The sequence below is a fragment of the Cupressus sempervirens genome, chromosome 1 (genome assembly GCF_028749045.1).
Source record: "Cupressus sempervirens isolate cs-2001-9-10 chromosome 1, ASM2874904v1, whole genome shotgun sequence".
Taxonomy (NCBI): Eukaryota; Viridiplantae; Streptophyta; class Pinopsida; order Cupressales; family Cupressaceae; genus Cupressus; species Cupressus sempervirens.
The window spans coordinates 141,599,027-141,743,205 of NC_143118.1; positions in this window are offsets into that span (position 1 = coordinate 141,599,027).

The window sequence follows — 144,179 nt, forward strand, 5'->3', positions numbered from 1 at the left end:
ATACACCCAACCTTGACACCAAGTGTTTTGGACAACTCCAACATAAATGGAAACCAAAAAAAACATCAACACAACCCAAAACAAATCAGGTCTAAGGAAAACTTGTTGTTACTAGTGACAGGGTAGATTGCAGCACTTGACCTTTATTCTACACACCCAACCAATAGTGAAATTGGATCCTCTAGGACTCCCAAAGACCAAAGATAGTTTAGAACAACTCCAACATGACCAAAATAAGGTGTAACAAGGGTTAGAAACCCTACTAACTATTTACCATTTCCTTTTGATATTTTAACTACCCTCCATTGGTTGATGAAACAATGCAAGTAAAATTCACCATACCACGCAAAAATGCAGGGCTCAGAGTTCAAGAGATGCTTCACAGAAGAGGATAAGAGAATTGGCTTCCAACAAGGCTATAGAGCTATGGCTAAATAGCTACGAGCTGAAATTAGTGTAGAAGGTTCTAATAATGATGCATCTGAGCCACAGGTAAATAAGCTAAATGAAATTTATTTCAAATTGAATACTTTACCAATTAGTCTATTTGATGTTATGTTCCAATATAAAGTGAGTATATCTATTCTAAGCAAGCAATGATAACAATGTGTAGGATGTTGGAATGCAGCCTGACAATCCTTCTACACAATCTGTGGATGTTGAAGGTTTGCATGATGTGCATCCCAGTGGTGGAGGTATACATTAGCTATTAATTTTTTTATATGTAATTGCAATTGGTGTTTGGATTAACATAACATTTTGTATAGCAGTTGTAGAGGATCGAGGGGTCGATGTTCATGAACATGTTGATGTTGAGTCCGGACAAAATGATGTGGTCAAATCAAGTAAAGAGCACCACAGTTATGTTATTTAAAATAATTAAATACTTGTAAAAATTATAATAAATTATTTTTAATTTAACTCTTTTATTTGTTATTGCAGAGGACCCCCTTTTGCAACAGCATAGGAATTTGAGATCATCAAGAACAGAGAATAGAATAACTGATGAGGGGGGAATTGATGATGACACTGATGCTCCTCTTAGAGCTTACATAGAAAAAAGAAATAGAAAGAAAAAAAAGAAATGATTGTCATCTACATACCTTAATTGATAATGAATGAATTTTATGTCTTAATGAATTTAATTATGTGCTAATGAATGTTCATGAATTATGTGTTAATGCAGAATATTGATGAATGTTGGATGCTAACGAATCTAATGTGTTAATGAATGTTATCATGTGATATTGATTGAATGTTACATTTTATTAATGGTTGAAAGAATGAATGAATGTTATATGTTAATGAGGAATGTAGAGTGATGTTAGGGGGAGGGGGTGGGGCCAAATGAGCTTCCACCTTCACGTGGTTGGCCCTGTTTAGTAGAGAGTATTAAACTATTCTCGAAACAAAGTGAAGCTCAATAAGATACTAAATATTTCTCTATTATGTCCTATGTTTAGACTGTTGTCCTATGCATCTAAGGCTTCATGCTTTGACAAGCTAGACAAAGCTTACAGCTAATTGAGTATAAAGATGCCTTGAACAAATAATATTCCAATTTTCAATGGAACCAAAGAAATATTAGCCAGGTCGTGGGTTCATAAATTAGAATCTTTCTTGGCACTCAAGCCTATAGAAGAGAAGGAAATACAATTTTCTACCATGCTCTTGATTTTGAAGTCACACCTCCTTCTGAGCAATACAATAAGAACTTCAGGAATCAAAAATCAGATGATGAATCAAATGTGAAGGCTCCTAATTAGCCTAAAGTCACATATCCTAAGTTAGGAAAAGAATTAAGTAATGAGTTAAGAAGAACAAATCTTTTTTTTCATTGCAAAGAAAATTGGAAACCAGACATAGGTCTCTTGGTAAGGGTAAGACATACTTTATTGAGGTGAATTTTGATGTGGGCAGCAATGAGGATAAATGGGTGGTTTTATTGGCTTCATTGTCATGGAAAACCTTTGGTCATTAAGTTTCTCCTAGATTCCAAGTGAATTTAGACATTCCTATTATTTGATGGTAAATATATGTAGACATAGCAGATAATAAGTCAAGTTAGTTCAATTCATATGTATCTACAAATGACCTTTTTGATGAAATGATTTCTCCTCTAAATGTCTCTTCACTTGTTGAGAAGTGGTGGCGAGCCCATGATTTGTGAGAGGACTAGACAAAAGGAATTTTTGTGCCAATTTGGAGAACTTCTTGGAAGCTTTCAAGGATGAATGATAGCTTAAATATGTCTATGATGATTGCTACATTCAATGGTGCAAGTTCAATAAGAACATTACTAGTTGACTTGTGTGTGAAGTTGGGTGCATTTGAGTTAGAGCAGTTGGTAGTTCTCAAATGTTCCAGCTACTTGTTCCCATTCATTCAATTAAAATTAAAGCTATGTGAAATGTCTCATAACTGATTTTATATGATATTTCAAGCCTCTAATTAGATCTTTAAGATCAAACAACCAATATTTCAAAGATCCACCAATTTCTCAATAAACCCCAAATCGGGTATACCAGAAATAGTGCCAAAAACTTCACAGCTTCACATATTATTAATAAATCTGAAAGTGGAAATTTTTTATAGAAATTTCAGCAGAATAATAGCATACAAAATGAAATTTCTAGATCTACATAACATTTACACAAAAGCTCCCAAACGGAGGATAAAAACAATGCTCATCGGGCTCTCGAAAACAACACAGAATAGCTCGGAAACACCACAAAAACACTAATAATCTATCACAGAAGTATAATCAAAAAAAAATAAATATATTCAGCTCTATTTTAACACCTTAATGTCTAATATGCAGCAGCAACCAAAACTGATATGAAATACTCAACTAAAAAAACCAAACTCTTACAAAAAAACACACCCGAAAACCCACAAATCTGCACTGTTCAGCACAATGGAATACTCTGCATGAGAATGCACATTGAATGGCTTCAAACTCCCATCCTTAGCCTTCCTAAAAACCTGCAAACTCCCTTTCTTGGATCTCCTTCTCCAAAGGTTTGGCAGCCTCTAAAGAACAACAAAGAAATGAGCAAAAATCAAGTTCTAGAATCAGCCCAAAATGCCTCCAAACCCCTTAAAAGAGGGCATAACCCTAACTCATGTCCAAGAGGGGTTAATAAAACATATTTTAATAATAATCTTCATTTATTATTCTATTATCTTCTAAAGATTATCCCCTTTTTCCAAAACTTCACCTTTTTGGCCTGCCTGCCTTAGCAAAGATTATTATTTTTAATTATTTGAAAAGGGGACATGACAAGTCCTCCCCTTCCAAATATTGCTTGTCCTCAAGAAATGGCTAAAAAATAAACCAATCAATCCACCTGGATCTCAAATGTAGTCATGAACTATACTATTGTCAATTAACACAGGCTCCTGCAATATCCTCTACAATATAACCAAGAGGAATCTATAATCAAACTGACAATTACAGCTCAACCAAACTCCAAAGTCACAACTTCCACAGTCAGAAACCCATGAGACACAAACTCTTAGAACACCAAAACCCAAGTAAAGTGGAAAAATCAAACTACCAACACAGTAAATACCATCAACGCATCCCACTAGCCTATACAGAATGTACAATCCAACTCTGCAACAATGGTGAATGCTCCCGAATGAAACTGTACCAAGTATGGAGAATCCACACACTGTACAACTCCTGCACTCAACACAACTCTGTAAATCACTGGCCACTGTCTCATAACCATAACTCCCATGCATTTCTAATGGTGAAAAGACATTACAAGATAAATAGCAAGAAATAGAACCCAAACCAAATTTTCCATGAACAAGTGATACAGCCCCCTTGTGACTGACCACCAGCTAAGTCAGGAGATGTCATATCCAAAGGAGTAGAATCAATAACAACAACTTCTGAAGCATCACTCCCAAAATCCTACTCTAAGTCATGTATTATCAAGCTATCAACTGCAAAACCTATCACCATGTTGTGCCCATCACAACTCTCATCCCGAGGCATCGAACTATCCCATAACTGATGATAAGCAATAGGAACCAAAGTACATCTCTATATCATCATCTCACCAACATGGTCATCAAAAGTAAATTGATGAGCATACCTCACAATGTAATGTCGATAGAATGCACCAATCTCATTCAGTGGCTCAAATTGCAATCCAGATGTAACTAACTGCAATCGATCACTAATCAAGTTGGAACTGACTACTACCTCTGAAGACATTGCCAAGGGAGTAGTATTACTAGCTGGAACCATGCCAACTGTCAGCTCACCAACATCACACATGGTCTTTGATACAACATCGCTAGTCTTCATGCCATTAGTACTAGAGGTCACTACCATGTCAGGCATACCACAACAATCTACTGCAGCACCCAACTCAACTGATCTTGACTCTAGTGGGGACGAACCCAATATGCTAATGTTAGTATCAAGGATGGATGCATCCCCATCTCCACTATCTTTGAAAATCTCAACCATGGACATCCTCAGATCACCAGACACCATAGCTTGTGACTGTACAGAATCTAGTAAAGACTGGAGTTGCTCTAGCTCCATGGTCACCTTAGCCAAATGAAACTATGACTCCTTGAAAGCCAACTGTATACTCTAAAGAATCTCAGAAGTCACCTCAAGCTGCTGAGTAAGCTCACTCACCTCATCTTCCTTGGCCAATAATGCATCCTATGCTATACTACCCCACTCCATAAGATAATCTTTGTTGGCTACCAACTGCATATAATCTTGTCTCAGAATCCGGATAGCCTCCCATAAAGAGTGGAACTCTGTCAAGGAAAGATAACTACCTCCCTGCTCATCACTAGTAGGAGAACCCCATCCATAAATTGCTAACAATTGATGAGCGGCATCGAAATGCTGGCAAGCGATAGCAATGTCTCGTTCACTAACTCTCAACTGATTAGACACATGATGGCACTGGCTAGATTGTCTCCTACAAACCTTCTCTAATGCACTATCTAAAGGAGTATCCTCAAGGTTACTGGTCTCTAAAGTATTACCATACATATCATGCAAATCAACTCCAAATCTCATATCAACATATGGAGTGTTAAAAAAAAAAACTCTGTTATCCAACTCCTCTGTACCAAAAGAAACTACCAAGGAAACTAAGTCTTCAAAACTGCCCACTACATCCTCTTGGATGTCATTAATGCCAATATGATCCTAACACTCATCTGTACACACTACCAAATATGAAAGATCATCAACACATTCCAGCAAAAATGGTCGACTAGATATATGAACAAAGCCCAATATCGGTGTATAAAAACTAATACCAACATCGGACAAGCTACTAGCACAAGAAAAGACAACACCGTGCAATCTGCTAATCAAATCCATGATAGCACCCAAACAAACATTGCTACCAAAAAGTGTTAAAGATCTCCAGTCAACTAAATCCCAAATGCCAATATAACAATCTCGAGTCCATATCTGTAAACTAGAATCAGTTGGTAACTCAAGAAAACTCCTCACCTGAGTAATTTGACCAATAACAACTAACTCCACATACCTGTCATGATGAGATAATGAATTTACAATACTATCTTTGTTCACTTTCAGCTAGCTGGAAAAATCATCTGAAGTACTACCAGCCTCAACCTTATGTGACGAAGCATCTAACTATGCCTGATACTCTTTCTCAGCAAATTCATGAATGCTCAATGTCTGCTCATCTCTACCAAGTATCTCACCATCATGCGCAACAACATCCTCATAATCATCATCTGAACCCACTATGTTGTAGTCACTACCTATTGTAACTATACCATCCTGAATACCTGTGACATCACCCTTTGATAACCTGTATACAATTGTCTGAATTTCAGTATCAAGTTGACCATTACTATCAATCTTCGTAATATCCTTTCTCACTACCTCCTGTGGTGGAGTAGAATCTGAGACCTCTACCTTGCTATAAGCTATTTTCTCAATCTCCTCATGCAAGTTCTTGGTAATTGTGTCATCTGCCCTATGAGAAAATTTTCCAAATAGAAATCCAGTCAACTTATCCACCTTAGCTGGGTCGGACAACATGTCATTCATCATACGGTGGTGCTCAACCAATTGTTCAAACATGTCATTGCTTATTTTCCTGATTTTATCTTGAATGTCTAACTAACCATCCTTTCTACTATTTTGACTCTGGATATTAATTGTCCAAGATCGTGTCCTCTGAGACTCTATACTATACCTGTCCATTCTGGATAAATTAGAGTGTAACCCCAATAGGTTATAGCTTCTTCAAACACCAAGAACTAACATGCAAATTATTAGAAGTAGCATGCAACCATAGAATTTGACATGCAACTGATTAGAAGAAACATGCAACCACCAAATTCACCAAGAACTAACATGAAAATGATTAGAAGTAGCATGCAACCATAAATTTTGACATGCAGCTGATTAGAAGCAACATGCAACCATAAATTATGACATGCAAGATTTGGGTAGTTGTCAAAACTGACATGCAAACTCTACAAACCCTCAGGCTGGAAAGATCATAGCTATGATACCACTAAAATGTCAAATAACTGATTTTATATGATATTTCAAGCCTCTAATCATATCTTTAAGATCAAACAACCAATATTTCAAAGATCCACCAATTTCTCAATAAACCCCAAATCTGGTATGCCGGAAATAGTGCCAAAAACTTCATAGCTTCACATATTATTAATAAATCTGAAAGTGGACATTTTTTATAGAAATTTCAGCAGCATAACAGCCTACAAAATGACATTTCTAGATCTTCATAACATTTACACAACAGCTCCCAAACGGAGGATAAAAACAATGCTCATCGGGCTCCCGAAAACAACACAGAATAGCTCGAAAACACCACAAAAACACTAATAATCTATCATAGAATTATAATCACAAAAAAAAAAAAAATATTCAGCTCTATTTTAACATCTTAATGTCTGATATGTAGCAGCAACCCAAACTTATATGAAATACTCAACTGAAAACACCAAACTCTTACAAAAAACACACCCGAAAACCCACAAATCTGCACTGTTCAGCATAATGGCAAACTCTGCATGAGCATGCACATGGAATGGCTTCAAAATCCTATCCTTAACCTTCCTATAAACCTGAAAACTCCCATTCTTGGGTCTCCTTCTCCATAGGTTTTGCAGCCTCTGAAGAACAACAAAGAAATGAGCAAAAATCAAGTTCTAGAATCAGCCCAAAATGCCTCCAAACCCCTTAAAAGAGGGCATGACCCTAACTCACATCCAAGAGGGGTTAATAAAACATATTTTAATAATAATCTTCATTTATTAGTCTGTTAGCTTCCAAAGATTATCCCCTTTTTCCAAAACTTCACATTTTTGGTCTGCCTGCCTTAGCAAAGATTATTATTTTTAATTATTTGAAAAGGGGACATGACACTATGCTATATATTATCATTGAGGAGTCAATACTTTTGGGAAAACAAGAAAAATTTACTCATGCCAAATATTGGTAAGTGGTGTAAAAAGTACAAATCTAACTGCCACTCCAATGCATAGTGCTATGTACAAAAGACCGATTCATGCATATGTAGAAGCAAAGGGTTTCCATGAGCTAGAGGTGGAGAATTTAAATCCTAAAGCTACTTGTCTCCATACAACAACCACAACATTTAAACCGAGAAAGAGGAAAAATTGAAGCCTCACTTTAAAAAGGAAGAACGAGAAAAAATGAAGTTAGGAAGTGAATGGGAGGAAGATTTTCAGAATCTAACCTTAATAGACCACCAAAAATAGTGGTAACAAGATACAAGGAGAGAAAATAGTTTTTGACACTTGGAAGGAATAGAAGCAGTTAATTTTTTGAGTCCTCCTTCTATCACTAATGAAATGAGTACATGGATTGATGATGATTATGAGATTGTTCTTATTGCATCTCAACATCATACATTGAGGATGACATAGTAGGGATTGAATCTAGGGGTCATCATTTAGATTATGTGAAGCTGCTTGGAGATAAGGATGTTGATCAAACTTATCCTTCACCTTTTTAAAAGTACATGACATTGACTAGCATGTCAGTGTTTGTGCATGAGAAGAGTAATATTTCTAATGTCAGTCAATCAAAAAATACATTGTGTGTCAAATATAATCACCTCGAGGAAGATAGACAAAGAGATGTGATAGTGAAGGATAGGAACAAGTAGGTGAGAAAATGTTTTGATGAAACTATGGCAAGTGAAGAAATAGGGAAATTAAGGGATCGTATTGAAGATGTTGAAAGAGCTCTATGATATCTAGGCATGCCAAGACGATAGCTTCACAAGAAAGAGAGAAGTTGCAAAAAATTAAATAGGAGAGATTGTTCAGACTAAGTATTGTAATTCAAATATTGCTTCAAGAACTTCACTCACATTTACCTTGTCAAAAATCTCAACATATAGCAGTGAAGTCCTTTAAGGATGAGGTAACAAGACAGTAAGCAAGAATAGATCAACAACTATATATTGTAGGACCTTGGATTGATATAAGCGAAAAAATGATAAGTTGATAGATGTTCATGAAAACATAAAAAATAGAAAATCAAGGTGTAGGAACAAAACACTTCAAGGAACCAAAAGACAAAGGAAGAAATGATAAAGTGGACAACCTAGCTAAGACCTATGACCTAAAATGTTGTCCAAAGAAATCAGACAAGGAAAGTTTGGAAGAAGAGAGATTTGACTTCAGAAACAAGGATAACTTTCAGCTTGTTAATAATCCCTTATTTGAGGTTAGAGCTAATGTTTGATGTTCCCTTATATGACTCCTAAGGGTCTGTGACTAAATCCTTATATTTTAAATCACAATAAACTTCTTTCTATTATTACTTATACTCAATTCTTTATTTTGCCACAAATAAATGTTAGGTATTAATAACAATATTTTTTCAGGGTAGATATATCAATGTAATTGTGCATGTATCTTGATGTTATGTACAAGTAATATCACCCATGCTTCTGATATATTCTTTAATTCACTGCTAGAGAGATGCAACTGATCTTTGGTAAACAATATAGACGAACAATATGCAAATGTCTTTTTAAGTAGTTCTAATATCTTCAATCAAACTTTGATAACCAAAAACACTTCCAATAATGATGGAAATAACTTTGTGAAAATTCCCAATCCAATCAATATCAAAGACTAAACAAGGATTATATATATTGAAGCTGGAAGTATAGTAATAGTCAACTAAATGACCTAATGTCATATATCCTAATGATCTAATGTTGATTACTGATCTGCAATAAGTATCATTAGAATTTCTATAGAGCAATTTGCAAGACCAAGTAATCACTGTTACAGATTTATCATAATGTAAAAGTGATATGTACCATACTGGTCTGAAGTTATACACTGTATCTAACATCTGCCTTATTGAAATGTGATATGATTGATTCTGCTTGGTTTGTAAAGACATTGTATATTTATTTGATCTCTGTCTGATATAATATCTTTGTAATGGTGATGACCCAATGATGGGTGATCCGTACTGTTGAAATTTCTGATGTAACTCTTGTTACTTATGTGATATATGTGTCACTATTCCTGATCTTAATCATTGTACTCATGGGATTTGGCTTTCTGATGTCTAGTGGATTACTGCCACTTATGTCTGTATAGAATATAAAGTAATCTTCTGTCTAAATAATGTCCTTGGACTGGTTATTAATGCCTTTTTAATATCATTTGAAGAATTGTAACTCTTCATTGCATCTTTTAGTATTTGGCTCCTCTATCATTATTGCACCCTTTTGGATAACTAATTTGTGATTAGTATTTGTGATCAGCATGATATAATTTAAAGAGAAAACACTTACATTTTAGTATCAAGCTTGTTTTCTAAATGAATGGAGAAAACTAGCGACATATCCATTTTAGCTTTGTGTTTTTTACTGTTAGTATTTGATTATTAGAACATAACTATACATCCTTGTGAATTGGAGTTTCAGCAAAGATTTAATATCATTTGGATTTCTTTCTTATTGTAGCAAAGGTTATGGAGGCCCTAAACATTCCAAGAGGTGTCTGTCGTGTGCTTTTTTGAACACTTAATATTGATAGGTATTTTAAGTTTTAATAATATGGATCTATATAATTCTAGTTTTAATAAAATCTTATTGTAGGTTGATAGATTTTCTTAACAAGTTTTCAAAGTGTTTTCTGTAAAGTCATTGTTCACTCCAGTTCGATCATCTTGACTTTTAGCTACAGGTGCCTTGCCTTTGGTCAAGCATAAAACTTTCCTTAGGCCCATGTAATATGGTGGGTAATTTGTTGGGTTTCTCCTTACCAATGAAAACTTTGATGTGACCCTTATTGTATGCTTTTGCAATGCATAACATGAATAAAAAACTAGCAATACTACATTGATGTGCAATGGGTACACTGAAGAGGTAGAAAATCAAATTAAAAAAATACATTGTTCTATGTTTTGCATGTATTTATGTAATACTTGATTACTAGGCACCATTACGAATATCTTCTTTATTTGTCCAATGAGAAAGGACTTTAATTGGAAAATTTAGGAGCATATCTCATGATTTCTGTCTTCCTCTTGCTGCCTCTCCCTATCTCCATCTCTGCTTTAGCTCTCTCTACTTATTTTATAACCTATTTATCCCTCTATCCCTATCACCCTCTTTCTATATCTCCTTATATATTTCTCTCTCATTCACCCTATTCTCTCTCATTCACCCTATATATATCTCTTTATCGCCCCTTCTCCTTATTCCTCCATATCTCTTTATCTGTTCCTCTCTATCTTTCCCACTTTATCTCCCTCAACATCTCATCTTTTAGAGAAGCAAAAAGCTTCTACTAGTTAGGATCAAGTGAAGCAAAAGACACTGCAGATTGAGAGCATGTGGGCATGAGTAGAAGAAACGGAGAAGGTTGGCAGGGGTACCAGTGGTGTCCTAAAGGAAATGCAGCAGAAGCTTGAAGATATGGAACAAGAAACATCAAGACAAAGACAACATGCAACAGAAAATGAGTAGGAGCTCTGCAAAGTTAGGCATGATTTTGAGGTTCTAAGGTCTAATATTGATAATTTAGTTGGTGCATGAGAGTCTCTCTTGTCCTCTGAGAAGCGAATCCAAGAAATGGAGAAAATTTTAGAAGGGTAAGCCTGCTCATCATCTGTTATATATGTTTTATTTGGGCCAGTTATCATGCTTTTTGAAGCTAACTTTTAATTGATCTAAATTTACTAGGTATAGGTTTTCATTGAATGTTCTCATTTTTAAAGAAATCTTAATGTTTTCTTAGTGTATTTCATTCGCCGTCATCATTTTATCAAATGTCAAATAAGCTATATCTTCATAGGGTAGACATCATGTAATACAGATGAGAATGTGTAGTAGGAATTTAGAATTTAATGATATGTATAGGCCATCAACCAATTCTAAATACCATGTTATTGCTTTCTATTTTAATATAAAATGGGATGTTCAAAAGAAATAGAATTATAGTGAGGAGCACTACTCTTGATTGATTTAAAGCAGTGTTTACAATGAATATGGTCCATATAGTTTTTTAGTCACGAAAGTTAGCCATGTTTTTAAGATATCAAAATATGTAAATATAGGTCATGGAAGATATTAATTTATTAAAAGAACACTAAGCATTCATTTTTACATGTGAAACAACATTTATTTTCTCTAGATTTTCATTACCCGGATTTATCAAAAGTTCCAGGGGAAATAGACTTTGATGATTATTTATTTATGAAATTCAGGCATGATTGAGTGAATGATGTAAGTCTATTCATAAACACTAGAATATGAGATATTGATCTTCTACAGAATGAGATGCATGATGTAGAATTACATTTTTATACATTTTCTAAACAATTATTTACTCAGATGCCAGGTTAATTTCATTTCTCAGGTTGAACTAACATATTTTTGTTTTTATAATTTCAGTTTTATGCGTGTACTTATTAAAATTAGTAAAAGGCTATTGAAATATCCCAAAAATCGCACTTTTTTTTGAGAATTACAGGCTTATATTATTTGTCCATTCTTTTTTCATTATGCCAGGCCGGCTCAATTCTGTATTACAACATTACATTTGTTATATACCCAGCTAAATTTTTGAAGCAGTTGAATTTCATCTCTTTAGCCATTGTGTTTCTTAAATGATTAATCTGGATTGCTCTATATCCTAACATATTACATATGATAAGAGGAAGCTTTGTGAAAGCTTTATATACTAATAGAAGTCAAGTCATAGAGTTTTCTATATATTCTAGTTCAACACTAGAAACAATTTTTATGACTGGTAACAATGTTCACTTTGTTTTCACCAATCATAATCATCCACAAAAAGAATGACGCACTACATGATAAACAAAATAAAAAGATGTTAGAAAATGATTGATTATGGTGTTCTTGTTCATGATGGCTGGAGCACACATTCTGGTCATTATTTCTGCTTTTTTGAGTCACTTAAACCTTTCAAAATTATTTTTATGCTGGGAACTCTAGGTTATAGTCTTAGAAAAGTATTTTATTCATTAACAATTTCTTCAACCTGGCTTGTAGGTGAAGTGCACACAATGTTCTTATTTCTCAAATAAATTTGATCCTTTCTTAGATTTGAGCCTAGAGATCATTCGACCAGATTCCTTGTTGAAAGCATTATCCCATTACACAGCAATGGAGCAGTTAGATGGGGGTGTGAAAAGATATCAATGTGAACGATGCAAAGTAAAAGTGAAGGCTCTAAAACAACTCAAAATTGATAAAGCACCACATGTTCTTGCAATTCATCTCAAGCACTTTAGTGTAGTTGGATCTGGAGGAAAATTTGACAAAAAAAGTAGACTTTGGTTGTACATCCTTGTTGAAAGAATTATCCCATTACACGGCAGTGGAGCAGTTAGATGGGGGTGTGAAAAGATATCAATGTGAATGATGCAAAGTAAAAGTGAAGGCTCTAGAACAACTCAAAATTGATAAAGCACCACATGTTCTTGCAATTCATCTCAAGTGCTTCAGTGTAGTTGGATCTAGAGGAAAAATTGACAAAAAAGTAGACTTTGGTTGTACGTTGGATCTCAAACCATTTGTTAGCAGTTCACATGTAAGTAGCCCTTACAATATTATTTGCCAGTGGATCACATTTTCAGTGGAATCTACTAATATAGTTTTTGTAATATCTACTATTTTTTAATAAATTTTGCACATTTGAATGATATTCTAGTTTCTCTGTCTATTGATCAATCACAGGAGGGCAATTTTAAGAACACTCTTTATGGTGTTCTTGTTCATGATGCCTGGAGAACACATTCTAGTCATTATTTCTTCTTTATTCATTCATCCACAGGCATCTGGCATTATTTAGATGATAATCAAGTATACATTTGCTACATTTGTGAAGACATGTTTAATTTTGTGGAGCAAGCTTGTGAAGACATGTTTAATTTTGTGGAGCAAGCTCATTATAATTTGTGTATAACAGAATACACAAAAGAACTACAATTTTATGTAGAACCTTTTCTTTATATGGTAACACTAATTATACTGAAGTTGCTTAGACTAATTGAAGTTATTCTTATGACATTTTGTACTCTAGGTCTATTCAGTTAGTGAGAAAAGTATGCTTTCCCAGAAATCTTACATGCTATTCTATATACGAGATAAGAAAACTAGCATTCAAATAGTAGGTGGGTCTGAATCTCGATATAATGGCTCTAAACTAAAGAAGAGGGTGTCATTAAACATTGGACATCCAAAGGAAAACCACTTACAAGATTCATATGCCCCCCAGGTGATAGAAAACATGCATTCTTTCCAAACAACAGCAATCTCTTTTAGTGTTGTAGGTGCAAACAAGATATCCCAACAGGTAGAAAATTTGTCAAATGTCAATTTCATTTTAGAAAGTCTAGAAAAGAACACAAGTTCTGGGCAATCATGCAGCAAATCTAGATCATCAACAGATCATGATGCTACATTATAGATGGTGCCTCCAAGAACCAATGGTATTCAAACAAATAATGTCTTCTAGTCAAGTCATACCATAAGTAATGGATGCACATCGAATGGGTCTAGTAATAATGTTAAGAAGCAGGAATCTGAAATAAAGGGAATTGATTATGTGGGTAATTTTAATAGTATGGTTGTTAGACATAGGTTGCACAAATATAGTCAATAAACTAAATGTATTTCTAGCCAAAAGTACCAAAAACACCATGGCTAAAGGCACAGCAGGCTGAATATGCTTGCGACGGGGTCGCTGTGGTAGCGACGGTAGTTGGCATTTCCGCCATAGCGGCCCCACCCCAATGCTAGCCGCAGATGTCACAATTGCGATGTCCACACAACCATTGCTATGGAATGTGCATCGTAGACATAGCATCGCCATCACAATTCTTAGACATACGTCGCAATGGCGATGCAATTTGAAGAATTGCGACGGCCAGCGTCGGTGACACCACAACTACCGCACTGCCGGGTGTCGTGGTGTCCCCGTCATAATTTGAAATGGACGATGTAATTGTGACATCCAGGTCAATAATGGGAAGGCTATCGCCACAGCCACCCCATGGTTAGATGCCAACGCGACCCTATCGCAATGCACAGGGAGGACGTCAAAATTATGACGGAAGCCACATGCATTGTGACGAGATTCGTGCCAAAATAGAATGGTTAAATTGTGACAGACTGGTATTGAAATTGTGACGTCAAAGCATAGACGTCATAATTTGTGACTAAAAAACAATGACGTCTACTACCATCGCAGTGGCGACACATGTCCATCATAATTGTGACACTTGGTTGTTGCAAATCAATGCCAAATGTATTAGTGTAAGGAAAATTGGCCAAGTGAAAAAACCTTAAAAAAACTTACAATACTTATCATCTAATACATTACATATACTTCATAATACAAATTCACAATTTCTCAATCACTCCCCCTTTGGATATTATTGCTAAATCCATAACTTACTACACAATTTTGTTCTACAACTTTTCCCCTTTTGACATCAAAGAGAAAGGTGAGAATGTCCAAAAGTCGTCAAAAAGTTTTGTCTACTGTCAAACACTATTTTTTTGCCTCAAGCTACTAATATCTTCATGCAATCATCAAAATTTTCCTTCAAAATATTCATACCTTTCTCCCAAATGTCATTTGCTACTTCAATAGTGGTGAGTGTTGCACATAAGGCATATGATGCAATGTCTACTGCATTAAGGTCAGAGTAGGTGAAGTTTGCATAAGTGTCCTTTGCTTTGACACATTCTTCCAACTATCTCTCAACTACTGATATCTTTAGAGCAATCGATTCTTTGAATTCTTATAGTCTTCTCAAAATTAGGTCTTTTTCAAGTTCTAATTTTCTGATGTATGTGTGAACACCAGAAACTTGTCCTTCTAAATCATCAACTCTACAAGATAGTTGTTATAACTGATTGGTTAGAGCTTCCATCTCACTCAGCTTCCCTTGAATCTTTTTGTCCAAATCTTTGGTCAACATATGAAATAAAATACATTTGATGTACAATACCTTGCCAATTTGTTGAAATCTTTGGAGTTCCTTGATACAAGTATCAAGACTCAACAAATCATTCTAAATATTCTAACAAATGGTGCTAAAGAGATTAGCATCATGTGAAATTTGATCCTTAGACTCAACAACATTCAACAAATTTGTAAATTCATCATCAAATGAATTTAGAACTACTTCAGCTCTTTGTTCAGGGTCTACTTCAGTGTGTTGTGTTGTGAGGGTGTTGTGTAATTTTTCAGTCACCTCCATTAATGCTCTTTGTATATTTTTCACCTTTTTGTTCTTCTCAAACAATTTTTTCAAGGATGAGATCAAGTTAGATTGATTGTCATCATCACCTCTAAGGTTAGCAAGAGATATAGGAGAGGATGAGCTAGATGCTTTCACCTCATCTTCCTTTTGTTTCTTTTGTGCTACCTTCTTAGATTTTATCTCTTCTTCTTCCTTCTCTTCTCTTTCTTTCTTTTCTCTTACTTCCTTTTCTTTTTCTTTCTTTTCTTTTTCCAATTTTTCCTCCTTTTCTTCTTCTCTCCTCTTTTCATCTTCTTTCTACTTCTTTTCTTCTTTAAGAAATTTCATCTTGGCTTCTTCAATCTTCTTCTTTTCTTCTTCTAGTTGTCTTTTCTCTTCTTCACCCAGTCTCAACTGATCCTAAATATCTTTGGAATGGGGCTTGGACTGATTGAATGGATCTTCATCAATGTTGATAGTAACATTTGTGTGATCAACCTCAATAGTATCACCACTTACTAATACTTCCAAAGTTTTCTCTATAGTATTAGGTTTTACCTTTAACTCACTTATCATTTGATTGATGGTTGTTGTGCTTTCACTTCTTATAATATTCTTTTCCCCTCCCATGAACAAAAATGGCCTCATCTTACTTCGTAAGTAAGGTGCCAATTTCTTCATCATTTTCTTTATTTTATCTTCATTATCTATCTTGCACATAGTTCTTAGCATTGACTTCTAAAGTTCCATGTCATCTTCATGAACTAGTGCCTTCTTAGGTATAAGTCTATCATAAACCTTTTGATTCATCATGCCTTTAAAACTCTCAAGTTTCAAGTTGTTAAGAATCATATATCTCATAGTAGAGATATATACTTGTTCCTTCTCAATGTCATTGTATAAATCATAGAACTTTTTCATCTACACAAAGTTTCCTTCATTGAAAATGGTTGTGTTGATTTTCTCTATCTTAGGTTTCCCTGGTTGTCATGTTTAACTTGTTGGCTTCTTGGAAATAATGACTTTCTCTGGTTGTTTTTCTTCTAGTTCCTCTTCTTCTTCTTCTTCACTAGAGTCCTCAATTGTCAACAATGTCTTCTTTCTTTTCTCTAGTCTGGTATCTTGTTTCTTAACTCTCTTACACTATCTTTTTGATTCACTTGGTTGCTAGGCTAATACAATAGCATATGGGATGATCTATTCTGTAGGAGTTTCTACAATGGATACACCAAATACTTGGCCAACTAATAGAGGTGTCACATACATTACACCTTGTTCACTAGTTTGTTTCAGTCTGAAGATTATTTTTCTAACTGTTTGTGACTCTTCTTCTAACATACTAGCCTTAAACAGTGCTTTCTTCATTACAGATGTAATCTTCTTATGAGATGCCTTTTCTAATAATGCTTGGTAGGCTGACTGGGTTATCTCCTCATATGTTCCAAATATGTATGATGCTTGATCTATATTAGATTTTAACAATAAATCAATATAAGTAATATCTATATCATTGCTCAATTCATAACCTAGGGACTCAAGAAATATTTTTTGAGATTCTACTGCTTCAATATAGGCTAGGTTACTATCCACCATAAAACATATATCATTCTTAAATCTATCAACAACTGTAGGGGAAATTTTTTATCTCTATATCATCTCATTCCAAAATGTCCTCATAATCAAATTTTCAATGTCCAAGATTTTCTCTCCAGTATGTCTTCTACACACATTTGTTATCTTTTCCATAGTGCATCTTTCATTGCCCATAATATTAGTAACTGATAAAAATAGAAATCTCTCGAGTACATGAAAGAAAATGTAATTAATTAGAGACTAGAATCTAAATACACAATTGTTAGTTCTCTTGATTTTCTCCAAATTCTCAAGAAGTTATACTCTTAGAATCTCACTTAAGTTCACTTGTTCTTTCTCAACACATATATTATAAGATGTATAAATGAAGCTTGGTGGCAACTCATCACTTTAGAACTTGCATAAATATAATATGCAATGATTATGCTCAAGAATCTTACATCATGTTTTCTAGTGGTGTTGATCACCATTGCTTTACCATTGTAGACTACCTTAGTATAACTTTCAACATTTTTCTTAACTAGTTTCTGTTAGAAATATTAATCTTTACTTGGATGTATTTAATTTGGATATTCCAAGGATCCCTAAATGTAGTTTTCCCTATTGTACACATGTGGAGGACATGTCATTTACTTTTCCTTTAGTCCACATGTGGGGAAAACTCATTTTTATAATTCCTTTATTAAGGAATTTAGTTTATCCTCCTTAAGAGGATCTTGACACTTTGCACATACTTATTATGAATGTGGCATTCATAGAAATGGGAGTTACGCATGCAACTCCTTTCTCATCTCTTTAAAAGAGATGCTCCTTTCTCTTTCTTCTTTACACAAATCACCTTGATGTTATTGTATTGAGCTATTTTGCTCCACCACTTTCTCTCTCTCTTCTCCAGGCATTTTCCTTCATTCATAATACTCACATGGGGTTTTCTTTGCTTTCCTCTTTCAAATCCTTGTCTCCATTTTTTATCTATCTTGGTGTATGCTCTTGGATCTTGCTTATCTCATTCTAATATTACTTCACAATTAACTTACTTGGATTGTTTCCTTTCCTTGCTATATCTTATCATTTCTTATAATTTCTCACCAATACATGTACATTTCCTTATTTTCTAAGACCACTGACCTCATAAATAAGGTTGGCAGAGATGTCAATGACATTTTCTCCTATCCAAATATTTCCATTCTGAATTATGCTTAATATGATATGTGTCCATTCTTTAGTATCAAGTTTATGGTAGAAATGATATATGACTAAGTCTAAGTCTTTCAGATGCTCATATCCAAGCTTGATAGTCATATCATGATTGAAAACAATTTCCATATCGCTATTCATAAACTCGCTTCCAATGGTTTTAGACTTACTACATAGGTAATTTCCTACATCTTCCAACAAAACTACATTGTCTAGAGTAATTGATAAGATTTTCCTCTAGGGGTTTCACAAGAACAACCTTTAATTTGGGTCTCTCAACATTCTAAACAACTAACATATCCATGATTACATTGAAAATAAATTTATCAAAGAATTTTTCTATAGAAAATGATAAAATACCTTTTTCAAGGTAGGGATTTGCTCAAAATCAATTTTCCAAACTACTTTTAGGTGCTCTAACTTCCTGTGATGATCACAATCTATAAATAATCAAGTTTGTACTCTATTTATTCAGATAGAATTTACATTAATTGCATACTTCACCAAATCAAAAAAGTTGTTTATTTCACTTTGAAATTGAATATCTACTTTAGACATCTTCTAATGCTAACCCAGGTTTATCATAGCTTTCTTTTATTAGCAATGCTCCACAAGACTTCACTCCATAAATTTTGTTGTGGAAACATAGATTTCATCATTTGTCACCGAGTAAACTTTCTTTGTTATAATAGTATCTCATATTTCCTTCCTAACTTGTTTCAATAAGCTCCAAATTGTAGGTGAGCTTAACTATAGTGTAAACATATTACAATACATATTCTCTCAACCTCACTACTCATAGCTTGATCTCTGAATGAAGTTTATAATTCTAGTGCTATGAACAAGCTTAATTCAACTTGGTTGAATCAAACTCGATTGCTGACTTCAATTTTCCTATCTCAACATCATCTAACTTTAACTTTTCCTCAAAAATATCTAATCCCTTTACAAATACCTCATTGAGTTCTTATTGAAGTTCACTAACTACATTTTTTTGTTCTTCATTATCTTTCTTTGTTCTAGAGTTACTTTCATGATTCCTTCTATCATTTCTGAAGTTCCTCCCATTATTGCTTTTGTTTCTAAAGTTTCTTCCATGATTCCTTCTATCATTTCTGAAGTTCCTTCCATTATTTCTTATGTTCATTCTGCAATACTTTGTTGTATGTCCAAAGTTGTTGCATAACTAACATAATGGGGTTTTGCTTCTAGGATTCTTCTGATTAATAGGTGCTTGACAATTCTGGGCTATGTATCCAAAGTTGTTATGCTTATAACACATGATCTAATTTCTTTCTTTATAAGGTATTCTTTCTCTTGATTTCCTTTCATTAGATCTTCTTCTATCTGCAAGGTTAGTGTTTTCAGACATTCTACTATCTCTTCTATCATTATCATATTTAGGTTTCCTACAAGCAATTGCATTATGACCAATACCATGACAATTATGATAGTAAAATTTTATAACATGATTAAATGATTTATTTGTTGGCTAAAGAAGATATGTAAAATGTTGTCATTTATGGAAAAACATGATGTACATGCTTACAAGAAAACTTGGAAATAAAAATACTTAGCTTTTGGTAAGCAAAAAATTGTCTAAGTATGAATTTGGTATACAACAGTGTATTGTTTTGTTTATAACTTGTTATTGATGTCATATTATTACTAGAAAAGTTAGATGGAGATTGTATACATGTTGATGATAATGTGTATAACCTCAAAAGTTAGTAAGGACTATACAAAACAAAGATATTCATGTTTTAATGAAATAGGGTAGTGGATTTGAAGGGAAGAATTATTTTGTTTACAAAATAATTACTTGTCCAATTAGGGCTGACATCATATATGTTTACTCTAAGTTGTTAAAGTGTATTATGGTCTTAGATAACCTAGCATAAATTTATGTAAATATACGGTATTTATGCAAAGGACATCTTGAGAATTCAAGGTGCTATCTTGAAGAAGTTATGTTGGGCAATTGTATGAAAACTTTTGTGAAAGTGATATATGCAAAGTTTTTGTATAAGCTATTTTGTGATCTAAGATTGAGCTAAAGATCAGAGATCAATCGAGGAAGAAGGTAGAGTACTTATATTTTAGAAGTTTGATTACTTGTTTGGGCAATGGGCTCTTCTTGTAATTGCAAGTGCATGTTTGGGTAGTGGGCTCATCTTGTATCTACTATACTACAACTCCTAACTAGGTTGGAATCTCCTAACAAGGATTCAAAGTCCCCTAACAGGGACTCCTTATACTAAATTTTCTCATTGACTCCTAATAGGATCCATCCTCTAACAAGGAACTTATATATTAGTATATTATCTAGTGGGTATCATCCCCACTGGGGTTTTCTCTTCGCGGCCAGGTTTTCTTAGTTAACAAAATATGGTGTTATGAGTTATCTGTCATGTCCCCTTTTCAAATAATTAAAAATAATAATCTTTTCTAAGGCAGGCAGGCCCAAAAAGGTGATGTTTCAAAAAAAGGGGATAATCATTGGAAGCTAATGGACTAATAAATGAAGATTATTATTAAAATATGTTTTATTAACCCCTCTTGGACGTGAGTTAGGGTTATGCCCTGTTTTAGGGGGTTTGGAGGCATTTTGGGCGGATTTCAGAACTTGATTTTTGCTCATTTCTTTGTTGTTCTTCAGAGGCTGCCAAACCTGTGGAGAAGGAGACCCAAGAACAGGATTTTTTAGGTTTTTAGGAAGGCTAAGGATGGTATTTTGAAGCCATTCCATGTGCATGCTCATGCAGAGTTTGCCTTTGTGCTGAACAGTGCAAATTTGTGAATTTTCGGGTGTGTTTTTTGTACGAGTTTGGTGTTTTCAGTTGAGTATTTCATATCAGTTTGGGTTGCTGCTGTATTTTAGACTTTTAGATGTTAAAATAGAGCTGAATATATGTATTTGGTCATGATTATACTTCTATGATAGATTATTAGTGTTTTTGTGGTGTTTTCGGGCTATTCTGTGTTGTTTTCGGGAGCCCGATGAGCATTGTTTTTATCCTCTGTTTGGGAGCTGTTGTGTAAATGTTATACAGATCTGGAAATGTCATTTTGTAGGCTTTTGTGCTACTGAAATTTCTATAAAAAATGTCCACTTTCAGATTTATTAATAATATGTGAAGCTGTAAAATTTTTGCACTATTTTCGGCATACCCGATTTGGGGTTTATTGAGAAATTGGTGGATCTTTGAAATATTGGTTGTTTGATCTTAAATATCTGATTAGAGGCTTGAAATATCATATAAAATTAGAGAAAGGGACATTTCAGTGGTATCAGAGCTATGATCTTGCCAGCCTGAGGGTTTGTAGAAGTTTGCATGTTAGTTTTGATAACTACCCAAATCTTGCATGTCAAAATTTATGGTTGCATGCTACTTCTAATCATTTTCATGTTAGTTCTTGGTGAATTTGGTGGTTTCATGTTGCTTCTAATCAGATGCATATCAAAATCTATGGTTGCATGCTACTTCTAATCATTTGCATGTTAGTTCTTGGTGAATTTGGTGGTTGCATGTTGCTTCTAATCAGCTGCATGTCAAAATCTATGGTTGCATGCTACTTCTAATCAATTGCATGTTAGTTCTTGGTGTTTGAAGAAGTTATAACCTATTGGGGTTACACTCTACTTTATCCAAATGGACAGGTATAGTACAAAGTCTTAGAGGACACAATCTTGGACAATTGATATCCAGAGTCAGAATAGTAGAAAGGATGGTTATTTAGACATTCAAGATAAACTTAAGAAAATAAGACATGACATGTCTAAACAGTTGGTTGAGCACCACTGTATGATGAATGACATGTTGTCCGACCCAACTAAGGTGGATAAGTTGACTGGATTTCTATTTGGCAAATTTTCGCACAGGGAAGATGACACAATTACTAAGAACTTGCATGAGGAGTTTGAGAAACTAGCTTATAGCCAGGCAGAGGTCTCAGATTCTACTCTTCCACAAAAGGTAGTGGGTTTAGATGATGATTATGAGGATGTTGTTGTGCATGATGCTGAGATACCCGGTAGAGATGAGAAGACATTGAACATTCCTGACTTTCCTGAGAAAAAGTACCAGGCACAGTTAGATGCTTCATCACATGAGGTTGATGCAAGTAGTACTTCACATGATTTGTCCAACTAGCTGAAGGTGAACAAAGATAGTATTGTGACTTCATTATCTCATCATGACAGGTATGTAGAGTTAGTTGGTATTGATCATATTACTCAAGTGAGGATTTTGCTTGAGTTACTAGCTGATTCTAGTTTACAGAGATGTACTCGAGATTGTTATATTGGCATTTGGGATTCAGATTACTAGAGATCTTTAACACTTTTTGGTAGCAGTGTTTGTTTGGGTGCTATCATGGATTTGATTAGCAAATTGAACGGTGTTGTCTTTTCTTGTGCTTGCAGCTTGTTCGATGTTGGTATTAGTTTTTATACACTAGTGTTGGGCTTTGTTCATATATCCAGTCAACCATACTTACTGGAATGTGTTGATGATCTTTCATATTTGGCAGTGTGTATAGATGAGTCCTAGGATCATATGGGCATTGATGACATCCAAGAGGATGTAGTGGGCAGTTTTGAAGACTTAGTTTCCTTGGGTACAAAGGAGTTGGACAACAGTGCTACAATTTTTTGATACTTCGTATGTTGATATGAGCTTTAGAGTTGATTCATAGGATATGGATGGTAATACTCTAGAGACTAGTAATTTTGAGGATACTCCTTTAGACAATGCATCAGAGGAGGTTTGTAGGAGACAGTCAAGCTAGTGTCATCATGTGTCTAATCAGTTGAGAGTTAGTGAGCGAGACATTGCTATCGCTTGCCAATATTTCGATGCTACTCGTCAATTGTTAGCAGTTTATGGATGGGGTTCTCCTACTAGTGATGAGCAGGGAGGCAGTTATCTTTCCTTGAAAAAGTTCCACTCTTTATGGGAGGCTATCCAAATTTTGAGATAGGATTATATGCAGTTGGTAGCCGACAGAGATTATCTTATGGAGTAGGGCAGTACAACATATGATGCATTGTTGGCCAAGGAAGATGAGGTGAGTGAGCTTAGTGAGCAGCTTGAGGTGACTTTTGAGATTGTTTAGAGTACATTGTTGGCTTTCAAGGAGTCACAATTTTATTTGGCTAAGGTGACCATGGAGTTAGAGCAACTACAGTCTTTACTAGATTCTGTACAATCACAAGCTCTGGTGTTTGATGATCTGAGGATGTCCATGGTTGAGATTGTCAAAGGTAGTGGAGATGAGGATGCATCCATCCTTGATACTAACATTGGCATATCGGGTTCATCCCCACTAGAGTCAGGTTTAGTTGAGTTGGGTGCTATAGAAAATTGTTGCGGTATGCCTAACATAGTGGTGACCTCTAGCACTAATAGCACGAAGACTAGAGATGTTGTATCAAAGACCATGTGTGATGTTGGTGAGCTGATAGTTGGCATGGTTCCTGCTAGTAATACTACTCCCTTGGTGATGTCTTTAGAGGTAGTAGTCAGTTCCAACTTGGTTAGTGATTGATTGCAGTTAGTTACATTTGGATTGCAGTCTGAGCCACTGACTGAGATTGGCGCGTTCTATCAGCATTACATTGTGATGTATGCTCATCAATTTACCTTTAATGACCATGTTGATGAGATGATGATACAGAGATGTACGTTGGTTCCTAGTGCTTATCATCAGTTATGGGATAGTTTGATGCCTTGGGATGAGAGTTGTGATGGGCACGACATGGCGATAAGTTTTGCAGTTGATAGCTTGATAATACGTGAGTTAGAGCAGGAGTTTTGGAGTGATGCTTCAGCAGGTGTTGTTATTGATTCTACTCCTTTGGCTATGACATCTCTTGACTTAGCTGGTGATCAGTCATAGTGGGTTGTATCACTTGTTCATGGTGAGCTGTTGATTGAGGCTAGTTTTTTTTATCAACATTATATTGCAAGGTATGTACATCAGTTAGCATTTGATCCTTGTGTTGAGGAGTTGATGGCAGGCAAATTTGGTTTGGGTTCCAATTCTTGTTGTTTATCTTGTGATGGCTTTTCACCATCAGGGATGCATGGGAATTATGGTTATGAGATAGTGGTCAGTGATCTACAAACTTGTGTTGATTATAGGAGTTGTACATCGTGTGGATTCTCCATACTTGGTACAGTTTCATTCAGGAGCATTCACCATTGTTACAGAGTTGGATTGTACATTCTGTATAGGCCAGTGAAATGTGTTGATGGTATTTACTATGTTGGTAGTTTGATTTGTCCACTTTACTTGGGTTTTTATTTTCTAAGAGTTTGTGTCTCATGGGTTTCTGACTGTGGAAGTTGTGACTTTGGAGTTTGGTTGAGTAGTAATTGTCAGTTTGATTATGGATTCCTCTTGGTTATATTGCAGAGGATATTGCAGGAGCCTGTGTTAATTAACAATAGTATAGTTCATGACTACATTTGGGATCCAAGTGGATTGATTGGTTTATTTTTCAGCCATTGCTTGAGGACAAGCAATATTTGGAAGGGGAGGACTTGTCATGTCCCCTTTTCAAATAATTAAAAATAATAATATTTTCTAAGGCAGGTAGGCCCAAAAAGGTGAAGTTTCAAAAAAAGGGGATAATATTTGGAAGATAATGGAATAATAAATGAACATTATTATTAAAATATGTTTTATTAACCCCTCTTGGATGTGAGTTAGGGTTATGCCCTCTTTTAAGGGGTTTGGAGGCATTTTGGGCAGATTCCAGAACTTGATTTTTGCTCATTTCTTTGTTGTTCTTCAGAGGCTGCCAAACCTATGGAGAAGGAGACCCAAGAATGGGAGTTTTCAGGTTTCCAAGAAGGCTAAGGATGGGAGTTTGAAGCCATTCCATGTGCATGCTCATGCAGAGTTTGCCTTTGTGCTGAACAGTGCAGATTTGTGGATTTTCGGGTGTGTTTTTTGTAAGAGTTTGGTGTTTTCAGTTGAGTATTTCATATCAGTTTGTTTTGCTACTATATTTCAGACTTTTAGATGTTAAAATAGAGCTTAATATATATATTTGGTCATGATTATACTTCTTTGATAGATTATTAGTGTTTTTGTGGTGTTTCTGAGCTATTTTGTGTTGTTTTTGGGAGCCCGATGAGCATTGTTTTTATCCTTTGTTTGAGAGATGTTGTGTAAATGTTATATAGATCTAGAAATTTCATTTTTTAGGCTTTTATTCTGCTGAAATTTCTATAAAAAAATGTCCACTTTCATATTTATTAATAATATGTGGAGCTATGAAGTTTTTGGCACTATTTTTGGCATACCCGATTTGGGGTTTATTGAGAAATTGGTGGATCTTTGAAATATTGGTTGTTTGATCTTAAAGAATTGATTAGAGGCTTGAAATATCATATAAAATTAGAGAAAGGGATATTTCATTATCTTTTTGCATGGTTATTGTTACTATTCAGCATTACTGTATGACTTTGTTATGTATGGTTTAAACTAAGAAATAATATTTAGTTGGCAACTAAAGTTTGTAGATTACTGATTCACTCCCCCCCCCCCCCTCCCACCTCCCCCCTATTAATCCCTATTTCTAACATCTTCTATCTACAAGGTTAGTGTTTCTAGACATTCTACTATTTCTTCTATCATTATCATATTTAGGTTTCCTACAATTGATTGCATTATCACCAATACCATGACAATTATGATAGTAAAATTTTGTAACATGATTAAATGATTTATTTGTACAATATCTTTTCATATGACCTATTTCATTACATAAAAAAACTTTTACCTCTAAATTCATATTTGGTTACCTTAGGAGATTCCACTTGCTTAGATTCATCCAATTTCTCATTTTCCTTCTCTTGTCCAACTTCTTTGGATTTTTTAGATGATTGACTAGATTCAATCTTATCATCAAATTTATCTTTCTCTTTCAAATTTGATTTACTTTCAGATTTCTTTGAAGACATGTTAAATAAATAACCAAGACCAGTCTTATCACAAGTAGGTCTTTGTATTGACATTGATTCATCAAGCTTTTACCTACTAGTATAAAGTTTTTTGAGTTGTTTCTTGCTCTAAGTTAGTTCACCTTTCACAATAGTGTTGTGCTTATGAAGTTCTTCATGATCTTCTTTCAATGTTTCAAATTTAGATGTCGTCTTTGCTAGACTCACTCTAAGATCTAAATTTTTAGTCTTCAAATCAAAATCAACTTTGCTAGGATCATTCTTTGAACTTAACTTTAGATCAGTAATCTTCAATTCATGCTTCAATATCTTGTACTCTATTTTCAATTTTGAAGATTCATCACCACTAGTTTTAGATTCAATAGATTCAAGTTTGGATTTGAGATATTCAATCTTGTCCTTCAATTGTCCAATGTGTACTTTGGAGTCTTCATATCTATCTTTCAGCTTATCTCTTTCTTAAGTAAGGAGATCAATTTGTTCAAGCACCTCTTCAAGGTTCTTCATCAATTGTTCCATATCCATAGGGATCTTACTCAAGTTGTTAAGCCTCTTCTAAGTAACTATGCTTTGATACCAATTGTTAGAAATAGGGAATACTGAGAGTGGGGGGTGAATCAATATTCTATAAACTTTTGTTGCCAACTAGATATTATTAATTACTTTGAACCATGCATAAGAAATTAAACAAGTAATGATGAATAGAAATAATAACTATGCATAAAGAGAACTCATAACACCATAATTTGTTAACTAGGGAAACCTTCGCCAAGGGAAAATCTCAGTGGGGATGATACCCACTAGATGATATACTGATATATATGTTCCTTGTTAGAGGATGGACCTTGTTAGGAGTCAATGAGAAAATTTAGTATAAAGAGATCCTATAAGGAGACTCTGAATCCATGTTAGAAGTTTTGCTACAATGGATGCAAGACAACCTCACTGCCCAAACATGCACTCCCAATTATAAAAAGAGCTCACTGCCCAAACAAGTAACTAAATTTTAGTTTCTCAAATATAGATGCTATAACTTCTTCTAGACTGATCTCTAACCTCAGCTCAATCTTGGATCACAAAATTAGGTTCTCAAAATATTTGCATATATTGCTTCACAAAAAGTTTTCGTATCACCTTTTATATCCCAAAAACATACCATACACTTCATTTTAATCTTGCAAGATGTCCTTCGCATAAATACCATTCCTTTTCACAAATTTTTGCTAGCTCAGCTAAGACCATAATATAATTTTCCAACAGAGAGTAAACATATAGGATGTTAGCCTTAATTAGTAAAGTAATTATTTTGTAAACAAAATAATTTCTTTACCTTTAATTATGTTGTTTTGGTTCACTAGTAAATCATGAATATCTATTTTCTATATTGTCTATACTGATCTTCGAGGTTATATACATCATCATTGTATATTATCTCCATCTAACTTTGATAGTCTTAATATGATGTTAGAAAATATTTTACATATAAAACAATGTACTGTTGTAAACCAATTTCATACTTAGACAATTTTCTGAGTACCAAAAGCTAAGTATCTTTATTTCTAAGGTTTACTACAAGTATGTACATCATGTATTCCCATTAATGAAAACAATTACATCACTACATATAACCAGTTGTTAACAATACTATCTTGGATCATGAAGTACAAACACTTTGTCTTGTCAAGTGTAATAGATTTTGTACAAGCCTTACACACTTCACCAAAATTAAGATCATCTGGATACAAAGTACCGAGTTCCTTGAACCCAACCACCTCTATCTACATTTATGTCAACAAAATTTGTCTTCTACTAAAAGTATATTCAACTTTGTTAAACTTTCCACTCATGTGTTTCAAAACAAATGTATAACTCTGCAAAAACTCAACCCACTTCAAATGCCTTTGGTTTAATTTTCTTTAACTATTCAAATATTGCAAAGCTTGATGATGAGCATACAAAACAAACTCCTTAGGAAGAAGATAGTGTCTCCACTTCGTCAATGCTTGAACTATAGCATAAAATTCATGATCATAAACAAAATATTTTCTTTCTATATCAATCAACTTCTCACTAAAATAAGTAATAGGTCTACCTTCTTGGCTCGAAATAGCTCCTCTTTCATTACCACTAGCATCACAATCTACTTGAAACACATTATTAAAATTAGGAAGTGCTAAAATGGGTTTCTTGATAACTTTCTATTTCAACTGATTAAAAATCTTATCTTCTCCTATAGTCCACTTAAATTCTTTCCTATCCCCTCTCATTGTTTCAGTCAAGGGTCTACAAATACTGCTAAAACCTCTTATGAACTTTTTGTAAAAACTTGTTAGTCCATAAAAAGATCTTACCTCTATTACACTCTTTGGAGTAGGCCATTCAAGGATAGCCTTCACTTTCTCTAGGTCCATTTTTATACCTTCTTCTGAGACTATAACTCCGAGGTACACCAACTCCTTCTTTACAAAATTGCACTTCTTCAAGTTTATCAGAAACTTTTATTCCCTCAACTTATCAAACACCTTGTGAATATAAACCAAATGCTGCTCCAATTTCTTACTAATGATCAAAATATCATCTAGTTGCACAGTGACAAACTTACCCAGAAACTCCTTTAATACCTCATTCATGAGATGCATGAAAGTGCTCAGTGTATTGGTTAGCCCAAAAGACATGACTAACCATTCATACAGTCCTTCTTTTATCTTGAAAGTAGTCTTGCACTCATCACCTTCTCTAATACAAAATTTGATGGTACCCACTCTTCATATCTATCTTTGTGAAATACTCAGCTCCACTCAAATAGCCCATAATATCATCCATCCTTGGTAATGGAAATCTATACTTGATTGTGATCTTGTTGATAGTGTGAGAATCTATGCACATCCTCCATTCTTATTTGGTGCTTATATGGCTGGTACAACACATGGACATGAACTCTCTCAAATCAATCCCTTCTATAACAACTCATGAACTTGTCTATTCAACTCTTCACTTTTTTTTGGTGTCATTCTATGCATTGCCTTGTTTGGAAAACTAGCTCCTAGAACCAAATCCATATGGTGACTAATCTTCCTCATAGGAGGAAATCCATCAAGTACATTATCTAATACAATATCAAAAAACTCCCCCAACATATCTACAACTTCTACAGGTACCTCTACTTCTTCTTTACTATCTTTTGGAATTATAGAAAAACACATATGCTCACACTTCATACCTTTGAGAAACTCTTTTCCTTCAAAAAAACATATTCTGGCAACACTACATACCTTTTCTTCTTTCTCCTTCAATGGCTTAAAATTATGCTTTACTCCATCCTTGGTCAAATTGTAGATATTTTCTCACCCATCGTGTACAACATGTCTATCAGACTTCCCTGACCTACCTATCAATATATGACATATGTCCATAGGTATGATATCACATAGTACCTCATCCTCATAGCTTCCAATCTTGAACTTCACTGAGCACTGCTCATTGACCATGACCTTGTGGTCATCTTACACCCAATAAATATGGTAGGGATGGGGGTGTTTTTTCCTCCTCAACTTTAACTTTATGACCATCATTTTTGACACCAGATTGTCAATACTTCTACCATCAATGATCACATCACAACACTTATCTTCACATCTGCACCTTGTGTGAAAGAAGCTCCTTCTTTGATGAGGTTCATTCTCACCACTCAAGAGGACTCTTCTATTAATGAGGACCTCTCCTCTTTCAACGTCTTCAGAATTTGAGGATTTGGCATCTTTGTCAACATGTGCGACTCTGGCCTAGCCTTCTTTTCTTTGATATATTCTTCGTTAAAATTGGGAATATTCAAATGCTCTATGCCCTTCTTCTCTATAGTGAAAACATTTCCCATGGAAGCCTCCTCTTTTAGATCCTTTTCCTTTTCTTTTTCCTCTCTAATCTCTATTATTCTAATCATAGAAATTACTAGAATTGTTTCCTCTCTAGTTTTACTGCTACTTCCAACCTCATCCTTGTTCTTTTGATCATCATTATGGCCTCCATAAGATCGCCTACCAAATCTTCCACCATGACCTCTTCCACTATTCTTGTTGCCAAACTTATTGCTCAATTTATCATCAAATCTTAGGGAAAACTAGTATGCATCCTTAATATTGTTCATTCAAACTAGACTCAATTCATCCTAAATACTTGACCTTAACCCATTAAGATAATAGGCTACTTTCTCCTTATCATTTTCTATATGGTTGGTTCTAGTGAGAACTCGGTATAACTCTTCAGTATACTCTTGAATAGATTTTCCTACTTGCTTCAACCCTTACATTTTCTTCAATAGATCAAGCTCATAATCCATGAGAATGAATTGTCACTTCAATTTAGCTATCATTCAGTCCCCTCTAGTGATTTTTTCCTTTCCCTTTCTATTTTTCTCCAACTAAACCTCATGCCACCAGATCTTTGCATGTCCCTTCAGTTTCACCTTCACAAACTTGACCCTATGAGGATCCTCAATATCTTCATACTCAAAGTACTCCACTAATTCATTTATCAATTGATCAGCTCCTTTGGGTTAATATTTCCAAAAAATGTGGGAATTTCAAACTTAGTTCTTTTTCCAATCTTGGAGATGGTCTTAAAAAGCCTGTTCTCTCGATTTAGAACTACCTTTGCTTCAACATTTTCTTCTACTTCATCCTCATCCTCACTTTCATCCCTTACTAGAGAATTTATTCCTCTATGCATTTTTTCTTCCAATGCTTGTATTTGTCTTTGGAGGGCTCTAAAAGCCTCAGGTGTAACACCTAGAACTCTTTTGACATGCTCTCTTTGTGGAGGCATTTTTTGTGCTTTCACTAAAACCATAATGTAAACTACCTCACTCATCCAAACCATGATCTTGGTGTGAACTACCTCACAGTCAATGATATGTCCACACAGTCAAGAAGTTGGCTCTAATACCTATTGATGAAAGATGCTCCCTTTAATACCATAAACTCATAACTAAAACAAAGAAACAACATCAAATGCGAGAACAAAATATGGACTTCTTATTATCGTTGCAAATGTGGAATTACATAATTCATAAGTATAATATGCTAACCCACATGGGCACCTTCATTACAGTAATCTACAAGACAATGTTGCAAACAATCACCAAGAGTTTTCTTAGACAATGTTTGGGTCTTTCTTAAATAGGCAATTTTATGATGCTCAAGAAGGTTCTTGTAATTGTAAGAATTTTTCCTTAGGGAAAAATTACCCAAGATCAAGAAGCTCAAGCACTAGCACAATATGGACCAATAAAGTATTATCAAAATAACAATGTGATATTCAATTGATGTACATACACACTAGGAGTGTCTGAATATAAAGACCTATAGAATGACTAGGAGTTAGTGAAATGATAAGCCTCACAACTAAGAACATGTCCACCAAGAGTGGATTATCCTCCATTGAGCACAGGAGTTACTACAATGATGAGAAGATAAGCCTACATAGGTGTGTCACATTAAATTTTGTTGTAGACACCATGTGCTTAATTAGAGTGTGAACACCTATGTTTTCTACATGACAACTCAGTTAATTATGCAAACTCCAGTGTTGTAGACACCATGTGCTAAAATAGAGTTTTTAACTCATGTGTTGCCCACAAGACAACTCATATGAGTATGCATACTCCTAGGTGTCTAACTAATAAATAATAAAATAATACATTTATCCTAAGTAAACTTGAATAAAGTGTAAATAATAATTATTTACACTAACACCCCCCCTTAAGTGGAACTTAGGGGAATGCACTTAAGCTCACAAAAGCTATGATGAAAATGCATAATGGGTCCTAGCTACAAGGCCATGTTAGCTACCCAAGTACAAATGCAATATTGTACATACAATGCAATGCATGAAAATGCAATGAAATGCAATCTCTCAAAAAATAGAGAAAGGGGAAAAACCTCATGGGAAAAACCCTCCCGCAACAAGAGAGATAGGTATAATAAAGAAGATGTATGTATGGATGGAGTAAAAAAGAGCCTCCCATTATGGCATGCATCATGCATATACAATAGAGAATCCCTTTATGAAATTCCCTCCTTAGTGAAGGACCTCTTGATGATGAGTGCTTGAAGACAAAAGAAAATCCAATGCCGATAAACAACATTTCTCCCTTTACGAAGAAGATACACCAAGTATAGGTGCAAATATGCTTCCCACTATGGATAGGAATATGGAAGAGGGATCCATATGTAGTAAGATGTGGATGTTGCCTTTGAAGTTTGCTCATATGTTGACAAGTCCTTGATGAATGAAGATGCCATAAACCAATCTGGTGGATGCCCAAAAGAAGATGGCAAACAAGGTAACATGCCCATGAATGAAAGTGAATCAAACTCCAAAGACAATGAATCATTCCTAGAGGAAGATGTAGGAAGAGAAGCAATGTAGTCTCCCTTCAATGATGAATGGACACCCATGAAAGAAGCTCCTTGATGACTAAAGAAGCTACACCATGAAAGCTAAATAAAGTTCCTCCTCATAGGAAGAAGTGGTACCATAGGTGTAGTAGAGAATTCTCCCCAACTAGTAGGAAGAATCCTTAGAAAATATGATGTCTAAGGAAACTGGACTACAATCTCCAAAGACTGATATGTCTCCTCTAAAGTGAAAGAGTTCTCATCCAATTGTTGTAAAAAAGTATCCACAATCATGTCAAAATTATCAAGTGGTTGAGTGTCAGAGTGTTCCCTCACAAAAAGTGAAGAAGAAGTCTCCTCAACCAAGAGAAGATGGATTTCATTGATGATGTCTCCCACATCTTCAATGTAAGACTCCACAAACAACCGTACAATGTTTGGAAGGAATTCATCCCATGAAGCTAAAATAGGAAGACATGGTATTTCTTGATGCACTGGATCAGGAGCATATGTGGCTGGAAATGTATTAATAGAAGCAATAGGAGCATTAGGAGGTAGGATCTCATCTAGAGTTGAAGGTACCATAACTAGAGTGATTGGAGGTAGAATATCCTCTAGAAATGAAGGAACTATTGGATCTCCATATGCTTTCCAAAGATCCATCCAAATGTCATAAGGTTTAGTGAGCTTTCCAATGATAGAAAAGCATTCAAAATTGATACTACAAAAAATGACTAACAAAATTATGTTAACAGGTGTATGATCAGTGTAAGAGGGTAGTTCTTTGGAACATAGAAAAATAAATACTTCATTATGCTCTCTTAGATGATCAATCACTAAATCACTCCATTTGTGATAGTTCCTCTTTGTCAACCTTGGTCTTATACCAAACTAACATGTGAAACAAGACTCCATGAGATCAATAAGTGTATGCACCCCCCAAAATGAAAAAAATAATCAATCAACCCCCCCAATAAATGATTTTGGCACTTTATACTTAGTGCAATTACAATAGCCACTTGCCAATTTTGGCCTTAGTGGTCTTCTAATTTTTCTATTGACAACCTCCTTTTGGATTTCAAATTTACTACTAAGCATTGTAGCTCAAATATACAACAATTTTGAAGTTTGATCAAAGCATGACAATGCAAAAAAGGACCTATTTATGAAAGTGATATTTATGTCCACACAAGCCTATAATCTAATTAAAGATATGGAAAGTAGACAAAAATATATGCACTTTCAAAAAAAAATAGACCCTAAAAATGTGTCCAAATGAGCCCGTACAGAGCATTTGAAGTTGCAAAATGTAGGATTGGATAGCCATAGTCACCAAAAGCTGAAGTTTCTAACAAATTCATTCACCAAAACCAAAAAATAATACCACCACTTAAAAGTTCAAGAAATTCTAGCAAATTTTTTTTTTAAATTGCACCTAATTTGGAGTCTAGATGACTAAGATATGGCCTCCTGAAGTTGGATTGTCAAATCAAAACTAAATATGGTGAGGGGTTGATTAGCAAAACACTAGGTTAAATTTGATCTCCAAATAGCTGTCATGGCAGCATAATCTGGCCTATGGATGATGGTCATATGATCTTCAATTTTAAGGCTGTAAAAAGGTGAGGTCAGCAAAAAATGCCCTCCCCTAATGATGTGCTAGTACAATATGTTGACATCAATAGATGACTTGGCATATGAAAGTGCTATGTGGTAGACACATGTCTATTAATGTGTCAAGTGATTTGGTTGTTGCTGAGTTGGATTTGCATGGCAATGCCACATATCTGCTTCATTGGCAAATGTGACGTATCCATGGAGCTGAGTGTGCAGCTGAGTGGGCTTGCGTCAGATGTTGTTGTGGTGATGTTGATCTCAGATTGGTTTTGATAGTTGAGTGTCAACACACTTAAGACATTTACTTTGTTTATGCCAAACTAGTAATGCATGCTGAGTATAATATGTAAATACAAGATTGTGCTAAGTTGCAATGAGTGTCGAATCACTCAAGTGCTAAGTAGATAGACCATGCTGAGTGGTTCAAAGTCTCAAGTAAACAATAGATGCCAAGCAGTTTAGGTATCGAGTTAGAATCAAAATTATAGTATGTGTCGAGTATCAGTAACTTCAAGTGTCGAGAAACATAGATTGGACATATTTGTTTGTGATTGCACAAATGACTATTTAAACTATTTTCAGGCCAACCAAAGGATAGAATATGATCTTTTAAAGATAAGGATGAATCTGTATGCAGATTCCCTATGCAATTACATGTAGCCAATTAGAAAATAGGAAGGATTAAGCAACAAAAAGGATGAATCTCAGCCATATATTCATACCTAATCCTAAGTCTTCTAGTCTTCTTAAGGAGGATGAAACCCTAAACTTCATAATGAGTGTATAAGGAATTGAAGGAGGAGAATATATAAGTTTGCATGTGCAAATAGAGCATTCATGGAGACTTAGAAGTTATAGAGAGTGAATTGCAGAATCAATTTGAGAAGAACAAAGGATAGAGGATACAACATTGACACATCAAATTAGAGTGGATCAAGAAGGACACTATACGGATTTGATCTTTAATTAGGCAGCCAGATCCAATTATAAGATCTATGTTGAAACATCCTAATAGGTGATTTTAGTTAAATCTCCTAGGAAAAGTAGTCCTAATAGACTATTGTAAATCCTTTAATAGGTGGCATTCCAAGTTAATGTCCAGAAGTCCTTTAGCCAAGCATACTTCTAATAGGGTCTTGAAATCCTCTAACAAGGTGGGACTTAATAGTCCTTGTAAGCCTTTAACAAGGAAGGCCTTTCACAAAATAAAATCAAGTTTCATGGTCAAACCATTGTAACCCTAATTGGCTACACTTTATTACTATAGTAGTGAAGAATTGTGGGTGTCATCCCCACTCCAATTTTACCTTCTCTTTGGAGGGTTTCTGGGTAATCATATCCAATGTTAAGTATGTATGTTCAATTGCTTACATGTATTAGATGCATTTACTTTTCATGTTATTTTTAGTTCATATATTACATGTACTAATGAATAGTGAAAGTTGTAATAGTTGAAGCTTGAAAATCTGATTCACCCCTCCCCCAAAAGTATATGTTTACCATTTGTAATTCCAATAGGTGGACGGTACACACTATGGTGGTTGCCAGAGTGCCAAGAGTTCTTGTTGCCAGTGGATGGTCAACAGCCAATGGTTAGAAGAATGGTGGTCAGTTGGGCCATAGTTTTGATTGACTGCATGAATTTGATGAGGGCCAATGGGAGATGGAGGTCACCGGAAGCCAAGGTAAGAGAAAGTCTACTGGGTGGGGGATTTTAATCCCATATCCACTGTGTGAGAATTTTTTAATGTGTTTAAAATTACAAAGCCACAGTGGGTAAAACAAATGCAGTTGTCAAATTTTATGTGCCACCGATGTGATATGTGACCACCATTTGTTGAGCTTGTTGGATTTGTTGTGAGGAATATTCTATCAGACTGTAAATAAATTATACTAATATTGCAAAGAATATTCCACCATGGGGGCCAAGATTTGACCACCTAGTTCCTACAAAAAAAAATTATTTATAGGCTTGATAGGCTGAAAAAATTTTCAAAAAATATAATAATTGCTGAAAATTGCACATCTAAAAAAATAAATTTGTAGATCTAATAGATCATACCAAATTCTACAAATCAGACCTTCGGGTGCTAGTTTGCAAAAAAATTTACCTCAATTTTGACTATGGCCTATGGTAGGTGAATTTATAGTCAAAATTCATCGAATCGATGCTCTGAACACAATGGTGAGGTCCACTTTGGCTCTAGATGCTCCCAATGACTACAGATTCACCGGATCTAAATTGGTGGCCCTCTGAGAGGTGAAGCAAAAATGGTCTCCAACAGCTATGAAATGATGCTCCTATGGCTTTGATACAATGTAAGAATTTGCCTTAGGGAAAAATCACCCAAGATCAAGAAGCTCAAGCGCTAGCACAATATGGACCAATAAAGTATAATCAGAATAATAATATGATATTTAATTGATGTACATACACACTAAGAGTGCCTAAATATAAAGGCCTCTAGAATGACTAGAATTTAGTGAAAAGATAAGCCTCACAACTAAGCACATGTCCACCAAGAGTGGATTATACTCTATTGAGCACAGGAGTTAGTGTGATGATAAGAGGATAAGCCTACATAGGTGTGTCATGTAAAATTATGTTGTAGATGCCATGTGCTTAATTAGAGTGCAACAATTGTGTTGTCAATATGACAACTCATTTAATTATGCAAACTCTAGTGTTGTAGACACTATGTGCTAAAATAGAGTTGCTAACTCTTGTGTTGTCAACAAGACAACTCATATGAGTACACATACTTGTAGGTGTCTAACTAATAAATAATAAAATAATAGATTTATCCTAAGTAAACTTTAGTAAAGTGTAAATAATAATTATTTACACTAACAGTAATGCCCGCTAGCTTTATGTTTATGCTTGATGATCAATGACATTTATTTTCTAGATTATTGGATACAATTTCATATTCAGTTAATATATGTGTTGAATTACTTTAGTACTAATTATTTCATGTATGCATGATTATACTTTGATGATGATTGTATATAGTGATTCCAATTATTTCATGATGTTAGTTAGATGAATGCTTTTATGCATTTTCTACGGATACTTACCCCATACTTGCATGTGTATGTGTGCATGTATGTTTTCTTTATTTTTGATATTTTTGATTTGGTTGAGAAAGGGAGTCGTAGCCACCTAATAGTTGGGATCTAAACGATGCACCACTTCTTGTCATTGCCTATTTAGTTTAGAATATATGTGTTTGTACATGCATGGATTTTATGTAGATTGCAAGTATCGGGTATCGACTTCCTTGAATTGCTAGGATGAGTGTACCCTATCGTAGTATTTCAATGGTATAAGTGGGGAGATAACTCTTGAGTCCAAATCCTAAACCCTAAGCCAATTGTCCTAGAAAGTAAGACAAGTATTTAAGTTAGTTTACTCGTCTGAATTCGTCAAGTGATGTGAATTCATGACTTTGACTCTAGAGTTTGATTTTGTTCTTTGTCTTTAGTTGAATTGTCGTATTTGGTTTTATGGGTCTATTGTGATTTTTTGTTATAATTAAATCAAATTAAAAGATATTTAATGATTTAATTTAATGGAAATTTTATAAAGAAAATTTGATATTTAATTATATTTAATTAATTGAGAAATTAATTAAATAAAATAATTAAATTTAAAGATTTTATTAAAGTTCTATTTTTGACGTATTTAAATTTATTTAAGAGTTTTATTTTAATAATAAACTCTAAATAATATTATTAAAGTGTCTCATGATTTAATAAGAGAGAGAAAACATAATTTAATAAAGTTTATTTTAATTAAATTTCATAAAGCTTATGCATGAAATTAAAATATAATAAATTAATTAAAGAGATAAATAAAATTAATTTAATAAAGATATTTTAAAATGCAAAAAAATGCATGAAAATGTAAAAAGATAATAAAAATAATAAAAGATAATGATCATTGAGTCCCCTCACGTGATTGCTCAATCAAAGCCTCAAATTTGGGGGAAAACTCTTTATCAAAGATTTGGAGCTCATTGTTGCGGGAGCCAGGTTTTGGACGAACAATTTCAGAGAAGAAGGTTTTTTAGGGAAAGTGGATTGTTTGTGTGCTTTGTGCGATTGTCATTTTAGCATCAGATCCAGGTAGGATCTCATGGTTTATTTGTATAGTAGTTTTCATTCTTTGATCTTCTGTCATCTCCATGTCTCTTGTGTTTTTTGTTTTCAAAATTCTTCTGGGATTGAAACCCTTGTTTGAGAAAATTGATTTTTCCTTATCGAATTGTCTGTGATTTAATTTGAAACCTCATAGTAGATTTATTGTTCTTAGAATGATTATGGCTTTGAATCTATGTTTGATTTATTAGAAAATGGAATGAGGGTTTGAAAAGTAATCAGAATTTAATTACAATATTTGATTGGTTAATCATATTGGTCAATAAAAATTACCACAGTAAAAATTTCACTGTGATAATTTTTATTGCATACCTTTTTATGGGAAAACATGAAAATACTATTTTTATAGAAGGGGGTTGTTTTGGTTTTAAAGTAAATAAAAGAAATATAAATTTGTAGGGGGGACAGGGACCCCATCCCCCACCCCCAGCTGCCACAAAGCAATGACTGTCCAAGGATAGTGCACTACCATGGCAATATGTGGTTGTCCAAAGATAGTCTGTTGCTGCCAAGGTAGCATATGTTGCCTTGGGCAGCATGTTGCCTTTGGCAGCCTTCCCTTTTGGGAAACGTGTGATTGAATCGCATGAGGTTTTTGCATTTTTTTATTATTATTATTTAAGTTTAAATTTTATTTTAAATATTATTAATATTAATTATTAATTATTAATATTAATTATTAATTATTAATATTATTATTAATAAATTTTTATTATCATTATTTTATTAATATTATTATATTAGTTAACTTAATTAAATAATATATATTATATATACTATTTTATTTTTAATTAAATAATTATTAGTGTTAATAGTTTAATAATGGATAATAAAGTTTTAATAGTAATATTTAATTATAAATTATTGTTAATATAATTCGTTGAAGTTTTAATTAATTTTTTATTATAATGTAATTGTGAAGTAAATTAATAATTGAAATTGGGAAAATTTAACTCTGTTCTTTGGGTTGATAGTTAGTTGTCATACTTAATTGACTGGTAATAAGATTTATAAATCTATTATTCTTGTGTACTCAAAAAAACATTAGCAAATCAACATTAAGGGAATTTTATTATTCAAGAATCTTAGTAGTTATTATACTTTGAACTTTGATTGCAATCGAGAACTTTAGTGAATCTATGACTTAAAATGAAAACATAAACCCTTTTACTGTTATCGAAAACCTTAGTCATTACAATACTTTGAAATGGCAAATGAAAACTGAAACCATAGTTTTGATAGTGAATCTTGTGTTTGTTTGGTAACGAATTGAACTATGAAACTATGCTCAAGCAACTTTATATGATTTGTTGAATCATCTAGAATTCTAGTAAACTCGGGAAACCTTAGTGAATCTGGTAACTAGAGAAATGGAAACATGAACCCTATTTAGAATTGAAAGCTCTATAAACAATTATATTTGGAAAAGAAAACTGAAACCTAGTTGTTATTTAATCTCAATGTTTTGAAAATGAAAATGAGAACATAGAAACCTATAGTGCAAATGGAACTAGTGTGTTTTCAAAACCTAATATATTGTGAAAGTAACTTTTGTATGCACTCTTTTTGTGATGTGTGATTTTAATGTTAGGTGTTTAGACACCATTGGTTTTTAGATGCTTGGGCATGCCATACAAGGCACAAGCAAAAAAAATTGAAGAGGTTGCATGCAGGCCGCCACATGAAAGCCTGTGATTGGCCATGTAGAGACATCACCACTAACAACCCCACTAGTAGTGCCTCTAACCACCCACCAAGCCTCGGTCATCACCGGTAGCCCCACCACCACTGTCCAGTCATGGTGCTGCCTGACCCCACTATCACTAACTATTGCCTGACAGCATCGCCACTAGCACTCTATAGCCCCACCACCATTGGCAATGCTACCACCTACAACCACCCAAACTCCACTACCTAAGTTGCTCTACCACCTGTGACCACCCAAACACCATCTTCTATAGCAGCCAATATGTTGCCTCCTCTATGTATGCTAAGTGGCACCTGTATAGAGTCCCATCCATGTGGCCCTTATCTAGTCAAATAGACACATGGCAAGTGCCACCTCATCAGCACATTTAGCCTTCCATGTCATCTATACACGTGACACTACCACATCACTATGACACATGGCACTGCCACATCAGTAAGTGCCATGTTTGTTGTAAATTGGTGCCACATCATCACCCTAATCAGCTCACATGTTGGCACCTACATCAACACCACATCAGTAGGTACTTTTCCTCTAATGGCTAGATGACTATCAAATTTAATATCATTAAGTGCCTACATAATCACTTTGGATGCCCTTCTAGGCCATAAGGAGCATCATTTTGGTTTTTTCTCATAAATTGAGCATACGAACTCCATTTTTAGAAAACAAAATATCACTGAAAATAAGGTTCTGACCCATCGTGATGGTGTAGGTTTTATCAGACTTGAATGTTGTTTAGGTAGGTGGTTTTTACTATCAAAGGCCAAACTTCCTTTTTTTCACTCTGAGGGCCATATCTTTTGCATCTGAGCTCCATTTTTTGCCAACAAAAAGGTGTTGGAAACTTCTTGCAATGCTCTATCCAAATCTATTGTCCTTTTCATTAGAATCTTTCAAAGTTACATAATTAACTCATCTAGATATTTTTTATTTTTTTCCTCTTCATCAGAATCTTTCAAAGGTACATAATTCATTCATCTGGATCTTTTTTTTCTTATTGTATATGCATTACTTTTAGTTGTTGGGTTCAATTTTTTGTATTGTGGGGGGTGTTTTTCAATACATTGTTTATGTCATTTACTTTAGTACAATATATATCTTTCAAAAAAAAAACCTTCTCTAAAATAATGGTTGAGACATATTCTTGTTTGGCTCCTCTAAACCCACATAACTATCACACATGGGCAGTTGTCAATATGGTTACTTCATTCCAAGGGTTTGTGGTTTTGTTTGGATGAGGATCAGCCTCTATTTCATTGTCCATTTTAGACTTACCAACACATAAATAAGATGGATGAGGCTATGGGTCTTATCTCTCTTAGTATTACAAACAGCTTGTAGTTTCATCTTGATGAGTGTACTACTCCTCAGGAAATGTGGCTCAAGTTCAAGACCTTGTTTGGTATAGTTAGTGAGCTCAAGGAACTTTAGCTTGAGGCAGAGGTTACATCACTTATACCTGATTCCTTCTCCACCATTGAGGAATTTCTGATGAAATTCAAGTAATAGAGATCATTGTTACAAGGTTGTGGCAAGATGAAGCAGATAAAGAATGCATTTTCTTGGTTTGGTCTAAGCTTTAGTGAAACATTTAGATTTTCTCCTCTAATTTTCACTCCACTATGGATGCATTGGGTACTAATTTCATCATGCCAACATTTGAGGAATCATGTGATCAATTAACTAGAGAATAAGCCAAACTTTCCTAGTTGGATTCTCTATCAAGATCAAAGACCATAGCATTGGTTGCATAATCATCCACCATAAAGAAGAAGTAGACATTGAAGCCCAAGAGAGATTTAGTCAGTTATGAGTGTCCCTTTAAGCCATCTACATAGTCTCCTTCCAAACCATAATCCAACCCTAAGAAGGGTGATTCTTCTAAGTCTAGTGAGTCTTCCTCCAAGACTAAGAAGTCCATAAGTGATCCTTGCAATTTTTGTGGCAAGGAAAGACATATTATTTCTAGGTGTTGGAAATGGTTAGAGGCTTTAGAGGACTCTACATAGCTCCCAGTTTTAGTTTAGGTTCAATTTCACTAGATAGTGGTTCTCTTCAAGATGTTCCTCTAGTTCCTGACATTTATACAAACCTTCTTTCAATTTATCAATTTATTTTTTCTAGATCTAGTAAGGTATTTGAGTTCTCACCACATGATGTGGTTATTTGAGATCTCCTTGATCCTAATTCAGTTATTGATACTAGTAGCATGGATCCCTAATCTCAATTATACTAATTTGATGTATTTGATGTACTTTCTTAAGTACAAATCTAATGTCTTTGATTCCCTCCAAATCTTTAAGATTTTTGTGGAGAAGCAATATGTTTTTTCTCTTAGACAAGTATGCATAGATAATGGGGGGAGTATGTGAATCAACCATTTAAAGATTTTTTCCCTAAGCATGGTTTACTACATCAACTTTTAGTTCCACACACCACTCAATAGAATGGTGTTCCTAAGAGAAAGAAAATACCTTATGGGAGATGGTCAATTGCATGAATTGGTCATAGGATATGCAATCTTCATCTTGGGCTAAAGTAGTCAATTGTACCAACTACATTCAGAATTAGATCCTCCATAAGGCATTATGATAGATGACTCCTATGGAGGCTTGGTCTCATGCCAAACCTAACATTTCCACATTTCAAGTTTTTTGCAGTAAGGCATGGGCTTTTATTCTCGATGCTCAGAGAAAATCTATGGAGAAGAAGAGTTGATCATTCATCTTTGTTGGCTACTGTGAGAATGTGAAGGTATATAGGTGGTTTGATCCTGAGTCTAGAGAGGTCTTGTTTTGATGAAATGTCCAGTTTGATGCGCACTTTTCTCTTCCAGATTCTCCCTCCTTGGATTCCTCCTCATTGCCTACTCCTTCCTCTTCATCTCTTGAGGATGTTCCATCTTCTAATGATGATGTAGATGATGGTCCACCACATCCACCTCATCCACCACCACCAGTTGCTCCACCTTTCCCCAGGTGGGCCTATGTTATAGTTGAGTCAGCCAGTCCTTTGGTAGGTGATCCTACTGATACCCACGGTACTCAAGCTCAAACATCTAGTTCTTGCCTTCTAAGTTATGCTATTTCCACATATCCACAGAGATTTTTAGAGGAAACCAAACATCTAGAGTGGGATTTTCTTATGGATGAGGAATATTATTCTTTGATGAAGAATCATACTTGGGATCTTTATACTCTTCCAAAAGGAAGAAAGTTAGTTTGGTGCAAGTAGTTGTATCGTACCAATGTTGTAGATGGCTCTATTGATAAGTACAAAGCCCATCTTGTTGTGAAGGGATTCTCATAGATTGAGGGTATCGATTACTCTGAGATTTTTTCCCCTATCACCAAGATGAATTCTATTCACTTTGTCCTTTCACTAGCAACTTCATAGGGATGGCCAATCTTTCAGATGGATGTAAAGAGTGTGTTCTTGCATGGTGATCTTCATGAGGAGATCTATATGGAGTAGCCTCAAGGATTTTTCTAGAACTCTTCATTAGTTTGTAGGATTCAACATTCATTGTATGGTCTCAAACAAGCCCCTCAAGCTTGGTATGAGAAGATGGACTTATTTTGATCATACCATGTACATTCAACATCAAGGGGTTGATATTGTGATACATGTTCTCTATGTTGCTGATCTCATCATTACCAATAGCTCATACTCTATGATTTAGAGTATTCAGAGAGCATTGATGGAGTAGTTTGAGATGATAGATCTTGGTCTTCTGCACTATTTTTTGGGCCTACAAGTTACTCAGACCTCCAATGGTATTTTCATCTGTTAAAAAAATTATGCTCTTGATATGCTTTGACACTTTAGCATGCTTGATTGCAAGCCTTCCCCTACACCATTTCATTTAGATATTGTATTGTTTACTTGTCCTATAGCTTCAGTGGATCCCACTTTCTACTAATAGTTGGTTGGTAGTTTGTTGTACCTAACACATAATCATCCTGATCTCTCCTTTGCAGTTGGTCTAGTTTGGTTTTCCCATGACACTCATGAGAGCCATTGGAAAGCTGCCAAATGTATCTTAAGGTACATTTAGGGCACTGCACATTTTTGCATTCACTACACTATAGTATCCCCACACATTATTGGCTTTACTAATCAAATTGGGCTGGTGACACTGATGATAGGATGTCTACTTCAAGAAAAAAAATTCTTGACTTTGGTCCTATCAAGAAGTTTGCTATTGCATTATCATCTATAGAGGCCAAGTATCGAGTAGTAGTGTTAGCTAGTTGGGAGATTTTATGGATTTGATAGTTGATGATTGAATTTGGGCTTCCTCCTGATACTCCCACTATGCTTTGATGTGATAATCAAAGTGTCATACATATTTCTCACAACCTAGTGGAGCATCAACATACTAAAAATATCAATATCCACATGCACTTCATCTAATAGTTGATTCATGATGTTGTTCTCCTCTTGGAGTACATCCCTATACAAGTGTGGGTTGTTGACATCTTCAGTAAATATTTTGCATCACTGCTCTCTGGTCAGTTGCGCACCATGCTTGGGGTGAAGGAAGTTGCCCTTGGGGGTCTTAGTGAGGCCTTCCTTCCTTTCATGTTTTCTCATCTCCTTTTGGAGTAGAGTTGTTACCATGTGGTTTTCTCTATTTCTCCAATTGATATAGATTTGGTTGTGGTTGGGTACCTAGTCAGGTCTTGTTGTCAAGACCCAAGTTTCTTTTTGCATTGTAGCTTGTTTGCTTTTGTTTGTATTGTTTATAGCTGCATTGTTGCTCATCTTAAGGGGGGTATTAGAGTAAAAGGTTTATTATCTTTTACTTAATCTTAAGATTTCACTATTGGAGTATTGAATTTTGTCTCTTCATGAATGTGACATTTAATATTTGTTTTCTTTTATTAAATGTCACATTAGCTCTTTAGGGTTTCTTTAGGGTTTCCTTTTTGAGAATGGTTGATCTCTTTTATAAGGATTGATCCCCTTATATTTTTTAATTATTTTGATTCATTATTTTCTCTCTTGAATATATTTTCATCTTTGAAAGCATCTCTTCTCTAGTTGCTTCTTTCTTCCTTGTAATAGGTTATTTGCTTGCAGGTGATCATTATGGCTTCTATGAAGTTGGGTTTTCTATCCATTTTTCACACCCCAACTTCTACAAGTTCATTGACTATCCTTCATTATCATCTCCATCATTGATCTTCTTGGCAGCTCCTTAAGCAATCACACTTCACAAACTCTTCACACTTCACCTCTATTGTTCTCCTCTTCACAACTTCTCATTAAGATCGCCAATCAACAACAAACCAACTTTACAACTCATTCCTTATGCCTCCTTAAATAGGTAATTTTGATATTTTACCGATTAAACATCACTATTAATCTTAGGGTTAGGTCATATTTATGGAATCCTTCTATCTTTTTGTTCTCCTTCCTCTTCTAGAAACTTTCAATCAAATCCTTGCCTTTGATCATGTAACAAACTCTCCTTGTGCATTAAGTATGCCAAGTCATCAATCCTCATCTTCCACATGATTTTACTAATTCAAAATTCCAACTGTAATGGCCTCAAAATAAAATCTTTCTCAAACTGTAACTTTTGATGTCACTCTACAATTACTATTTTATTCTATTTGGTCATTAACATGTAGCTTGACAATCACTATACTTTCTCACTCGGCCATTACTACTCTTAGTTGCAACTACACTTCTTCATACATTTGATCAACAATAAGTATCACTTGGATAGAACTATTTTTTCTAGCTTCTACTTAAGCTCTTTAATCTTCTACTTCAATTCCTTTATTGACCATACAACACTGATACTTGGGCAAGCTTATCCTTTTAACTTGTTCCAACTTTTATCTTCATCCAATTATCTTCTAAACTTCATGTATTGATTGAACAACACATCATCTAGTCAAGGACTAACTTATCAAATTCTCATTGTATTTCCATGATACTTAACACATCTTAAGTTGACCTTTCACTAGGTCATCTCATGATCTCTTATTTTTGAATCCTCTTCATTAATCAAATAATATGGCAAACTACACTATTAGTAAATGTTTTTCCATTTGGTTTGACATCAATGAAAACACAATAATTACTAAAATTTTAGTTTCCAACAATCTCCTTCTTTGACATTAATGGAAACACCTCATACACATCACTTGCTATGCTGGTTACCATGCAAACCAAAAAAGATTCAACATTGTATATTGTCTTCTCCCTTTGTGTTTGTGTTTTCTCTTACTTAGTTTCATTCTAATTCTCATCCAATCGATCTCGAGATACTCCCTCCATCAACTTTGTACATACTCTTTTCTATAGAAACCTCAACATATGTCAACCTCTTTAACAAAAATCATTCTCTTTGATTTGATATACCTTATCACTAATACTCTCCCTCATAGATTCTTGTATAGAAACTCACTTGTATACTTCTCCTTTTTTATTTATATAACTTCTATGGTAACTTTATAATACTCATCTCCCTCTTTCAAAATAATGCCAAAGACATACCATATCACATCAACTTTGGGATAGTGCTCTGACTAATACAACAATGTCATCTCTTCATAAACTACTTGTAGCTTCCTCTACTAATAGTCAATGTCTTCCATTTCACACCTTTTGGTAGCTCCTAAAGTGTGACCTCCTGCATCAATTTTGAAGATATTTTGTTCATAACACCTGATACAATGCAACATCTCTACTTAGTTTTCTTCAAGTAGGAGGATGGCCCCTTACTTGCCTCTTAGATACTCAAAAGTATGCTTAGATAGTGCCTTAGTGAATATGTTAGCTAACTACTCCTTTTTTTTCACATATTCCAATCTCACTTATTTCTCTTGTACTAGCCTTTGTCATAGATTGTCAAAAATAGGCATGTTTCTTTCTTGTCCATGAAATCAATCTTCTTTCCAAGAAGAAAGATCCTTCACTTGTGCTCTTTCTATCATCAACATTTCATGTCCAATCAACATCTATGTAAAAATTTAGTTCACAATTTTCACTCCTCTTGTACCATAGGCCATGGTCTTTTGTACCTTTCAAATATTTTAGTATCCTTATTACTGTAATCATATAATTCTCTTTGGCATTACCTAAGAATCTAGCAACAATTCCAACAACTAATGCAATGCCAGGTCTAGTATGTATAACATATTGTAGTTTCCCAATCATAGACTTGTACATGTTGATCCTAGATTGGTATTGACAATTGGATGTCAACACACTTAAGACATTCACTAAGTTCATACTAAACCAGTAATGCATGTTGAGTATAATATGTAAATACAAACTATGACGAGTTGAAATGAGTGCCAAGTCACTCATGTGTCAAGTCACTCAAGTATTGAGTAGATAATACATGCTGAGTGATTCAAGTGCCAAGAAAACAATAGATGCCAAGTAGTTCAGGTACCAAGTTAGAAATAGAATTATAGTATGTGTCGAGTATCAGTAACTTCAAGTGTCAAGCATCACAGATTTGACATATTTGTTTGAGATTGCACAAACAACTATGTAAACCATTTTTCAGCTGACCTAAGGATAGAATATGATCTTTAGAAGATAAGGATTAATATTTATGCAAATTCCCTATTCAATTATATGTAGCCAATCAAAAAAAGGGAAGGATTAAGCGACAAAAAGGATGAATCTCAATCATAGATTCATACCTAACCCTAAGTCTTCTAGTCTTCTTAAGGAGGAAAATGCCCTAAACTTCATAATAAGCATGTAAGGAATTAAAGGAGGAGAATAGTGAAGTTTTCATGTGAAAAACAAAGCATTCATGGAGACTTAGAAGTTGTAGAGAGAAAATTGTAGAATCAATTTGAGAAGAACAAGGATAGAGGATACAACATTGACATACTAGAATAGAGAGGATCAACAAGTACACTATATAGATTTCATCTTTAATCGGGCTACCAGAGCTAATCACAAGATCTATGCTCAAACATCCTAATAGGCAATTTTAGTTAAATCTCCTAGGCAGAGTAGTTCCTAACAAACTATTGTAAATCCTTTAATAGGATAATATTCCAAGTGGATGTTCTAAAGTCCTTTAGCTAGGAACACTTCCAATAGGGTGTTGAAATATTCTAACCAGGTGGGACTTAATAGTCCTTGTATGTCTTTAACAGGGCAGGCCTTTCACAAGGCCGATCATGTATCATGGTCAATACTTTGTAACCTTAATTGGCTACACTTCATTTCTGTAGTAGTGAAGAATTGTGGGTGTCATCCACACCTCAGTTTTACCTTCTCATTTAGAGGGTTTCTGGCTAATCATATCAGCTATCAAGTGTGTGTGTGTGTGTGTGTGTGTGTGTGTGTGTGTGTGTGTGTGTGTGTGTGTGTGTGTGTGTGTGTGTGTGTGTGTGTGTGTGTGTGTGTGTGTGTGTGTGTGTGTGTGTGTGTGTGTGTGTGTGTGTGTGTGTGTGTGTGTGTGTGTGTTTACATGTTTGGATACATTTAATTTACATGTTATTTATAGTTTAGATAATATATGCATCTAATGAAATTGTGAAAGTTTTAGTTATTAAAGTTTGAACTTCTAATTCACCCCTCCCTCAAAAGTGTATGTTCCCATTTGTAATTCCATCAATTGGTATCAGAGCTAAGTTATCAAAAGAAGAAGCTTTTCACCTTAGAGGAAATATCTTGAAATAGAACTCTACAAGTTGGGAAAGACCACTAAGAACTAGGAGATTGAGATACATCTCATACTACATCAATTGAATGAAGCTAGAGATGCTTTATAGAGTTCCTTGAAGAGAAGGAAAGAGATTGCTATAGCAAAAAATAACAAACAATACAAAGAGATTGACACCACAAAGCTATTTGCAGATGGTAACTCTAGTGAATTCAATGTAGCAATTACAGATCTAATGGAAAAGAATAAAGCACAAGTTGAAGAGATCATAAATCTCAAGTTGGAGCAAGAATCACAAGCTATACTCTTATATGAGGTGATTAAACAAAAGAAGGAAGGTATAGAAGACAAGGCCATGATTAAAGAAGACAAAAGAATTTTGGCAAATAGATTGGAAGAAAAGTCAACAGAGCTATTCAAGATCTCAAACATGTAATTGGATACCTTAAGCCAAATGATGTAAGCTCATAATGAGTTGAATATCAAGGACATTGAAATAACCACTTTTAAGCTATAGAATGAACAACTATAGAATGACTTGAAAAGAGAAAATGAATTTGTTGAAAGTTTCAACAAGCCAAGTGAAGCTATCAAGTACTTTGAGCAACTACTAAAATCTCTTAGATCTAATAGAGATACATCAGGATTGGGTTACACAGACACTAAACAAGGAGAATCATCCAAAGCTACTGAGGAAAGGAACAATAAAGGTAAGAACTTTAAACCTACTTTTATAGTTGTGGTAAGAAAGGACATATAGCTAATGTGTGTAGAAGCAAGAATGCAAATTAGAATGTTAAGCCTAAGAACATGACTCATTGCCACAAGTGCAACAAACAAGGTCATTAGGCACATGAACATAGAACTAGAACCATGCATGCACCAAAATTTGAAGGACAATGGTATAATTGTCAAAAGCATGGACATAGAGCCTTTGAATGTAGGTCCAAATCCACACGGTCATCAAGCAAGCCAACAAAGGTAAGAAGCTATGAAAACTCCTATAACTGGGATTACAATACAAGATATAGCTATCACTATTTTTAGGAATATGGACATGTACCTAAAACTACATTAAGACTCACTTCAATGGTAACTACAAGAGATGGTAGAGTCAAACCACATGTTTCAATTGTCACAAGACTAGTCATGTCAGCAAGCATTGTCCAACTAAGTCCAAGGCACCAAGTTGTGAATTTGATAAAGGTAAAGGCAAGGAAGATGTTGAACACATTAGGAATGAGATGAAAAAGACATGGAAAAAGAAAGATGGTAATAGTACATCAAATGGAGAAGGGATCACTTCACCTAATGGTTCAAGTGGTCACACTTCATCAAACTAAGAAAATAAGAGGTATGCAAGACTGATACTTAAAGTGTGTTGCATTATAAATCAGTTCCAAAATAAATTAGCATTGAAATTATTACATTACCATGAATTAAGATGCAAGAATTTGCGGAAAATTCAAGGATAAATCTTCAAATTTTCATGGTGTTGCCGAGCATGAAAAGTCTAGTGTATATTGAGTGAAAAACTAGTTAATATTGAGTTTCTAGTCAAAGATAGTTAGAGCCAAGTTTGTAGTAGTTGTTGAGTAAAGGAAGTCTCTATAGATGTTGAGTTTTATGGTTCTACACATACCAAGCATTAAATGTGATGTTTTGAAGGGTATAAGGTCAATTTTCACCTATTTTTTGTCACTATGAATTCAAAGAAAGAACGAGCAGAGTGAAGAGGTGATTCACAAACTAGTTTAAAGTATTTAAAAGGATTCTAGTGACAATTAAGCACTAGTTCATCAAATTTTAAAGGTATTCTTCATAAGCCATGTTGTGTAGTTTAAATTTGATAAACCCTAGTTTGACAAAATAGCCTCTAGTTTGAAGAATGGAAAGGAGAAAGAAGCTTTTGAGGTTTAATTAGTTAGCAGTGAGATCAAACAACCCAATTTCAAGTCCATCCCAAACATTACCTATAAACAAGATTTGTTAGGAAAATTATCCATGATTTTGCCTAAATTCATAATGGTATAAGATGTGAGAAAATGTTACAACTGCAAAGTAGGAGGCATAGGTGACATGGAGATAAGACCCATGGTTTTCAAAACTAAATGGATAAAAATAGTTCTGAGAAAAATTCATGATGGATGTTTGTGGTTAGAGGGTGGACCTATCAATATTTCAAAAATAATTGTTCATAGGGTGATTGGTTATCCAACCCTAGATTGGCCAAAGACCCTACATAGTGACTCTAAAGAGGTAATTGAGAAAAATATAGGTGCTAAATGTAACAAGCATGGAATAAGGTTTATTTCCCACAAGTTCTAGTAGTTAAGCAGGTTAAATAGTGTACCCTAAATAACTATCAATGTTAATTACAAAATTGTCAAGAAAGATCATACTTATGATCTTGCAAAACTTCAATTACAGTAGATAAATGAGAACCTAGGTGCCATTAGGAAGACAAAAAGTGCACAATGTAAATTTGGAACAATACTTGTGTGCATATTCTTCTATGTATAAAATGAATTCCTATCTTTTGGAAAAGTTGGATGGAATACAAATAGATCAGTGGCTACCCAAATTAATGAGTATATTGAGCAAATGGGAGAGAACTTTGAGTTAGTTATGACAAGCTATTTTGAAGACTTCAAGAAGTCTATGAAGTAGAGGTTGAGAATACCTATCTCCTTAGTAGAACAACACTAAAATGACATATGTGTTCTTGTGAATATTGATTACACATACATTCAGGTAGCAGTACCAGGGTAAGATGGTTAAGACCCCTAGGCTATGAGATCAATTTTGTTGAAGCCTTAGCTGCCATTACTGCACTCCTAGCAGAGGAAAATGATAAAATAGCAAAAATATTTGGTAACTATGATGTAATGAAATCTAAAGTTGAAATGGAGTTGAAGATAGCCTCTACACTAAAGAAGAAAGACAAATTAATGAGTAAATTGAATGCAAAATTTGGAGAAAGTGTAGGATATGATGAAGAAGAAGATGATGATGAGGATGAAGAGGAAGAAGAGGTACAAGCACAGGAACCTCTAGCTTTAACCCAAGGCATGGGTGAGGAAAGAGCAGAATAAGGTGTTGAGGAAGAGGAAATCAAAGAGGCACTAGCCCAATCAACACCTAAGTAGAGAAAAGCCAAGGCACAACCTATGGCTAAACCAAAAGCAAAGAAGACTATCAAGCCTAGCTCAGCAAAGCTAGCAACACTAACAACTAGGGCAAGTAAAAGGGCTACTACTCAAAAGACCAAAGAGAAATCCAAAGAGAAAACAAAGTCTATTGAACTGAAGGGCCCAATCCAAAAGAAACAGAGGAGAAAATACATTACACAACTAGAAACAAATGATGAAAGAACAGAGTGTGCAAGACACACAAATGCTAAGTATGAGCCCTCCACATGACACAAGTATGCCTATAGAAACTATAAATATTAATGATGTTCCTAATAGTTTAGCTCAAAACATCAAGCCCTTAACTATAGTAGACCTGAAGAAGATCCTTGAACAATCCACACTGCAAGACAGATTATGTGAGAATCCAATATTGGTTAGCATTGATGAACTTCAAAAGGTAGTAGATGACATTACAAGGGATAATGTGAACACACAAGAACCACCTTCTACCATCCCTTCAGCTACTAGTACTGAACCTTTAGTGAAAACATCGAAAGACACATCTATAAAGGATGACACAACTATAAAAATTGATAAAGTTGAACAAAACTAAGCAAAAGAAGAGAAGACTATAGAAGAACAAACAAGATAGCTAGATGCATCTGTACCTAATGCACAAAGACAAAGTGTAACTTAAATAATTATAATTGACCAAGGTAGACCTAAAGAAAGCAAGGACACACCAAAGGAGAAGGAGTAAGAGGCCTCTCAAGAATTGGTAACATTACCAACATCTAGAACTCTTTCAAAAGTCCTTCAGGAGTTTAGCACTGAAGTTGTACTACTGTAGATCTCAACACTAGGCTCAAGTTCATCCAAGGTTGCAAGGTAATTCACTATGGAGATGTAACTCTAGATGAAGAAATAGTGATACCTAAGTATGATTATGCAGCCATGGCATTAAAATTGATAGGCACAATGCAACAAGCCTTGGAAAAGAAGAAAAATTAAGAAATACTCAAAAAGGAGTATAAACAAAGGCAAGCATTGCAAGAAATCAAAGATATCTTTCAAGATGATTCTAGTTTTCCAACACCTAAAGAGTCAAAGCCACTACTAGAATAGTTATCAGATATTGTGGAACAGGTGAACAATGAAGACTAGAATACCAATGCTAAACTTATGGAATGGTCTAAAAGAAAATTTCAAGGGAAAGTAAATGGGAAGATATCTAGTGACATAGCCCTAGCACAAGTTCAATTGGCTACAAAAATTGAGAAAGTGAAGAAGGTACTTGAGAACATATTCTCATTGTACATAAAACTATGTGATCCCACACTCTTCACACAAGAAACAAGCCATAAAATTATGAGTCTAGAGAGAAAATTGAAAATCTTAGGTATGCAACTACCTAAGAACCCAGCTCAAAGTGAGAAGCATTTTCACTCATTGCTTTAATCACAGAGTCAACTAGCTATATTAATAGCAAAAGAGGCTAATATAAGAGCCAAATTGATTAACATCCAAGCCTCCCTTACCCCTCATATGGAGATACTCCATAAAGAACTAGAATATGCAAAAACTTTGTCGAAGAAAGATCCTAATCTTTCAACATCAAATGGATTAGCTCACCTTGCAGCAAATATAGCCATCCAATTAAAGTCATTAGATGTTGCATGTGACAATTGGGATACTACTCTAAAAATCATAATGGAGGTCCACAAAATTTTTTTGGACAAATACACAATCAATGTATTGACCCTTTGACATAAGCATCAAAAAAGGGGGAGATAAATATGCAAAGGGAGAGATAGAAAGAAGAGGGAGATAAATCAGCAAGGGGGAGATAAAGATAAACCACATGGGGAGAAAACTCAAAGAAAGCAAATAAAAGAGTAGAAAGAAAGCATATAAGATAAAGAGTATCATCATATTTTAAGTCAAAGAGTATCAGCAAGAGACAAAATTACTCAGAATGGAGAACAAACTTTTGGATACAATACAGGTACATTAACTCAGGGGGAGTTACAAAATGAGTTATAAATTTTGAGGTATATAATCTATTACAAAATTTTGAAAATTTTAAAGTTTTGTATATATGCCAAATTTTGAATATATTATACTCAATAAGATTAGATTAATTATATGTAGTTAAGTGTTTTTGACACTCATGTCAAAGGGGGAGATTGTTGATCTTGAATTGGTTTTGACAATTGAGTGTCAACACACTTAAGGCATTCACTAAGTTCATACTAAACTAGTAATGCATGCCAAATATAATATGTAAATATAGACTATGCCAAGTTGAAATGAGTGTCGAGTCACTCATGTGCTGAGTCACTCAAGTGTCGAGTAGACAATACATGTTGAGTGATTCAAGTGTCGAGCAAATAGTAGATGTCGAGCAGTTCAGATGCCGAGTTAGATACATAATTACAGTATGTGTTGAGCATTAGTAACTTAAAGTGTTGAGCATCATAGATTCAACATATTTGTTTGAGATTGCACAAACAACCATGTAAACCATTTTTTAGCCGAGCTAATGGTAGAATACAATCTTTTGAACATAAGGAAAAATTTGTATGCAGATTCCCTATGCAATTACATGCAACCAATCAGAAAAATGGAAGGATTGAGTGGAAAAAAGGATGAATCTCAGCCATAGATTCAAACCTAACCCTAAGTCTTCTAGTCTTCTTAAGGGGGATGAAAACCTAAACTTCATAACAAGCCTGTAAGGAATTGAAGGAGGAGAATAATGAAGTTTGCATGCAACAAATAGAGCATTTATAGAGAATTAGAAGTTGTAGAGAGCAAATTGTAAAATTGGTTTGAGAAGAACAAGGATAAAGGATACATCATTGACATACCAGATCAAAGAGGATTAGGAAGAATAGTGTACAAATTTGATCTTTAATTAGGCTGCCAGAGCTAATCACAAGATCTATGCTAAAACATCCTAACCAGTGATTTTAGTTAAATCTCCTAGGCAAAGTAGTCCTAATAGACTATTGTAAATCCTTTAACAAGGTGACATTCCAAGTGGATGTTCTAAAGTCCCTTAGCCAGGCACACTTCTAATAGGGTGTTGAAATCCTCTAACAAGGTGGGACTTAACAGTCGTTGTAAGCCTTTAACAGGGTAGGCCTTTCATAGGGTAGATCATGTATCATGGTCAACAATTTGTAACCTTAATTGGCTACACTTTATTGCTGCAGTAGTGATGAATTGTGGGTTTCATCCCCACCCCAGTTTTAACTTCTCATTTGGAGGGTTTCTAGGTAATCATATCAAGTGTCAAGTGTGTGTGTGTTTACATGTTTGGATGCATTTACTTTACATGTTATTTATAGTTCAGATATTATATGCATCTAATGAAATTGTGAAAGTTTTAGTTATTAAAGTTTGAACTTCTGATTCACCACCCCCCACCCACCCCCCGACAAAAGTGTATGTTCCCATTTTTAATTCTATTAGTACAATGTTTGATTCACCTCATTCATTCTTTGACAATTTGTGTCTAGTCATCAGTGGTGTTCCAACTGGCCTTGAATCTTCCATACCAAAAGTCTTCAAGATTTCCTTGATATACTTTGATAGAGTAATGAAAATACCTTTGCTCATCTATTGGACTTGCAAACCAACAAAGAATTTAATCTCTCTATACATTTACATTTCAAACTCCTTTTTCATTTGATCAACAAATGACTTGCTCAATGAATCCTTTCCTCCAAATATGATACATCATCAACAAAAATTTCAGCTAGCAATGTCTTGATTTTAGCTTCACTTTTCAGATATGAATTGCTATTGTCATTAGTTCTTGCAAAACTAATTTTCACCAAGTAATTATGTAACCTTTCATACCATCCTCTTGGGGCTTTCTTCAAACCATATAAAGATTTGTGTAACTTACATACCATATTCCATTTGTTTGGATCAAAAAATCCTTTAGGTTGTTCAATGTAGTCTTCTTCCTCTAGAATTCCATTCAAAAATGTAAAATTTACATATATTTGGTTCACTTTGAATCCTTTGTAAGCAGAATATGTAAGAAAATTTCTCACTCATTTTAACCTTGCAACTGTGGAAAAAGTTTCTCCATATTCAACCCTTTCCTCTAGTGCATATCCCTTACAAACTAGTATTGCCTTGTTCCTTGTGACTTCACCTTTCTCATTCAGTTTGTTTCTAAATGCCCACTTAGCTCCAATCACATTTTTATCTTTTGGTATGGGTACCAATATCCATGTCATGTTCTTATCAATTTGTTCAATTTATTCATTCATAGCCTTGATCCAATATGCATTCTTTAAATCATCTTTCACATATTTTGGGTCAAATTCACATAATAAACATGTGTCATTCTTCAGTCTTCTTCATATCCTAACTCCCAAATCTTTATCTCCAATAATTTGTTCTTTCGTATGAACTCTCCTTACATACTTTTCTAATACAAGTTCAGATCTTGGTTCCTCTTGCTATTGTCCACTTGATTTTGGATGTTTAGTATCTTCTATTTTCTATAGATGTAACTCAACTTCCTCTAACTATTGGTCAGTAGTCACATTTTGTGACTCACCTCCTATATCTTAATGCTTGGTAGATTATTGATGTTCAACAGAGCTCCTCTGTAGAACCTTGAAAGTGCCCAACTACTGATGCTCTACAACCACCTTTGCTGGTTCAGGTAAGGTGTTAGGTTCACCTTCTTTAACTTAGAAAAAAATTCTATAGTCTTCTATTCTTTCTTGCATTCGTTTTCATTTTTCTCTACAAATTCATCAACTCTAACATTTGTACTTTCCACAATTTTGTTAGTGTTATAATTCAAACACTCATAAGCTTTGCTCTTAGTAGAATGACCGAATATGCCTTCATTACTTTTACCACCAAATCTACCTTTTATTTTATCTTTCAATATATAGCATTTGCTTCCAAAGAATCTAAAATAATTCACATTTGGTACATATCCATACCAGATTTCAAAAGGTGTTTTGTTTGTTCTTTTCTTCACTTGAGCTTGATTGAGAGTATAGAATGCACTAATTACATCCTCTCTCCAGTACTTCTATGAAACATCCTTCTCTGTCATTAGTATTCTTGTACAATCCATAATTGATGTATTCCTTCTCTTAGCTATACCATTCTTTGGTGGTATCCTCGGTGCACTCATTTGCATTTTTATTCCTTTGTCATTCCAAAATAGGTTGAACTCATCTAAAATGAATTCTCCACCTCTGTCTGATCTCAAACATTTTAGGCTCTTTCTTTTTTCTTTCTCAATTCTAGTAAGATTCCACTTAAACATTTGAAATGCATCACATGTTTTCTTAAGAAACATCATAGTCATCATTCTTAAAAAATTATCAACAAATAGAATAAAGTATTTATCACCATAATAGCTTTGTATTACAATGGGACCACATAAGTCAGTATGAACCAACTCCAAAATTTCATCAAATAAATAGGTCTTTCTCTTGAAACTAGACTTTGTCATTTTACCCATTTGACATTGTTTGCACATCACTGTATTAGGTTTTCTTAGTCTTGGTAAACCTCTAACTCTTTTCATTTTACTAATGCTTACCAAGTTTTCAAAGTTCATAAGACATAGATTCTTATTCCATAGCCCAAAATCTTCACATTGTGCAAATAGACAAGTATCTTCAGAAAGGTCTAGAACAAGTTACCTCTTGTTTTTACTCCACTTCCAACTAGTTCACTAGTAGCATCACAAATCACTAGTAAATTTGGACTCAATTTTTGACAAATTTTGGTCAAAATTTTGACCAAGACGTTCATGGTCATTTTGACCAATGCATTCATCAAAAAAAACTAATTTTTGTTAGCTCTAATTTGTTATTTTTAGTTAAAATTTCTACAAATATTTGTCAAATTTTTTAGAATTGGTGGAAATTTTGACCAATTCTTGGTAGAAAACTATCAAGAAATTGTCAAAATTTCTACCAATGTTTGGTCAAAAAAATTATAATTGGTGGAAATTTGGACCAAGTCTTTGTAGAAAACTATCAAGAATTGGTCAAAATTTTCACCAATGTTTGGTCAATTTTTTTTAATAATTGGTGGAAATTTCAACCAATTCTTGGTAGAAAACTATCAAGAATTGGTCAAAATTTCCACCAATGTTTGGTCAATTTTTTTTTTATGTTGTATCAAGCAATTGTTTCTTATCCAAGCCATTTAATTTGCAACCTTTTAAATCTCCACAAAGATAAAGTTGGAGCAAACAAATTTTTCTTCTCAAAGGTGCCCTCTGATTGTAAAGCATCCATTCCATTATCAATAGATAATGGAATGGACACTTTACAATCAGAGGGCACCTTTAAGAAGATAAATTCTCCTGCTCCAACTTTATCTAAATAATGGAATGGATGCTTTACAATCAAATTACACCTTTGAGAAGAAAATTTCTCCTGCTCCAACTTTATCTTTGGAAAGATTTAAAAGGTTGCAAATTAAATGGCTTGGATAAGAAACAATTTCTTGATACAACATGGAATAATTGGACATTTATGCATAGGGCACCATCAATTATGTGAGTGATGTAGATGTAGCCAAATTTTTTGGGGTCAAATCCACCAATTAATATAAGGTTTCTAATCTTGAAAAGGTTGACATTTGTTCATATATCATCAATGATACTCCCTCAACACTGAATTGGTAATTATACAACTAAGAGTTTTGATCCTCATCAAAATAAAGCTTACATAAAAATGTAATGTTTTTGAATACAATTAAGCTTTATAAATATATATAAATGTAGATATATGTACACATGTACATATATAAATATGCATATTTATGCATACACATAACATACATACATAAACAAAAATACATACGTATATCATATATGTGTGTATGTGTGTGTGTGTGTGTCTAAAAGTTGATTGTAGTGTTACTTGATGACTTCACTGGTTAGTTACTTTTTTTGATGTATCCACAAGGATTCAGATTAAAATAATGGCAACATCTCATTTCTAAAGAACATACCTCAATAGTTGCATCTCATTTTTCAGCAGCAGCCACCAATGTTTCAATATTAAGAGCATGTCCAAAGCTTTTTAAACTTTGCCTAATAACTATCATGCACAAGCACAAGGAAAACCATTAACATATAAAAATATAAGCAATGTCTAAATAGGATATATTATTTCACAAAAAATATCCATGTAATTGATAGCTTCAATTAGTTTGTCTTGCTAGCCCTCTATCCAAAAGATTTGGAAAACCAAAAGAGGAAGTATGTGGTAACATTCTTCTTATCTCTCATACTAGCATTGCTTAGATGTATTTATATATTTTGTGGGTTCTCTTTTCTTGTGATTTTACTAAAGCACGTGAAAAAAAGGTCATAGAAGAAATATTTCATGAATATTAATGGAACTTGGTTGCCACAACTAACTTATGTAAGCAAATAGTTTAAAATATATTTATGACAAAATTCTCAACTAAAATACAAAAATTATAAGGTGATTGTTTATCCTACATTGATAAAAAGGGGGAAACAAATAGGTATTGGGGTGAAGTCCCCAGAAAAGTTGATGTGCAAACATCTTCTTGGTTGGTACAAACACACAAAAAAGAATGCAATGATTGTCCTAGATTAGCTACAGCATACACTAAATACGTCACATCTAAATAAAAAAAATTTAAAATGATTTATGTTGACCATTGGAGCTTCAATTATTTAAAATAATAATAGTGTCTACATTTCCAAAAGGCAAAATAATTGATAAAGATACTTGGAACTATTGAAACTCGAGAATTGAAACAAAAACCCTAACTAGATACCATACATGTTCTTGATCTACTACTAGCTTGCAAAGAAGGTGTTGCTTGAGATGACTAATCATGCACAAGATTTAAATGCAAATTTTATTTCTAGCATTTAACACAAGCATGATTTTTATTGCTTACAAAAGATCTCTCTGAAAAAAAAAAGGCTTTAAAAAAATGCCCAACAATCAAGATTAATAAACAGATGATATAGAATAATTTGCTGGAAAAAAATAAACTATTAAGTAAAAAGTAAGATCTTATTTCTTGCTTATAAAAGGCTACAATATAACACCTTCAATCTTGGACTAGATTCAATTTGGCCATTGGCTAACATCATTTGTCTAGTTGCCAGAAGTGAAGGTTGTCTAACATAGCTTGCTGGATTTCCCTACTGTCTCTATACCAATGCAGATTGTGATGATGTTGGACCCACAATTGACTACCATGTAGAATTATAATTCTAATAAACAAACACAAAGGATGACACTCAGCTCTCACTATGTCATCATTGGACTAACTAGCTTTGGGATGTGCTCATTTTGGATAATAATAGGATGATTTTTATAAAATTATTATATTGTTCCACATGGGATAGTAGGAAATGGTAATTGAGTTGAAATAGATCTATACAACTTTGTAACATAGATTCATATGGGAGAAGATGTAACATAAAAAAATTTGCTATCAAATATTTCATTCAAGAATGAGACTATTACAACGTGGCCAAATTAAAGCAAATGTCCAAGTTGACCTATCCATTAACATAGATGATCAAGTGAACTCACAAGATATAGAAGCCAAGGTTACCAGAAATGACTTTAAAACAAAGATCAAGTTTATGATTGGTAGAAAAAAATTCTATGTGGAAAACTTGAAAAAATTAAGTGTTATCAATTCATATTTAACTCAATACATGTCATCTTTCCACTTATCAAAGTAGGTTAGAGAATGTTTGTGATAGCCATGCATTATGGGGGTTGATGTCTAACAATGTTATCATTCCAATAATAAGATAGGAACTTCTATTAGAGTATTTTGAGTGTACAAGGCGATGATTATTTCCCAAATGCCTCAGTCTCCATACTGATGTCATGCCACCTCAGCAGAATGTTTAGTCTATTTAATTTGTAATTCAAAGACATTGATTTTTGATGGAGTGTTAAAGTTTCTTGAATTTTGAAGGATTCTTTAACCTTTTTGAGTGTTTACCTTTTCCTATTACTTCTACTTCAAAAAGCTACAATGATAGTCATTTACTGCTTAGCAGATAGTATTGTATGTCCTGTATGATAGAAGCACAACTTGCATCACTGATTACAGCTTATATAACCAAAGTATGAGAGCAACTACTATGATAATCTATTTGTTGAACAGAAACAAGACAAACATATACATTGGATATACAAAATATATTTTAAAATAACTTTGAAACTTCTAACTCTATCGATGTGCTTTCTATCCACTCATGCAGACCAACCCATTATGCCTTCCATCCCTCTTAGAATCTTATCACCTTGAATGAACTACCTGTAGGGGTAATCCACAGCCTCAGCCACTAGTAACCTAGTAATGACAACAAGTGATACTACTTCTACAGGAGCTTCTCTGTCTTTCCTTTCCTTCATTCTTTTTTAATTTATCTTGGTTGTGAAATTCTCTAGGGCAGCCTCAAAGGGAATATGTTGATACAAGTAAAGCAAGGTTCTTCATGAAGACCTTTGAACTTATTTTTTCCATCACTCTCTTCCCATCTACACCCATACTCGAATGGTCCCAGTTCTAGTTTGTGATCCTCTGATCTAGGTAAGGTATCTCCCCATTCCTTATTTTGTTTCATATTAATGTCCATCACATGGAACTTGAAGTTCATGTGGAAATGCTACAAAGCCTTTAGAAGTTCTTTTTCTTGGAGAAAAATGTCCACATGACACCTATGCTCAACACTATTATTACTTACCAGATATGCACTAGATCCCTAACATTATAAGAATGGATGGTGTTCATAAGCAAGGGATCTATTCAAATTTCATCATGATAGTGATCTGCCTAAAATCTATCTTTGAAACACTACTTTTACACACTTCATCACATATCACCACTCATTCTACAACTAATAGTTGCAATAGTTGAAATTCAAAAGATAATCTCTGCTAGCCATGAGGATAATCAATCATGAAGTGACTCACTTTCTTTCAAAAATGCTTCTAATACAAGGAATAACACCTATTTTCATTGGAGGAAGTAATAAACATTGCAACAAGCTGGCCACCACAAAAGAAGTGGGAGAAACCTGACCCATTAGTCCTGGAACAAAGGGTGGGTGCCATAATGGAAAACTTGTGTTCCAAAATCGTGTCAGCAATCGAGCTAAATGTACCACACATTTTGTTGTGTATTATTGAAAAATAGCCTATAAACATTTTCTTTTTCATTTGTTAAGAACTATTGAGAAGCAAAATTTGTTAGTGTAATTGTCATTGCTGATAGCTAAGGTTCAAACCAGTGTAAAAATGTAATATATGCTAGAAACAATTGAATAAATCATGACATTAATTAGGTGTATTATTAAACAATAGGCTGAAAGCTAGATATCTTAACCATTAGATGTAGAAAACAAAAAGTTGGAGCTTGGAAATAATCAGTCAATGTTGAACAAGCTTTACCTAACAATCAATAATTGTTAATGTTTACTATTGTCTATCACAATGGAGAAATTTCCCTTTATATAGACCTACTCAAACCATCAACCAATTTCTCTATAAACAAAAAACACAAAAACAATCTTACCATGACTGAAAACACAAACTTTTGGCTGTCACAATCTAGTTTTTATGATCATGTCTAAAGAAATGATCAATGTTCTAAAAATATTTCCTCTTCATCCATCTCCTAATAGGAAAGTTGAAGAAAAATAAATAGACAGATGTATCCAGAAGAAGAAATGAACTATGGCAAAATTCATGCAATGGTGAAAAGCTACATAATTATTTCCAGTTGACTAACCTTTGGCATAACAAACTGCTTACTACAGACTGAATTTTTTAATCTACCAAGTGACCACACATCCTTATGAAAAAAAAAGAAATCCATTTCAACAAAACACCCAATTGTAATGGTTAGCATCTACAATGGTTGGCCCCTACCCATCAACCAACCTAACATTCTCACCCTCCTTTTATTTTCTTAGGTTAGGATGATCATCATATATTGAGGTCATAAATTAACTTCCCACTATTCAACTTCTATAAACATAAGATTGGAAATTAATATTTATGCAAGCCACTAAATAGCTTCCGTATTTTCAAAAATGGTCATGATCAAATTGGAAGAGAGTTAAAGGAAAAGAAGTTTTCCAATGATAAGTTTGCATCATGATGAAATCATCATTTGCACCAATGCTACAAAGTACTTGTTAGTTGAAATCAAAATTTGGGGTTAAATCTAAACAATGTGCCTTCAAAAACAAGCTACATCGCCAACAACAAATTCTTATATTCAAGATCAACCAAAAGTTTCTTGTAATGGATATGTAATGAAATATAATAAATTCACAAAGACCACAAGCCAAACATACAAAAAGAACAAATAGTGTAATTTTTAACTGAGAGCAAAAATAGAATAAGACTCCTTGCCCTTGATAATGTAAGTGGATACCAAAGGAAAATCTAGTTAAAATTTTCATTCATTGATATCATAGAGCACATAATTTATAAAGATAGGATATAAATATGCTAGTCAACACTTTAAAAATAACAAAGATTTTGACAAAGAAAAAATATGATCTCCCCTCATTACCTTTAATTCTTTGTCCTTCAAAAAGGATAGTGAATCTTTGGAAGCCTCTTCCAGAGTGATCACAAAGCACTCAAACCTACAACAATTTAAAAAGTGATTCAATAGACATGTCCAAAATCAAGAAATATATGACTACATATATTGTATCTAAATGAACTGTAGCTCTTAAAATATGCATGTTTAATATACTAAAAAGAAATGTAGGAAAATTTCTAAAAACATTAGAGAGAAACTTTGCATATAGTAGATGATAGATAAGCAGCTTTTGGCTCAATTTTTTCAACAGTGGCAAGGAATACACAATAATGATTTCTATCTTCTATAGAAAAATATATGCCAGTGAGTTTAAATTACAAAAATATTTTTCCAACTACAAAATCTAAAATATATCTAGTTGTATGATTCATTTTGAAGAAAAGAAAAATGCAAACCTAATTACTTACGAGCTAAGGAACCCATAATGCACGAGACAAATGAACATCCTAAAGAATACAAACATATAAATTTGACTTAGACATTAGTAGAAATCTCCATCCCAATAGTTGCATCATTAGGAGTACAACCTTCTTTCTTCATTTGATTCATCATCAAAAGAGTTTTCTCAAGGTCATGTCTATGGCACAAGCTAGAGTGCTTGGAATTAACCCCTTTGCTCTAATCTCCTTAAGCATTGAAAAATTTGTGTCTACTTTGTTTTCCTAACAAAAAAATCAATCAATATAGTATAGGTTAAAACATTTTGAGTAATACTAGCCACTTTCATGTTCAAAACATATTTCAAGGCCCTTTCACCAATTTCACAATGGGCATCAACTAGATAGTTATAATTGACTACATTAGGAGTCAAGCCTTCAGTTGTGAATGAGCTCTAGAAAGATCTCCTTCCTTACATGGATCATTAATGGTTGTATTCTATGTTGCATCATCTAGTTTAGAATTCCATATTCCATCTCCTTTAACATCTTTCCAACCACATGTTTCATGTTCTTCCATGTTTTACATCTCCTTTAACATCAAGAAGATATCCCATGTTTTCTATCCTAGAAAGAGGTGTAAATTCTTACTTTTCCTTATTTCTCTTACATAAACCACCAATTAGAATGTTGTAGGTGACAACATCAGGGAAGAAACCTTTCCTTAGCATATTTTAAAGCAATTTTTTGTCGGTCTCACCTAGGAATGATAATCAATTAAGGAATGGTCCTAATATTTCCAATACTATGCAATCATATAGGAGATGGTGTTCTAACCTAATTCTATGAGCCTTTATTCCAATGGATGCACTTACCTCAACCAACTCAATGTCACTGAAATTCCTTTGAGATGGTGTTGTGTATTACCTAAAATGGTCATTTGCAATCTATGAGCAAAAGTTGCTAGCAACTTTTCTCTTTGTGTTTCCTAACTTTGCTAGGAGGCTATAAAAACCCCTAACCAAACATAAAAAACAAGGAGAAGGCTATAAATTTCCTAGGGAACCTTAATGCAAGGGTTGGTAAATGCCATTGTATGGCTATAGTATGGAACAACAAACTGTTCCTGGAATTACAGTGATAATTACTAGTTTTTATTAAGTTTTGAAGTCAATATTTTCACCCTCAATTGGAGGGTTTTTACCCTCAAATTTGTGTATGATGTCTTCTTTAATCTTCCATCTATCATTGATTAAATTATAATCTTCTAGTTCAATATTTAATGAGTTACACCTTCAATTCATTATGTTTATGCACACCAAATTTTTGCTCTATCCATGGTGATTATGTGATTGAATTTGAAGTTCACAATTCATTTTCTAAAATCTTATCTTCTTTGTTTGAGTTTACTCTAACACAAAGGAACAATAGGTGTATCTGCAAATTATTTGATGATTTCATGAACCTCATAGAATTCATCCCACATTATTCTGAGTTCTATCAAATATAAAGAGCCACATAGTCACAATCTTAATTGAACCTTTTGCAAAATACAATAAATCATGATGATCATAAAAAACAATCTCAACAAGAATATTGCCAGCAAGCATGGTAATCCCAATAGAGTGTAATGCTTAATGAAACTTGTACTTCAACATGGATAGTGATAGTTATGGGAAGATTTGTTTCATCTCCAATAACATTTGATGCTACAACTGCATCATAAACATGGTGACATATATGTGTTGGTAACAATAACAAAGCTACACCATAACCATAAACATGGTAAGCTTAAGTATGATAGATATGAAGAAAGATGAAACTAGATCCAAAATATCATTGTGACTCCAATAACACCATCATAGGTCAAAAAGAAAATAGAAATATTTAGCATAACCTTCACATGTAGCAAAACATGTATGGTTCAGTAGAACATTCAGAAAACTCAAGCCTTCAAAACATAAAAGTTTTAACTTATCTACAGAAAGAGAGAATATAATACTCTTATCACTTATCACTGCAAACACATACAAAAAAATACTAAGCCATCTTACTGCTGAAAAACTAATGACTATGATTTTTATCTTCAAATACAGAACATCATCTATAGACAAGAAGTCGCACCGAAAGATGACTTTTCATGAATACCAATTGACCAACATTGTGAAACATACACATCAACATCTATCTTCTTTTGCACAAGGAAATAAAGCTTGGGAATAATTTGATTAAATTTGTCAACATTTAATCCTAAAATCAGAGTTTTGTCTTTGGATTAATGAAAATCAATTTTTCTTCTATAGTAATGTATTAGTAAGTTTATTTTCTATGAGGGACAAGTTGTTAAATATTGATTATTGTATTGCACTTTATGCTTTCCGCTATACAAAAAACTTAGTGAAGCACAATGGCCTCACTAGATTCTCAACAACAAGGACATAACAATGCAACACCAGAATACCAACAAAAAATAAATACCACCATGGTATGTTGAACTTCAACTATCTACTGTAACTTTTGATATTCACTTTAAACAACAACAAATATTGCTTACTAATTTAAAACTTATCCCAAACTATATATCCCATTCTCCATCCTTAGGTGAAGTGTGATCTCTATAGGTATAATGTCGTCCTAGATTGAATATCCTATCCATAATGTTAAATAAAAACTCCCTGAATAATGCATTGAACAAACTCTAAATAAAGCATTGATCCCAATGTCACTAAGTCCAATTCCCTCTAGACTAGCAAGAAATTCCTTCGATACCATTAGAATGAGCCCAAATTGACTCTCACTAACAATAACAAAAAAAAATGTGTTACTAGAGTTTTTTAGCTTCAATCTTAAGTTTTTGAAATGTAAGCTTTAGATTTTCCTCAATATGTGAAATGATGCTAGAATAATAATAGACCCCCACTTATTTGACTAGAGTCTAACTAAATGCAATGGCGAAATAACAATAAAAAAAAATAAGTAAATGCCACTTTCAATTAAGTCCCTTGAACAACAATTTTCACCAAATATAATTTAGTTATTCTTCAATAATACTAAAGAGCCTGGTAATTTTTTGAAATGTTCAATCTGTAATTATTAGCCTCAAAGGGATTACAGTCTATCTCCAATGCTCCCAAATGCAGCTCCAAGATCATTAGAAATGAATGTTGCTAGCTATGCGAGGAAATGCTAAAATGGGAGAGACCACAAAATGTTGAATAAACCCTCTGCCATGAATAGATATTTCAAATGCTAATCTCTACAATATAAGTCATGCCAAAGATGGTTCCAATAGAAAATTAGACACACCAAATGACTGGGATTTCAGTCACCTAAGTGTAGAAAAGAATAATGCCCAACAACACTATGAAATTCCCCAAATATGATGTGATATACTCTACCTGATAGGGCTATAAACCCCTTTAACATGCTTTATAACATTCAACACTAAAACTAGGGTATTGACAAAAATACCAACCTCCCAACTTGCAAGCAATATTAATGCCAAACAAAGATTTCTTGGCATCTTGCATGTAGAAGCATAAAAATCCTTAATGTAGATGTAATTTCCAATTGATAATAGAGATTTCAATTACCAATTATCTTCAAAATACGATTTCCTAAATGTCAATAGTAAGAATGTTGGCCAGTAGAATTAATAGATGTTCTAAATTATTGATAATAATCACCAAATTCCTCCATAATAAAATCGCTTCTCAGCCACAAAAGTCACAGTTGGAGAAGACACCACATTCAGATTTCAAAAGCTCAGATTAAATCCGTTATACTCTAGCAATGGATTGAATACATACTACAAATTAGTAACCAAAAAATTATTATGTATCAACTTATGTCTAAGTTGTAATGCACCGAATGGACTCAACTGACCATTGGTTGCTATTGTAAAAGAAGGTAGGCACTAATAGTGCTTCAATAATATTGCTCAATATTATTGCTGCACAAAACATCAAAATAGAGAATGAATCCCATTCCTACATCAAGATGTTACAAAACAAAGATGCTTGTTATTCATATTTCAGAGTTTGCAATTAGGAAAAAAGCTTCTAACTGTAAATGTTAGTCTCATGCAAAACTAAATATAATCTTAAGTTGTGATAAATTGTATTAACCAAGGGTCTTTGCTACTTCATCATTTCCTATTTTACTTATGTCATCCCTTAATACAGGCAATTTTTTTGACATGTTGTATGTAGCTCAATTTTGAAGGATTTGGAATGATAAAAAAAGTAGAATGAAATAGCATGTTATATATCTCACTTCAAGGAAACCTCTGAGATGGTTATAAAATTACTATAAAATATAACAAGTCTCAAATTTATGGAGCTTGCAACTAAATATTTGAATATATTGAATGCTAGTAGACTATGAAGTAGTATTATCCAATAATGAAAAACATGATATCATGTGTACCAACAAAGTGCATTCAATATGAACTCAAACAATGATTATTCAAAAAAACAAAAAATGCATTACCAAACTCTAATAAGAAGACTGTAATCCCCAAAAAAGGACCTTTTAAAATATACAGTAAAGGATTGAGAGGTGGTGAACCTACAATAGGAATGATTTTTATAGAAACGCATTGTGGTCATAGGAAATTTGCATTAACTTATCAATTCGTTGGTATTAACATGTCCAACAATAAGGAGGCATTAAGGTCTTCAACCTAGAACTAAAACTGACATGACTTGGAGGATAAAAAAAAGACCACAGACTTTTATGGTAAACCTATAAAGGCACTAATGTCATAGGAAATTTGCATTAACTTATCAATTGGTTGGTATTAACATGTCCAACAATAAGGAGGCATTAAGGCCTTCATCCTAGAACTAAAACTGACATGGCTTGGAGGATTAAAAAAAAGATCACAAACTTTTATGGTAACCCTTTCAAAGCACCTATGTAAAAATGGGTAATCTACTAACTAAAGGTATGGACATTATTCTCCCTTAAGTGCTTTAAAAGTACAGTTTTGAATAGCCGTGTGTAAGACTAGCCATGCTCTTGTTATAAGGGGAACCTGCTTTTGATTTATTTAAAGAAATTTATATAAAAAGACTAAAAAGGAAATGAAGATGAAGAATTTACTAGCAATAACAGTTAATAACTACCTAAAATAGAAATATATCATTTGGTTCAAGTTTGGAAGCACTCTATGCAATAAAAATGAGTTAGATTATTTATTTTAGCAATAAAAATATGAAATTCATTGAGCAATGCAATCAGCAATGGAGTTGGGAGGAAAGAAAGATAACTTCATCCATTTGTTTGTAGAAAAGAAATAAGCCATACAATAGTCTATAGCATAGAGAAGCAGCCATGGATGGGATTTAGACAATGAGGACACCAAACTTCGAGAGGACAAATTGGATTACAGGTGTTGTGGAGTCAAATAACCAATTTAAATGGTTGTCCGCTCTCCCAAAATCTATAGAAACTTAAAATTAAATCCATTTTGAAAAAGTCTTTCTAATAAAATGTATATCTGTGAATCTCCTTTATTTGACACATTATATTTCCACTCACCATTATCTAACAACCTCATTTTCCCAATATCTAATAAGTAATGAATGAGAAAATAGATAACATGCCACAAAGATAGAAAGCACAATCCCAAATTGCCCACTAGAAATTGAACCCACGATGTTTTGTAACAATAATGCTTTCACAACTAATGAATCCCACCCGAATATTTCAATACAGAAGTAATATGCTCACCCAAAAGGCATTTTAGTTGAAGGGATATGTAGGTCTCATTAACAATGTTATGATAAATACCACCATACCTAGCATCTAAGCCCGCTAATGAACATGACATGCATTGCAACCCCTCAATATGTTTCTTGAAGCATTAAATTGGCTAAAAAATAGCCATACCACAATTACCCAACCTTTTTCTAAAGTAGTCACAAACATTCAATAAACTATATGAGAACAGAGATAGGTATACTTGCCTTTGTAAATTAGAAATAGGGTTTAGGATTCAAGTTCCTGAGGGAACTTTTTTATGAAATTTTTTTTAAATGGAGTAGAGTAGTAGGGGTAAGGAGGGTTAATTGAATAAAATACATGTCACCTAGATTAGTTTTCTAAACATTGTTGATTCTAAATGAATTTATGCTTTCCTATATTTGAAAATACTTGAAGGTATTTATATTAATTCTTTTTCTTCATGGTATTTGTGGAAGTGGATAATTCTGGATCTTTAAAGGTGTAATAGATTTCATGAGCTCCTAGGGAAGATGGGATTCCTACTAATGTATTATGTGTGCATTATGGTTTAGTTCTATCAAAACCTATAATGGTGACATTAACATGATAAATGAAGCATCTAAATAGATAGATTGCATAATCACAAAAGTCGTATCTATCCTATTATATAGGGATGAGAAACAGTAAAAGATTTGAATGTAAAAAAATTTCTTGATTCAAAGATACCTTCTCTACTTCTACCTTTCTGATTAGGTTTCCATAAATCTTCAATAGGTTTGCATATTAATATTGAACCTCTAATATGTACAATACAAAACTCATGAATGAAGCCTTGCATTTGATAACAAAAATTCCTTACTCGGTAGAAATTTTAATTAAAAACTTATGATCCCAACATCATGATGTTAATACAAAAACCCAACTCAAATGATGCTACAGAGCATCATCACAAAATGATACCAAAAGAAATTAGTAGCAAGAGAGAGAAGCAAAATAAGAGATTGTATACAATATTAACATGGTGACAGGTAATCCCTAGAAGATCAACAGGATTATACAAAAAATAAGATTATCTATTATGTAATAAAATATTCACATAACACAAGTCTTTTATTTCTCGTTAGAGTTGCACTGATCCACACAAAACCCCACCTCAATTGGCTCTAGCCAAATAGTAGACATTAGATGTAGGTGGGACAATAAGAATAATGAATTGTATATAGTATTTCTTGAACAAGCATGATGACAGGTAACCCCATGAAGATCAACATGATTATGCATAAAATAAGATTATCTATTATCTAATAAAACATTCACATAACATTTGTCTTTTATTTCTCGTTAACATACCTAACTTCTTTCGAATTATAGAGGACATAGAATGGATTTTTTTATTTTTAATAGGATTTCTAAAATAACACATTCTCTACCTTGCACTAAAGGTAATGGAAAATCTAATAGTATAACATGAGATACAAACCCAAATTTCCTAACACATTTTTAGTAGTGTGAAGGAAGAATGGACACAAACTTACAATTCAACTATATACCATCCATAGATCCATGGATAGAAAAACTAATTCATCCAGTCATTCAAAGAACAAACAAGCTCACATTATTTCACATAGTTTTGGGACTGATTCTAAAAACCATTTGTGACTTGGTAAAAAAGTAAACTAGGCCAAATCCAAATACAAGATGTCCCAGAATATGTTCGAGCATAGTATTTCTATCAAAGGTATTTAATTAGTAGTAACAAAGAAAATAAATTCCATCAATGGTGTGGTAATTCTAGACCATTTCCATCAAGATTCCATAGGTCGAGATGTATATATGGATTTATTTACTTGTTGACCTTATAAAGTGCTCTAAGCAACAATGTTTCATTGATTTCCTAAGTTGTAGATGTTGCCTAGGTAAAGAAACTGTATGTTGCTAGAACTCAAATGTCACTTTGATGAGCAACTAGAACAAGGAATAGAACATAGCACCATTTAAACAATACCCATATTTGATATGACTACAAGATCTTAGTGTAGCATTTTCTAGATCAACCAAAAGTACAAATCTTGGTGACAACGAAGTCCACAACAATTCTAGTTGCTTCAAGTTGAGGGACTACCTAACTGGTTGTGAATTTTTTGTTAATAGCTACCTATCTAAGTAAGAAAATGAGTTCACTAAATACCATGCAACTATTAGCTTATTAAGTTTGTCTTTGATGTTCAATATTTTTCATTAGTATTCCATTGCCCTATTAGGCTTTTTTAGTGCTTGTCATAACTAAGTGTTCTAAAATTCTCTTTGTATTTTATATCATCTTCCAATTGGGGTAATTAAAACTAAAAGTATTATATTAGTTGTTTCCTTTCAATTAAAGAATACCAATCTAAGAATATTCACACATAGTTTATAGGCCATCTGATTTGGTCATATTATGTTTTCTATTCATTTATTTTTATTAAAGAGATTACTACTAAAAAAATACAGGCTAATGCAGATTCATAGTAAGCACTACATTGTAGTTCTTTTGGGCTTATGATTAACTTTTTGTCCCTAATAAGTGCATATTTTCTAAGTTACAACTAATAGCTTTTTGCTCAACCAAGTTTTACATAAGAATCACTTTGAAATGTAGAAATCAACATGAGTCCAAGTTCTTTAAAGTTCTATATAGACAAAAAATCATACCTCATATGACATTCTAGACATGCTCTAATTGTTGTAATCAGAATTTTTGGAGTTTAAGACTAGAATCATCCAAGGACAATGAAAAAGGCATAGGCAATAGAATAAGCATAGGTATAGGTACAAATAGGAGAAGCTCATAGGAGCAGGACTGAGTTAATAAGAAAATAGATCAATACTCATAGCCATAAGCTATAGAAGCAAGGGTAGTTTTCCCAAGCATATGTTAATGCATATGAAACAACTAAGAAATAACATAAAACATACAATATAAAAAACTTTCCCCTATTCACAAAACTAAACTAAACTTTGCCCTATGCACATGCCTCAAAAATTGATAGTATTATCAAATGACAAGTGAGAAACCTTTAATCTTCCTCCAAAAATTGATCACTGCAATATGAACACTAGCTACAAGTTTCCATCATACCCAATGCAAGACAAAAATGAGCCTTAAAATTAGCCACAAATTTCCATGATACCAATGTGGGAATGAAACCTTTAATCTTCCTCCAACCTGTAATGGTTGCAAAAACCTTTAATCTTCCTCCAGTGATCAATCACTGCAATATGAACACTAGTTGGGAGTTTCCATGATACCCGATGCAGGATAAAAATGAGCCCTAAAATTAGCCACAAATTTCTATGATACAAACATGGGAATGAAATAACATTCTTTTTGCATGATACGATACAACTATAAGCCCAATTTTTCCTTGTTATGACCACTTGGGAAAATTAGGATATTTTCAACTTGGGAAAACTTAAGTTGGTCAAAATTTTGACCAAAGTGGGCATATAATTTTTATTTTCAACCAATGCGAGAAAGAAAACAAAAAAAAAGGATTAATAGCTTTGGTCAAAAATTTTGGTAGAAAAACAAGTGCAATTGTACTAGTGGATCTTTGCCTTCTTGTTCTAGAAATCAACTCTATAACTTGAACTTATTAACTATATTGCACTCAACAAGTTATATTTCAAACCATCAACCGAATATATATTGTCACACTTGATCATTTCATTTGGTTTAATTGATCATGTACCTTTCACATAACATGGTGCATCATTACCAAACTTAACACTAATTTCATTATAATATTCTAGCTTATCAAAATTACTAGTATCACTAGTCATATGATTTGATAAACCATTATCAATTATCCATCTATCATTCTTACTCACATGTGAGACCAATCTAGTTTTCTCATCTTCATCAAAATTATCTTTCATAGAAACATAAACAACTTCTTCATTATGATCATCAAAATTATTCTTAGAACCATACTAGTCAACAATATAGCAAGATTTCTTACCTTTGTCCTTGTAGTCTCTTTTGTCTCTATTGTTCTTATCATGTATCCTTCCTTTGTACTTGAAATCTTTCCACTCATCTTTTCCATCTTTGTTAGGGCATCTTGCTGCAATATGACCAACTTTCTTACATGTAAAATAGATAATAGGAAGCTTACCATTGTATTTTCCTTTTCCTCTAGGAAGTCTTCTTACCAATAATGTGTCAAGTTCATCAAGGTAATTATAAGATCCATTGTCAATTTCTACATACTTTATTTCCTTCTTTTTCTTAGATCCATCAAGGGTTAGTTGGGCTTTAAATGTAGATTCAACACTTGTCGACGAGTAATTATCAAAATTTTATAATTCAAATGTAGTAAGTCTACCAATTAGATTATCCAAGGTTAGATTATTACTAGGTGTACATCTAATTTCTTGAATTGCAAATACTCTAATTGCATATATAGGAAGTAAAGTCCTCAATATCTTACTTATCATGGTCTCATCAATTATATGTCATTTAGCTCCTCTGATAGCACTCATCACCTCTTTGATTTAGCTACAATACTATGCAATATTCTCACCTTCATTTATTCTCATATCATCAAACTTTCCTCTTAAGATTTGGTCAGTCAGCTTAATACCTCAGTAACAAAGGATTGGGCATTGTTTCACATTGACTCCATGATTAGATAGAATCATGTGTTTTCCTAAGAATAAGATACTGACTTCATTTTATTTTGTCAACCTTGGAGAGTAAGATTGAAAGGGTGGTTGCAAACTATATGCTTTGATTCCTCTTTAAGTCATTACAATTAAAATAGAAAGGGAATGCTGAAGGAGACTTAAGCTAGGAACTAAAATAGCATCTTATCTTAGAGCTTAGAGTAATGTTGCAAATAGTAAATCTATCTATTCCTATGTTGTAGGAACAATTTAGTGATTTTGTTATCAATGGCTAGAAGAACAATAGAATTCTACCTTGCAAAGAAATAAACTAGGAAATGAAATCTATTATAACAAAGCAGTTCACTCACCAAGTGGGCCCCCTTGGATGACTGAACAGAAAAGATGATCAAGATAGAAGATAGAAACTTGAACTTTGTATTTTATTCATTCATTGTAAGAGATTACATCTGATTAAAAATAAGATCACAAATTGTTGTTATGAAAATTGATACATTCTATCTTTCTCCTGGTAAAAACTTCTTTCAAAGCTACAATGAGTGTTATTTAAAGGAAAAATACAACTTCCTACTTCTACAATCACTCTATCAATGAGGATCAATTACAGATTCATAAAGTTTACAAAAAAAAATCATTAACTATGATTTAACTGCTCCAAGAATATAGCAGGTTGAGGGAACTATATTTGTACACTGACATAACATAAATCACACAATAATTTACTAGTTGTGATGATTCATCAATCTGGTCAACTTTGACTTGGTGTTGAAATGTTGACTTTGAATATGTATGGAAAATACCTACAAAACATTGAATGCATACAACTTCCACATACATATATGTTTATTTTTTCATTAATCTTTAAAAAGGTGTAATGTTCAAACTATCACTCTTTGCAAATCCTATGGCTATAGGAAAGAATCTACCCAAACATAGCATGGATGAGGAAAAATTTATCAGCATGTAATATTTATTCATTATGCCATAAAACTCCATAGATTTAAGAAAACATAGCATATTTGAACTATCTATACTTCAGTCTTCATGTTTTAACATATAGTTAATATATTCATAAAAACATAAGTTCCTTTGCTTGAATATAGACTCATAAAATGTTTCTGCAAGTTAATTATCCAAAAAAAAGATAAAAGGTTCCCAAAATAATGGCCTTTTAGAGGCTCGTCATTCCCCCCAATTGATCTATTTCTAGTCTCCATCAATCATGAAATTCTTGATTCGAGCGTACACTCTCTAGTCACTAGGTGTCCTTTCTCCTAGCTCATTCTTCACATAATCAAAGTAACCATAATTTTTCTTGAGCCTCTTCCAATGTCAAACTTTATCAGTCATGTCATGATTTTATTCATTTTCATTTACTAGTAGTAGTGGTTGTAGGAGAACTAGGGATTGATACCTTAATGGCAACCAATATTTACACTGATTTCTCCCAAGTCAATACACCAAGGAATCCTAATTATAGCAAGAGTCAAGTTTTGTGGAGAGTGAGGTTCTCTTATTTTTAGATCATGTGGCATTCTAATCCATCATTGCCTTGAGGCAATAATTATTGTCTCAACATCCTTAGATGAGTTTTGTTCCCAATCTACAAAGGCTCATTCTCTAACTAAACACACCTTACCAAGTCCTATGAGATTTCCCAAAATAGAAATACAATCTAGATATGTTCATCTAGAATGTTGGACTTCTAGTCTCATGAACAATGGTGTTGTTATTTCACTCTCCCTGTAATGTGTAGCTTGATGTTCTCTTCTTATGTCATTATGTATCCATGACATCATTGCTCTTAACTTCACAACCCCTACATTTAGGACTAGGTTCCACTCTGTGTCATTAGGTACCACCAAATTATGAAGATACAATTCACATAATAAATTTTTCAAAGACATGAGGGGTAGAGACAGAGGGGTTAAGACCTTCCACAATTCTAGTCAATTTATAATTTGCAAATTATTCTTTAAGAAATAAGACATATATTGGAAATGGGACTTGCATTCCATTAATTCAGGAATCAATCCTATGATCTACTCAATTCTTCCCTTCAAGACTTCATTCTGATCTAAACTATATTTCAACTGGTAACTTTTCTCATTTGGTTTTCATTCTAACCCTTTTGCTTCAAGTTCTAAAATTTTACCTTTTTCTTTCTCAATGGGAGACCTATTCTTAGTAGATGATGGGGCTTCAAAGGCACTAGAAACTTCTATATTTTTTCTTCTCTTTTTGGTATAAATGGAAGGTTCAACTTTGTAAATCCTCTTCTTAGTCAGTCTGGAACTAGAGGGAGAGACTTCAGGAGTATTTTCAGCTCTGGGAATAACTTTATAGAAACCAGTAGATGTTCTTTCCCTATGTCCAACACCTTGGCCTCTAGGGTCGAACAACCTAGGCTCTACCTCTTTTAACTACAAGAACTCCTCCCATGACCCAATTGCTTGGTTATTTAATTCCCTTTCTACAATTAATTTTATTAAGCAATGGTGAGAGATAGACTGATCCTTTCCTAATTGCACTAAAGAAGCTTACTTCTTAACAATGTTAAATAGGAAATTTGGAAGGTTTACCTATCTACATTCATGTCGTAGGTGAGCAAAAATTTTGAAATGTAGGGCATGTAGGTATGTGTAGCATCCTTTCCATGTAAAGTACTGGATGATAAACATTACTAGTTGAATAAACTCTATTGGCAAGGATGACCTAGAAGTACCTTGTTTCCTATCAATGTCTAGTGGATGGTCTTGATGAACACTGAATTATGCCCTAGTTGTCCTTAGGTCAAACTCTTTCTCCCAATTTTTTCCTTCTTGGGGCAACCTAGTGACCTTGACTACCACCTCCTCTATGAACTCAATTCTTAGGCCTTTAACTACTCTAATGTCATCCTTTAATTTTCTCATGAATTTAAGAGTGACATCTTCATCAAATTCTTTTAAACTAAGAATATAATCCAACCATCCCCTTCTTCTAAATATTTCACAACTGACTACATCACCCAAAAGAACCTGGTGATCAACTAGCTTGTTCCTCTATAGACCTCCACCCATGGTTGATTCCAGCTGAATTGTGGCAAAAAACCATGGTGTTTCAGAGCTTGGTGAATCAAAGTTTGAAATATTATGGCACTAGCACTAGTTAATTCAAAAAAATGGCATGTACTTGGAGATTTTAATGCACAATATCTCATAATATCCTTCTTGCATCAAATTTCATAATTTTTTCTCATGTACAAGTTCATCACCTGAGCATATTGCAAATTATCATTAAAAGTTAAGTAACTAATTTTGATGTCCTTAATTTCATAAGGACATAATCACAAAAGGACAAGTCATCAACATGTGGCATTAAGCATGCAATCATTTCTAGTCATCTCAATGAAATTTTGAAGTTATATGTGATTTGAAATTGATTTGAAAGCATATATTAAATATTTCCCTCCTCCCAACTAAGAAAAGGAATGGACCCCATCATCCCAAGATATGCAAGGGTGAATAATTATAATAATACCAAACCCTGAAAATGCATGAATAAAATAAAATAAAATAAAGTGCAAAGTTATTTAGTAGGTACCTAGCAACTGTTGTAGCAAAGATGTTCTAGAAAAGATCATTGGAATTGATAGAGTGATGGGATGGAATGGTAATATGGGAGGGGTAGAGAGAGAGAGAGAGAGAGAGGGAAGGTTAAATGGAGTGGATGTGAAAAAAGTACTTTCAAGAAGAAAGTGTTTATTATGAATACCTTGAACAAAGTCAAGAAGTATCAGGAATCAAGGTAGAAGACCCAGACTCTTTGGCTATAGGTACAAAAATATCCTTATTGTGCTAGAATTGCTATAGGAACTCTTCACAGCTAACTAATTTATTGTAAAGCTTGAAGCAATGCCAATTGACAAGTAACTTGAAGTGGATAGGATCAATGGTGGATAGTTGAACTGCACCATTTGGAAATATAGTAACAATCTCATATAGTCCTAACCAGCATGTTTGGAATTTTCATGGATTATGCTGATACTTTGAGTCATAAAGGACTGCCTAATCTCCTATAGTAAACATTTTATGTTTGATAAACCTATCATGCCATTGTTTTCTCTAGTGTTGAATGAGCTCAATATTGTTCAATGTAGATTTCCTCCATTCATCAAGACAGTTTAAACTCAAGATTCGATCTTTTTTTACAATGGTGAGTTCTATCCTAAGCTCCAACGTAGTCCTCAATGTTTTATATTCAAATTCTATAGGCATTACTGTTGACTTACCATAGACAAGCTCAAAGGGAGTAAAACCAATTGTGGATTTCCAGGTGGTTCTATAAACCCAGAGAGCTTCAAGAAGGCATGTGGCCCAATCCTTCATATGGAGTGCTACAGTCTTGGTGAGAATGGATTCTAGCTCCTTATTAGTAACTTCAACTTGACTATTAGCTTGGGAATGATAAGGTGATGATTTACCATGCCTAATAGTATATTATTTCATAAGATCAGTTATCAAATTTGATATAAACTGAGTGCCCTAATCAAATGTCAATTCTCTAGGAATTCCAAACCGTGTAAAGATGGATTCATAGAAAAAAAATTCCACATTGATATCCCTTGGGTGTTTCATGGGTTTAGCCTTTGCCCATTTGGTTACATAGTCAGTACACACCAGAATATAGAATTTTCCTTGTGAAGTACGTTCAATAGGTCCTAAAAAGTCAATCACCCATTTGTCAAAGGGTGTGACAACTACTTGAGGCTATAGGGGCATTTCATCTTATTTAGTAGGTCTTCCCATTCATTGACACTTGTCACATTTCTTCGTATATTTTGCTACATCCTTGTGCAAACTTGGCTCATAATACCTAGTTGTCAAGATTTTGAATGTTGTTCTTTTGGATACAAAGTGACCTCTACAAGGCTCATCATGACATGCCTTCAATACATCATATGTTTCATCCTCTCTTAGACATTGATGCATGACTTGATCAGGTCCAGTATAGAACATAAATCTAGCAATCCATGAATAATTAAATCTCTTCTCTGCTAGTAACTTTCTTTCCTAGGTAGAGAAGTGAACTGGCATTTTACCTATGGTGAGCTAGTTACCAATATCTACATACCATGGGTTTTGTGTGAACAACAAAAAAAGGTACTCATCTAGAAAACTATCATCAATGGTTGTAGGATCATCAGGGACATGTAACTAAGAGAGAAAGTCAGCTACCACATTGGCCTTACCAAGTTTATCAACTATGATGATGTCAAATTCTTGCATGAGTAGCAACCAGCGAGAAAATCTTTCTAAGATTGCAAGTTTATTCACCAAATATTTTATAATAGAATGGTTAGTGTGAACAAATATTTCATACCCAATAATGTAATGCCTAAACTTATTGAGGACATAGATGACTGCAAGTAGTTCCTTTTCAGTGACTGTGTAATTAAATTTTGCACCTTGCAAATTCTTATTGATGAAATAAATGGCATGTTCAACTGAGTCTATTTTTTGTCCTAACAAAACACCAATAGCATAGTCTGAGGCATCTATATGAATGTGAGCAGGTAGGCCCCAATTGGGTCCTCTCAAAATAGGTGATGTGGTAAGAACTTCCTTAAGCTACAAGAAGTATGTTGCACAATAAGAGTCCCAAGAAAATTTAGAATCCTTTTTGAGCAAGTTGTAGAGAGGTGTTGCAAGTTGACTAAAGTTTTTAATAAATCTTCTATAATATCCAGCATGCCCCAAAAAACTACATACGTCCTTCTACTTCTCTGGCATAGGTAAGGTACTAATGACTTCAATCTTTGTTGGATCTACTTGGATACCCTAAGATGAAATGAAATGGCCTAACATTGCCCCTTCCTCCATCATCATAAAACATTTCTCACTATTTAAGGAAAGGTTATAGTCTTGACATCTTTTTAGTACCATTTCTAAATTTAATTTTTCTTTTTTAAAAGTAGCACCATAAATAGTAAAATCATTCCATATAGATCTCCATACACTCAATAGAAATATTTGAAAAAATATTGATGACGGCTCATTAATATGTTTGGGGCATTGCACAAGCCAAAAGGCAAGACTGAGTAGGGAAAAATTCCTCATGGGCAAGTAAAATTTATTTTTTCTTGATCTTCTAGGGCTATTTGTATCTAATTGTAACCAGTGAAACAATCCAAAAAAGAAAAATGTTTTTTCCTAGCTAGGTTGTCAAGGACTTGATCTATGACTGGCAAGGGAAAATGGTCCTTCTTAGTGGCTGAATTGAGCTACCTATAATCTACAAAAAATCATCATTTTCCTCCCTTTTTGGGTACTATAACCAGGGGTGAGACCCATTGGCTATCAGAGATGGAGTATATAAAACCAACACTTAATAGTTTTTGAAATTCATTCTTAACTATATCTTTCAAGACAAGGTTAACTCTCCTTTGAGGTTTTCAAGTAGGTTTAAAGTCAGGGTTGATGCAAATCTTGTGAGTGCAGAGCATAGGGTCGAATCCTTTCATGTCCATGTAATCCCAAGAAAGTGTGTTTTGATTCTCTTGCAGTAACTGCAACATAACCTTCTATTGAGAGGGTGATAAGGCATTGTTTGCATTCAATTCTTTTCCTGGACCAACTTCCATCTTAAACCTTATCTGCATTAGGTAGCATGAGAAGAATCCATCTCATAGGGTATTAATGAGTGGAGAAACTATAAAGCTTATGAATGATGTGGTGAATTCAAGGATGGTAAAATGGTCTTTAAGATACATTCTGCTTGAGGGTACCCTTAAGATTCTATTCCATATAAATTCAAAATAATGGATGAAATTCTTTCATCTTCTTCTCAAGTAGCTTTAAATGATTCTCTACCTATCATCATCAACTAATGGATGGAATTGACTTCCTAATCATCATCACCTAAGTTTTTTCAAATTACTTGGTCATCTAGTAACAATGGTTGGCCAGGGGAGTATAAAGTCAGGTTCTTGGTATGAATACCATTGGATATTGTCATCTTTCTAGATTAGCAAGCTATATAAGCATTTGTAGTGGCCAACCATGGCCTTCCTAAAATTAAAGGATATCCTCTCATATTAGACTTTGGGGAGAGAACAACAAAATCAACTAGATACTCCTAGGAATTTAAGGTGACTATAACATCTTAAATCATTCCATATGGTTTAATAGTAGAGCTATCAACAAGTTGAAGTATGGTGGGTGTCTCTCTGAGGCCAATGATATGTAGCTGAGACAATACCTCCTTTGTCATGACATTAATAGATGCTCCTAGGCCAACCAAAGCATTTTGAACTTGGACCCCATGAATAGTGATTTTAACTATAGGACTCCAAGGGTCAAAGTAATTAGGTCCAGTTAATTTCTATCTTAGAACATGAATAATTTTTGGATCTTTCTTCTTCCTTCCTGGCTACTCGATGCATGCTTCCTTAATAGCTTTAGTATAGGTAGAGACTTCCTTAATAGCATCCAATAATCATACTTTTACTATCATTTGCTTCAGCTAATTAAGCACATCAACAACTACATGGTTCTCCATGGGTTGGCTTTGTTCTATCAACCTATGGAGAAATGGAGGTTCTTTGGCTATAGAAGAGCTCTATTGATGTGACTCATCTATATGCTTAGTTGACAGATCTTTAGATTCAGTTATTATAGGCTTTTGGGGTGCAAGAAGAGTGGTGCCTAACATTAAGTGAATATCATTCAATGAGATGGCATAGCTTTGTTGTTGATCCTATTGTTTAGTATTGTTCGGATTAGGATTAGGTTCCATTGGTAGCTTCAGAGGAGTATTAGTTGTTATAGGAGGAGGCATTAGAGCTGCCTACTAAGGTGGTGGCAATAGAGTTTTCTGATTAGATTGGATGTTCCAATATTGAGTTTGGTTCCAATCCTGATGAGGTTGCTGCCAACCTTGCTAAGGTTGTTGCCAACTATTATTTCCACTAAAAAAAATATTCTAAAAAAATTTCCATTGATTATTATTATTATAAATTTGAAGAGGATCTTGTGGCATACCTTTTCTTTGAGCCCATGGCCTTCTTTGAGTGACATAAAGTACCTCTCCATTTTCATCAATGACTTTGAATTTAGTTAGCATTGGTTGTGTCTCCACACTTGTAACAAACTTACATCTACAGTGCCTTTTCTTTTCTCTACAATGTGGATAGTTTTTACATCCCAAATTTTGACCTAATTGGAAATATAGTCATTGAGGTTCACATGAAGTCAGTTGGCAGTTTAATTTGTTATAATGTGGCGCAATGGTAAGATAGTTACTCATTATGATTCCAAGTGAAGATAACATGCTAGTTGATCGTTAATCACAAATTCGTGGAATTGAGATGAAGGTTAACTGTAATGATTTTTTATGATTAAATAATTTATAATTTAACTATGAAGAAATTCCTTAAAAGAAGCATGTCGAAGAGGTGGAATCATTGTCAGAAAAGAATTAGGTAGGAGCATCACCATCACTAGACAGATAGGTAGAGGACCTAGCGACTTGGAATAGGATACATCTGTACAACCACATGAGTTATCTAAATAATTAATTTAATTAAAATAATTGAGTTAAAATATAAAACATATTTCAATGGATTTTAATTTATCTTTCATCATATTATTTTGATAATAATTTATATATATGCATAAAATATAAAAATGATCTGGCATCATTATAATTTAATAATTTAAATAAGTGATTATAATAATGTTCAAAATATAATAATGTTTGGAATTATAATATTTGAACTATAATTTTTTATTTTTAACTGATTAACACTTGGTAAGAAAATTGATTTAATGCTTTGGAATTTGAATTTATGGAGGAACTGAATGTCTTCTTGTAACTGTTGGAAGCCAAAGAGCCAAGTTATTCTTTTATATTGGAGTCTCATGATCGTATCGACTATCTATTTTTTTCTCTTTTCCTCCTTCATAATTCACTGCTAATGGTGGTTCTCAAGTGACTGAGATCAATTTCTAACTGATATTGCTGCTCATACCATTCTTTCTCCATATTTTCCTTCACATACCTCATCGCCGAAATCCAAATGAGAAGTAGAGTCCTTTCTCCCAACCACAAAACAATCTAGGATATAACCAAAGATATCACGTAAGACTACTATTGTAACATGATTAATTTTGTATTCTTTCTTATGCTAAGTTGGATGTAATTCATATGGACCCATATACCATTGAATTCCTTTTAGTATTTTCTTTCCATATTATTAAACCAATCATATATCTTTTGTGCCATTGATACATAGCATCCATAACATTGATGCCTATTTATTTTAGACCAAATTCATGGGATATTAAATAGATTTAAAATCATGGAATCTTCCAAAAATATTATTGATGTTTCCTAGCCATGATAGTGTATCAATCATGCATAAACAATTATCTTAGCTCATATTTACACATTCATTTATATCTCACAAAGGTGAAAATGAACTCTATTCCCATCTTTGAGTTATTTTAAGACTTTTTCTTTAATATGTAATGAGGGGTTGTATTGAACCAACATGTCTCTTACAATTTGCACCTCATCCATGATGTAACATCTCATCATTTGGTTAACTAATTGTTCTTCTCCTTGGCTAGCGATTATGAAAGGAGTGCCATTACCAATGCTGAAATGTAAGTATTATCTAATGTATGTGTGTGTTGCCTTCTTCAAGTGTATGCATTAATGTTCTTCAATTGATTTAATGATATACTCGCTGCTCCATGAATGTGTTCTTCAAAACAAAAAAATGAAGCCTTATAAATAGATGTTGTCTAAGCAACAACACCTCTTAGCTTGTGTTTGGATGATAGAATTGCCCATTCTCCTATCTTTCTTATGTTTCAATCCCCCTTCTCTCATTTGATGGTAATGCCTTAGGTATACAATAACCCGCTTTTTGGAAATGGAATGACGTGTCCTATAGTTCTATCTCTTTGGGGCATGGTACCTGTTCATTTTATTATCATTTCCTAGTAAATAGGTTGCTTCTCAAGTAATGTTTATTATATGTAATTTCCCCTTGATGAGTGTATTATTTTCAGATTATTGTTTTATATCTAGGCATTGCTGAGTTATATAGAATCTAAATCGTTATTATTCAAGTGTATTCATCGGTACTCTTCAATTGATGTAATGATAGTTCATGACAATACAATAATAAATTTTATCGTCCAATGTCTGTTACATATGAGTGCATCAATTTTTGTTATTGGCATGTTATGTAGGGTTGTTTAAATGATTTCCAACACTAGGTAAAGTATTGTAATTCTTGATTTGTTTTTCACTAAGTATATTGCCAAATTTTTGGTCAATACATAATGATAGGTCAGAGAATGAATCAAATATGTTCCAACTCTTTTCTTTTCTGATTGGATATCCATCCTTAGCTAACTAGGCATAATAGTTAAGAACTATATATATGTGTATATATATATATATATATATATATATATATATATATATATATATATATATATATATATATATATATATATATATATATATATATATATATATATATATATATATATATATATATATATATATATGTATGTATGTATGTATGTATGTATGTATGTATGTATGTATGTATGTATGTATGTATGTATGTATGTATATCTATATGTATATGTATATGTATATGTATATGTATATGTATATATACACACACACACACACACACTAGTTGTTGGTTTTTTGATGAATTCAAATAGTAGTGTTTAAAAACCTGATTGTTTAAGTGAATCAACATCAATGCACATGCTATCACAATTTTTTGAACAAATTTAGAATACTATTAACACCAAGGAATTCACCAGCAGTAAAGCCATGAAATGGTGAAGAGATGGAGTTAATCTGCAGAAACACAGAAGAGAAATAAGTTATGATTAAATTAATTAGTTAAACATTCAATTTTGAAATCCTTAAAGAATATAACTATGTAATCATAGTTTGTGAAATGTTGGATGCATGTATAACTGACAAAACCGGTTGTTCTAAGAACTCCTAACACCTAGGATTCACCCAGCTATGTAGCTAAGAAAAAGGGTGACAAGGTGAAAGAGAGGAATCTATAATAATATGAATCAATATTAGATATGACATAACAATGTTTATCATTTTTATGAATTAATTAATAACTCATGCATATTGCTATTGTTGTGATCTCCTATTGCCAAGTCATATGTTGAGTTAAATACTAGAATGCCCAATGGATGACAAGATGTCCTCTATCTATTCTAGGTAGGGAAGACCTTTCTCATTAGAGATCATGTGGGGATAAGTTATGGTCTGAGGTTGGGTGGTTAAGCCCTTAGAAATGTTTCACCTCTCTCCAAGATGTTAGTCCTGTGTTAGACAAAGATAAGCTATATAGTCAATTGTTTATTGGGAATAAGTATTATCACTTTTGTTTATGAGGAGGTAAGATTAAATTGAGTTATTTCATTGTTACCATTATTTTACACCTAGATGCAAGAGATAGATTCATGGATTTTTTTTCATTTATATTAATATCGAATATAAGTATATTTCTAATCCTGAGTTACTATCATAGTTAAGTTATCAAAAGGAAAGGAATTTGAAGCCCTAATTGATTGAGTGATAGTTGGAACCCTAAATGATAGAGTGGTATCAGAAGACCTAATTGAATCCATGGTATCAGAAGCCCTAATGGAATCAATAGTATCAGAAGCCCTAAGTGATACAATGGTATCAGCAGTCCTAAATGAACCAATGGTAAATAATGCCCTAGTTGATACGATGGTATGTAAAGCCTTGATTTTAAATATAGTGGTATTTAATTATAATCATCATTTTATTTTGAGATAGCAATTTTAGATGATAGTCATCACATGATATTGTTATAGTGGTATTTGTGGACTAACCCAAGTGGTTGCAGAAGCATCCCTAGTTTTGATTTCAATCTCAGTTTCTGAGGTATGTGGTTTTTAATTTCTATAGTAATTTCATTTGATGGTGTTTCAAGTCTTTAGTTAAGAAATTTTGTCTACCTAATTTCAAACGATAAATCTTATTCACATGAACATGAATGATCTAACTGTCTTCCTAAGAAACAAATCGATAACTAATTTTCTATGAGTGTGTTAAGTGATAATTAAGACCCAAGAAAACCAGATGTTACAGATGGTATCAAAACGTTGGGTTCAATTCTGAAACCTTGGGTCCAACACTATTTTTGAGAAACTAAAAATGCAATGTTGAAAAAGATTTAATTTGCATATCTGGAAAAACACACTAGAAAATCATTCAGAATAGCCAAGAAGACCAAAATAACGTAAAATGGACAAATGTATAAACTATAATATGATAAAGACAAAACCTAATTAAGAAGATAAAAATTACTGGCAAGTTGAGCGGTGGAGATCGAGTATGTAGACCCAATTTGAAATCCTTGGCTAGGGTAGAAACTAGGCAGATGTGTCGAACATGTGATCTTTGTTGGTTGTCCAGACACTTTAGTTATTTTGGAGAATAACTATTGGGACTTCAACCCACTTGATTACTCAAATGGCCAAATAGATAAGCATCCCATGGGATCCATTCTAAGAGATTAGAATGTGTGAGGGATGAGGTCAAGGCTTGTGCAATCCAGAATAGTTTACATAATCTTGATAAAAAGTTATCAAAATCCATCATGATGGATAAATAATTCTTTATGCAATTAATGATAGAAATAAATTGTTACATATTTGAACTTAAACTGAATGAAAACAAAACTGTGAACCATGATCCTTTCTAATGTTGATTAAAAGACAAGATCATTTTGTACTCCAATATGGAGTAAATGCACTTGCATAAGTGGAACTGTCAATGCTTGTTTACAAATATAACCTTTGATGAGATGGGCATGGAAGCCTAAGTTATACAAAGGGAAAAGATGAATTTCCAAATACTAGCATATGAATGATGAGCCACTCGATAAGAATCTTATGAACTATTTCAAATGCTTATGATCTTGATTTGATGTATGATTATCTTGCATAGTATAAAATGTTTTTAATCTTTGACACATTACTATACATTTATAATACACATCATGTTGATTTTGCATATTAAGCTATTTTATTCTATTATGAGATGATTATTCTAACAAAATGTTATGAGATGGACATGAAGACTGAAGTCATGTAAATGAAAAAACATGGATTCACTTACCCATTACTGGTGATCTGTAAGTTTACAAGGATGATCTACCCAATAATGAATGCCATATGCCTGATGATACGTATAAGTGATTTAAATTATGATCAAGTTATGATCTAGAACTTGCTAGCTGAAGATTTCAATTTTGAATACTTATCTTACTTTCAGTCATTGAACCCTGAAAATCCTCTGAAATGAAGATATCAATATAGAATCAAACTAATGATATGGTGAGTGTCTACATGAGTATGACAGAAATTTGAAATAGAATCAGCTCAACCAATGCTAAGATGACCACCATTACGATAAAGTGAACTTGGGTGAGTATGTGTGTATGCGTGAATAATGCGGCCTATGCTAACACACACACTTCAACATGGTCTTTATTAGCGAATTCATCCCGGAATGAACATTGGATTGTTCATTTGAAAATTAGCCGGCAAGGTGACCTGTTGTCTTCTATCTAAAAGGATTTTGCCTGTTAGATATCCTCAAATTTGAGGTGTTAAGCAACCAGACCCTCTAAGAACAAAGGATTTGAAAAAAAATGCGACTAATCTATATGATATTGTAGATTAATCTAGAATGGAGTATGCACATTTAATCTAAGAACATGTAAAAGAAAGCTATGCTAAAATGTATGCATATTAAATCTATATGAGAATTAAACTAGAAAATGAATATGAAAGTAGGGAGCTCAAATGAATGCACAATCCAGCAGCAATTCAATGCAAATTCTCATTCAACCTCCTCCTTAAAATGAAGAGATAAGGGTCTCTTAAATAGACTTTCCTAAAATCCATCAACGATTGAGATCGATTTCAATCAACGGTCAGGATTAAAGGTGAAGTTCAGTCATAAAAGAAGATTCCCAAATTAAAGGGAGTTAACTAATTTAATTTGAGTAAAATAAGGAGTTAAATAATTCAATTTGAGTAAAATAAGGAGTTAAGTGATTCAATTTGAGTAGAATAAGGATTTAACTTATTTAACTTATTTTTGATCAATAGTGAACTAGAAATTTCTTTTTTTGAACTAAAGAGAGATTTTGGTGAGATATTTAATTTAATAAAATGAGATATGCTCTCATAATTACCTTTTCTATTTAATTAAATAATCTTTTAATTAATTAGAGACACATTTCTTATTTAATTAAATAACTTCATTTAATTAATTAGGAATGGCTTCCCATTTAATTAAATAACTTTGTTTAATTAATTAGAAGTAAGTTCTCCATTTAATTAAATAATTTCATTTAATTAATTAAAATAGGCACATTTATTAAATTAAATAAATTTAATTCCATAGTACATTAGCCTTAAGATATAATTTAATTTAATTAAAGTATAAATACTTAGTAATTAAATTAAATATTAATTAATAGGTTTAATGTGACTAATATGAGTAAATATTATATGAATTAAATAAAAAATGTGATGAATGCAGATTAGGGTCTTCTACATCTGACAATTAAGTCAAGTAGCGAATAGCCGAATAAGAATTTGCCTAATGGAATAGTACTTTAGGATTGATCAGAAATATACTAGAATTGGTTGAGATGGAAATGAGCCAATTTTGGGGTATTACATTTTGCCCCTCTTTGAATGAATGTGCAAGCAGCGCATTCAATTCAAAGAAAATCAGAAAGCATGATGCTAACATGAGATTGGTTTCGAAGTTGATTATACGGAGACCAATTGATAAGCTTTTAAGGATTATCTCTAGAACAAAGCTTAATCCCAAGGAATCCAAGTAGAGTGCCTAGATACCTAAGATTGATAGCATTTAAAAGACTACCTCCAAAATGAAGTGTAATCTTTAAGGATCTAGAAAGAATGTCTAGATACCTAAAATTGATAAGCATTTAGAAGATTATCTCCAAAACGGAGTTTAATCTTCAAGGATCCAGATAGAACACCTAGATACCTAAGATCAATAGCATTTAGAAGACTATCTCCAGAACGGAGCTTAACCTTCAAGGATCTAGATAGAACACCTATATACCTAAGATTGATAAAAGATAACAAGGTACAATCATGAGTCATAGAATCATCCCCAGAATGAGGCTTGATCCTCAGGAGTCAGGGTTTAGACTATCCCAATATCTATCCATCGAACTTTGAGAAGAGTTGTTATAAGGTTGATCAATTGATGAAAAGATAAGATAGATGGAAAAGATGCCAGATAGAAGGGAACAAGATGCCCCAAGCGATGAGATGCCCCAATTGATGAGGACATGAGATGGGAACCAGATGCCCTGAGCAATAAGTATTCAATGATGTAATCATCCTGCCCCCTCAAGAGCGAAATTGAAAGATGACACACCAGAAGTATGAGTTGAAGCAGTATATCATGAGATATAGAAGAAATTTGAGATTCAGCAGAATATAGAAGAGACCAGAACGATCAACAGAAGATTTTGGGTTGATTTGAAATGATTGTGAAGTCAAAAAGACCAAGTTTGACCAAAAGTTGACCAAATTCAGCCATAGTTGACTTAAGTTGACTATTTTCAAAATGAATTTTGAAAATATGGAGAATGTAAATTTGAAAGGATTCCAAGAATCAAAAAGTACCAGAAAGATTTGGGTTGCACAAGTGTTCAATCGTGTCGGTCCCCAAAACTTTAAAACGCATTTTTGAGGCTCTTAGTTGTGTCAAATTTCAAATTTGATTCTGAAAAAAGATACAGAATGGTCGTATTAGCCAAGGGTGTGATTTTTGCGCAAATCTGAGCACTTTAAAAAATTTGGGTCAACAGCTATATAAGGGCTCGAAGGGTCATTTTCAATTCATTTGTGCTTTTGTCTTGTAGTGATTTTGAGCTCTGATAGAGACATGGCAATGAACATGAGATATCATCGTTTTGAGCACTCCAGATGACACACCCGACCAATAGACTACGGACCACCAGTGAGTCGTCGATTTCCCATCTTTGTACTTTTGTTTTCACGCATTTTGAGGTCATTTATTGCATGTTTTAGCATGTTTTTTAGGGGTCAAATATTTCTTCGTGTGAGGCCTATTGGCTTTTGTGCGAAGTTCTTCTTTCTTCACGTGATGATTTAGGGTTGTCTATTTCTTCGTGCACGGCAATGAGGATCTTTCCGCGAGAGACATTATGTTTCGTGCGAAGAAAGAGATTCTTCGTGCGAGGTGATTCGATTCTCGCACGAAATCTTCTTTTCTCACACAAACAGTGATTTCTTTGCGTGAGCAACTCTTTTTTCATGTGAATGCATGATTCTTCGCGCAAAGAAAGAATGTTTTCACGCGAAACTGGTAGAATTTTGCGCGAGATTTCATGAATTTTGCACAAAATTCCATGAAAATTTTGTATAAAAGTTTGATTTTCTCACTCAAAAATTGCATTTTAATTAGTTTTGGTTCATCGTTTCGTCTTGATACTGATCGTTCGTCTATCATTTCTTGTGGTGCGTGCAGGAGTTCTTTGGAGATGTTTCATTCAGATCACACCATCTACCATATGGAGAGTTATTGCAGAGTCTTGATGACACAGATTGGGCACATATTGCCCGATTGGGTTTTTCTTCTTTGTGTTGGATTCCAACCGTGATGGTGAATCATGGCCTTCTCACTGCCTTGGTAGAGTATTTCCATTTGGAGACGAACACATTCCATCTGCCGATGGGTGAGATGACCATCACTTTGGAGGACATCTGGAGGATCTTATGGATTCCCTTTCACAGTGCTCAAGTCATTTATGATATAGTGCCCCGAGTAGGGAAAAAGGAATTATCAATTGTGCTCGGGAGAGAGCTACTGAGGGGTAGGGCCATTAGCTGGGATGAGCTCATGCACACATATGGACTGACACACAGGCTGGCATCTGTGCTAGCTATATTCCTGAGCTGTTTCTTATGGACTGACAGAGGATAGCATGGTTTGGAATGTGGGTGGGGTGCCATGCTCTGTAGGATGGTTGAGGCACCCGAGATCTTTGGGTGCAGTCAGTGCATGCTGGCTCACCTTTTTCATGAGATGCACGAGGTCATCTTCCACGAGAAGAAGACCATGGCAGCGAGAGTTTATGTTTTGCAGATCTGGACCTGGGAGCATCTTCCCGTATGTAGGCTGATTTTTGAAGATGCCTAGGAGCCCATGGAGCCCTACATATGCAGATATCGAGGGCATATTACCTAGGCCAACCTAGGTAAGATAGAGCAGTGGAGGATACGTCTTGATGACTTGGTGTCTGCTGTATGGTGACCCTAGCGAGAGACAGAGGACTGGGATGATGCTCCCATAGAGTTACCGTGGATGTTCAATTCTCGACCACTATTGGGCAGGACGACATTTGTTATAGAGTGATTTGTGATCTCTTGAATGTGGTGGTAGTATGGCCAACCACAGGATATTTTGCCTGAGTTCTACACCTATGCCAGGTTGCAGAAGGACATTGAGCGAGGGTGGCCAGCATGGATGGATCTAGGGCGATCCATGATAGACATCTGCAACCTAGCTGCAGTTTAGTGGGACTACTTTCCAGTGATAGTAGATGCCAAGATGATGCCTACATATCAGGCATTTTTGATTAGCCATCCATTCCCACGTTTTACAGATCTAGTGGGGATGGTAGGGCAGGTAGTGTAGACAGAGAGACAAGCACCCCAGCAACAACAGGCACAGCCACAGCTGCCAGTTCAACCACAGCAACAGTCACAAGTCCAGCATCAGGTTTAGCAGATTCAGATTCCCCCATGTCAGATGGGATCAAACCCAAGTGCTGAGGGTAGTGGGAGTGGACAGAGGACAGAGGAGGAGGCCCCTTAGCAGGAGGCTCCGTAGCAGCAGGTGCCACAACAGTCGCAGGCACCACCACAGTAGTAGGCACCTGAGATGTTAGATGAGGATGTGCTAGATTAGCCGGCAGATGGGGTGCAGGACGTAGTACGGAGGTATCAAGAGCGGGTTCGTGCAGCCTCCTGATAGTTGGGAGAGTTGTAGATTGCAGTAGTAGTCTAGGATGCGCAACTAGTGGAGAGACAGCAGGAGACAGATCATTAGAGGGAGCTCATAGAGATTGCAGAGCAGAGGCTGGAGCTGGTGCCTGATGAGATCCACTTTTAGTTAGCATGAGCAGCTTATTATTATGCTACATATACCAGCGCGGTACCGAATGAGACATTGCAGGTTCAACGATTCTCTCAGTATGCGTGAGAGTCTAGAGGCACACGACCTCCTATCAAGCTAGATATGCCAACACCGCCTCCACCACCTGCTGCCTTTGCTCCTCCTGGAGGTGAGGGTTCGGGACAAAGTTAGACACTCTGTACGTGATCTTTGATTTTGATCCCTAGCTATGTATCGATTGGTGTGCTAGCACCACATGTATCATTTTTGATCAATTGCGCTCGAGTAGCGCCCATTTTTGTACTGACCCATTCTTTTGATATATATATATATATATACGAGATTTTGAGCGGAGTATTCTTGTGTACATGTCATTGTCTTTTTTATTTTACTTTGATGTACATGAGATGTATGTTGTACTTAGATAGAATGCATATGTATGAACTGACATCTCATGTAGTGTTGCATATTTTTGCTTGACAGTCACAGGTATTCCATTGAGGAGTGTGAATCGATGAGCCAAACACTTGTGTAGTCGTGGAGGAATCTAATGTATGTGTAGTATGAACAGAATGACCATCGAATTGCATGCTAATGCAAGACTATGTTAAATGCAACCCTAGGTTTGATTACCAAGCCTCGATATTTAATCATCACTGGATATAAAATAAAGCTCGTATGTTATACAATTCTCACTGACGTTGCAATCATGAAAATATGAATATAACATACGTTATTGTGTTGTCAAGATTAAATGTAAGCATTCGAGGCACAAGAAGCCAGAATGACCAAAACATTTGTCCCTTTTTATGTAGCAAGTTAACATAAGCATCAGAGCATAAATGCTAGGATGACCTGAATTTTGCTTGCATAACAGGCACACCAAACACATGGGAGATCCCTCTTATGCTAAGCACTTAGTATTCATTCTATCCGCAATGATCCTTGCATTTGTAACCTGAGACAAAAGTGTGCTAGATATACTCGCAGTGACCCATACGTTCACTTAGTAGGCAAGTATCAATATGTACTATAGCATGAAGATTTCACTCCAACAAATAAGGAGAAGCACCAATGTCATTGATGTATCTGTATAAAAGGAGTCGAGGTACACATGGCCATCCAATACGAGATGAAGGCTCTTATAGTGGACACCCCTCTTATAGGAATAGATCAACTTATTGGAACTAAACCACAAACAAAAAGCAAGAAAAAGATCATGCCCCCAGTCATTACTTCTCTAAATGAAGATGACATCATCAAGTTGCTCGAGGAGATATGATAAAGCAAAAAAAAAAGCAAACAAAGAAAAAGCTCAGCATATCCAAACAAGTATATCATTTTTGAGTTCAATGTTTTGGGATTGATGTCAAGTGTCAATGTCCAGAACATATTCGAAAGAAATCTCTTCAGTAGGGTGACAACAGTAGGCAGACATAGTCAGAATGACTGGTGACTGAGGTCAAAGAGGAATCTTCATGATGAAGAACCTAAGAAGGACTAAGCGACAGTAGGCAGACACAGCCAAGATGGCTGGTGACTGATGCAAGAGAGATCTTCCATAAAGGAATCTGGAGACATAACCTTAGTAAAGTAGGTAGACACAGCTGAAACAACTAGTGACCATTGCAAAAGAGATTCTATGAGGAGAATCTCAAAAATAGTGACACTAGCGACAGTAGGAAAACATAGTGAGAACTACTAGTGACTGTTGCGAAGGAGATTCTATCAGGAGAATCTCAAAAAATAGTGACACTAAGGGGGAATGGCCTTGAGCTGTGACAAGACTCAATCCATGGATACATGAGCAGGAAAAGCATGAAACCGACTATATAGAATAGCTAGAAGATGCGTTGCAAGATGGAGCATTGGGAATAAGAGGTGCCTATTTACCAGGTTTTCACCTTCTTAGCAAGATTTTCCTTTTTTGGCTACCATGATGCCTGTTTCCAGGTTTTCACCAATGGCACTTTTCTTGTTTGTTTCAATTTTTTCGTATTTTTTTCTTTTTGATTTTTTTTTTTTTTGTATTTTTGAGAATTTTTCACTTTTTTTGGTGTTACCAAGGTGCCTATTGCTAGGTTTTCACCAGGGTAACAATTTTTTTTAGGACTTTTTCTAATTTTTTAGATTTTTTCCAAGACATATAGATATGTACAAAGAGCTTGTTGAGATTAAATCAACTATAAAACCGCTTCAGGTGGAGAGTGTTGATAGGCTCTTTAAGCACTTCTCCTTCGGTTGTGGAAAGTTGATAGGTGCCAAATCCAAATACTACAGTAATGATGTACAGACCTAGCCAGTTTGGTTCAAACTTTCCCTTTTGCATTCGTTGTTGTTGATTCTTAGGGTTTTCTCTCAGAATGAGGTCACCCAGCTGGAAGTTATGTGGCCTGATCCTCTGATTGTAGCTTTGTGCCATTCTTTGTTGATAGGCTCATAAATGATCACATGCCACTTGTCATTGTTCATCTAGTAACATAAGCTCTTGAAGCCGAGCTATCTGGTAGTCATCATCAGTGATAAGGCCTTTCATAGAGATTCTCAAGGTAGGAATCTCAACCTCTATTGGAAGCACGGCATCCGCCCCATACACCAATGCAAATGGAGTCATACTCGTTGGAGTTCTAATGCTTGTCCTATATGCCCATAGGGCTCAGTTAATCTGGAGATGCTAGTCTCTCCCTAACTTACTGACTGTGCGATGAAGAATTTTGAGGATCATCTTATTGGATGCCTCAGCTTGGCCATTACCTTGCAAGTAATAAATGGAAGACCAATGTTGTGTGATCTTGAATTTCTTGCACAATTCCTTGAGGTCTTTATTTTTAAACTATCCTCTATTATCAGTAATGATTGAGGATGGTATACCATATCTACAGATGATGTAGTTTGTAATGAAAAGTGCTACAATTTTGTCATCAGAAACTGCGAGAGGGACTGCCTCTACCCATTTTGTGAAATAATTTGTAGCTGTGATAATGAACCTATGTCCATTGGAAGAGGTTGAGTGAATCTTCCCCACCAAGTCGAAGGCCCATTGTTGAAATGGCCATGTTGTAGTAGATGGAATCAGCTATCTAGCTGGAGTGTGAATGAGATTCCTGTGTAGCTAACATTGCTTGTAGGACCTAGCATACTTAACAGCTTCTTGCTCCATTTTGGGCTAGTAGTAACCAGCACAAAGGAGTTTATGAGCTAGTGTCAGGCCATTGGAATGAGATCCACAAATGCCTTCATGAACGTCAATTAGTGCGTGTTTGGACTCATCAGATTCTAAACACCTAAGGAGTGTTCCATCGAGACCTATCCTATACAGATTGTCAGCAATAATGACATAATGTGAAGCGTTATGAATTAGGTAACATTTCATATTCCAGGTCAAACCTTCCAGAATGGTTTGATTATGAAGGTAGGAATAGATATGATGTTAGCGGGATGATTCTTGTCCTATAATAGAACAGATCATCTTGGAATTAGGTGTGTCATAGGCTGGGTAGTGTAACGCTTCCACTAAGAACTCATGTCGAAGATCATTTTTTGGCATTTGTAGCAGGGAGGTCAGAGTGGCCATGGCATCAGCCACTTTATTATCTATGTGTGAAACTTGTTGGAAGGTGATGTGTGCAAAATAATTCATCAAGTCATCAACCATGCATTTGTAAGGAATTAGTTTCTCATCCTTTGTTTAATACACATCATTTACTTGTTTGATAACAAGATGAGAGTCACTGAAGATGTCCAACTGATCTACTCTCCATTCAACTACAATTTTCATACCATTGATCAAAGCTTCATATTCAGCAATGTTATTTGTACAAGGAAATAAAATCTTGTACGCTTTGGGCAATGAGTATCTCTATGGTGTAATGAAGAGTAATCCAGCACTTGATCCTTGTTGTGTGAAGGACCCATCGAAGAACATAACCTATGTATGGTGAGTGAGTGTTAAAATTGACTCATCGAGGAAATCAATGTTTATTGGTAGAAGACTCTGTATGGGTGCCTCGACCAATTGGTCTACAATTTCCTGTCCCTTTATAGCTTTGTGTTCAACATATTGGATGTCAAACTCACTTAGTATCATGACCCATTTAGCCAATCTTCCTATGAGAGCTGCCTTACTAAGCAAGTACTTTAATGGATCTATTTTAGCCACAAGCCATGTAGTGTGGGAAAGCATGAAGTGTCTCAACTTCTAGGAAGCAAAGACAACTGCCAAGCAAGCTTTCTCAATAATGCTATAGTTTTTCTCATAAGAAACCAGTGTTCGACTCGAGTAATAAATAGCTCTTTCTTTGTTGTCATTGTCTTCCTAAGCCAACAGGATTTCCAAAGATGTTTCAGTGGCTAAAATGTATAAAGCCAAAGGCTTCCCATGCATAGGAGGCATCAGGATCAATGGATTGACAAGATATTGTTTGATCTCCGTTAAACTTTTCTCACAATCCTGGCTCCAATTGAATTTCACACCCTTATGTAAGGTCTTTGTGAATGGTTTTGACTTATCCGCCAATTGTGAAATAAACCTGCGAATAGATTGAAGCCTTCCCTGTAGTCCTCTCATCTGACTGATGTTTCAAGGTGGTGGCATGTCCATTATTGCTTGTACTTTTTTTGGATCTACTTCAATTCCCTTTGGAGAAACAATATATCCTAACAATTTCCCTGATGTGACACCAAATGTACATTTCTTAGGATTGAGCCGAAGATTGAATTTTTCCATACAATCTAAGATGGGACCCAAATCTTGTAGATGAGTATTGCATTTAGCACCTTTGACCAAGGTATCATCAACGTAGTCCTCCATGGTTCTATGCATCATATCATGAAAAATTGTAGTAACAACTCGTTGATATGTAGCACCAAAATTCTTTAAACCAAATGGCATCACATTCCAACAAAAGGTTCCCCATGCACATCTGAAAGCCATTTTCTCTTGGTCTTCTGGTGCAATTTTTATCTGATTGTATCCAGAAAAACCATCCATAAGTGAATACATCTCATAGCCAGCCATCATGTCTATGATCATATCAATATTAGGGAGCGAAAAGTCATCTTTAGGACATGCCAAGTTAAGATCATGGAAGTCTGTACAAACCCTAATAGATTTATCGTGCTTGGAAACAAGAACAATATTGGATATCCATTCAGCATAATCAATTACACGGATGAAACCAGCCTTTACAAGTTTCTCCAATTCTGCTTTGACGAGCAATGCAACATGAGGGTGTATTTTTTGAAGCTTCTGTTTACTTGGTTTGATGCCTGGTGTTATGGACAAATGATTCATGATAAGATCAGGATCCAATCTTGGCATGTCAGAATATGTCCAGGCAAAATTTATTTTCTTTTCCTTGAAAAAGGCAATGAATTGTTCCTTCTCTTCAGGTGACAATGGTTGTGCCAGATGTATCACATGAGGATGTTCTTCTATGCCTAGGTTAATTGGCTGCGTCGGCTCTATTAACACTGATGATCTCTCTTGAAAGTGACTGGGAAGGACATCAAATATCTCATCTAAGAGCAGTTCAGAGAGGTTTTCACCCTTGGATACATCTTTTGTTTTTACTTTTTTGGGATCCGACACTGCCACAATGTGGTTTTCACCATTGGACCTCTTGCATTTTTTCTTTTTAATTATGTGACTAAGATATTTGATGTCAGCCTCAGTCATCTTGATACTCTGCTCATTGTTGGAAGACATTATAGGTTCAATAGTGTTTAGGTAACAGGCAAGAGCATAGTCATTCTAAAATGTGGGGACTTCATTAGATGCATTGGGGTTCCAATCTATAAGCTCAGGATGTACGAGTGAGAGAGTAGTGGTTGGTTCAATTGTGTTCACAGTATAGTCATTAAGTGTGTGGACCAGCAATTAAAGACCTACGGTGACCTCATCCACAAGTGTATTCAACCCCTTGGAATACTAACGTCAGGAATTGATGACTCTAGGACACTAGTTGGATCAGACTCCCATGACCTAACCCTAGATGTTTCACCCACTTTGATTTGATTTTCATAGACATGCACTTGGTCAATGTCTTTATCAGTAATCACTTCTGAAAGATTGTCAAACTCATATTCATGAGAATTGGTGCTACATGGTGAGAGACTATAGAACTCCCCAACAGTGATAGGGACAAACTCTCCTTCAACCTCTGAATTCTTACACAAATACTCAATATGGCATGACTGACTAGATTCTCCCTTTTCTGAATGATATTTGAGTTGCTCAGTATTGTCCTCAGAAGAATCACTAGTATCATCCATAGTGCTAACACGTGGCACAAAGTCATCTGGCTTAGCAAAGAATTTAGTGAGATCATAAGGAATAGGATGAGGGTAGGAATCCTCATCATTAGATTCTTCCTTTCGAGTACCTAACTCAGATTGTGACTCATTTTAAGATGAACTCTCGGGTATGGGTATGAATTTATTGGATTCCAAATGGAAAGGGACCTTCTTAAACCCTAGGCCAGTTGTGTCATTTTTGCTTCGAGTTGTTTCTTTGATAGGATCTATTAGACCATTTTTATTGCACCCAATAGGGTCAGTTCCCTTGTAACCAAAATGCTTCATAAGCTTAAGACCAAGTTCATATTTCTTAGGAGTGATTTCTTGAGCTTGTTCTGTTAGGTCCACTAAAGCCTCTTCTTTTTAAAGCCATGTAGCAATGGCTCTATTTTCACTTTCATCTTCTAAGGGAACTGTAGCCTTGACAAAAGAGCCATTAAACTTGGTCTGAGGTGTCAGCACGAATGGCTTCTTTGCTTTTGAGGGCCTCCCATAATGTCAAGGGGACTTTGGAAGAGATGTTAATGATAGCACTGATTCCATGTGGTACTCTCACATACCAATTTCTTTCAATTTAAATGACTACTCAATTTTTTTTAGCTTATTGGTGTGACAATCAGTAGACTCGCGGTTAGGAGTAGCTTTGAGCATATTGTCGGTGTAGCTAGTAGTGGTAGGAATAGTAATTCAAAGCCATGAAATGAGAATTTAATGCATTGATGATATGTGGACGGCACAGCATGCATCTCATGTATCCATGGCCGTCCCAATAGAATATTGTAGGCTAAGGGAATGTCAAGCACCTGACAGGTGACATCCCTTTCGACAAGACTGACGTGAATCGGTAAAGTCACAAGACCTAGTGACTTTTGTTCTACTTCATCATATGCTTTAATAGTGATCTTTCATCAAGGGTCAACAGAGTTCTCAGAATAATCCAATTGTCTAAGTAGAGTAGCAAAAACAATATTTAGGCCAATGCCATTGTCAATGTGTAGAGGTTGATTGTGTGGGTGATTTAGCGAGTTGTCATCCACCTCGGAGAAGGTCATAAGATATGGTGAGGTCAGGTGACCTACCATGGATTGAAATCACTCAAGATCAAGATCTTGAGGAATGTTTGCCTCAGTGAGGGCTTTGTCTAGAATTTTCCTGTGAGCAGGCGAGATTTTAAGCAGCTCAAAGATGGAAATCTGAGCATTAGTTTGTTTCAACTAATCGAGAACACTATAACTGGTTGCAGTCAAGTTTGTTGTGTTTTTTGCACCTTTATTGGATGGACCAATAAGGGCTTTTTCTTTGTGTTGTTCAAGATTTGAAGTAGAAGGTGTAGAGCCTTTGAGCACCAACTTCGCATGAGAGTGAGTAACAGCGTTAGCACAGTGTTGCAAAGATGCATTATCCATGTAATTGGAAGTAGGGCCTCTCAAGAAAAATGGTGTCTTGGGTTTTTCGTTATCTTGCTTGCCCTTTATGGTAATAACGTTGTAGTATTTAGAATCTATAGGTTCAACCATGTGAATGACATTGTCATCATTGGAATATGTATAGTTGACCTTATTGTAGGGTTCTAGTTTCAAAGTCTCTCCTTTTTCATAAGCTAGGAAAGGCTCTTTGAATGCCTTGTGGTCCGAGTTTTTGTTATGTCCATCTACCACAAGTTTACCAGCATCAATCATGTCCTAGACTTTATGATGCAAGTTTATACAGTTGCTGGTTTTGTGTCACTTGTTTTGGTGATACTCACAAAATGAGGTCTCATTCCACTATGGTGGACCTAGTTATGGATCATAGGGATGAGGGTTATCCATTGGTGAGATAAGCTTATGTTGTAGCAATGTTTTGTAAACCACATCCAAAGGTTCTCCCAAAGGCATATACTCTCGCTTGGGTCGTGTTGCCCGTGAGTTTCTCGATTTTTTTCCAGATGTCTTATTGTTAGGAGGATGCTTCTCATCATTTTTGGTCGCTTTGAGGCAATCTATGAGATTAAATGTTGCTTTAGCAAGTTTGGGTGTGACATTATCAACAACCTCATCATGTACAATTTCTCGGTTCTTGTTGACATGTTTGGTTTTATCCCTGTTGGAAGTGGAACCTTGTTTTGTGTCTCTCTAAAGAGTGAGCTCACCTTTCTTGACCATAAATTCTTCGATACGGATAGTCTGTGTAATCATTTCTTCAAAGGTACATGGACCTTGTAGATGGAATCTATACCCAAAATCAAGTAAGAGGTTATCAGTGAAAATGTTGAGCTTCTCCGTTTCTAGGATTTTACGGGAATACTTAGTGTATAGTTGTCTCCACCGTTGGAGGAAAGTGAGAAAAGGCTCACCAACCTTCTATTTAAGGTTGCATAGATCTCAAATATTTATAGGATGTTGAATGTTATGAGAATATTGCTGAACAAATGAATTATCAATTTCGTCAAACGTCTTGATACCAAGAGGTAAATGTGAGAACCACTCCAAAGCATGACCACCTAGGCTTCTAGGGAATAAATACATAAGGTAAATTTGATTATGTATAAACTCCATAGACAAAGCACCAAATTCTCACAAGTGATCTTGGGGATCAGTAGTACCAAAGTACTTGTCATATCTGGGTAGTTCTATGCCTCGTGGGAAAGGTAGCATGTTTATACTTTTGTCAAATGGGAATGAACAAAGAGCATCCAATGTGTATGTCTTTGTGGGTTTCTCTTTCTCTTGCATCATCTAACCCATTTGGTCTTGCATAATTTTCAATTTTTTTTGGAGTTTGGAAGTCTTAGTTTCTTCTTCAGTTTTGACAATAGTTTCTACATTGAAATGAGAAGGTAACTTCGCTCCCTCTTGGGCAAGTTTGAAAAAGTATTTTTCTTTCTCTTCGTTGATTAGGATTCCCATGACCTTCTAAAATTTTTTGTCTCTTTGACATTTTTCTATGTGTTCAGGGAGGATTTCCACTTCTTCCTATTCCTCATCAGTGTCATATTCTTTCTCTTTCTCTTTGTCATCCCTAGGTGGTTCTTGATATCGACTATGACTACCCTGTTCAAGTTCACGATTAGTCATTATAGGAACATGTTCAGTATATGTATTTTGTGTTTCAAAAGGGTCTGTGGAGAAAGGATCATACATTGTATTTGGGAATGCAGGACCTCTACCTATCTCAGTATCCTCTTGGTAAAAAGGATTCCTAATTTGTTACAAATTGGAAAATGTTCGTTAAACTTGAGATGATCTAGCAGGTGAGGAAGACCGTGAAGATGCCTCACTAGCCAAACTAGATAAAGATTGCGTAATGATAGGTAAGTGACCTCTGTCATGATTATGACCCCTAGCATGACCATGCCTAAGGTTATCGAGATAAAACATGTTGTCGCTTCTGGTTGTGATAGTCATAGACAAGGACAAGAAGCTAGAACTTGGACAAGGACTACACTAAGACTGAGTCTCAAAAAGGACAAGATATAGCAAGAATGTTGTTCACTAAGGCAAAAATTGTCTGATTTAAAGGCTAGAATAGCCAGAGATTATGACCACTATGACACAAAGTATGACAAGCATTAAGACAAAGACCAAAAAAATTACTTATGAGACGAGACTAGTCAAGGTATAAGACACAAGTCTTCAACTAAGCTAAGTGTCATTGTTTTAGGACTATTTGCAAATAGCAAGCGATAAACAGACGCAAAAAAGGATAGTGTGCAGGCCACAAATAGCTAAAATAGACCCCAAATTGGAAATTTTGATACAAAATCTCGCATGAAAAGCCTTTACGGGTCATGCGAAGAAGTTTTAGAGGCCGCACGAAGAAGTTTCTATCTCACGCGAAGGTCAATGATAGAAATTTAATTTCACGTGAAGAAGTTCATAGGGCCACGCAAAAACTCATAACAGCAATTTAATTTTGCATGAGAAGAAAATGATTTCACGCGAGAACCAGATGATTTTGTGCGAGACCAAAATGATTTCGCTCGAGAAGGTAGACCAGTTTTACAATAGCAACTGATTTTGACAAAAAAAAAATTGATCATTTTAGTAACCAAGCAAATAAACAGGCATGTAGAACAGCAAGCAAGTGATTTCAAGCATGTCTAAAAATAATGAGCAAGCGCAAAAGCAACCTTATGCATGAACAATCAAGTGACTTAGTTTGTGCTAATCCCTAAGAGAGCTATTTGTGTATGTTTTCAAAGAGTTTTTCAATCATGCATACATCCCTAGAAAATAAAAGTTGGCTTCTCTAAAGTTTTTAGTAATGGTTTGACTCTACAACTTTTATGACTCACAGGGATGACCTCCAATCCTAGCGCATCGAGGTTTTGACACAATCTGAGAACTTAATCTTCAAGAGCTGCTAGGGAGATATGACAACCCACAATGAACCACACCCATGGAGATTTCTTCCACAAGGACATTTATATAGCGGTTATCACTACCACATCAAAAATGGCTATTACCACTCGAGGTTCTGTCATCACAGTTTTCCCTATAGAGGGATTGTCTACTACGGTTAACCCTCTCTAAATGTGACTGACTCACAATAGTGTACCACAAGGGGACTTAGTTTCTAGATTCAAGGTTTTGACACCTTTTCACCTTTAGCCCAATCAAAGCAGACAGATTAATCTGACATGATAAACTAAGATTATCTCTTAAAGATCTATGATATCATCTCCCAGTGATCTATCAACCTCTCCGGAGAAAGGATTCCTTAATCAACAAGTTAAAGATTCATCTATCTGTAAGATGCTCAAAGTATCCTCCCCACCTAAAAGGAATCCATCTTAGAGAGGAGTTTCACTAGGAACCCACTCCCTCAAGATCCATGAATAGTGTTCATGGGGGCTTAATTACTATGTGTGTACAGATGTTAATTTCTGAAAGTAAATCTATCCAAAAGTAGTCAAAGAGCACAAGGTGGTACACTTAATTCTTTAACTAATGCTAGGTGAGTCCAAAGATGTGGCACATTTAACCCCTCACACAAGCCAAAACGAGTCCACAACTCATAAACTAGTGAGTTCTAGAAAGCACAAAAAGGTTTCCTTGTAGAGCCTTTAACACTTCTGTCCTGTAGACCCCTCCCCTTTAACATGGTGCTGATCTTGCAACCACAGGGTGGAATGAGAGGCTGATGGATTAGCAAGTCCAATAACCCAAGATAGCTAATTAGATCTATCACTGATAAATAAGCCTGCTAGATGAAACTAATAGAGATCACAACCTAGTATCAAATTATGCATGTGTTGTAAAATGAGAACATGAAAGGAAATACACACAAGCTTGACACAAGAGATGTTTGTTTTAGCTCCAAATGAAGTGTTATCAGTCAAAGAGAATTACCTGGTAATCCTCGCAACATGCTTAGTAGATGTTTTACCTATTTTTAGCAACTTTATCATGCTTTTCCAATTGTCTCGCAAACTGCTGTTATGCTATTCCAAAAAATTAGAAAACACAAAAAAATTGGAAATAGTGAGTAGTTAGCAGAAAAACCAGAAAACACAAAAATAAATGCAAAAATAAGCTCTGTGAGTAGAGTCTCGCGCAAAATTCTTAATAGTCCGCACGAAGAAGTTTTATGACCCGTGCAAAATTCTATTAGAGCTCGCACGAAGAAATAGGTTTCGCGTGAAGTTTCACGCACCCAAGAAATTTCTCACGCAATGCAGAATGAATCTTCGCGTGAAGATTCTAGATCCTCGCGCAAAAATGAACAGTCTCGTGCAAAGATTTCCGAATCTGTATGGAACAGTACAGATAGAGAACAAAAAAATGATTTTAAAAATATAGAAAGAGGCCAAAAAAACTGATTTTCCTGCCCCATGGTGGGCACCAGAAATGTATGCATGAATAATGTGGCCTATGCTAACACACACACTTCAACACGATCTTTATTTGCAGATTCATCATGGAATGAACATTGGATTGTTCATCCAAAAATCAACTGGCAAGGTGACCTATTGCCTTTTGTCTAAAGGGATTTTGCCTATTAGATATCCTCAGATTTGAGGTGTTAATCGACCAAACCCTCTAAGAATGAAGGATTTGAAAGAAAATGTGACTAATCTATATGAGAATGCAGATTAATCTAGAATGGAGTATGCACATTTAATCTAAAAACATGTAAAAGAAAGCTATGCTAAAATGTATGCATATTAAATCTATATGAGAATTAAACTAGAAAATGAATATGAAAGTAGGGAGCTCAAATGAATGCACAATCTAGCAGTGATTCAATGCAAATTCTCATTCAACCTCCTCCTTAAAATGAAGAGATGAGAGTCTCTTAAATAGACTTTCCTGGAATCCATCAACGGTTGAGATTGATTTCAATCAACGGTCAGGATTAAAGGTGAAGTTTAGTCATAAAGGAAGATTCCCAAATTAAAGGGAGTTAACTGATTTAATTTGAGTAAAATAAGGATTTAACTGATTCAATTTGAGTAAAATACGGAGTTAACTGATTCAATTTGAGTAGAATAAGGAGTTAACTGATTTAACTCATTTTTTATCAATAGTGAACTGAAAATTTTCTTTTTTGAACTAAAGAGAGATTTTGGTGAGATATTTAATTTAATAAAATGAGATATGCTCTCATAATTATCTTTTCTATTTAATTAAATAATCTTTTAATTAATTAGAAACACTTTTCTTATTTAATTAAATAACTTCATTTAATTAATTAGGAATGGCTTCCCATTTAATTAAATAACTTTGTTTAATTAATTAGAAGTTGTCCATTTAATTAAATAATTTCATTTAATTAATTAAAATAGGCACATTTATTAAATTAAATAAATTTAATTCCATAATACATTAGCCTTAAGATATAATTTAATTTAATTAAAGTATAAATACTTAGTAATTAAATTAAATATTAATTAATAGGTTTAATGTGACTAATATGAGTAAATACTATAGGAATTAAATAAGAAATGTGATGAATGCAGATTAGGGTCTTATGCATCTGACAATTAAGTCAAGTAGCGAATAGCCGAATAAGAATTTGCCTAATGGAATAAGACTTTAGGATTGATCAGAAATAGACCAGAATTGGTTGAGATGGCAATGAGCCAATTTTGGGGTATTACAACGTGTTTAATTTTATGTCACCATGCAAGTATCTTTCTGGAAGCTTTGAAGTAAAAATGGATCTTGAGTATTGATTATATCATGATATTATATATATACATCTAGTATTTGGGATATTCTTTTAGTGACTAATTTTTAGTGATCATCGAGGGTGATGAAACGCAAAGGGGAATGGTATGTTACATTCCAATTTCAAAAAATGCTCCTTTGTAATGTTTGTTACAATCTCAAGTTCATCAAGGATGATGAACCACAAGGGGAATGGTATGCTACATCCCGATTTTTGACCTAATTTGAAATATAGTTGTTGAGGTTCACATGAAGTCAACTGGCAGTTTAATTTGTTATAATCTAGCACAATGGTAAGATAGTTAGTCGTTATGATTTCAAGTGAAGATAACATGCTAGTTGATCATTAATCACAAATTCGTGGAATTGAGATGAGGTTAAACGTTATGATTATTTATGATAAAATAATTTATAATTTAACTATTAAAAAATTCCTTACAGGAAGCATGTCGAAGGGGTGGAATCATTCTCAGAAAAGAATTAGGTAGGAGTGTCACCATCACTAGGCAAATGGGTAGAGGACCTAGCAACTTGGAATAGGATACATCTGTGGAACCGCATGAGTTATCTAAATAATTAATTTAATTAAAATAATTGAGTTAAAATATAAAACATATCTCAAAATATTTTAATTTATCTTTCATCATATTATTTTGATAATAATTTATATACTTGCATATAATATAAAAATGATTTGGCATCATTATAATTTAATAATTTAAATAAGTGATTATAATCATGTTCAAAATATAATAATGTTTGGAATTATAATATTTGAACTATAATTTCTTATTTTTAATTGATTAACACTTGGCATGAAAATTGATTTAATGCTTTGGAATTCGAATTCATGGAGGAACCGAAAAAGCTTCTTGTAACTGATGGAAGCTGAAAAGCCAAGTTATTCTTTTATATTGGAGTCTCATGATCATATCGGCTATCTATCTTTTACTCTTTTCCTCCTTCATAATTCACTACTAATGGTGGTTCTCAAGCGACTGAGATCAATTTCAGACTAATATTGCTGCTCATATCATTCTTTCTCCATATTTTCCTTCACATACCTTTCCGCGGAAATCCAAATGAGAAGTGGAGTCCTTTCTCCTAACCATAGAGCATTTTAGTATATAACTAGAGGTGTCATGTAAGACTACTATCATAACATGATTAATTTTGTATTCTTTCTTATGCTAAGTCATATGTAATTCATATGGAGTACAACCCATATACCATCAAATTCCTTTCAGTATTTTCTTTCCATATTATTACACCGATCATATATCTTTTGTGCCATTGATACATAGAATCCATAACACTGATGCCTATTTATTTCAAACCAAATTCATGGGATATTAAATAGATTTAAAAACATGGAATTTGCCAAAAATATTATGGATGTTTCTCAGATATGATAGTGTATCAATCATGCGTAAACAATTATCTTAGCTCAGAAATATGTACATTCATTTATATCTCACAAAGGTGAAAATGAACTCTATTCCTACCTTTGAGTTATTGTAAGACTTTATATTTAATATGTGATGAGGGTTTGTATTGAACCAACATGTCTCTTACAATTTGCACCTCATCCACGTAACTCATAATTTGGTTAACTAATTATTCTTCTCCTTGGGTGGCAATTATGAAAGGAGTGTTATTACCAATGCTGAAGTGTAAGTATTATCTGATGTATGTGTGTGTTGCCTTCTTCAAGTGTATGCATTGATGCTCTTCAATTGATTTAATGATAGACTCATTGCTCCATGAATGTGTTCTTCAAAAAAAAACATGAAGCCTTATAAATAGATGTTTTTTGAGCAACAACATCTCTTGTCTTGTGTTTGGATGATAGAATTGCCCACTCTCCTACCTTTCTTACATTTCAATTCCCACTCTCTCATTTGATGTTGATGCCTTAGGTATACAATAACCCTCTTTTTGGAAATGGAATGACATGTCCTATAGTTATATCTCTTTGGGGCATGGTTCCTATTTATTTTATTATCATTTCTTAGTAAACAGGTTGCTTCTCAAGTAATGTTTATTATATGTAATTTCTCCTTGATGACCATATTATTGTCAGATTTTTGTTTTATATCTGGGCATTGCTGAGTTGTATAGAATCCAAATTTTTCTTATTCAAGTGTATGCATCAGTGCTCTTCTAGATGTAATGATAGTTCATGATAGTACAATGCTAAATTTTCTTGTCCCATGTCTGTTACATATGAGTGCATCATTTTTTTTATTGTCATGTTATGTAGGGTTGTTTAAATGATTTCCAACACCAGGTAAAATATTGTAATTCTTGATTTGTTTTTCACTAAATATAATGTCAAATTTTTAGTTAGTACATAATGATAGGTCAAAGAATGAATCAAATATGTTCCAACTCTTTTCCTTTCTGATTGGATATCCATCCTTAGCTAGCTAGTCATAATAGTTGAGAACAATATATATATATATATTTACTAGTTGTTGGTTTCTTGATGAATTCAAATAGTAGTGTTTAAAAACCTAATTGTTTAAATGAATCAACACCAATGCACATGCTATCACAATATTTTGAACAAATTTAGAATACTATTAACACCGAGGAATTCACTGGCAGTGAAGCCATGAAATGGTGAAGAGATGGAGTTAATTTGCAAAAACACATAAGAGAAATCAGTTATGATATCTCCTCCAAGTCTTTTCAGTGATATGTCCTCCTACCATAAGATCTAGAGCTTCAATGCTTCCATCATTTACACCTCTCAGAAAAAGATCTTTCTTTGATTCCTCATTCAATTGATGTTGTGTATTATGTTGCAGGTTGAACATTAACCAAGAAACATAATCTTCCAAGGTTTCATCATCCTTTTGGGACATTTTTAAAATGTCATCCCCTTTCAAATATCATCCCCTATAGTATTCCTCATACTTTGTGAGAAAAAAGTTGCTCATTGCAGACCAATCTGCTACAACATTGGCACCCAACCCCATGAACCATCTCAAAATAGCTTCTTTGAGGGTAGAAGGAAACAACTTCGGTTTGTGGGAATCAGTTGTATAGTCATAACTTCTACACAATATGTCAAACTAAAAGAGAAAGGTTTCATGGTCTTCAATGATCGGGCCATAAAACTTGGGAAGTGTAGTAGCAGGTATGTTCTTCAAATTTAGGTTACCTTATTGGGGGGATAGGAAAAGGAAATGTTGGTTGAAGTTGAGGCTAAGCCATTCTTGGATGGGGTACTAGTAGTGGTTTTTGATAGATGACAAGGACAAGTGGATTATCTTGCTATTTAGGTTTAGCAAAGAGATCATTCAAATGCAAGGATTCATCAAAGGATGAGGGTATTCATTCTTGAGCAATAGTGAATGGATTTTCAAAAGGTTCTTCTTCATTCTCATTGTGAGGTTCTTCAAGTTTAGGATTGAAAATGTCTTCCTGAATATTATGGGGAAGAAATCTCCCAAAGGGGTCTCTTCTTCTATGCATGCAAAACAATGTGAAATCTAAACTAACATAATGACTTTAGGGTTGAATTAGATTGACACCATCCCTAGAAATAGTGCCAAAAATGGTTGGTCAGCTTAATACCTCGGTTACAAAGTATTGGACATCCTTGCACATTGACTCCATGATTAGATAGAATCATGTGTTTTCCTAAGAATAACATATTGACTTTAGTTTATTTTGTCAACTCAGAAGCATAAGCTTTAGTGGATGGCTGCAAAGTATATGCTCTGATTCATCTTTATGTCATTACAATTAAAATAGAAAGGGAATGTTGAAGGAGACTTAAGCTAGGAACTAAAATGGCATCTTATCTTAGAGCTTAGAGTAATATTGCAAATAGTAAATCTATCTATGTCTATGTTGTAGGAATAGTTCAATGATTCTGTCTACCTTGCAAAGAAATAAAAAAGGAAATAAAATCTATTCTAACAAATTAGTTCACTCACCAAGTGGGCTCCCTTGGATTAGTGAACAGAAAAGATGATCAAGACAAAATACAAAAACTTGAAATTTGTATTCTATTCATTCATAGTAAGAGATTACATCTAATTAAAAACAAAATCACACACTGTATTTATGAAAATTGATCTATTCTATCTTTCTCCTGACAAAAACTTCTTTCAAAGCTATAGAGGGTGTTATTTAAAGGAAAACTATAACAACTTCCTACTTCTATGATCACTCCATCAATGAGGATCAATTACATATTCATAAAGTTTACAACAAAAATATCATTAACTATGATTTAACTCCTCCAAGAATATAGCAGGTTGAGGGAACTAAATTTGTGTGCTACCATAATAGAAATCACATAATAATATGCTTGTTGTGGTGATTCATCAATCTGGTCAACTTTGACTTAGTGTTGAAATGTTGACTTTGAATATGCATGGAAAGTACCTACAAAATATTGAATGCATACAACTTCCACATACATATATATTTATTTTATCATTAATGTTAGAAAAGGTATAATGTTCAAACTATCACTCTTTGCAAATCCTATGGCTACATGAAAGAATCTACACAAATATAGCATGGATGAGGAAACATTTATCAGAATGTAATATTTCTTCATTATACCATAGAAGTCAATAAATTTAAGCAAACGTAGCATATATGAACTATCTATACTTCAATCTTCATGTTTTAACATATAGATAATATATTCATAAAAATATAAGTTCCTTTGCTTAAACTATAGAGTCATAAAATGTTTGTGCAAGATAATTGTCTAAAAATAAGATAAAAGGTTCCCACAATAATGGCCTTTTAGAGGCTCATCAAGCTTTATACCTTAACTCTTAGCACATTCTTGTCTCCACCATGGATTTTTACCAACTTTTTACACATTTTCTTAGTAGTAGTGCATTCCTTCACATCATCCAATTATGCATAATTGAGCGTTGTTGAGAGTTCAATTGTCATTTGGTTGCACTCATCCTTCTCTTTCATTGTTCAACCATCATAGGTCTAGGCACCTCAATGTAGTCATTGTCTAAGTAGTGGGATGTGGAATCTCCAATTCTAGATAAGTGCAATCTCATCATCCTTTTCCATGCTGGGAAGTTCTCTTTGTTTAGCTTAGGTATCTCTCGCTTGTACATCTTGATCTTTGGCTTCAATCCCTTCAAACTTTCTTGACAAGCACCAGAGCTCTAATACTAATTTTTATAATGATTTAGATTAACTAAGAGGGAAGGGGTGAATCAGTCATCCTTAGGTCTATATGTACCAATTCAACTTTTAAACACTTCAAACAACTTAAACAAACTCAAATATACACTTGATCTATATAACATATCATCACCAATTTAACATTTCATGCAATATCTTAATGTTATGTCTCTATGTGCACAACTACCAGTAAATAAACTATTGTAAAATATAGCATGCAAAAACAATAACATCCACACATGATAATAACACTTTTGACACTAGGATTTAATATGGAAACCTAATTTGGAAAAAACCACCAAGTAACATGCTACCAAATTTTTACTCTTCTAAAGTGATCTAGTTAAGAGACAACCATGTTAAAGGATATACAACACACTATTAAATGTAACCATGTTAAAGGATTTAATTGTTGGAAATGATTGAAAAGATCATGAATGAAGAGAAATGGAATTGGTAAAGAACGTTTCAGTCATTGTTTTGTCATTGATGTCAAACTTGCTATTTGCAGGAATGACAATTTCTTTAGTGATCCAAATACTATCAATTGGTTGATTGACAAGGAGGTGGCAATCAATAAGATGTAACTAGAGTACCTAGAGAAAGGTTGATGTTATGATGTTGTAATGAAGTACAAGGATTAGGTAAGCCATTGATGAAATAGTGTATTGATGACATACTCTAAGACATAGAGGATGGACACACTGAGACACATGATGTAAGGATTAACTAAGTTCTAGTTAGTGTTGAACAGATTCTTAATTGAAGCTGAGCAAGTTCAACTTAGTGTGTGTCGAGTGATCTTCAGGTGCTAAGTGAATATCGTTTGTGGAATAGTCTTCAGGTGCCGAGTGATCTTCAGGTGTCGAGCAGCCTTCAGGTGCCGAGTGAAGATCAGGTGCCAAGCAGGATACATGTGTCAAGCACCAGTAAATAACATTAAGAAGCCGAGTAACATAGAAGGTGCTGAGCATCAGTAAATCAATGATGCCGAGTTGTTGCTTTATTTTGAAAAGTCGAAGATTTGCCAGATCTAAGCCAACATGGTAGTTATCTAGAATTTTTTGAACCCTATAGAAGATGAGAATGATGAGCTGGTGGCACAGAACACTATGTAAAACATTTTTTTGGCGAATGCTAATGGATTTATCATGAAGTTTCTAGATAGAAATAAGATATGGGATAGATATATTGTATCCTACCCAATCCATTGAAACCCTAAAGTTGGAAAGGGAGATTTGAGCAGGAAATCAAGAACAAAACTTCTTTATAAGGAGTTACAAGTTAGAGATCAAGTACGCATGCATGAGAGGGAGTTGGTCATAAGTGTAATCATGTGAAGAAGCCTAGAGGAGTAAGAACAGAGCATCAAGACTCTAAAATGATCGAGTGACTAGGGAGAGCATTGGTATAATGAGTGGAAGAACTCAAGGAGATAGATCTTGAAGGGTGGACAAGCTATATGCATTGCAAAGGAGGAAAGCCAAGCAAAGAAGAGAACTAAAGAAGTGATCTAAAATCTACACAGTGAGGGTTGCAAATCTATATCAGGTCAAAACCCTTCTAATACTTTCTTACCATTGTATTAGATATTGAAACCCTACATTGCTAGGTTAGCTTAATAGCTAGGTGGATAAGCCTCAGGAAAAGGATAAAGAGATCTCCAAGAGAAGGACAAAGAGATCCTCAGGAGAAGGATAAAGAGATCCTTAGGAGGAGGATAGGAGATCCTTAGAGAGGGATGAAAGATTCTTTTGAGAAGGTGACTGTAAATCCCATGGACTTGGGTGAGCCCAACAGCTCTATGTAAATCCTTTAATATGGTGACATTCCAAGTTGAATGTTCTTAAATCCATTAGCAAGGTCACATTTAACAATGTATTGTAGCCTTTAATAGGGTAAACCATCAGAAGTGGTTGAAATCAATTGCGCAGTTATTTTGTGGGTATCATCCCCACTCCAGTTTTACCTTCTTATTCCTGGAGGGTTTCTGGGTTATCAAATCCTTAGTGTTATAGTGTGATGCATGTTTACTTTTCATGATTGTTTAATGTTCAGTTGCATGCATGATAATTTCAGTTATGTGCCATTAAGGATTTATATAAAAAGTTGTATTGGACATCATTGGACCTTGGATAACTAATTCACCCACCCCCCCCCCCGCCCTCAGTTATTCTAAAGAATTCTAACATTAATCACCCTGTTAGGAGTGGCCTTGTTAGAGTACTTTAGAAAATTCCATTAGAATGTCACCTTGATTAAAGGATTTACAAAATGAATGTTAGATCAACCTTGATTAAAGGATTTTGGACTAATACAATGGTTAGAATGTAATAGTAGGTTTGATCTATAAAGTACAACTTATTTTGCAAATTCAAATCTCCATTTCCCCATCTATTGGTTCATTGACCAACCTTCATTAACATCTCCATCACTCATCTACTTAGCACCTCCTCAAGTAATCGCACTTCACAAAATATTTACAATTTACCTCTATTGTTCTCCTATTCATAGATTCTCCTTAAGATCATCAATCAACAAGGAACTAACCTTACAACTCATTCATTATGCCTCCTTAAATAGGCAATTTTGATCTTTTTCTACTTAAACATCACCATCAATCTTAGGGTTGGGTTAGATTCATCAAATCCTTCCATCTTTTTATTCTCCTTCTTCTAGAAACTTTTGTTCAAGTCCTTTCCTTTGATTCTGTAACAAACACTTCTCATGCATTAAATATGACAACTCATCAATCCTTATCTTTCACACACTTTTACTAATTCAAATTTTTAATTATGTTGACCTCAAAATTAATTCTTTCTCGAACTATAACTTGTGTTGTCACTCAAGAATCACTATATTATTCTACTTGTTCATTACTATGTAGCTCAACAATCACCATACTTTCTCACTCAGCATCAACATGCTCGCTTGGCCATTACTATGATTGGTCACAACTATACTTCTTCATACATTTGATCAGCAATAGTTATCGCTTGACTCAAACTATTTCGCTCAGTTTCTGATTAAGTTCCTTAATCTTCTACTCCAACTCCTTCATTGTTCATGCAAAACTAATACTCGGTCAAGTTTATCCTTTGACTTGTTTCAACTCTTAGCTTCATCTTCTTGTATTGATTGAACAACACATTATCTAGTCAAGGAATAACTTGTCAAGTGCCCATTGTATTTCTATGATACTTAACACATCTTAACTTGACCTTTCACAAGGTCATCTCATGATCTCTTCTTTTCAAATCCTCTTCATCAATCAAATGATATGGTACTCTACACTATTAGTAAATGTCTTTCTAGTAGGTTTGAAACTAAATCTTACCAATAGGTTTGACATCAATGACAACAGAATAATTGCTCCAATTGTAGTTTCCAATAGTAATGTTCTTACTCTTTCAAACCTTGGAACTGGGTAAAATGTCTCTCCATAATCAATTTCTTTGTCTCGTGCATATCCCTTCCAAACCTATCTTTCTTTTATCCTTGTGACTTGACCTTCTCATTCAACTTGTTTCTGAATATCCACTTTATTCCAATCATATTCTCATCCTTTGGCTTTGGTACCAATGTCCATGTTTTGTTCTTCTCTATTTGATGAATTTCCTCAATCATTTCTCTAATACAATCTCCATTCTCTAAAGAATCTTTAACTATTCTTGGCTCAAACTCATGTAGTAAACATGTATCATTCTTCAACTTTTTTCTAATTTCATAACTCCTAAATCTTTGTCTCCAATGATTTGATCTGGTGTGTGGTGTCGTCTCACATATTTTGCTAAAATAGGTTCAAGATATTCTTTCTCCTTGTTGTAGTTTACTTGGTCCATCTTTCTCATCTTCTCTAGGTATTTCCTATTGTAACTCGACTTCCTTTCTTTGATGTTCAGTCTCCTTTATCTATGACTTGATGGCTTGCTAACACTCAACAAAGTTTCTCTACTGATGTTTAACGAAATATTTATCTTGTTCAGGTAAAGTACTTGTTTCTCCTTCATATATGTATAGAAATTTTCTATAATGTTTTGGCTCATTCTTGCATTCTTCTTCATTCTTTTCTGCAAATTCATCAACTCTAACACTTGCACTTTCCACAATTTTTCTAGTGTTAGTATTCAAACACTTCTATACCTTTCTATTAGTGGAATATCCTAAGAATATACCTTCATCAATATTTGCATCAAGTTTTCCATTCCTTGCATCTTTCAATATATAACATTTTCTTCCAACACTTTTAAATATATTATATTAGGTGCATAGCCATACCATAGTTTAAAAGGGGTTTTTTTTGTACCTTTCATGACTTTAACTTGGCTAAGTGTATAAACATGAGTACTTACAACTTCTCTCCAATACTTTCATGAAACATTATTTTCTATCATCATTGTTCTTGCACAGTTCATGATTGATATGTTTCTTCTTTCAACTATCCCATTTTGTGGTGGAGTCCTCGGTGTGGACATGTGTCTTTTAATTCCTTTGTCATCATAAAATGTATTGAATTCCTCTAATATGAATTCACCTCCTTTGTCTAATCTCAAGAATTTCAGATCTTTACCCATTTCCTTTTCAACTCTATCCAAATACCACTTAAACATTTGAAAAGCATCAAATATTTCTTTGAGAAATATCACAATCATCATTCTAGGTAAATCATCAACAAATAGGATAAAGTACTTATTACCATAGTAGTTGTTATCACAAATTCTGCACCCCTGCCTAAAGATTTTACCTAAAGACAACCTTATGAAACATGGAAACAACATCCAAGTTGTGGGACTTGAATAATGAGGTTGAGTCTCCAGCAAAGGATGACTTCCTTTGCTATTAGGGTGCACCTAGACTGCACTAGGAGAGGAAAAGGGAAGAAAGCATGCATGAAACACTTACCTAATCATCCTAAGGAGGTGATGCACCAAAATATAGTGTTCAACCCTATCTTTGCCCATAGATGCATAGTTAACTATCATGACATCAAAATATATAGATCCAAACTTGTTTAATCAAATAGACACATGGAGATTAGATAACTAGATGAATGACACAAGGAAGAAGAGTTTCAATATATATATATATATCATTCATGGGCCAAAAGAGATATAGTCATGTAAATGACAAACAACCACAATACATTGATGAGAGTCAAATGAATCTTACATAGTATATCAATGGCTGAAAGAGATAAGGCAAAATGCCATGAAGTTCAAAGGCAAAGGGAATTTACAATGTGCATGCCAAAGCAATACCAAAGAAAATAGAGAAGAGTTGACCTTGACAAGGGTTTGGAAATGTACCTTTATAGTTCAAGCATAACCTTTGGATTGCTTTGCAACTTTAGCAGTGCATCTAAGATTGTCAGAGGATGATTGGATACAATATGGACAATAGATTTGATCTAGTACACCTTTAGAGGCATGAAAATCATCAAACCTTGACTAGAAGAAACCCTAAAGGTGGCATTAAATGGTTTCATTAATTCTAACTCTTTAGATGGACAACTAGTCAGCAAGCACCATGTCCTTCATGTCTTTCTAGCATGGCATTCATTTGAAGTGGTTGGGATTAATCATGAAGATTAGATCATGCAAGAAAACAACTTTCTTCCATCCCTGGCTCAATAAATCATCAATAATCAATAGTCAATTGGATCAAGCAACTAGGATGAGCCATGTGGACTAATAATATTATTTCCTTTCACTAGCTCACAAAGTCTTCATGAGTTGACCACCTTATCCTTTTAACCTCACCACCTTTTAAACTTAACTATTATTTGTCCCACAAAACTATGAACTTAACTATGACTATTTACTCTCTAACTAGACCCACTGAGACACATGTCCATCTTTTTTTATATGTCCATGGATAATGACCCTGTATCTTTAGTTGGCGGCTTAATGATGATGCTTGAGCTTTCCTCCATCTAATGGTCCTGAAGATGCATTGATCCTATCAGTACTTTGACCAATGAAAACCATGTCTTATGCCAACTCATCTGACATCCTTTCCACCTTGCTTATAGCCCACAAAGGAAATAGGACCCACATGTCCACATGTCGTACTATTGTTATCTCACTAAGGAAAATGAATATACATTTTCACATAGTGATATAGTGACAATTGTTCATCACCCCAAATCTGATGGTGGACAAAAATATGCTAAGAAACTAACCCACTTTCATGAGGCATGAATAAAACCTTTCTAGTTATATTCCATCTAATGACTCCACCAACCGTGAAGAAAGAAAGGCACACCCTGGATACGTAGCACACTGTCACTTTGTCATTAAGACTTTGGGTCATGTAGTTTTTGACAACAACAAAGCAACAACCATAAATATTGAAAGATTGAATGGATGAAGGGATGTGGACCCATTAGAACTTAATTAACATGATCACTTGGAGACTCAAGAAATAAAATATAACCTAAGGTCTAAAATGTATTTTTTGTGACATTGGGTCATCTGAATATTCAAATAAATGTAATCATTGGGCATGTTTGATAGTAAAACCTAATTTTTTTAGGAGGGAAAATATGATCAACAATTCTAGTGACTCAAAGGGGATGGAACCTGCCATGCATATGACCAATGACCTTGAGTATCCATTGGGCTATCGAGTCATAGAAACATGAAAGTATGCTCCACAAAATCACAAACATCAAGGAACTACAACCTCTTCAAAAACTTTCACTTTAGAGGAACAACACCATGTGCACCCTCTACTTCTTGGAAGATAGGAAAGAATTGAAATAAAACTACTCTAACTATATACATGGAACATTCATCCTCATAAGAAGAAAGGTTTAAGATGCATTCCATTTACTAGAATAGGAAAAATTTCACCATTAGGCCTACTTAACTGGAAATCATTTGACTGCTTGCAATTGACTATCACATAGGGACCGCTCCATATTGCATAAAATTTTGAATGCCTCCCATGTTTTGCTTTGTCTGCATCACACTTCAGCACAAGATCACCCATCTTGAAATTCCTGACCTTAGCCTTCCTATCAAAGGACCTTTTCATATGTTGTTAATGTGTTTCCAAGGTCTGCATAGCTTGGTTTCTCTTCTCTTCCAACTCCATCAATTCTATTATCCTCATAGTCATAGGATCATCTTCCATTAGCTCCAATTAATGAGCTAATTCTAGGTAAGGGACCTCCAATGAGATAGGAAGCCTTGCTTCTATTTCATAAACTAGCATAAAAGGGGAGTTCCCAATGACTCTCTTAGGTGTTATCCTATTAACCCAAAGGGTTGTCCTTAACTTCTGATGCCAACACCTTTGATTTTCCTTTATGGTTCTTTTCATTATTTTGATCAAATTCTTATTGCATGATTCATCTAATCCATTGCCTTGAGGATAATAATTGGAAGATGTGCTCAAATAAATGCCATGATCTACTGCCCATGTACATATCTGAGCTCTTACAAATGATTTTGCATTATCTAAATTGATGGTTGAAGGAGTATGAAACCTGTTGATGACTCCATCTAATAATTCAACAACTAAATTTTTAATAGCATCCTTTAATGCAATTGTTGGAATTCTTTAGAATAACTAAGAGGGAGTAAATCAGTTATCCAACGTCCAGATGTAAAATTAAAACTTTTCACATCTTAATGAACCCATATCCATCAAACATTTTCATCATGCACGCATCCATTAGATCATACAACCACTTAAACTTGTAGGTTACTGTCAAATCAACTTTGCATGAATGTAAACATGAAACATAGCAGATTTAATAACACATTTGACACAATGATTTAATGTGGAAACCCAATTTCAAAAAAACCACCACTAATGAATGGTTCATAAGGCACAATAGTTGGTGAAGGTTTTGCAAGTGGGGTTGCAAGCTTTGGGTTTAACCATGGAGGAAACTCCATAGTTAAACGCCCTCAAGCTAGAGTAGTACTGAGATGGGTGACCTCCCAGGAAGTCTTGTGTTTCACCTTTGTGAGCATCACCTAGATCCAATGAGTGCTAAGTATTCTATTTATTCTCATGAGAGATGGATTCATGTTGAAACACTACTCATGAAACATGGGTCAATGAGTTTGACTCACAATTACATAGTTAAATCCTAATAGGAATATCACAATTTGACTTGTTGTGGAAATTATGCCCTGCTTATCAATTGATGAGCTTAAGGGGCTTTCTATTGACTACTTCATAAGGCACAACACTTGGTGAAGGTTTTGAAAATGGGGTCGCAAGCTTTGGGTTTAACCATGGAGGAAACTTTGTAGTTTAGTACACTCAAGCTGGAGTAGTACTGGAATGGTTGACCTCCTGGGAAGTACTGGTGCTTCACCCCTATGAGCATCACCTAGATCCAATGAGTGCTAAGTGTTCCATTTATTCTCATGAGAGATGGATTTTTGTTGAATCACTACTCATGAAACATGGGTCAATGAGTTTGACTCAAAATCACATAGTTAAATCTTAATAGCAATATCACAATTTGACTTGTTGTGAAAATTATCTCCTACTTATCAATTTATGAGCTTAAGGGACTTTCTAATGAATGGTTCATAAGGTAGAACACTTGGTGAAGGTTTTGCAAATGGGGTTGCAAGCTTTGGGTTTAACCATGGAGGAAACTCCATAGTTAAGTGTGCTTAGGCTAGAGTCGTACTGGGATGGGTGACCTCTCAAGAAGTCTCATTCCTTCACCCCTATGAGCATCACCTAGATCCAATGAGTGCTAAGTGTTCATTTATTCTCATGAGAGATGGATTCATGTTGAAACACTACTCATGAAACATGGGTCAATGAGTTTGACTCAAAATCACACAGTTATATCCTGATAGCAATATCACAATATGCTACTCATTCTCACTCTTCTGAAGTGATTCCTTGTGAAAGGCCAACCCTGTTAAAGGTTACAATGCACACTATTAAATGTGACCTAGTTAAAGGATTTCAATCATCTTGATAGGAGTGAGCCTTATTAGAGGACTTTCTATCATTCACTTGGAATGTTACCCAGTTAAAGGATTTATAAATGATTGTTAGGTCAACCTTAATCCAAAGGATTTATCCTAGACTGGTACAATGATTAGAACGTAACAATAAGGCTTGATCTAATAACAACTCACAACACACTTGCAGATTACAAATATGTGTTTTAGTCCTCCATTCTTCTTGGATTTCACACACTTCAGCTCCGATAGCTTGTTCACCCTTCAAGAATCCATACCCTTAAGCCTTCTTTCTTTGCTTGCCAATGTAGTCTCTTCTCTTAGGTCATTGAATGAAACAATAGCCTAGAATTCTTTTCCTCCTTACGTTCTTGTACATGACAACCTTTGCTTCTGACCAGCCATCTCTATAAATAGTGAATTAAGATCTTTTTTCATTCATCCTCCATCATCCATTTTAGGTTTAGGTTATATTAGGTAGGATTCAATGAATCTACCCATTATTTCATTTCATTCCCTTCTAGAAACTTCTCCTTCTATTCTCTTTCAGTTCACCTCAAAATGGTTCATTGTGAATTCTGTGTCACCAGCTCATCAAGCTTATCTTCCACACGGTTCACACAATTTAAGAAATCAAACTTGCTAGCTCAGATTCATCAAATTCTTGATCTTTCTCATAATGCTAACACTTGGCATTAACTTTCTTCTAATGCTCGGCATATACTATGTTGCTCAAAATCCATTGTAAAACCACTTGTCACAAACAAAAGTTTACTGGTGCTTGCCATCAACTAAAGTTTATGTGGCATACACTGTATCACTTGGCTTACACAAATATTAAATTTTCTTGGCTCCAATTAATTTTTTTCTCATCTTACACTAACTTTTTTCAACACCTACTATGCAGATTGTTAAGCTTAGCATACATACTTCATTTAACTTGTTCTTCTAAACTTAATGAATGTATCCATCCTTTGTAACCTTAAGTAGATTATCAATGCACTATAATACCATTTTCTTAATTGATCCTTGTACTCCTTTTCCATATTATAACTCAACCTTTCTTCTAGGTGCTATTGTTACCTCATTTGTTCAAATCTGCTTCATCAATCAAACAAATGATAATACTCAAATCATATAAGCAATTGTCTTACCATCAAGTAGCAGGTTTGACATTAGTGAGAAAATAATGATTAAAACACATTTATCATACTTGTATCAATCTATTTTCAATAATCTTCCTCTTTGGCATTGATGGAAAAACAAACTGACCAAACTTAATTAGTATAACCAACAAAATACATCGAAATCTCTCCCTCTATCAGCAACTTTCATCTTCTAAATAGGTTACAAAATTATGTTTTGATCAACAAATAATCAATCAACTCATCCTTATGACTCCCTATTGACCACTTCTTATTTCTCTTTTTACATTAACTCCCTCTTACTAGGTGTTTGAATGTTTCTTCTGTATTTTCTTTCATCTCCCTTTGTAGTTAGAATTTCTCCCTTAGCAGGATTAGGATAGATCAGTATTGCTCCCTCATTTCTCCACATTTGTTTGTCTTTCTCCCTTAATGTCTCCCTTAATGATTTATCCCTCTTTGATAACAATGCCAAAGACTTTCCATCTTCATATGCAGATATGAATATTTACAGTTTCTCCCTTGGTCACCTTGCTTGTGACTAATTTCCAATTCCAACTCTTTGATTACTTTAGGTAGCTCCTAAAGTAAGATCCACTATATCAATGTGTAACATATGTCAATCAACTTGTTTGATGTAGGGCACTCCTCATGCTCCTTAGATAGCCTTTGATAGGGGTATCACCCCTAGTTTACCTCTTAGATACTCATGAGCATCCTTAGGTAATGCTTTTGTGAAGATATCAGCTATTTTCTCTTTTGTGTTAACATATTCCATCTTCACCTCTTTATCTTGAACTAATTCTCTCAAGTAATGATACTCGATTGCAATGTGCTTAGTCTTTGTATGCATCACATGATTCTTTGATACATTTATATCACTTGTATTATCACAATAAAGAATCATAGGTTAAGTGATTTCCTCCTTCATACCTTTGACTAGAGCTATTTGATCCATACAATGTTTGTACAATTTACTACAGCAACAACATTTTTAGCTTTAGCAATAGACTGAGAAATGCAGTTTTGTTTCTTGCTAGTCCATGTAACTAGCTTTTTGCCTAAGAAAAATGCTCCTCCACTAGTGTTATTTCTGTCATTAATATTTCCAGCCCAATGAACATCATTGTAGGCTCTCAATTCAAATTTCTAATTTTTCTTATAGTATAGACCATAGTCCTTTGTTCCTTTTAGATATTTCATTATTCTTTTAGCTATCATCAAATGATTCTCCCTAGGATTAGCAGAGAATTTTGCAACTATCCCTACAGATAATGCAATATCAGGTCTACTATGTACTACATATTGTAATTTTCCAATCATATACCTGTATAATTGTATGCACCCTAAAATGGTCGCTAGACTATGGGCCTCAATTCTTCAATTTATCAATTTCCTAAATCAATGCACTGCGATATTTTATTGAATCAATTCAAATCTTTTTCCTTGATCAAATTGCAATTAATTTAATTATTTCAATATTTCCTAAGGTTTGATCATTTCATCAATAATCTTATTTAATTAAAAGAAAATATCTCTTTTAATTAAATAGTTTTATCTTATTTAATTAAAATCTCTCTTTTTATTAAATAATCTTATCTAATTTAATTAAAATCTCTCTTTTTATTAAATAATCTTATTTAATTTAATTAAAAGAAAACATCCTTTTAAATAAATAAAATAATCTTATTTAATTAAAAGAAAATGTCTCTTTTAATTAAATAGTTTTATCTTATTTAATTAAAATCTTTCTTTTTATTAAATAATCTTATCTTATTTAATTAAAAGAAAAAATCCTTTTAAATAAGTAAAATAATCTTATTTAATTAAAAGAATATCTCTCTTTTAATTAAATAGTGTTATCTTATTTAATTAAAATCTTTCTTTTTATTAAATATTATTATCTTAGTTAATTAAAAGAAAACATCCTTTTAAATAAGTAAAATAATATTATTTAATTAAAAGAAAATCTCTCTTTTAATTAAATTGTTTTATCTTATTTAATTAAAAAATTTCTTTTTATTAAATTATCTTATCTTATTTAATTAAAAGAAAATCCCCCTTTTAATTAAATAAATAAATCCCCACTTTAAGCTCTCTTTTTGATGAAAAAGGAAATAAATCAAATAAACCAAGTAAAGATTCCTTTTTTTTGCACATATCTCTAAGCGGTGAGCTTTTTCCTCTTACTTGTATTTTTAGGCATTTATCCCACATTTCTCTTGAGGATGCATTCCTCTCCACAATTTCCTTTATAAGGAGCCCTCTCCTTCTCATTTAGATAGATATTAATTACTATAGTATTGTTATTCTACAAGTTTGGAGAGCGACTTTGGAGGAGTTTGAGCCTTAGGGTTTGGACATTGGAGCTTCATTGCAACTTCTCTCTTCTTGTCTCCTTCTCTCATGCATCCATGACTTCCATCGTCATGCTTTATCCTTTCATTTTCATATTAGCTTAGAGTCATATAAATGCTTCATAGATTAATCTTGCATTGTTATTTCCTTTCATGGATTAGATTTCATTTCTTACATTGCCTTACATTGTTATCATTTAGATTAGCTTGCATCTCCATTTGCATTCATATTTTGATCTTTGAATCTCTCATTTTATGGTGTACTTGCATGGGCACAACTAGGTCAAGTTGAGGGCCTCCATTACAAACCCTTGCACTCCATGAATAGAGAGTTGAGTCGCATTTGAGATCTCATTCTTGAGCAATCTTGGATATAATGACTCAAAGAAGTGTATCAAAATTTTAGCACACAATAATTTTTGATTCACCTCAACTGAATCATCATTCTTTGAAAATTTATATCCTATCACTAGAGGTGTACTTATTGACTTGGAATCCTCCAATTTAAAACTTTTCAATATCTCCTTAACATACTCTGATTGAGTGATGTATAGACCATATTTCATCTAATGTACTTGCAAACCCACAAAGAACTTGATCTCTTCGAACATAGACATCTCAAATTATTTCTTCATTTCATTTGTAAAAGCCTTACATAAAGTATCTTGACTTCCAAATATGGTATCACCAACAAAAATTTTAGAAATTAAAATACCTTTGTCTTTCTTTGTCTTCAAGCACAGATTGTTGTTATCATTAGTCCTCTCAAATCCAATCTTCACAAGATAATTATTAAGCCTTTCATACCATGCTATTGGTGCTTGCTTCAAACTATATAAAGCTTTATGTAGTCTACATACCATATTTTTGTTGTCAGCATCAACAAATCCTTCTAGTTTCTCTATATAAACTTCTTCCTCTAATATACCATTTAGAAATGCAGACTTGACATCCATTTGATAAAATTTGAAACCTTTGTATGCAAAGTAAGCAAGCAGAGTTCTTACTCCTTCCAATCTTGTAATAGAGGCAAATGCTTCTCCATAGTCTATCCCTTCTTCTTGTGCATATCCTTTACAAACTAATCTTGCCTTGTTCTTTATGACTTTACCATTTTCATCTAACTTGTTTCTGTAAACCCACTTGGTACCAAACACATTTTTATCTTCTGGTCTGGGAACTAGATTCCATGTCTTATTTTTCTCAATTTGTTCAATCTCTTCTCCAATGTCTTTACTCCAGTCCACATCCCCTAAGGCATCTTTAACTATTTTAGGTTCTTTTATGCTCATCAAACATGTATCATTTCTCAACTTGTTTCTTTTCATTGGTCTAGCATCTTTATCTCCAATGATTTGTTCAACAAGGTGATGTCTTTTGACATACTTTGACAATCTTGGTTTAGTTTTGGTTTCTTCACTTGGTCTCTCAACTTCTAAATCACTATGTGCATCTCTTTCAGGTAGTTCAACATATCTTTCATGTACACTAATCTTAGAATCAAAGTGTGCCTCAACTTCATTCTATAACTCGACACCTAAATGTAACTCAGTATTCATAGTATGTGACTCGGCAGTCAGTGAAACGTGTTGTCAGTTTGCAACTTGATTTACAACAACTTCATCAACAAGCATACCTGGTATCTTTAAAAGTTGTACCTATGACTAGATTCTAACTCAATCAACTTCAAGTAACATGGAAATACTCCTCGGTAGTGGGAAATACCTAAGTTAGGAATGAATCTCTAGATTATAGGCTAGCTCGCTCCTCTTGATGTCTCACTGATTTTACTTCTTTGAATAGGAAAAATAAACTTGAGGGGGAAAAGGGATAGAAGGATTGCTTGGAAAGTAAATACTGAAAAAGTAAAGGGGGTGATACACCAAATGGTAGGACAAGGATATTTTTGGCTCAACTCAATGAACTTTTTTGCGCAGCTAATAAGAACTCAATGTTGCAAAAAATCATTCACATATAAATATTTTACAAGAAGGATGCAATTTAGAAAAGACATTAAGGGGAATGCAAACATTCACAATGTCACAAATTGAATGAAAACAAAGTATCTAGACTTGTAACCTATGTGAATAACCCAAGTCCCACTTCTAGTTAAAGATGAGATAGAATCCAAGGATTCAAAAGAAGAAAATCTCAAGAAATTTTATCAAATTAGAAATCTAAGCCACAAGCAGAATATCAAAGGTCATTGAACAACATTCATCTAGATTGATTGTAGAAATAAAGTGATGTACTGAGAAAAGCACAAAGGACTCCTAAGAGATCTTGACAATGTTATCTTGCATAAGACTTCAAAAATGCCAGCCCTTTCTCCACATCTTGGGAATCCTTAAATAGACCAAGATTGCAAAAAGCTTTGGATGGGAGGGGCATATGTCAAAAATTCAATGCAAGAGTACACATATCTTAGAGAATAACAATCACCATTAAGTTTTACACCCCCATTATGTACAACACTAGGAGAATAATCATGAAAATCCAAGTGCTACATGTTGCAGGAGTACTTTAACTACCCTTTGCTTCTAGTGGCATTCAAAGATCAAATGTACAACTACTTCGCCAGCATAGTGTTAACAGTCGTAAAATATCATATATTTCTTGGTGATCATTTCATGGAAGCATTATAATCTGATCTCCCTCATCTCCATACTCAAGTGTAGATCAAATGTTCATTAAAACTGGGTTGTTTGGATCACCAACTTATCCCCTTGATCTATGCCAACCTACACTGTTTCATTCTACATTGATACTACGCTACCCTAGGGAAAAATTTAATTGAGTTCCAAGACATATCCACATGTTACAACATGATAGGTCAGGTGTGCCACCTTTGGTCAATCTAGCAAGGTCATACATGTAATTGAATAGTCAACCCTAACTTTGACTCCTAATCTCTTGATATTATGACCTTACAACATACTGAGAGGAAGACCCCTCATAATATCTTGCCCTAGAAACCCTAGCTTCATGATCCTATGATCATTGGAAATTTCCTTTATATCATAGCATTACGAGCCCATGAAAATAATACTATGACCATACAAAAAAACATATATCATAGCATCGGTACAAGCTTTTCTGCACTTTATGACCTTATAACCACCCTTATACATTCTTTGGAATAGCATCGGTGGTCTGATGTTGAACCTTCATGATCTTATGACAAACTATATATCGTAAGATTGTAATTTTTGTGAATAGTCCTTGAGATCTCTTGATATGCTACCTATCGTAGCATCGCAGATTAAAAATAACATGTGCACCTTTCCTTGTTTATGCTCCTAGGCCCACCCTACCTTGTCACTTACAATCTTATGACCATGCATGTCATGTCATCAAGCCTCTTCTATTCTGGCCTTTGCAATCTCACAACAAACCATGTCTCATAGCATCAAAACCTGGATACGTGTTACCTCCTCGCTTTGTCACCATGGATAATGAATGTACAACTCCACACAATAACAAAGTGACATCTATCAAATCAACTAAGATCTACAAACATCAAAGGTTAAAGTTTTCTTACACTATCAACTCCTCCCACCAATGGGAATTTGTCTGTATGTTGGCCTGTTTTGACATCATTTTCATCATATTACAGTCCACCATCTAAAGTTAACCCCATATATCCATGTGGCAAGTACTCACTATGTCACTTTGGATAAAGACCTTGCAGCTTTCTATGATGACATAGTAAGGACCATTGATCCTAGGAAGATCGATGTTCGGGAAGGTGTATGATACATTCTACTAGAATTGAGGAAAGGGGGTCCACCATGCTATGTGTCCATTTGTCACTTTTTCACTATGGATAAAGAACTTGGAATTTTTTTGGTGACAAAGTGACAAACTTTGATCCACTGAAGATCAAAGGCCTTCATGATTCTTCTAACTTTGTGACAAAATGGGACCCCTAGAATACAAAGATTATAATGAAATTTGTGTAACCATACGGCATGTGGATTTGGAAGGTTAAAACCTAGGAATATAATGATAAAGCATGGTCAACCTTTTATGTATCCCCTAATTGCATGGGTATTAATGAGTTAGAAAAATTATTCTCACCACCCTAAGAAATATGGCTGGTCAGTGTAACCATTTTGCATGGTGATAAAAATGGGTAACACTTTTGGTGATTTCTACTAAATGGCTGCCTACTAGACATTGAGCTACTAGCCTTGTCAATCTATTGGGTATAGAGCCAAACTAGGAATGATAGTGGACTTAAAATGGTAGTTGCACATGCTCAAATATATGCATTTGGATCAAGCATCGTTAGGGAAGGATGCTCATAATAGAGACATTCTACACTAGTGGGTGTACAACAACTTACTTGCTCAGACCTCTGGAACCTTAAGAACTTATTGAAAGAAGGGAAGACTATAACTAAACACACTTGTGATGGACTACACTTAGGGAAAACAAAAAGAAGGAATATATATATAGAGCAAGAACTTGAAGGTCATACCTCAAAATAAAGCTTGAGGTGAAACCCATTCATAGGGATGGGTAGGACCTCTCCTTCCACAGTAGCTAGATGGTATGCATTTGGTTCCTTGCATTCCAAGATTATACACGGGCTAGTCCACATATTATCAAACTTATTATGATGGATTGGTCTACTTTTAAGAACATTCCACCACAAAAGTAGATCTCCTTCTTCAAATAGCCTTAGCCTAGCCCTTTTGTTGAATATCCTCTTGGTTTGCATATGTCAATGTTCCATTGTTTGTAATGATTTACTCCTTTCTTCCTCAAGCTCCAACAACTTGGCATACCTCACCTTTAGGGGATCATCCTCTTCAAAAAACATCAGACTGTTAGCAAGTTCTAATGATGGGAACTCTATAGAAATAGGTAGTTTAGCTTACTTCCCATAAGAACATAGGGTGAGCTACCTAGAATCCTCTTAGGAGTGATTCTATCAAGCCACAAAGTTGGTCTCAATTTGGAATGCCAATTATGTTTTTTGTCTTCCAAAGTCCTTTTCAAGACCCTTAGCAAGTACTTATTTGTACTTTTAGCTAGGTCATTGCCTTGTGGATAATAGTTTGATGAAGTATTAAGGTATACTCCATTCTTCAATGCTCATTTAGTTATCCTTTTTCCCATGAACACTAAGACATTGTCAAATATAATGGACTCGGGAACTCCAAATCTGTAGATTAGATCATCATAGAAGTTTAGAATAGAAGTCTCATTAGACTCTTTCAGAGGTACTACCTCTGCTCATTGCGTGAAATAGTCTATGGTAGTTAGTATCCATTTGTGGCCAGCACTAGAATTTGGATTAGTGGGGCCCACAAAATCTATGCCCCACTTCATGAATGGTTTCTCAATCAAAATAGGATGTAGGGGTAAGGCAGCTAGCCTTTCCTTCCCAGAAAATAATGCACATTGTTTGCACTTTCTTTCCTAGGCATGAGCATTCCTAAATAGGTTGGGCCAATAATATCCAGCCCTCATGATTTTATATGCCATTGTTTTTGGAGAGAAGTGACCTCTTGCGTTATGAAACTACTCTAGAAACTTGCTAGTATCATCATCGTTAATAAATCTAAGGAGGACTCCATTCATATCCTTTCTAAAAAAAGGGCCATCCATTAATATATAAGGTATAGACTACAATCTAAAATACCTTCTTTTAGCCCTGTCAAGTAAAAGGGGACATTCTCCACTTTGCAGAAAATGTGTCATATCTTATAGCCAGCTCTTTTATTGACCTTGTTGGGGAACATCTTGATTGGCAAAGACAACTTCTACTATGTTTTCTATACTCCAAGTTCCTCCATTAGCTAACTGCTCACATAATTCCCTTCCTCTAACAAGTTTATTCACCTAAATTTCTATATCATATTCCATGGCTTGAGTTATCCAATTGGCTCTCTTTTCATTGAGGTCTTTCCTAAACAAGAACTCTTTCACACTAGGAGGATCCACCATAAGATGAATCCTATTATTAGACACCAAATGTCTAAACTTCTTTAATATTTTCACTACTACAAGCACATGCTTCTCAATGAAGCTATATTTCTATTCATAATCCTCTAAGCCTTTACTAAAGAAAGCAATAGGCTATTCTATATCTTGATCATTTTGTTGAGCCAATATTGCAAAAATTGTATCCACGCTACCATGTGCATACAAGGTGAAATATTTTTAAAAGTTAGGATTTACCAAAGTAGGAGTAGTAGACAATGCTTCCTTTATTGCCTCAAAACTATGCTTGGCCTCTTTTGACCAGCTGAAAATAGTACTTTTCTTAAGCATTGATGTTAATGGCTTCAATAGGTTAGCAATATCTAGGATAAAGCATCTGAAAAAATTGATTCTCCTAATGAAAATTTGGAATCTATTCTTATGATGTGGTAAAGGAAATTCTAGGATGGTTGCAACCCCCTTAGGATCAATGGTGATGCCTTGTTTGGATACAACATATCCCAATAACTTCCCTTCATAGATAGCAAACACACACTTCTTTGGATTGAGAGATATGCCAAATTCTCTACATCTCTCTAAGATTTGTCTCAAATGTTCAATATGAAATGTTCAATATGTTCCTTTGCATGCTTGGAGAAAACCATGATATCATCTAGGTAGACCAACACAAATTTTTATATCAAATTTATAAGACCATTGGCTATTTCTTGAATTTCAATCTCACCTCTAGATAGATCATATAGCTAAGAAAGACCATAAGCAAGAATGGAAGAACTTGCTCCACCCATAAGTAAATATTTTATAATAGCCTCATTAGACCAAACATCTCTTTTGGTATATCCAGATAATAGATAAGAACATAGACTTAAACATTCTAAACATACAAAGATAGTTAAATCAATAGCATCACATAAAACATTCCTCCCAAAGTAGTTGTTCCTACATTAGATAGGCCAAAAGGAATCCTCTTATAAGCCATGGTACCCCACTTGGTGGTGAATGTAGTCTTGAATTGGTCTTCCCTTTTAACTAGAACTTGATTATAGCTAGAATATCCATCGAGGAGTGAAAACCTTTCTAAACCTGAAACATATTGGAGCATTTGTTCCATAGATGGCAAAGGACGACGATCCTTCAACGAAACTTTGTTGAGGTCTCTAAAGTTGACACACAACCTTAGATCTCCATTATTTTTTCTAACATGGACTAGATTTGATACCTAGCTAGTGCGTTTGATAGGAAATATTATTCCACTCTCAATAATTTTGAAAACCTCCTTTTGCATTAAGGGTTCTAACTTTGGATTAACATGCCTTTGTTTTTGCCTTCTGGGTTTGGAATTAGGTTCCAACTCAATTGTATGTTGGGTGAGGTGTGGATCAAATTCTTTAAGATCGGAAAATCCCCAAGCAAAAACATCATTATGTTCTTGGAAGAGCTACACATAAAATTGCCTTTCTTCAGTAGGAATTGCTTTGCCAAAAAAAAAAAATTTCCCTCTGCAATTTCAAGATCTTCATAATGATCCTATCTAATTACCAAGCTGGTCTTATTCTTCTTGAATTGGTCATTAATGTTAAAGATAGACTCTAGAGTGACCAATCATTTGGGCAAGTTATTAGAGTTGAGTTGTATAACCTGGTCACCATATTGCTCTTGTACCTTTCATTGATTAAATGCTAAGTGGGGGTCTTCCTCAAGTAGAAATTTTAGGATTTGGTCATCACTATGAAAGACTTGCCAATTGATGTCAATGTTAGGTGTGGAGGGCATGACCACAACTTTGATATGTTTTTGTACATGTCCTTTACTAATGTTGTCAACTATATTGAATTGTTCCCCTACAACTGCTAACCTATCAACATGATGGTTCAATTTTTTAGGGATAGAAGCTATGTTAAAAGCATCAAAGCCCTCAATTAAATCCTAAACTCTATGTTTATAGCCTTTTAGCTTATCATTTTTGGTCATGTGTAACCCTCTTACTTGATTGACAACTAACTCACTATCACTAGATACTTTTATGCATTTGACACCTCTCATCCTAGCCCATTCTAATCCTTGGATTAGCCCTTCATATTTAGTTGTATTATTGGTGCATGTAAAACTGAAATCAAAAGATGCATAATGTTTATCTTCATTAGGTGAGACCAAAATTGCCCCCCCACCTAGACCATTCTTGCTCCTAGAGCCATCAAAATATAACTCCCATACTTAATTTTGTTGCTTGTTAAGATCAATAGTATCCTTGAAAATGTTTGGCATTATTAACCCAGCTTCTTGGAAGACATAATTCCCTAGGCCAACATCTATAATATTTTTAATGCTAATGTCCTTGGTCCCATTTCTTAAGGAGCCCTTGGTCACTCACTCATCTAGCAAAACATCAGGGATACCATCAACTTGAGTATTTGTATCTTGGGTGACAAGATCTTCCCTCTGATCAAGTGCGATAAAATTAGCATTGATCACACTATGTGTGTAAGATTCAATGTGGTCTTTGGCAAGTAACTTAGACATAATTTTTACTTTGGTTCCATATCTAGTCCTGAATAGCATATGAGACCAATTTGATGATAAATAGCCTCCTATCTTGGATGTGAATTCTCTTGACAAGCAAAGGGAAAAATATGGGGGAAAATATATCACAAAAATGTCTTGGGGAATAGAAAATGTAGGACATGCATGGAGTGTTAGGCTTGCATTCTTTATGATACCTAAGGTGTTGACACATGAACCATCTAATTGGACCACACCCTTTTCCAAGGGTTCATATTCTAAACCTAGTTGGTCTGCTATGTTTTTGGGCATGATAGAGCTTGTAGCCCCACTATCCACCATGTGATTATGCACTAAATTATTTCCTATAATTAATGAAACATAAACTAGTGGAGGCTTAACATCCTTACCTTGGGTTTGACTTATTTTCTAGTTGTCATCTTGAGCATCAGCTCCTTGACTTGTAAGTATAGCCTTCGAAGGCTCATCAACAACTTGTCTTGGAACATCTGCTGCCAAAGCTTCCCTCAATAAGTTGGCTTGTCCTAGAATAGATAAGGAATCCCACATAGACATGGTGATGCTCATTCTTTTTATGTTTTCTACAATGTTAAATGGCATAGTAGCATGTACCCTTGTTTGGGCCTTAGAAGTAGCTAGATGTATTTGTTGTTGTAAATGTTCTCGAGTGACCACGGGAATACTTCTTTTTTGTTCTTTCCTTACTTGAACTAAGGATGGCTCTTTAGTTGGTACACCTTTACTTGTACCTACATCACTTTCTAGGGCTCTCTTCTTTTCTCTAGTGTAGATGCCACTTGTGATATTATCTCTATTCACACCACAATGTTCCTCCATTTTCTAGTTCATGAATGTAGTATCTATAGGAGGAACCTCTAGTTGCCTCTCAACATCAACATCAGATGTGGGTTGTGAAATAGAAGCACTTTGAACCATCAAGGCCTAATTCATCATTCCATTAGAGCATGTAGCCTAGTTATGTTGTTGATTGTAAGGGTAACACCACTCATATTCTACTGCTAAGTCATTTTGAGAAGGGAACATATCTCTAGAAGTATTTGGAAGAGGGGGAAATATTTAGAGGACTTGGATTGTAAGTCCTGAAAGGTCATTGATTCTAGTTTTTCATGTTATTTTGGTATTGACTCTAAAACTATTACTAGGCAGGTCGGTTTGAAATTTGATTCTAAGGCTGGGATGGTTGTCTAGCTTGGTATCCTCCCTTTTTAATATTCAACACCTCATTTGTAAGGCTTTGCATAAGACTTTCCATTCTTTTCTGGCTATCTCTTAGCTCTTGCAATTCTAATGAAGGACCTATAGTTGCTACTTCCTAGTATGGAGTGGCTAGTATTGAGGGGGTATTGGGCTAGATATCTAGATATATAGGCATTAGAGGCCTAGGATCAATTTTACCTACTTGGATAAGACTATTCTCAGCTCTAATGGCTATGTCATAACCTTGTTGTAATGAGTAACCTCCCATAGATTTTATCATGAAAGAAATATCACTATTCAAGCTTCTTAAGTAATATAGAAAAGCATGTTATTCTGAAGGTCTAACTTGAACTTTTTTTCTGCTCCATGTTCTTTGAAATCTATAATTAAAGTCCATCATTTGCTCATAAGGATCCCTTCTAATGGTCATGAGTTGCTCAACTAGAGATAGAAAGTTTTAGTTGTCTTCAAAGTTCTTTGCTAGGACATCTCCCAATGCATCCCATGAGGTGATTGAGCCCACAACAAGGCTTCAAAACTATTGCAAAGCTTTCTCTAGTGAAGTCTAGTAAGTTTTTGAATGTAGCTAGGGGAATATCATTATGTTGTGGAAAGAGCAATGGACTCCCTTGGTTGAAAGGAACAAAAGAGAATTGTATTTCCTTTGGTACTTGAAAGATTCTTCTTCTTGGGACAACGAATTGCCTTACAAAAATAGTAGGACTTGATGGTGGAGGGTTACTCTTGTTTGAATGAGGGTGTCCTAAATTCTTTCAGATGTTCTACCTTTCCTCCTAGGTGGGGATTGTTCTCTATATTCAAAACCTGCAAAGTTGCTTCTTGTTTGCTCTTTTCTGATAAATCATATGCACTTATCTCTTCCCACAGTTAGAGTCGCTAGATGTGTAAATTCTACACCTTTGCATAGGTTGATTTACTATTGTACACACCAACAACAACAAGAAAAATATGGAGAAAAGATTGGAAATTATTTTCTTGGTCCCACTGGATGTGCTAGAATTGTTATCTCTAAAAGTTGTGCCTATGACTGGATTCTAACTCAATCAACTTCGAGTAACATGGAAACACTCCTAGGTAGTGGGAAATACCTAATTTAGGAGTCAATCTCTAGATTATAGGTTGGCTCCTCTTGATGTCTCAATGATCTTACTTCTTTGAACAAGAAAAATAAACTTGAGGGAGAAAAAGGATAGAAGGATTGCTTAGAAAGTAAATATTGAAAAAGTTAAAGGGTGATACTTTGAATGGTAGGATGAGGATATTGTTGGCTTGACTCAATGAACACTTTGAGGTAGCTAACAAGAAATCAATATTTCAAAGAATCATTCACATATAAATATTTCATAAGAAGGATACAATTCAAACAAGATGTTAAACGGAATGCTAATATTCATAATGTCGCAAGTTGAATGAAAATAGAGTATCTCAACTTCTAACCTATGTGAATAACCAAGTTCCACTTCTAGTTAAAGCTGAGATGGAATCTAGGAATTCAAAAGTGGAAAATCTCAAGACATTCTATCAAATTAGAAATATAAGGCACAAGCAGAAACAATAAGGGTTCTAAGGTTGTTCTTTCATTTAGATATCAAAGGTCATTGAAAAAAATTCATCCAAATTGCCTATAGAAATAAAGTGATTTATCAAGAAAAGCATGAAGGACTCCTAAGAGATCTCAACAATGTTATCTTGCATAAGACTTCAAAAATTCCAGCCCTTTCTCCACATCTTGGGAATCCTTAAATAGGTCAAGATTGCAACAAGCTTCAGATGAGAGGGGCATGTGTCAGAAAACCAATGGAAGAGTATAGATATCTCAAAGAATTATAGTCACCATTAAGTTTAACACCCCCATTATGGACAATGCTAGGAGAATAATCATGAAAATCTAGGTCCTACATGTTGTAGGAGTACTTTAACTAACCTTTGCTTCTTGTGGTATTCAAAGATCAAATCTACAACCACTCCATCGGCACAACATTAATAGTTGTAAAAGATCATATATTTCTTGGTGATTATCTCATAGAAGAAATCTAATCTAATCTCCCTCATCCCCATACTCAAATGCAAATTAGACGTTCATTAAAACTAGGTTGTTAGGATCACCAACTCATCCTCTCAATCAATGTGAACCCACACCGCTTCATTCTACATTGATACTATGCCACCCTGGGGCAAATTTTAATTAAGTGCCAAGACATATCCACATGTTAAACATGACAAGCCGGGTGTGCCACCTTTGGTCAATCTAGCAAGGTCATATGCATAATTTAAAAGTCAACCCTAACTTTGACTCTTGATCTCTTGATATTATGACCTTATGACATACTAAGAGGAAGACCCCTCATAATATCTTGCCCTAGAAACCCTAGCCTCATGATCCTATGATCGTTGGAAATCTCCTTTATATTGTAGCATCATGAGCCCATGAAAATAGATCTACAACCATATGAAAAAACATATATCATAGCATAGCAACATGCTTTCTTGCCCTTTATGACCTTACAACCACCCTTATACTTTCTTTAGCATAGCATCGATGGTTTGATGTTTAACCTTCACTATCTTATGACAAACTATGTATCATAATATCGTAATCCACATGAATAGCCCTTGAGATCTCTTGATACACTACCTATCATAGCATCAAGGCTTCAAAATAACATGTGCACCTTTCCTTGTTTATTCTCCTAGGCCCATCCTACCTTATCACTTATCATCTTATGACCATGCCTATCATGTCATCAGGCCTCTTCAGTTATGGCCTGTGCAATCTCATGAAAAACCTCATCTTGTAGCATTAGAACCTAGAAAAGCATTACCATCTCACTTTGTCGCCATGGATAATGAATGCACAACTCCACATAATGACAAAGCAACATCTATCAGATCAACTGAGATCTATGGATATCAAAGGTTCAATTTTTCTTGTGTTGTTGACTCCTCTGGCCAATGGAAATGTGTCTATATGTCAGCCTATTCTGACATCACTTTTTTCATATTATGGCCCTCCATCTAAAATTGACCCAATATATCCACATGGCAAGCACTCACTATGTCACTTTGGATAAAGACCTTGCATTCTTCTATGATGACATAGTGAGGACCATCGATCCTAGGAAGATCGTTGGCTAGGAAGGTGTATGATACATTCTACTAGAACTAAGGAAAGGGGGTCCACCATACTACATGTCTATTTGTCACTTTGTTGCTACAGATGAAGAACTTGCATTTTTCATTGATGACAAAGAGAGAACCTTTGATTTGTTGAAGATCAAAGGCCTTGGTGATGCTTCTAAATTTGTGACAAAATGGGACCCACAAAATATGAAGATTATAATGAAATTTGTATAACCATATGGTATGTGGATTTGGAAGGTTAAAACCTAGGGATATAATGATAAAGCGTGGTCAGCCTTTTACATATCCCCTAATTGCATGGGTATTAATGAGTTAGAAAATTAATTCTCACCACCCTAAGAAATATGGCTGGTCAACCTACCCATTTTTCATGGTGATAAAAATAGGTAACAATACCTTCATAGAAGTATACAAATGATTTGTATTCTTTTGGTTCCTTCATAGTTTTAGCCTCATATACTTTTGTATATTCATCAAATTTCACTTTTGCACTTTCTACAACTTTGTTAGTGTTAGTATTTAAACACTTATAAGCTTTACTTCTTGTGGAATAACCAAGGAATATACCTTCTTCACTTTTTGCATCTAGTTTGCCATTCTTGAAATCTTTGAGAATATAACACTTGCTTCCAAATACCTTAAAATATTTTACATTGGGTGAGTATCCATACTATGGCTCAAAAGGTGTTGAATGAGTACCTTTCTTGACTTGCACATGGTTCAAGGTATAGATAGTTGTGCTTATAGCTTCTCTCTAATATTTCAAAGTAACATTTTTCTCCATCATGAGTGTCCTAGCACAGTCCATTACAAACATGTTCCTCTTTTCAGCAATTCCATTTTGTGGAGGGTCCTAGGAGCTGATGTCTAATTTTTTATTCCTCTGTCATTACAAAACATCTCAAACTCATTTGCTGCAAATTCTCCTCCTCTATCAGATCTCAAACATTTTAGACTTTTATTTGTTTCCTTCTCAACTCTTGTTAAGTACCACTTAAACATTTGGAAAGCATCAAATTTCTATTTCAGAAACATAATTGTCATCATTCTAGAACAATCATCAACAAGCAACATAATGTACTTATCTCATTTGTAGCTTTGCTCTTCAATTGGTCTACACAAGTCAATATGAACGATCTCTAGTATTGCTTTAGAGGTATGAGTTTTACTCTTAAAACTTGACTTTGTCATTTTACCTTACCAACATTATTTGTACATTATATTATCAGGCTTCTCCAATTTAGGCAAACCTCACACTTTTCTCATGTTATTGATACTAACCAACTAATAAAAATTAACATAACATAACCTCTTGTGCCATAGCCAAAGATCATCAAATTCTACAACTAAATAAGTAGCATCCTCTATATCATGGTAGAATAGATTACCTCTAGTTTGTTCACCTTTTCTAATTAGTTTTCCATTAGTATCATATATCTTAGCAATCTTCTTTTCAAACTCAACCTTACAACCTAAATTATTCAGTTATGACATACTCAATAGGTTATAGCTAAGTCCTTCAACATAATAAGCATTGTCACATAAAATATTTTCTATCAGTTTGATATAACCTTTTCCTTTTATCAGACAAGGTGCATCATTACCAACCCTTACACTATTTCCATCATAATAATTCTAGGTAATGAACTTACTTTTATCTACAGTCATGTGATGTGAACACCCACTATCAATGATCCATCTATCATTCTTGTTCACACAAGACACTAGTGGAGTTGTCTCATCCTCATCAAATTCATCCTTCATTGTAATATACACCACTTCATCATCATGATCGTCAGATCCATCTTTTGTTTCCTCTTCAAAAATGTAGCAAGACTTCTTGCCTTTGTCTTTGTAACCTTTGTTGTCTTCATCTCTTCTACTTTTTTACTTGTCACCACCTCTGTAATTCTTCTTCTCTGTACATCTAGTAGCAATATAACCAACCTCATTACAATTAAAACACATGATAGGTAACTTACCTTTGAACTTGCCTTTACCTCTATGAAATCTCCTTGCTAGTAGTGCTTCAAATTGATCTACATTTGTATCACTATCACTAGACACATATTTTTCCTTTTTCTTATTCTTCTCATTAGGTTCCTTTAATGACAGCTTAGCTTTGAAAGTAGATACAACATTTTTATGTTTTTTATTATCAAAATTAGATAGCTCAAAAGTAGTGAGCCTACCTACTAGACCTTCAAGAGTCAGATCATTCCCTGGCATACATCTCAATTCTTGTATTATAGAAACTCTAATAGCATAGATGGATAGCAGTGTTCTCAAAACTTTGCTTAGTATAGTATCATCTTCTATTTTACCAATAGCTCTTCTTATTACATTAGCAACATCGTTTATCCTAGAGAAATATTAAGCAATATTCTCACCTTCTTGCATTCTCATATTGTCGAGCTTGCCTCCAAGACTTTCAACTTTAGCTCTTAGATCATTTTTGTCACCTCCATAGATAGTGTGTAGAGAATATCACATTTTCTTTACACTACCACAACTCTTGGTATCATCAAACTCAACATAACTTAGGGCAGATGCAATCTCCAGCATTGCCTAGTTGTCTTCTTTCTTCTTTTTCAAATCTTCAGCAATTAGGACTCCAAAAGGATCAACATGCTCAATAGTAATGCTAGATTGTGCATGATCTCTAAGACCTCCTAGGTGTAGCTTCATTAGACTTTTCCATGCAGGAAAGTTATCTCTATTAAGCTTGGGTACCTTTTTTTTGACATCTTGATCCTTTTACTTCTAGTACCTTCAAACTAGTCCTCTTGAGCAGATGGCTCTGATACCAATTGTTGGAATTGTTTAGAATAAATAAGAGGGGGTTAAATTAGTTTTCCAAGGTCCATATGTACAACTAAAACTTTTCACAACTTAGTGAACCCATATCCATAAAAGATTTTCATCATGCATGCATCCATTAGATCATGCAATCACTTAAACTTGTAGGTTACTATCAAATCAACTTTGTAGAAATGTAAACATCAAATGGTGATTTAACATGCAAACCCAATTTGGAGAAAACTACTAGTAACATGGTACTCATTCTCACTCTTTTGAAGTGATACCCTATGAAAGACCAACCCTATTAAAGGTTACAATGCACATTATTAAATGTGACCTAGTTAAAGGATTTCAATTTCCCTATTATGAGTGAGCCTTGTTAGAGGACTTTAGATCATTCACTTGGAATGTCACCTGGTTAAAGGATTAACAAATGACTGTTAGGTCAACCTTAATCTAAAGGATTTATCCTAGAATGTAAAATGATTATAAAGTAACAATAAGGCTTGATCTAATAATAACTTACAACACACTTACAAATTATAGATCTTTGTTTTAGTCCTCCATTCTGCTTGGCTTTCACACACTTTAGCTCTCATAACTTGTTCATCTTTCAAGAATCTATACCTTTAAGCCTTCTTTCTTTGTTTTCCAATGCAGTCTCTTCTCTTGGGTCACTAAATGAAGAAATACCCTAGACTTCTTGTCCTCCTTAGGTTCTCGCACATGACAACCTTTGCTTCTAACCAGCGATCTCTATAAATAGAGGATTAAGATCTTTTGTCATTCATCCTCCATCATTCATTTTAGGGTTAGGTTAGATTAGGTAGGATTCAATGAATCTAACAATTATTTTATTTCATTCCCTTCTAGAAACTTCTCCTTCAATTCTCTTTGAATTCACCTCAAAACTATTCACCATGAATTTTGTGCCACCAGCTCAACAAGCTTATCTTCTACATGGTTGACACAATTGAAGAAATCAAACTTGTTGACTTAGATTCATTGAATTTTTTTATCTTTCTCATAATGCTGATACTCAACATTAACTTGCTTATGATGCTCAAAACATACTATGTTGTTGGGCATCCACTGTAAAATCGCTTGGCATGAACTAAAGTTTACTGGTGCTCGGCATCAACTAAACGTTACTCAACTTACACTATATCACTCAGCTTACACAAAAATTAACTTTTCTTGGCTCAATTGATTTTCTTCTTGGCTTACACTAACTTTGTCTAACACCTACTATGTAGATTGTTAAGCTTATCAAACATACTTCATTTAACTTTTTCTTTTGAACTTAATCAGTGTATCCATCCTTTGCAACCTTAAGTAGATTATTAATGCACTATAATACCACTATCTTAACTAGTCCTTGTACTCCTTTTCCATATCATAACTCAACCTTTATTCTAGGTTCTATTGTTACTTCATTTGATCAAATCCTCTTCATCAAACAAACAAATGATAGTACTCAAATAATATAAGCAATTGTCTTACCAGCAATTAGTAAGTTTAACATTAGTGACAAAACAATGATTGAAACACATTTATCATACTTGTATCAATCTTTTTTCAATAGTGATTGCCTCTATCCACCTGGTAAAATAACCTATAGCAACTAGAATCCATTATGGCCAAAACTAGAAGGGGTATTAATAGACCCTATGAATTTTAATCCTCATTGAGCAAAAGGCTGATCCACTTGAATAGGATAAAGTGGAAGGGTTGCAAGTCTTTGCTTACCTGAAAAGAAGGCACATTTTTCACACTTCCTAACATGCATATGGAAATCATGGAACAAGAATGGCCAATAATAACCTACTCTCATTATCTTCATGGAAGTGGTTCTTGTTGAAAAGTGGCCACCATCAAAACCATCATGAAGCTCCTTAATCATTCTCTTGGCTTGATCTTCATCAATACATCTTAGCAAAGCTCCATTGAAGTAACTCCTAAAAAGAATACCATCAACTATGGCATAGGGGATTGACTACAATCTAAAATTTCTTCTTTTACCTCTATCCAATCCTTGAGGATGTCCATTTCTTGATTAGAAGGTCATCATGTCATCTATCCAACTCCTTGGATTCTCATCTCTTACTTCTTGTTGTTTTGTTAATACCAAGGCAAACTCTTCATCTGATTCTTGAGATGATACCATTTGCTTGCACAATCCTTTCCCTCTTACTAATTTAGTGACCTGGATGTCCACATCATACTCTTCACTTTATTAATCCAACCTACTCTTTTCACATTGATATCCTTGCTCAAAAGGAAGTCCTTGATGCTTGCAAGGGCCACTAGCAAATAGATCTTACTTTGGAATAAAAGATGTCTGAATTTCTTCATAGATCTTATGACTACAAGGACTTGTTTATCCACATAACTATAGTTACCCTCATATCCTTCAATCCCTTTACTAAAGAAGGTGATGGGTTTCTCTTCATTCATATCATTCAATTGAGTCAAAATAGCAGAAATACTTAACTCACCTCCTAAGGTGTAAAGAATGAAATCTCTCCCTAAATTTGGATTGCTGAGAGTAGAGGCCAAGGCTATGGCTACTTTGACCTCTTCAAAACTTTCTTTCCCTCCCTTGGTCCATACAAGGACCATGTTCTTCTTGAACATAGTTGTAAGAGGTTTCACCATGGTAGCTAAATTAGGAATGAATCTCCTCACAAAATTTATCCTACCAAGAAAACTTTGCAACCCTTTCGTGTGATTGAGAAGAAAGAGAGAAAGAATAGCCTTAGTTCTTTTTAGATCAATAGTTAGGCCATCCTTGGATACAATGTGTCCTAACAACTTTCCTTTTTCAATGGAAAAGACATGCTTACTTGGATCCAATGATACTCCATACTCTCTATACCTTTAAAAACATGCCTAAGGTGGCCAAAATGATCTATCACATTCTTTGAGTATACTGTAATGTCATCAAGATAGACCAATACAAATTTTTCTATGATATTTTCAAAGGCCATCTCCATTACCTTTTGGAAAGTGGCACTTGCATTTGTTAGCCTAAATGGCATCTTACAATAAGCATAGGTGCCTCATTTTTTGGTCAATGCAATCTTGTATCTATGAGCTTCCTTGACTAACACTTAATTGTAGCCTAAAAATCCATCAAGGAATGAGAACCTTTTTGAGCCACTAACCTTGGATAGGATTTGTTCCATGGAGGGAAAGGGATGATGATCATTATGGGAGGCTTCTTTAAGGTCCCTAAAGTCTACACATAATCTGATTCCTCCACTCTTCTTCCTAACATGAACAAGGTTTGCTACCCATGGCGAGTGCTTGATAGGAAAGATAATATTAGCCTCAATCAACTTAGATAGCTCCTTTCTAATTAATGGTTTAATTTTAGGATTCATTGGCCTTTTCTTTTGTCTTACTGGTTTGGCATCTTCCTTTAGGTCTATGGTATGCTGAAATAGGCTTGGTTCAAAACACTTTAGGTCATCATATGTCCTTGAAAACACATCACTAAATTCTTGACATAGATGAATGAAATTCTCTTGTTTAACTTCAGTACATAACTTTCCCATGTTTAGGGTCCTTCCATTAGCAACCATGACTCTGGTATGATAATCCTTACTCGTAGCAAGGTTCATGCCTCTATCTCTTATTTGATCATCAGAAATGAAAGCACTTTCTTAGGTAATCAGACCCTTAGGAAACTTATTGGAACTGAGATTAATGATCTAATCCCCATACTAATCGTGTAATCTTGATTGATTTATATCTAAAAACTCTGCTTCATTCTACAAGAAACTCACAATTTGTGCATCAGATTCAAACACTTTCCAATAGATATTATTATCAAGAATAACAGGCCTAATCACCACTCTAATCTATTGGTTCTTCTTGTCTTCAAGGCTCCTTGGTACATCATAAGATGCACTCACTACTGCAAGTCTATCATCATGTCTATTCTCTTTCCTAAGGATGCTTTCAATATTAAATGCATTGAAACCTTCAAGAAAATCCCATACTCTATGTTATAAGACTTGCGCAAGCCATTCTTGGTGACATTCTAATTTCCCACTTGATAGAAAATCAACTCACTATCCTCGTATACACTCAAGGCATGAATTCCTCTTTTTTGAGCAAGTAGAAGGCCTTGAATCAATGCCTCATAGTCTACTATGTTATTAGAAAAATTGACTTGAAGCCTAAATGAGAAGTAGTACCTTTCTAGTGCGGGAGAAACCAACATCACACTAGCCCCTGATCCAATTATATTCCTTGATCCATCAAAGTACATACTCCATATCCCACTTGTATTCTCCTTAGTCTTCACAAGGCTAGGTTTTCAAGTATGCAATAAGTACCAAGGCCTGTCTCTAGGGTTTATGATATATGATCCTTAATGGAGGCTTGGTTAAGGTACCTAAAGTCTACACATTTTCTAATTTCTCCACTCTTCTTCCTCACATGGACAATGTTTTCTACCCATGATGAGTGCTTGATAGCTGAGCTAAATTGAAGTGGGCTCCAAACATGATATCTGGTGAATCAA